Source organism: Neurospora tetraspora, assembly GCF_033439725.1.
Source record: "Neurospora tetraspora strain CBS 560.94 chromosome Unknown B0H65scaffold_6, whole genome shotgun sequence".
NCBI classification, from domain to species: Eukaryota; Fungi; Ascomycota; class Sordariomycetes; order Sordariales; family Sordariaceae; genus Neurospora; species Neurospora tetraspora.
In genome coordinates, this window is record NW_026944388.1 from 1,993,477 (window position 1) to 2,111,900 (window position 118,424).

Below are 118,424 nucleotides of genomic sequence, written 5' to 3' on the forward strand. Positions count from 1 at the left end.
ATCACCTCACTTCTTCCAATATTTCTGGCATGGAAACACGAGACCCAGCGCAGATTCTTCTTCGTCGCCTACAGATTCCATTTATGTTGGCCTTCATTGGAATGGCGTCAAATCTAGACCGCAGATATCACGCGCGGCTCTGCTTCAATCCCTGTCCTGCTTCCGCTTTCCCGTACGATGCCTGTCAAGGCCTGTCACCTCAAGGCCTGTCTCACCTGTCTAAGTAAGACCGAGGGCTGAATCCCAAGGGTTAGGTACCTAAGCAGACCAAGGCTTCCCCATACTGTCCGCCCTATATTAGCATCGTCTTATTGTGGCGACGGCAAGAGCTGTCAAACCAGCGCTTGATCATTATCCACCTCAGAGTCACATACGGTATGCTCTGTCTGTCAACCAGCCTGTCCAGCAGCCCGTCTGCGCATCTGCCTTGGACATCTCGGTCCGCCGTTGCTTTTGGCTCTCAAGTTTCAGCAAACACACGACCGGAAGCCGGATGCCATGCGAGTGCCTCCACAATCCGGTCAACCTCTTCCGATTCTGGTCTGGAGCCCTCCCCCACCCGAGACACGAGACAGGAAGACAGGCCACCGCCAAGGCGACCATCCAAAGGGGAGAGGATGGAGTAAACGGCCTGCCGAGGGTCTAACAAATCTCCAGTCAACTCCATCGGCGTGTTCTCAACACGGGACCACTCTAGTCGCTCCTACACCTGTAGCGCGATCAACCGCAGCATTGGACCGTTCTGATTCGCCGATTCCTTGATTCTGGAAATCGCAATGGGGCTTCTCCAGTCCCTGGCCTATTACCCGTTCTCCCGTTGAGCCGATGGGACTATGGATCTCTGCAAGTGTCTCGGCGCTGAGGGACGTCCTGCAAGACAACCTGATAATCTCCCCGGTCTTAGCAGTCCAATGTAGGACTGCTTTAGGGCTGCAATATGGATCCCACCCTGCGGCCTATTCAACGGTTACTACTCCCGAGTACAGATATCACAGTACAATTTGGCCTGTGCAGCCACCCTTGGTCACCATACCCTTGAAGGTCCTCGACGAGCAATGCCCATCGATGTGTCACGACGGCTGTGGTACGGCCTGGCATGAACGGATGGTAAAACGACAAATTCGGCATCGGAATTGTCATTTTCACTGGTCACTCATCACCTGCCGCTCTGTTGAGTGAGATCTTTCCTCCCGAAACGATCGATCCAGCCGTTGCTCTCTCCGCCCGAATCTGTTTCCAGATGCAGCCTGCCCAGGTGGGACTCGTGGGTATCTCCCTCATGGATGCATGGGCAAAACAATAGCCAGATGCAGAACCCATCCTCCTTCAACGCTCACAAGGGTTGACCGAGTGGGACCAGGAGACATCGCCCGGTATCTACCAGGACCGGCCAGGGTCAGCGACCCTCAACTACCCTGGCAGAGCAATGGCGCCCAGGGTTCAGTAGCTCAGGGGTGATTCCGTATCATCATCAAAAGTTTTTTCAGCTGTGTGGGTGTGCACCCTACCCGTCCATTATCCACCGTAAGGTAAGGGCGGCGGATGGGGGCAGGCGTGGCTTCAAGCATAGGTGCAACATACTGGACACTCGAGCGTGCCAACCAGCCATGTCGAGTAACGCAGTGCTAGATACTCGGCTGCCGCGGCTGCAGTCACTCCGCAGCCGGATCAACCATCGCCCATGGAAAACCAAAGTGCCAAGAAGCGATGATAAAGTTGTAACAGGATCGAGGGCGGGCGGAACCGCACAGAAATTAAGAGTGTCATATAATAAGGAAGGGCCAGCGGCTCGGCCCGAGCAGGTGACCACGAAGCCAGTGGCTGCCATAACCTCCGCTCCTATCTTCGGAAGTACTACTGCGTACGTGGTGCTCCTACGAGGGTATGCCAGCCACTTGACCTGCAACTCAGGAGATCAGGTAATCCCCTCCGTTCCGCCCCCTATACATAGTACATCTGAACGGCACACCCGTTAAGGCTTAGCCCAAGTTACTGACTAGCAGTGGGGAGACCTGAAATTCCAGAGGCGCTCACTCCACTGCCATTCATCCTTCTCAACAAGCATTGCCCCGATTTTGTGCTTCTATCAGCTTTTTACGGGCAGCGGGAACCTAGTTTGGACGACAGAAAATCAGCCAGCGCAATCAAGACTATTCTCGAACAAGCTCGATCTACCACGGGGATTGGGCATACGGCAAGCACAACCTCCTAAAGCTGTCTGCCTCTGGGTCTCACTTCCGCCTATTAGGGCTGGACTGGATAGGGGAGAAACGTGTGCGATCCCTTGATCCCGGGGTGATTACCTAGGTAATTTTCGCTGAGCGAGGCGGCGGCGGCCTGAGTACCACCTAAACGTTGACAGCGAATGGAAAAAGCCGATCTTAGCCTGGTCGACATCTCCCTATCGAGGTATATAGTGACCTTTAGCGAAGAGTCAAGAGTCCAATTGCTTGTGGGCCACGCCATATTCCGCCGACGACGACTTCATATTCCCCGACTTTGCGTGTTTGGTTTTCCGCAGCGCATAACCCGGGACACAGCCGATCCAAGATGGCACGAACTGGCGGCGAACAACCGTACTTCGACAATAACGGCGCCGGAACACATGAGGTACGCAAACTTTCTCTGCCTTACTCGCCTCTTCCCGATCCAAACCGAGCCTTTCATCCAGAAGTCACCCATTTCTGTCCCCTGTTTAGTGATTTGAAGGCTGGGCCTACCGGGTAAACGGAGGGACGGTCAGAGAATCTGTATTGCCCTCCCTCAAACACCCGAGTCGCTGGAGATGACTGTGTCGCGCAAGCTCTACAGATCAACAAAATCCTGAAAGTCAGACTCCACAACCAAGGCAGCCTATGTGGATGACTGGATGACTTGAAATCCAACAGTTCGAGTGAGCAAAATGTCCTCAACGATCTCTTCCCTGATAATTCGGTGCGTATATGGCATAGTTGCCAGGCATAACATTGTCGATCAGAGGAGCATCGTGGGCAGGGAGACCAGGAGACCGCTGTGGAGAGATTTCGTTGTCGGGGTCATCCAGGAAAGACGAAAAGGGAGAAAACAGTCATGAGGTTGGCAGAAGTAACGTGAGATGAGGGCCCGGAACTAGACGCATGCCTTTATACGCCTCGCAATCAAGCAAACTCGACCATCGCAAAATAACTAACATGTAACAATGGCGTTTCCAGCAGATGATGACCGAAGTACCGTCAGCCTTCAGTCCCGGCGGCAGTCTGAAAAGTCTTGGCATGCCCGAACACGCCACTTACTCCGAAAATCAAACCACTTCAATCCATACCACACACCAGCAAAACGGACCGAGCTTCCCCTATCCGAACTTCGCCTCTTCAGCCCGGCAAACCACGCTTCCAACTTCTCCAACCTTCCCTGTGGCGACAGCGTCATATCACGTTCCGACTCCTGACCACCCCACGCAGCCTCTTTACTATCAGCAAGGGGCTGGGTGGGAGCAACAACAACTACCATCCACGAGCGCCGCTGCTCTGTACAACCGCGAACATTCGGCGGTTTCAGCACCTCCGGGCTCGACGCCCTACGAATTCGCGCCATCGCATGATATCTCGGATTCCTACCTCGGTGGCGGTAGTATTTACGGATCGCCACCTATTCTCCAGAGTCCAATACAACCCGGGTTTGGGTTCTCGTGGGCGAACGGTTACCCGCCAAACAGCCTTGGACCGAACACGCCTTCTCGAGGAGCTGTAGCATCACCGACTGCGAGAACATTTGGATCAATCAGCGCGCCATCCGAAACTGGGTTCTCGGATAACTCAGACGGCGTCACTTACGCAAACATCAATGAGAGAGCCAATCAGCAGCAGCAGCAACAGCAGCAGCAACATCGATGGGTCCAAACTACTACCGAGTTGATCGAAGGATGCAACAAGAGCGAGGACGGTCCGTGGGATAATGGCAAAAAGAAGGCGTCTAGCCAGATCATGACACCGATATCTCGCGGGTCACCGTTCAACGCAGCCGCAGCAGTGCCAGCAGTACCAGGAGGTGCTGCCAAGACCGCGAAAGGGACCGCGTCTGCGACTGCCGCCTTCAGCAAGAACAAAGGAAAACTGCGAAGCGCCTCACGGGCTCCCAAGAACATCCAACCGCGACCGGAAGAGACGCCAGAAGAGCGAAAGTCGCGCAACTCGCATAATCTGGTCGAGAAGCAGTACCGCAACCGGCTCAACGCCCAGTTCGAGAGGCTCCTGGCGGTGCTCCCAGACTCATTGCGCTCATCGATGACCATGATCGGCGGCGTCAACGGCAATGGCGGTGGTAGCGTCATCCCGGGCCAACACCCTTCGCTTGACTTCGGTATTGAGCGGCGTCTGAGCAAGGCGGAGGTGTTGGATATGTCGACGCGGTACATATTATCGTTGGAGAAGGAACGGGATACGCTCGAGAGGGAGAAGGAGCAGTTGATGCATAGCATTGATCAACTGAGGCATGATCATGGTCAGCATGGGCAGCATGGTCACGGTGGTGATATGTACATGGTGGATAGGAACGGGATACCGATAGGGCATGGGCATATGAGAGGAGTTGGAGGTTGATTCAACCCGGTCTCCTGTTTCTCTTTCGTCGAGAGCTGTATAAACCTTTTATGGCGTTTCTTTTTTTCCATTCAACACAACACACAAAAAGGCGTTATAAGAGGGAAGAGGGTTTAGAATGTTGCGCTTTGAGAGGCAAAAATAATTTCCAGAATTGTTGATACACATGTTTGTTTTCTCTACCGCTCGCTTAGAGCGAAAGCGAAAGAAGCAGAAGCAGACACTCAGCAGGCGTATTGCGCTGGTTAGAGAGTAGCTCCGTTCCTGGGTAAAAGTAGGGAATGTATCCCGTGCTCGACGGAAATTCAAGCATATCATAGACCGGCAGGCCTTCTACACCCTTCCACTTTTCCTTCCTGTCAAAGCTCACCTACCAGATTTTAAGTATAAGTCAGATACCGTACCAATGAGGGAGGACCCATCCAACGGTTGCCCAACCCTTGGCTTTCTAAGACGTTCGTACTTGCCGCAACGGTTGTTCAATAGCAGAGAACATCTGATGCAGGAACAACTCACATCGGTGCAGCAGGCACGACAGACGCACAGTCAGCCAGTCGGCAGTCGCTTGCATGCTCTTCAAGCCTGTCCTTTTTATAAGGACGGCCGAGTCAGACATTCTCTAATTTGAGCATCCAACTTCATCATCGTTAGCATCAATGAACCAAGTATACGACATTTTCCATCCACCAACAACCATTCAAGCACCTTCCAACATTTGAGTCTCCTCAATGGTCAGTGATTAGTTAAAGGGTGGTGTTTTCACAATCTCGAGCTGCTGCTATACGTATGGACAAATACCGTTGTGCTGTGTCAAACGTGGTGACAGATTCAAGGGTTGGACAATAGTTGGGAGTTCCAGTCAACGATCGGATTACGGTTGTCACCGACACAATCAACCAAACCTTCACCTCCTCTGGTACGGTAAAGGCGAAGACGGGAGAAACAAACCTGGACCCTCCTTCACTCCCATAAAAAAGACTAGAGAATGTTGGGAAAAATATGTGTATATATACCTTTCATTGTCTTGTAAAACACACTATTTAACGCCGCTTTACCTTTTAAAGCAATCAATCAGATGATATTTCCCCATGGGATGCCATTCAAACGCCGCCGCCTGCCTGCCGACCCAAAGATCAAACCAGCACACACACAACCCACATCCATCCTCCTGTCCAATGCCGAGCCGAGCCGCTTTGTGTTCAACCACTGATCGACCGTCCCGAGAGAGAAAAAAATAGAATGAAGCGCATCCAAGCCTCCTACTCAAATGTCCCTCAACCATTTTCTCCCTCTCGACTCGCCGACAAGCCAAAGAACAACCGGGTTGTCCTTTCCCCTTGCCGCTCATACCCTTCTTTTCTCTACAGTCAGATCATGCGTTTGATCCCCCCTTGGCCCCCACGCTAAAGCAGTTTGGGCCGGCTAATCAAGGCGGTTGCGCAGATCCTCGGCTACCGTCCGTTCATGGTTCTCCGTTGTTCTGTTCTGCCGTCGTACTGGTGATGGGACCGAGTTTCCCTTCTGTCATGTCAATATGCAGGCAGAGTCACGGGATGGATGGATCACACACTGCCCATGTCCAATGTCCCCACCCTTCCTGCGACCCGCAACCCCAGTGAGAAGACGCGATCCAACGTCGTATCGTCGCGCGCCTTCAGCCGTCTTGTCTTGTCTTGGCCTGACTGCCTTTGAGACCTTTGAGACCCATGCCCCTGACTCTTTTCCACCTCCCCCACTTCCCCGATTTCTTTTCTTCTCCTTGCAGAAGAACAAAATAACTGACTGACCTGGACCAAACCGAGCCTAGCCAGCCCAGGCCAAGCCAAAACCGCAGAGGTAGTCCATCACAGTAGTAACAGCAACTCCGACTACGCTTCCGCTTCCGCTGCTGGACCAGCCGTACCGCTTTACGCCGCGACTTCGCTGCACCGCTTTGAGCTATCACAACTCATACCCATCCAGCACCTCCCCACACGCCGCGTATCCGGCGAGCCAGCTGGATGTCCTTCTGCATGATGGTGACGCGCTTGGCGTGGATGGCGCACAGGTTGGTGTCCTCGAACAGGTGGACGAGAAAGGCCTCGGCGGCCTCTTGCAGGGCCAGGATGGCTTGCGACTGCCAGCGCATTTCCTCGTCCATGGGGCGGAATTGCATGGCTATTTCGCGGACCTATCGAAAGTAAAAGTTAGCACTGGATCGGGTTGTCTGGGTGGTCCCTCTAACTCAAGGAGGAAGGCAAGGGGAGGCCTAGTAGGTAGGTATAATACGTACCAATCGCGCAAAGGGAAGCTTAGCAACCAACAAATCTGTCGTCCTTTGATAGTTACGGATCTCCTTCAGCGCAAGCGTGCCGGGTCTGTAACGCCTTTTTTTGCCCTGGGGAACGGGGTCACCGGCTGTTTGTTATTGTTAGCCGCGTGTGATCCTAACTAAGGCCGTAGGCCATGGATACCCTACGCGCGCACGCGCGTACGCGCCGCGCCTCCGGTTGCCCTCAGAGATCGACCGTAGATGGGGCTGGAGTAGTGAGACATACGTTGAACACTGCTGGCGCGCGACTTCCTTCTTCCCGGGGGAGTGGCCTTGGCCTTGGGCGCCGCTGCCGCGGCTTTCTTAGGCACCCCCTTTTGCTTGCCTACTCCTTTCGTTTTCGGTGGCATTGTTGTTGTGTATTGATGATCCGTAAAGTTTGGTAGGTGGATGGTTCGCTGGTGACGGACTCGGAGACGAAGATTGAGGAGGTTGTGTATCGATGGGTCGACCAGATGATGAAGTGGTGGTAGTAAAAGATGAACCTAGGTGGTTGCCAAGTCGCAATTGACAAAAAGACCGGAAAGTTGGGTTGTTGTTGTGGTTTGCGACGGGAGCTAGAGTGGATGCGCCGGCGGAGCTTTCTTCAATTGACGGGAGCTTGGGCGCGTCTTGCAAGGCGGCAAGGGATCAGCAATTCGGGGTTGTTGCAGCCAGGATGGGAAGGCAAGAAAGAGGACAAAGAAAACTCGAAGTTGTCCAAGGTGTCGAGTATAGTGGCTGAGAAGGTGAATGGACAAAGCCGGTAATGCCAACTCATACAATCACTATCCACGATGTTTGTACAAAAGGGGGGTGGTTGGGGAAACGTCGACTGGAATGGGGAACCTTGACGCGCCTACGTTTCTTTTTTGAACGCGACTGGGCGCGCTCGGTCACAGTGGATTTTGTGGGGTTCCACGATGGAGCAATCCGCATGCAGGGGTTTTAATGGCAGCGGGAAAATGTGGGGTCCAGCCAAAGCAGCTTGAGGCCTTGAGCTTGTTCCCGTCCAACCTCCATATATGTGCATAAATGCATATTACGTATATTGTCATATCCCAGCCAGCATGCTGTTCGACCCTGGAAAGTTCGACGCACAGCGCTTCCCACTTCCATTCCACTTGCAGCTGCAGCCTTCCCCAGAGTTCCGCTAGCGATCCCGCCACTCCCGCCAGCCCGTGGCCCCGTCTCGCTTCCCGTCTTGACACTTACACCTAACCTGGAAGCCTTCTAGAGGACACGACATCATCAACACCGCGGCATCTTGATTTATCAACGTAACCTTCCACGCTCTCTTTCTTCGGGCGAGGCGTTATCACATAGTTTATCTAGACATCCTCGGTCAGGAGATTGTTTACTATTCCAGTCCGAATCCACACGTCGTCGTTGACCTTGCACCATCGTATTCGCCCCAACCGTACCTGATTGGAGACGGTACCCGATTCACCATCCGTGCTAGCAACGCCGCTATCGTCTATAACATTCCAGCCCCGGCATACAGGACCCGCCAAGTATCCGATAACGAATCACCATGGACCAGATGATCGATGGCGGCGATGCCGGGCGCTTCCCGCTCGAGACGTGGTTCTGGGAGATGCCCATCTGTACAAGATGGTGGACGACGGCAACGGTGCTCATGAGTGGCTTGGTCCAGTGCGAGCTTATCACTCCCTTCCAGCTCTTCTATAGCTACCGCGCCGTCTTTGTCAAGTCACAGGTTCGTGGTCTTCCATCAACATCATCTTCTTCTTCTTCTGGCACATATGTGCCTGTCTAAGAGAGCAATGGTTCGCTAACACGGCTGCTGTTGTTCCTGTTTAGTACTGGCGACTACTCACCACCTTCCTCTACTTCGGGCCCTTCTCCCTCGACCTTCTCTTCCACGTCTACTTCCTGCAACGATATTCGCGGCTCCTCGAAGAGTCCGCAGGCCGATCTCCAGCGCACTTTTCATGGCTGTTACTCTACGCCATGGTGTTCCTCCTGATCCTGTCGCCGCTCGTTTCGATGCCATTCCTCGGCCATCCGCTTTCGTCGACGCTGGTTTACATATGGTCTCGTCGTAACCCAGACACCCGCCTCAGCTTTCTCGGGTTGCTGGTGTTCAGCGCACCCTACTTGCCATGGGTCCTTATGGCGTTCAGCTTGACCCTCCACGGCACTGTGCCCAAGGATGAGTTGATGGGCGTGGTGATTGGGCATATCTGGTACTTTTTCACCGACGTGTATCCTCCTCTTCACGGCGGCTCAAGACCCCTTGACCCGCCCATGTGGTGGCGTCGTATCTTTGGTATGTCGCATCATCTTTTCTTTGTGTGGCTTGCGGTTGCTAAAATGATATTTGTACTAACTATCATATTAAAGAGGGCCGACCGCGCGAGGAGACCACGGATGGTATCAACAACGAGATTGCAGTCGCTGGCGCTCCCGAAGTTGCGCCGCCCGAGGTCCGCTAAGGCGTATGGTGGAGTGAGGGAGTCGACTGTATCATGAACAACATGGGCCATAAGGGCATGACAGGTTAGGTCGTGCGAATCTACTGACATTATATTTTCTATGGAGGATACCAGGCGTTTTTAGGGGTAAATTTGGGATCAGTACACAAGACAGTCATTCACTTTGGCACAAAAGCAGCGCGCTTCATGCATGCGGTCTTGGGCGTTTCGTTCAGGACAATAGTGTGATTTTCAACAGAAAGAGCAAAACCAAGTCCGGGTTACACCACCATGCCAAGGAGGTCGATTGAAAAAAGCCTAGGTAGCAGCCAGTCGGTATGGCGGAAAAGGAAACAACTGAACGGCCGCTCATACCAAACATTGGTTGATAGGTGTTATAGACATCTTTCATGCATTCGGGTATAGATATGTGTCGCTTAAAGCAAGTAGCAAACTCAGCTAGCGTATGGCATGCTTCCCTTCTTTCGATTTGTGATGGCTTAAGAGGCTATGTCCACCCCCTTTGGCTCCTCCTACATCTATCCCGTTTAGGCCTTCAGGAACTGAGTGACATACTCCTGGCGGTAGGGGTTCTCATCGAGCCCCTCGGTGCGGTTCAGAGGCGTCCACTTAGGCTCCTCCTTGAACAGACGCATAGCCTGGATATACTTTAGCCAGAAAAAAATGGCATGTCAGTTCTCCAACCCAACTTGCAATAAAGGAATGGGGGATAAACATACATCGGTATCATCAGTAGTAAACCTATGATAAATGCCAGCAGGGAGGATGATCAGATCATCCTTGACAAGCTTGATGCGAATCCACTCGTCGCCCTCGTTGCGCACGTCAAAGTACCCCGCGCCGTCGCGGATGTACCGGATCTCCTCGTCCTCGTGCAGGTGCTCGTCGAAGAACTGGCGCACTTTCGTCTCGTAGATGGCCCCCATCTTCTCGGGCGAGACGGTGATCTCATCCCGGTTCTTGTAGCCGCGCTCAGAGGCAAGGGCGTCCACGCCCGAGACGTCCGGGATCCGGAAGTAAAGGACCCCGACCTTTTCAAGGTCCGAGACGGTCACTTCCTTGCCGGAGTCGTGGGGGAGGCGTTGGTCGCCCTGTGTTGTGGGTTAGACACACTGCTGCACCGGTTGGGGAGGGAAGTTTTCTATCACGAAGCGGAACCCATGCAGGCAAACAGGCTGACAGGGAAGTGAGTTCGATGGATATCATGGGTAGAGGTAACTTACAGGGAGGTTGTCGTAGAAGTAGGCCTTCATTTTGGCTGTTTTACAGTTTTGATAGTGTCTGCTTCTGGAACTGGGTATTAATGAGACGACGCCGCGGGGTTTTGTTATGTAGGTGTCGTTGCAATAAATTGTGGGGCTAGGCAGTTCGGTGGAAACGAGAAATTGGAGATGGTTCAGGGATGATGGGTTAAATGTGATATGTATAAGATTATATAGAGTCCGTTCTCCTCAAGTGTAGTTCAGATGAAGGGCTTTTTGAGCCAGCTCTCACGCCGCCACGGACAAATTTTCGGTCGTGGCCGGGTTGCATCACACCATGCCCATATTTTATCACCAAAAGCGGGTGACGTATGGAGGGGGTTTTTCTTTGGTGAGATGCTGTAGGAAAATTGCGCCATCGCCCCCGATACAACGATTCGGCACTTGATCACCCGGCTAGGCTTCACAACGACACGGATTTCAGGGGTAGTAAACATTGAGATTCTCCATTTGCTGAACGGGGTTGCTATGCTGCTGGTGCCAGGGGCGTGCTCTTATCACGACTTTGTTGCGCCCGGTCGTTGCGGAGCATCGAGAAGAGCCCTTATCGGTGCAGCTATTGAGGATATCGGTATAGCCACCTTGATGGTAAGAATGAAAAGAACTAAGAGATACTACTTCAACAAAAGGAAGATACTCTATGAACAATCGTGGCACAAACTTCTTTCAATGGAATCAATCAGTTTGCCGCCTGAATCATTTGTATAGCCAATCATTGACAGGCAGCATGTGCAGACGTAGACATCCCTTTAGAAGGGTGAATGCTCCTATTGGGGCAGGATAGAGCAAATGCATTTACTGGAGTCTGACTAACAACAACAGTGTTCCGTGAAACCCGCTCATGAACATTGTCCGGGCTGGTGCTCCTTCGGGGCTTCATGACACTTCATGCTTTCATCGCCGTATCACGGATTTTAACTAAGCTTTACCCACGATATCTCAGGCCTTTGGCTCCGTCATTAGATCACTACTTTCCCTCTGGTCGTGACAATGAGCTGAGATCCGACAAAGCGGGCGTTTGCGTATCGCACATTGCACCGCCGGCATTGCCACTTGTCATCACTACGCTTCAATAGCGATCTTTACCTGAGCCTTTGGCGTTTCAAAAGTACACCAAAATCAAACCACGGGCATCCATCTCACCATCGCAATGGAGCAAAGAACCCCAAGCATGACCGGGAGTGAAACCCCCAGTAAAAAGGGGAAGGTCGCACTCCCAGCGAGCTGTGACCCACCACAGCCCGGCGCACCACGGAAGCCCCTAGTTTGGATCGTAAGAAGCTTCCTCATCACACCCCCCTGACCTCACCCTTATACTACTCCCTCAAACCCTCAATGTAACTGACACCTACCACAGGTCTTCGGCGGCACCGGCCAAATAGGCCGCTCCCTGGTCAAGAGCTGCCTCAACCACGGCGACTCCGTCACCGTCGTGGGCCGCATCTTCGAGTCCACGCGGGAGCAGATGGCGCAGGCGCACCTGCACCACCCGCAAGCGGAGAACGCCTTTGGGACTTTGTGCGACGTGCGTGACTACGCCTCGGTCAACCGGGTGATCGACCAGACGCTCGACCGGTTCGGGCGCATCGACTGCATCGCCAACTGCTCCGGCTACGGCGTCATCGGCGCGTGCGAGGACCAGGACGAGCACGAGATCCGCAACCAGTTCGAGACCAACTTCATGGGCACCGTGCACATCATCCAGGCCAGCCTGCCCTACTTCCGCGAGCAAGGGGCGGGGCGGTATATCATCTTTAGTTCCACCTCCGGGGCCCTCGGCGTCCCCGGTCTGGGCCCTTACTGCGCGACCAAGTATGCGGTGGAAGGCCTGATCGAGGCCATGCTGTACGAGGTCGACGCGTTCAATATCAAGGCTACCCTCGTCGAACCGGGCTTGGTGAGGAGAGACGAGGCGGACACCTCCATGGTGCCCCGCTGGGGCCATTTCCTCATCAAGCCGGCCAGCGAGCCGTACTCGCACGCGACGTCGCCGGCGCTGCACGCGAAGAGGATGGTGCAGTGGTTGGGCGATAAGCAGCCGACCAGTGCCCAGAAGTGCGCGGACTTGGTGTGGCAGCTGGGCCACTGCTCGTACCCGCCGCTGAGGCTGCTGCTTGGTAGTTATGCGATTGAAAGCATCCGGGACCGGTTGAGGTCGGTGACGGAGGAGTTGGAGGACTGGAAGCATCTGCATTTTCCAGTGGCGCCGGAGCCGGGGAGTAGCGGTGAGAATAGGGGCGAGGATGGCGAAAACAAGGGGGGCGAGAATGTCGACAGAGAGGGGGACATGGAGATGGAGGTTGAGGAGACGTCCCCTACTAGCAACAAGGAGTGATTACGGTTTTGGTAATGACGGACGCCTTCCCCCCAAACATCGGACGACAAGATCCTTCCCGCCCGCCCTAAGCCTGCACTGCTGCCGCCTGCAGGCATCATATAAGGTCCCTTATCTGACCCCTCTACCACAACGGGCCCTGTGGTCTTATGGCGCAGTGGTTCCCGTTGATGAAAACATTGCCGAGTGCGTGGTATCTCGTGGTACAGTTTTCGTAGGTCGCAGCTGGGGCGTTGTGCGTTCGTTCCACAAGCTTACCTGGGCGACTGAGCTTTTTGCAACTTTTATCGAATAGCGGGATGGCTGGAGATATGGGAAATGGGGTGTTTGCATTTTTCTTTTGCTTTTTTGAGATTGAAAAAGCGAGGTTTTTGTTTGTCGCAGCAGGAGGGAAGGTGCGCATCAGGAGGAGCATCCGTCACATGAACACACAACGGAAACGCGCTACGCAGACGTGGCACTGCAGCAGTTCAGAAAGCCCCAGCACTCAAGGGATCAACAGAGTGCTATATTGAACAAACCTACGCTCTCCTCCTGGTCATTTCCCTCGCGGAGCGCAAATCGCCGCTCAATCCGCTACCTACATCTGGGCGTGAATGCATGCTATCATGTCTAAATCCATCACCCCTTTTTCTTTTCCTTATCCTTTCCCTTTACCCTCTCTCCCTACCCTACCCTACCGTACCTACCCACTCCCCATCTACCCCCCACCCTCCCTACCAATCCATCGTTGTCATCTCTTAGTACCCTCACTTTTATCATCACTCTTAGTCTTACCCCCCTCACCAGCTTCCACACCGGCTTCCGCAGTGGCTTTATCGGTGTTGGTGGCACTGGTCCTGCCCCTGCTACTGAGTGCCAGTGCCTCTACTTTCTCGGCCGCTTCCTTCATCTTCTGCTGCTCGGCGGCGGTCTCGGCCTCGGCCTTTCTCTCCTCCTCGGCTATCCTCTTCTTCGCGGCCTCCCACTGGTCTTTTTCCATCTTGCTTTTCAGCAGCCTGATAGATTTCTCCATCTGCTCTTCTTGCTTACCGGTGAGCTTTTGGCCGACGGATGGGTGCTTGGGGGGAGGACTGTTGTCCATTTTCGATGGATGGGAGGAGAAGATTGAGTTAATTGGTGGTGGTGGTGGTGGTGGTGGTGGTCTTGATATTATCTGAGTATGTGTGGGCTGCTTCGTCGACTGACCCGCTGATCCGCTGTTGGAGGAAGAGAGGAGGTGATGAGTGAGAAGGGGTCGGTCTTGAGGAGATATTTATGGTTGTTGAGTTGACAGTACTGACTGATGTGAACGCAAGGTTTGACTATGGTTCCTCATCCGTTTCTGGGTCACCGTCTGTTGCTTGTCTTGTTTTGCCTGGAGATGACTCCGCTGAAATGGCTTGCAAGTGATGAGTGGGATACGATAGGCAGGTACGTTGATGTCATTGGATTCTGGTCTGGTTCTTGAAACGAAGTGATTCCGACGATGGGGAAAATGCTTGATTGGTGGCTTTGAGGAGAGAAGAGGAATGGCGGGCCAGGCCAGGTCTAAATACTGCCAAAACGAATAATCGGGGTGGGATGCACCTTCCACACGTCTCATTATCCATTCACCTTGCGAGTCACAAATATTGGGCTGTTGGATGATGCGGTGACTCATGGATTCGTAGTTGTGTATGAGCTCTTAGTATGTAGCTAATGCTTTCCTGTTGGCTTTTCGACATCATGTCTATCACCACACTGGTCTACTATGTTCTCTTCCCAACAATCCTTGTACACCTTGTCCCTAGTGCTTCTGGTCTTGCCGGTGTTAAGAATCGGTCTCAGTAGACGTGCCTCGAATGGCTGACGTGAATCAGTCGTGGAAATGGTATCGACTGGAGCTCTTCGTGTTTCCTTCCCACACCGAAGTGTCCCGTAACATCCAGATCATGAGGTTGAGACCCAATGTTGATAACCCAAAGGGGGTAGCAAACTATACAGGGTTCTCGAGGCAACCACCCCAGGTCTGACACTTCCATTCGTTTGCTCGTCTGAACTTGCCACCTAGTGACTTAAGCTCTTGCCGAGCATTTGCTCACACCGCCATGGAATATCAGCGCCATCCCCAAAAGACTCATCTCCACGCTTCGCTGCGTGTCCTCAGCGTGGCGGATGCTTGAGGGCTTGCCGATAGTGAATCAGTGGGAGAAAGCGCTTAAGATGTATCAGAGCCCTTCAAACCAGCCTGATTCCGGAACAGACCGGCAAGTGATTCGAACCTGTGGCCCGAAACAGCCGCGATACGACGCCGGAATGATGACCAAGCCAGCCATGTCGTCCACGGAGAGAGAACGGGAGAGACGCAAAAGAGGGGGTCCGGCACGGGTTGCCAAAGCCTCGCCCGGCCCAAAAACCAAGAACCCTCATCGACATGCGCCCAAACACGCTCACCTCCTCTTCCTATGCCCGCCCTTAGCACCCCTTCCTCCCCTCCCAGCAGGCCCCGAGTTCTCCATACTCCTAATATCCCTCTTACTGATCGTCAACTGCGCGCCCCTCATCTTTCCAATACCAGGCATATCCACCGGCCTATCCCCACTCCTCTTCTTCCCACCACCACCACCACCACCGTTACCACCCGTCTTCCCCCCCTTGCCCTTGCCGGAGGCCTTCTCAAGAATGATACCATTCTCCCTCGCCTCCCTCCTCCTCTTCTGCTCGTACGTCTCCGCCGCCTTATTGATGCCCTTGCGCATGTTCATGGGCATTTTTTCTTGTTCCAGGACGCTGCCCTTGGCACCAAGCGCTTGCATGCGCATGTCCGTCGTCTTCTTGCGGATGCGGCCCTCGGCGAAGGCGCGCGTGTTCTTTTCGGTTTCGGCGGCCGCGCTGGACAGGTAGTGCGAGGCGTTGCCGCCGGCGGCGGAGAGGATGTGCGACTCGGCGATGAGGCGCTGCAGGGCGAGGTCGTTGGCGAGGAAGGCGGCGCTGTCGTCGCCGTCGGCGCCGTCCTTGTCCTTTTTGGACTTGGTGCCGTTTGTTTGGGAGTCGGAGGAGGAGAGGATGGCGTTGGGGGGTTTGGAGGACTGTTGGTTTTTGGGGATGTGTGTTGGTGAATTTATCCCCAAATAGTTAAAGGACCACAAGGAATTAGAAGAACGTACCAAATAAGCCTTGAGCTCCTTCTTCGACATCTTTGACGTATCCACCTTTGACGGGTCCTTGGAGTAATCCACTACCATCACCTTGGGAGCCTCCTCTTCCTCTTCATCCTCCTCCTCTTCATTGTCGCTGCCACTGTAATCCTCCTCGTCCTCTTCGCCGGAGAAGTCGTCTTCCGAGCCCGAATCTACCGCATCATCGTCGTCAAGTATTTGGTCCTCGTCGAAATCTTTTTCATCGCCGTCCTCATCTCCCTGGGCTTTCCTTGCCTTCTTCTTGGTCGACTTTGATTTCTCGGCCTTTGTCTTGGTGGTGGTGGTGGTAGTACCAGGAGCAGGAGCAATTGGCTTAAACCGAGCCTCGAAAGCGCGCTGGAAAATGGAAAGTGCGTCGCTGATATCCTGTTCCTCCTCCTCTTTCTCCTTCTTCTCTTTTGTGTCCTCCTTTCCCTCCTTCACTGGTTTCTCCTCCTTCTTCTTGGCGGTTTTCTGCTTGATCCTCTTGACGACCTCGTCCTCCGCAACTCTCTTTTTCTTCTTCGCCTCGGGCTGAGCAGTTACGCTTTTCCGCTTTCCTAGTAGTGTGGCTGACGGCATTTTGTGATGGACGACGTTCGACGACGTTCGATGACGAGATACGACGGTAGTTGAAATTAAGTTAGGTTGGTGTCGCGATTAGGTTGCTGCCGGTTGGTTCGCCGCGGTCCAAAATTTTTGGCTTGCAGTGGTCCAATGCCGGACAAGGGGACCATTTGGGGCTTATCGATAAGGTATTTCTTAGTGTGAATTGTATGCAGCTGTGGAGTCGAGAAGGGATCTGCAGCACTGTGCTGCCCAGGGGGTAGGGTACCTCTAGCGGGGCGGCACCTTCCCGCAGCTTCCCACTGGAGTGCTGGGAACGCATAGGGCTACCCCACTGAAACATAGCGGGCACAGCTGCATCCTTGACTTCCATTGAACCTCACTTTCCTGCGCGTCACCTCACATCATAAATCAGCCTCATTTTCTCACCACACGACGACATTGAGACCTTACCTCCATAATCCAAAATGACGCGCTTCCGCCCCTGCATCGACCTCCACGCTGGCCAAGTCAAGCAAATCGTCGGTGGCACGCTCGACAGCGCCACCTCGGAGCTCAAGACCAACTTTGTTTCTCCCCACCCGCCCGCCTATTTCGCGAAGCTGTACCGCGACAATGAGTTGACGGGTGCGCATGTCATCATGTTGGGCCCCGGAAATAAAGAAGCGGCGCTGGAGTCCCTGAAGGCGTGGCCGGGGGGGTTGCAGGTGGGAGGGGGGATTACGGATGTGAATGCGAGGGAGTGGGTGGAGGCGGGGGCTGAGAAGGTTTGTTGATTTTTGGCTTGTGGCTGGGTTTTTTTTTTTTGGGTGTTTTGGTTTTGGTTGTTTTATTTCGGGGGTGGTAATGGTTGGGTTGGTTTTTGCTGTTTGGGCTTTTTTCTTCGTTGTGAGGCTGCATGTTTTTTTTCTTCTTCTTTCTCTTAAGTCGAGGTATTTGCGGAGGATATGTTTGTTTACTTTCATAAAAGGGGTGTTTTGTTGCATGCCTCTGGCCTTTGAGCTCATCGAGCTACTACTGTCCAGGTCATACCTTCGCCTTCATAAGATCACTCCGCTAAAAAAGTCCACCTCTACTCTATAGGTCATCATCACCTCCTACCTCTTCCCCAACGGCAAATTCTCCCAATCCCACCTCGACGCCGTCCTCGCCGCCCTCGACGGTGACAAGTCCAAGCTGGTCATCGACCTGAGCTGTCGCCGCCAGGGAGACGACAGGTGGTTCGTCGCCATGAACAAGTGGCAGACTATTACCGACATGGAAGTGAGCGAGGGTAAGTTACGCCCCGTTCTCACATCTCTTCGTTCCTTTACCGCTTGCTTTTCTCATTCTTTGTCTGGTTGATGACTCACTTACTCACTCACATCCCCTTTCCCCCAATCGCCACAACAGAATCCATCAAAACCCTGGAACCCTACTGCTCCGAATTTCTCATCCACGCCGCCGACAACGAAGGGTTGCAAAAGGGCATCGACGAGAAGCTTGTTCAGAAGCTGTCCGAGTGGTGTTCCATTCCTGTGACTTATGCCGGTGGCGGTCGGAACCTTGAGGATTTGGAGACGGTCAAGAGACTCAGTGGTGGCAGGGTTGACCTGACTATTGGCAGCGCGCTGGATTGCTTTGGTGGGAAGGGTGTTACGTTGCAGGAATGCGTGGAGTGGAATCGGAGCCAATGAATGGGTCGTGGGATGAGGTGATGTTTGGGAAGGGGAAATCACGAGAGGGTGTGTGCTGTGTATATAGAGGTGGGCATATACCCTTGAGTGTATTCTGGTCCAAACACAACCTGACGTGACGGGGTTTGCACAAAACACTGAGACGAATACGCTCAACACAACCGACCAATGTTAATGAAACAAATGTATAGCAGGTATGCAAGTTGAACCTACTCTGATAGCTATAATTCAGTCTATGCGCAAACAACTCATGACCATTCATAATTCTCAAGTTCGTAGACAGAAATTGTATCTCTTTGCTCTCATTTCTTTTTTGTTCTTACTACTCTACTAACAAGACATCCAGAAATCGACAAACTTAAGGAGGGCACCAGCCCAAGTAGACAATGAAGAGTAAGTTAGGTACTAAGTAGTATGTGTTACTCGGCAATGTGTGTGCTTTACTCAAACAATGGCAACATAGAACAGCCGGCAGCAAACAACAATGCGCCAGCAAGCTTCCAGATCCAGATCAGCCCGGCAAGAAGAGAGAGATATGTAAAACAGAGAACTCCGACAAAAAGTAGTATAAGAACCTTGGCCCTTTTGAAGCGAAGAAAGAAAAGAAGTTCAGCGAGGCTATGCAACGCTTGCTATCCACCTGTCAAACATGCCAGAGCCAAAATCAATATACCAGACAGCGCAATGCAACCAAATGCCATGTATGCAATGTAGTGTGCATCCCGTGAATCCCGCGCTTCGCTAAACAACGGGCTGCAAGAAGCACGATCAAGATCATCATCACCTATGATGTCATACCCCGTGCGGTGCCTCATCACTGTTCCGAGCACCGGACTTTTCCACCCCAAAACGCACCTCTTCCCAAGCATCATCTGTTTTTTTTCCATCTTCTCATATCTCTTCACAACATGTTCTCGTGACTCAACATTATAATAATTGTATGGCGCGAACGCGAGCCAGCCCGACTTATACAAGACTGCTCTTCGTTCTTGAGTGCACCCGTCGGCCCTCGGCACGCTTGCGGATCGTCTCCTCTCTCTTGAGCACCAACTCGCACCACTTGCCCTTCAACTTGGACGGGGTGCCCGTTACCGTATCGTCATCCGAAGCAAGAATGGTGTCACGACCAATGATTTCGCCAAGAACCTTCATCCAGCCCTCCTTCTCCTCAGTGCTGTCGGCGTAGAAGTCGATCAACTCGCCGTTATTGAAGCGAATCCGGAACCCTTCTTCGACAAACATATAACCTTCTTCGTCCTCAGCGAACGCAGAACGACGGCGCTTGCCGTTCTTCCCGGTGATTTCCTTTTCCATGAGGGCTCGACGATCATCGATGAGCCGCTTGGCATTCGCGAGGTTGATGGTTGCTCGTGGCTGTCGAGTTGCCTCGTGATAGGCGGTCAGCTTAGTACCAACCAACTTGAAGTAACGGCGACGCCAGTACTATAACAGAAAACGTCAGCAAGCAGGTCCAATAGTCATTATTGGACATTATGGAGGCAAACATACCGGGCAATCTCCACCCTGCTGGCTGAGGACACCTTCCCAGGATTGGGCCAGGCGCTCCTCAGCAGCCTTCATCTCGCGAATGCACGAGTTCATGCTCTTAGGCATATCCTCATCGGTCGCTCCCTTGGGGCGAGGTACGAAAAGGAGCTGGAGTTCCAGCTTTCCGATCTTATACGGCGCACGGCGAAGAGGCCCGGTACTAGCGCGCTTGCTCTTCACGCTTGAGGCGAAACTGGCCTCTTCGGTAGCCCACTCGTTGAAGGCTGCAACGTCCACTGTATATGGGCGTCCGAAACAGCGGGATTCGTGCTCCTTAAGGTTGACATACGAACGAGCGAAGCTTCCGTCTTCGGCGGCCAAGGGCGAGAGAAGGTCCCATGCGGTGGGCTGAGTCTTCATTTGCCGGGCAGCGGCTTCACGCTGCTGTTGCGCCAGGCGTTCTTCCTCTTCCTTCTGTCGCATCTCCATTTCGCGCCGCTTCTTGGGTGAAGCAAACACTCTGCTGAAGGTCGACGTCTTGGCCTTGGTAATCTTGGCAGGAGATGGTATCACCTTTTGCTTAACCGGGGCGGGCTTCTCCAGTTTGACATTGAGAGTCAACTGGAATTCCAGGTCGTTTGGTACGACAAGTTCGAACTCCTGTCCGATGGGTGCATTTCTGGCAAGCTCCAGCCAAGCCGTCGTAACACAGTGAACGCCGTTGTCCAAGGTCAAGGCAAACCAAGTCCGTTCGTCTACAGCAAGGTTAGTCAAGCCCCTTTTTGTCCTCATAGCAGAGACTTACTCTTTGGAATGGGCAGATCAAGATCTTTCACGCCCATTACCTTGACGAACAAACGACCTCTCTCCCCGCTCTCTGGACCCTCCATACCAGCATTGAGGTCGTCTTCGGTTGTTGAGGTAGTTGCTATGGCATTACTCTCCTGGCCAGGAAGTGGTGGCACTGGCCCGGTGGTGCTGGGTCGCTTCTTAAGACTCCTCTTTCTCGGTTGAGGATTCCAAGGCTCCACTGTCCACGATTGAGGACGATTCGCCTTGACGGGTGAGCCGCCCGCGGATCGGTAGCCGTTACGAGAATCGTCGCCATCCTTATCACTGGCAGTAACCATTTTGGTGTTCTGTCGCATAAGATAACCGCGCTGTTTACGAGTCGTAACGTTAGCATCGAGGAATACATCTTGTGCACCTGGGTCGGGTTTTGTTTTGGTCTCGGACGCTTGTCCAGAGAAACCAAAGCCTGCGGTGGTGGTGTGAGATTTATTTAGGAAATTGTCAAAAACAACCTTTTGCGCTTCGATCACCCTTTCGAAATCACTTTCGAGGCTGAGGCCCACATCGATATCTAGGGTGAGGCTGCGGTTCTTAAAGCTGGGATGGCGCATCATGTAATCATCAGCCGAGGCTCTCAAGAGTCCAGGCTCCATGTCCTTCGAGATACGGCTACGGTGGCGTTCTGGAACCTGAGGGATGGCTGGGACTTCACGGCTAACGTGGCGACGAGCCTCACGCATGCTTTCAATGTCGGCAGGTGTCGCCGACGGCCGAGTCTTCAACTTGGAACCAGACGCCGACTTGATGGTCGCAACTTGTTCCGGGATGGCGGGCGATGCGCGAGCTTCTTCTTCTTCATCACTGTCGGGCATGGGGCGGTGGATCACAGACTCTGGGGTACCTGGCTCTTCCTCGTACTCATCTTCCTCATCAGGCTCTCCCCAACCCGAACCATCATACTCAGGCTTTGACAGCACCTTCTTCATCTTGGGCGTCTCTGGTCTCTGTTCGATGTGGATTTCCGGCACGGCCTGCTTCTCAGTTTCTTTGCCCTTTTCAGGCTCAGCGACTTGTTCAGCCTCCTTTTCCTTCTCCGGCTCAGCAGGTTTGCTCATGAATGACTCCAAGCCCTCGGCGAAGTCTCCATCCTTGTTTTCTTTGGGAAGCTCCAGAGAGCCGCTCATGCTGGAGGAAGAGATATCTCTTACCGCGGGCGGGTCAATTGCAGGGGTAAATGACGCCCTCGGGGTGGACACCTGATCATCCTCATGATCATCCTTCTCGGGATCTGTGGCAACAGAAAACTGGCTTTCAGTCTCATCGTCATGGTGTATCTCAGATGCATCCCCCTCGCTGTCGACAGTCTCGGTATGATCGTACGTATCCGCAACCGAATAGTCGTCTTCACTGTCGTAATCATGGTGTGGGCGTTTGATGATAACGCTTCCTTCTTCCTCGCTGTCGGTTTCATCGCTGATGTCCGAGTCGTCGTCCTCGGTGCTAGGAATTGGCACATCCGGGTCGTAGGCTGCTGATTGCCTAGGGGGAGACAGGGTTGGAGGGTCAGAGAAGGTATAATCCGACTCTCGTTCACCGTTACCGTTAACCCGACGCAGAATCGATTCGCGCGAGATACGCGGTGGCAGTTGGTAGTCTTCAAGATCTCCAATGGTATCGTTTTCCTCCTCATCCTCCTCAGGATGCGAAAGAGGGCTGCTCAGTGGCTCCCGTTCAGAATTATGGCCCTCGCCGCGGTTGTGGGTGCCAGCACGACGCATGCGACGCTCCCGCTGCTGCTCAGCAGCGTGTTTTCCGTCATCGGAAAGCATCATGAGTTTGAGGCGCTCCTCGAGAGACATCTTGCCAGTGCCGATATTTTGCATATCCGCCTTGGTCAAGGGAGCTGGTGGAGGAGTGGGGAGGCTCCTTACAGGAGAAAGGGCGTTGGGAGAGGCAGAATCGCTCCTGCTTGACTGTCCAGGAAGTGGTGGCAATGGTCTGTGGTCACCATTCGAAGTACCCTCCGAGCCGACACTTCTTGAGAATGGGTCGTCATTTTCGCCCTGCCTCCAGTCCTCTGGGCCAACAACGGGGGTCTTGTCTGTGTCCTCGAGCGAGGCATCAAAGCTGTCCCCGCTCTCGCTATGATCACCATCGTGCAACATGTAATGATCATCGTCGTCCTCGTCTTCCTCCGAATCGTAGCTCCCCTCTCTGGAATTACTGCCAATCGAGGATAGATCCGGGGTTGCCATCTCGTACTCGTTCACTTGGGGCGGAGCGGCATCAAAAGTGACACTCTTTGCATGGCGGTGAAGCGCTCTGCCGGTTGGGAGTTCAAGGCCGTTTTCGTCTGTCGTCCATGTGCCGGTTTCGTGGTCAAAACTGCTCTTGAATCGGCTTGAGAGCGATGACTTCATGGGCGAGGTAGACAGGCTCTGGCTTCCTTGCTCCTTATCCCTATTCGGTGTTTCCGGGCGAGTCTGAGCAGGCAGGGTGACTGGAGGCGCGGTAGGCCGAAGAGGGGGGCTCAAGATGGGGATGCTGGTGCTACTTTGGCTTCTCCCATGGCCCCGGAAACCGCTGAATCCCATACCACCAAATGCGTTTCCCTGGACCTTGGACAGCGGACGTTCGACTGGGGGGCGAGGGGGTTCCTGGCCCGGCTTGATTTCGGAGGCGAGAATGTTGCTGTTCTTAACGCGGGACGCCTTCTGCAGACGTTCGATAGAGGAGCGACGGACAGGCGAAGGGGATCCGGTGCGACTATCGAGACTGTTCTCAGAGTTGAAACGGGTTCGCCAAAATGCATGCGGGGAGGTCGCGTTATCCATGGGCGACATGGGAGACGACGGGAAGGGGGAGGAATCGGTATTTAGAGGCGATATCTTGGACTGTTCCTTGGACGTTAGCATGGTGAATGCAGGTACAGCCGGTGGAAGCCAGGGAGAGATGCGACATGCATGGAGCAAGGAGAAGTTGATGGAGCTCTGTTCCTGGCTCTAGCGGCTATGTATTGGCTTACCTTTGCCTGTGCCTGGCTGGAACCGGGCGAATTCCTCCTCTGTTCCGTGGGCGAGATCTCGGATAGCGGCCGAGGGATAGCACTCTGCGTCTTGGACGGGTTAGGCATAGTGTTGCTCTTGGAAAGGCGGAGAGGATGCACCTAGACGCGCCACGTAGTTAGCGGTGAGAGAACCAATGAGGTCATTGCCCCAACAGGGCAGTGGAGAGATGGCGCGCCCTACCGGTTCCTCCGACGCCATGGTGGTGATGGACGGTTGGGCGTGGCTAGGTAGCAGGCTGGGAGGGAGGAGTGGTGGTCGACAATAAGATTACTTGGTGTTGATGCTGGAGCCGTTTGCTATAGCGATGGCATAGCAAGTACCTAGGTAGGTAACGGAGACGGGAGGCAGTATAATGTCGCAAAAAAGGCACCGCGCACTGAGACAGATTGAAGATCGCGCAAAGCAAGGGCACACACAAGGGAAATGTGTGGTAAGTCGAGGTAAGTAGAGGTAGGCGGCCGTCCCCGTTGTGGTTGTGCACAAGTTGAGTTGTGAAATGGCGGACTCCAGGGACGCGCTTGCAATGCGACGCTTCGCTTGGTGCTGCACTGGCAATCCTCGTGGAAATATCAACAACTGATTGGCGACCCGATCGTATTTAAGTAGTCGGTCAAGCACGCGTTTCTCACACCGCAAATGAGGGCGATAAAATGACGGATGGGTTCAGGTTGCCGACTGCCCTGAGGTGCTGGGGAACTTTTGAGTTTGTGGTCGAGCGCAACAATAACAACAACGACGACGACGACGACGACGACGACGACGACAAGGTCGGGAAGGTTTGGATTGGGTTGACTGCGTAACAAGTTGGGTTGCGGATTGGGAGATGACGAAGTTGGTCAATGGCCAGCAGTCAGCTTGGAGTCGTGGGAAAAGTTGGAGACGGGGAGAGAGCAGTGGGAAGAGCTTCAGGTCCAGCTCGCTGGGGTTGACCTTGGTCGTGGTGTTTATGGAAGGCATCCTGCCCGGTAACAGGACGAACCGCGGCCGCTGATTGGCCAGACAGCGATAAACACGAGCCTTGACCCCCTCACTCACTTGAAAAGTGGAGTTGCTGTAGAAACAGGAACGCTAGAACGCTACAGGTGCACACCACCCGCTCTTGCCATGGTTTACGACTCTTATTTTTTCCTTGGTTTGCTCGCTGCTGGCGCCGGAATCTGGTAGAATGGCACTGCACTTGGAAAGAGTGACCACTGCAACCTCAACAACGCACTTGCAACGGATGATGTGCACAACACCAGCACCACGCAACAGCCCGCAACTGCTGCGGACCACTGCAGGCCAGGCAGGGAGGGACGGGACCGCTTTCCACCTGTGCGTGTCTCCTAGCAGCAGATTAGCGTGCCGCCTAGTGCCTCATAATGCACCGAATGCAGCTGCTGCAGGGAGAAAGTCTGTCGAAACCTGGAATTCACCTATGAGGGGCCCGGATCGGAGCTGAAGCCAAAAATCTTGTGGCTTGCGTAACCCCACCCGACCAGCCCGACGCGACGATACACCACAGGAGACCATGGCTTGTCTCGACCACTGATAGCCTTCAGCTGCTGGCTTGCCGACTGCCAACGCTTCACAGGAGCCGGTCCTTCCAATCAATCTGTAACACCACCAGCCCCCTCAAAATCGCCGGGACGGGAGTCAAGGGGAGTCTAGAAACAATGGAAAGACGAGGCCAAGGGGCGGACAGTTGATCACCAATTCAACATTGATGTTGGACCACCACACCCACAACTTCAAATGTCTCGAGATTCGGTTTCTCAGTCTGCATGTCAGCTTTCCACTTGCGGTATCATTGATAAGGAGGCACTGCACTAGCAGTTTGTACCTTGCAGTCAGACTTCAGTCCTGGTCCTGGCACAGTCTGGGGAAGGGAGCGAGGGGAGTCAAGCCTCCTCAAGTCTTTGCGAGTCTTCAACGGGCTAGGTAGGTATTTGCAATGCCGCCATCAAAGTCGCATGATGAATCGTTTGCATCATACCACATAAAGAATGCGATGCCTTGTTCGTTAGCTTGCGGGGGGGAAGGGGGCTTCGAGCTTCCATTCCAATCATGTGAAGTGGCTGGCATACTTTCAAGTTTTGGAGCACAAGATGGTTGGATGCAGCGGCCGGGCGACTCAGCAAAAAGTTCCCAGTGTGCCCTGTTACCGATGGTGCCTTGCGAGGTTGAGGTCTTGGGTCTTTGCTTGGTCTTATATATGTTTCAAGTTGACCCCCCAAATCTCCTGCCTTCTCCTTTGTTTACACAGCCATGTCCCCCCCTTTTCCCCTTGCCTGGGTGTGGTTGTCGTGGGACAGCCGGATGAAGCACGGCGGCGGAGTTTGCAGATCTACGGAGACACATGCCATCCCTGTTCATTACCGCCATCTTCCGCACACCACCAACCCTCACGATACAACACGAGGTTCTTTGTGACCATCCCCACGCCACAGCGACTGGAAGGGTTCAAGGGCGGTTCGTAAGTCTGAGCTTTCGGCTCGCATGTTTCTCACGGACGGCCTTACTCATCCCTTGTGGTTCGTCTGATGTGATCTTGTGGTCGAGTGACACAACGAACCCATAATCCGATATGTTGCTTGACAGCATGCAGACCGTCACCCGTCCAAGGAGACAAGGTGTATCGAGGAGGGTGTTTCGGTACACACGAGCGATCCTAATTCTTGGTAGTATCTGTTGTTGTCTTTCCCCCTTTATGTCTGTCGTATGTTGTCTCGAGACTCCACGTCAATGCACCCAGACGTTGACGGCGGGAGTTGGAGATGTCGTTGGAGTGTTGGACATAAGAGCCGCGATAAGATGGGAGACGTCCAAACAACATGGAACATTCCTCTGCGGCGATATACGCTTCTAGAAGCAGATCATGCCGGTTTGAACAATGATCGGGTACGGAGCCGTAATTTCAGAGAACTAACAAACAAACAAACAGACAAATCAGGGGTATCGACATTGGTGTTGTTTGTAAGCGATATGGTGTTTGACCCGAGTCGAGGTTGCCGTCATTCTTGAATCTATTTTTTGACAAAGGAGAGAGATGTCGGCAATCAGGGGACCACTAGCAGTTATATGATTAGAACTCCATAGTCAAGGTTGGGAGCTGATGTGGCATCTTTGTCTTCGGGCCTTGCGGCCTTCTGGAAGACTGAATTCCGGATACATGGACGATGGACAACAAAGCGAAACGAACATATTCGGGCGGTCGGCCTTTGGCGGCATTGGACCGAGTGTGCCGAGACGGAGGAAGGGAGAGAAGGGCGGAGATCCACCGAGTTTGGGGCTACGCTATCCGGTTTCTACTGCCGGACTGGTTGCATTGTTGCAAAGTCGAGAAAAAATACAAGAGTTGAATATCGCAATCTTGATATATCGAAATCGGGTTTTAGTGTTTCCCACGCAACATCACCCATACCCCAAATCGCCATGATCCCATTCCCACGCCGACGGGATCGTTAATGCGACAGTGTTCATTGGCATGGCCTGATGTTGACTTCATTCGCGACCTGACGGTCTCCGAGTTCCCAAACCCAAAAAAGTCTAAATTTGGGTTCGGGTCCAGAGATCCAAGTCAGGGCAGTTAGGAGGATCCTCGCCGGAACGATGGAACGCATTGATGTTGCACATGGTCCAATTCCCGCCCGAACCGACAAGGGCGGTCCAAGAGCCACACTGGGAGTCTGGCACGTCTGGGAGCCTCAACCTCCGGTCCGGCAGCTGCTCCACTTGTCCGGGACATGTTGGATTCTCATTGGCCAATCTCGCACAAGCCACCGTAGATACCAGAACTTACCGAGACTTAAAGAGTCTTCAGCGCACGGACGCTCCGCGACTCATGTTGACAACCTCCCAACTCCAACTTCATCTCTTGTCTTTTGATAGACACTCGATCCAATTGTACCCGGGTTGCCGGGCTCTCCCGGTCATGATCTCCTTTGCTGGCGGTCTGTGGCATCCACGAGACCTCCACTACACCACCCTCTCGGCGAATGAACGGGTGAAGTCGCGGACTACCCTTTCACCCTTTTTTACAAAGTTTTCTTCTCGATAATGCTTATCGGCCTGTGTCCGGGGGGTCTCATCCAAAATTTCCATATCAAGAACCAAACGGTCCACTACGCCTCAGATGAGGACATTTCCAGCAAATGAGAAAAAAAGATACACCTCGATACATTTCTGAAAAACTCTACGCCGGCTGGCTCGGAATCGTACCCAGTCCCTGCCCCTCCCTTCTTCCCATCGTCCAGTTCGCCAATGGGTGCCAATGGCTTGTCAGACCGACTCAGTGATTCTCAGTGACATCACGAAATCCAACAACGTAATTGGCGCACAGGACGGAGGTGCCCCCCAACAGGTCCCCGTATGTATCCGTACTACCCTATGGATCCCGGACCTCAAGGTTGGGAGGAGGAGGGTAACATACCGGCGTCTACCTTGTTAGCTAGGGCCGACCCGCCGCCGAGGGTATTGAACCTTGACAGCGCAGCTACCGGCCACATGGGATAAAATCGTGATCCGCCCACTGGACGCGGTCCAAAAAGTCTTTTTTTCTGGCTATCGGTAATGGAGAGCTTATTGACTCCAACTCGAACACCATAATAGCATCAACGCCAGCCGGCTAAAGTCTCAGGATGGCTTCCATCACACGCTTCGCGAGGACCTCTTCCTCTTCCCTCCAGGTGTCCACCCGGTCAGCACCACTGGCCTTGACGGCGAGAAATTTTTCCACCGTGAAGTTCAACAGCAAGTTTCCCTCCCGAAATAACCTCGTCGTCTTACCTCGCCAAGAGAGTCTCATTACTGACTACCATTACTCACAGACAATGACAGAAAGGAGCGGGTCGTCATCCTGGGCTCCGGCTGGGCGGGCTATTCCTTCGCCAAGGACCTCGATCCCGAGAAGTATGAGCGCATTTTTATCTCCCCGCGCTCCTACTTCGTCTTCACCCCCCTTCTCGCCTCTACTGCCGTCGGTACCCTCGAGTTCCGTACCGTCTTGGAGCCCATCCGCCGCCTGAGCCACGGCATCGGCTTCCACCAGGGTTGGGCCCAGGACATCGACTTCGCCAACAAGACCATCCGCGTCGAGGCCAACGCCCAAGCCGACTCTGCCAGCAAGGCTGTTGTCCCCATCGGCCAGGGCGGCCAGCTCAACCAGGCCACCGCCAGGGGCGCTTCCTTCGACGTCCCCTATGACAAGCTTGTCATTGCTTGCGGTGCCTACTCCCAGACCTTCGGCATCGAGGGCGTCCGTGAGCACGCCAACTTCCTCCGCGATGTCGGTGATGCCCGCCGCATCCGCTTGAGGATTCTTTCCCTCTTCGAGCTGTGCGCCTACCCCAAGGGTTTTGACACCCTCACCGAGGAGGACCGCGCCAACCTCCTCCACTTCGCCATTGTCGGTGGTGGCCCTACCGGTATCGAGTTCGCTGCCGAGCTGCACGATCTCATCCACGATGATCTTGCCAAGATGTACCCCGATCTCCTCAAGTTCGTCCGCATCACCGTCTACGATGTCTCTCCCAAGGTTCTTCCCATGTTCGACCAGGCTCTCTCCAAGTATGCCCTGGATGCCTTCAAGCGTCAGAAGATCGAGATCCGCACCCAGCACAACATCGAGCGCGTCCGCCCCGCCGATGGCAAGCTCGGCTCCGAGTACGGTGAGCTGAAGCTCAAGATCAAGCAGTACGGCGACAAGGAGGTCGGAGCCGGTCTCGTCGTCTGGTCCACCGGTCTTATGGCCAACCCCCTCATTAAGCAGCTCGCCGCCCAGGAATTCGCTGTTCCCATCTCCCCTGAGGACCGCGCCGAGGCCCGCCGCCCCAAGGCCAAGCTCGCCACTGATGCCCGCACCGGTGGCATCCTCGTTGACGAGCACTTCCGTGTTCGCATCGAGACCCAGACCGCCGATGCTGCCAAGGGCTCCGAGATCGTCCCCACCTCCGCCAGCAACAGCCTCCTCAGTGATGTCTTCGTCCTCGGTGACGCCGCCGTCATCGAGAGCCAGCGCACCCTCCCCAAGACCGCCCAGGTTGCCGCTCAGCAGGCCACCTACCTCGCCAAGGTCCTCAACAAGGCCAACGAGGGCGTCGTCGACGTCAAGAACGCCCCCGGCTTCAAGTTCCGCAACTGGGGTGTCATGACCTACCTCGGCAGCTGGAAGGCCATCCACCAGGGCCCCCGCGACGAGCTCCGTGGCTGGGCCGCCTGGGTCCTCTGGCGCTCCGCCTACCTGGCCAAGTCCATGTCCCTGAGGAACAAGTTCCTCGTGCCCGTCTACTGGCTCGTTTCCTGGATCTTCGGCCGTGGTATCTCTCGCTTCTAAACTGGGTTATCTATCCCCCGTTACCGATGCGTGAGCAATCACATCATCACACCAGACATACGAATACCCAACTGTATAACTACGATATAACTCTTTAGAGAAATTGGATACCAAGGCATAGAAGGCGGCGACGGAGTTACTTCAACCATATAGACGGACGGGCGGCAACATCTGCTTTGATACAAATAGAGAAGGAAGGGAGGGGAGGGAAGGGAAGGGAAGAGACAAGGGGGAAAGGGAACTATGCATCGATTATGGGCAGCATACGGCAAATGGGAGGCATTAAGGGCGCAAGGGAGCAGCATGAACGAAAAGTATTTTTCGTAGGTTGTTTCCCCTTGCAAGGGATTTTGGGTTGGGCTTAAGCAACAAACAAACATTATCAATGTTTGTTTGTTGCGTACGGACTTCAACACTCTTTATTTTCCTTTGTCATACCAGTTATTTTGCATATTGCAAGTATGATCTTTTTTGCTCTTATTGTATACATATATAGATACCTACCTATACCTACGTTTCTACCTATGACTAAGGTACCCCCTATTTCCTTCTTCTCTGCCTGTATGTACAAGTAGCTAGCTATAGATAACTGAAGCAATTCACATCTTCAAACTCAACCTTAACCTTCAACTACAGCCACAACCCATGCTAACCCACCTATTCCCATAACCACTACCACAAATCCTCCCACGATCTCTTCCTCGCCGTATCACATGTATTACATGTTTATTCATTTCCCGTCATCACATGCCGTCACGTTGTCTGACGTCGTAGCTGTCCCTTGCACTAGTCTAGTAGCGATCTTCACCCAGGGTTAAGGCCAGGGTAGGTAAGGCTAGAATTAGCCAAAATCAGCCGGGGTAAGGTAAGGCCAGGGTACGCAGCGGGCGATGTCGGAACCTCAAGGGTTGGTTTGGCTTCAGTTGGGAGTTAAATAAAATGACTAAAGTAAGTACAACTCAAGAGACGAAAAGTGGCTGAATCGGTATGAAGTCCCATCTGCAAATTTGATTTGATTTCGTTAACTTGGCACGTTGTCTTATATAAGGTAGGTAGGTCCGTTTTAAAGATTTTGTAAAAGAAGAAGCTGACACTAGGAAATCTCAGTACCTTAACCAGGACAGAGCATCTAGAATATGTATCACAGCAATGCAATGCCATACCTCACAACTACATAGAAGAAGCACCCCCCCCTCTCTCTCCTCATTTCTCTCACTTCAAACCCTTCCTGCGCCTACCTACCTCTACGAGTTCCCGCCAGCGGCGGCGCCAGTGTGACCACCGCCACCAAAACCAGGAATACCCGCATTAATGATCTTCAAAGCCTCCTTCCCCTTGGGTGCCGTCGTCAGGTTCTCGTACCCGTCCTTGGTGACCAGGATGCAGTCCTCGATGCGCACGCCGCCGACGTCCCAGTACTTGTCTAGCACCTTGGTGTTGATGTACTGGGCGTGGGACGGGTTGGAGAGGAAGTAGGATTGGATGTAGGGGCGGTGGAAGTAGCTGGGGGTTTGAGGTTAGCATTGCTCCTGGAAGCAAAAAAAGAAAAAAAAAAGAGAAAAAAAGGGGTAGGGGGCTAGCGAGAGGGGAGGTAGGGGGTGGGGGAGTGAGGGAAAGGGAAGGAGTGGGAGGAATACGTACATTCCAGGTTCAATGGTGACGACCATGTTCTCTTTAAGTCTCTGTCTCCCCTTGTAAGGTGGAGGTCCGACGACGTTCTGCTCAACATCGTCCCTGTCCATCATCGCCTCGCGACAGATGGCCGCCAAGTCCTCGGGGGTGACTTGTTCCCTCTTCATGCGCCTTCTTGATCCTGAAACCGAAACCCCCGGAACTCCTTGATTATTCAAGCCTGAAGAAGAGGCCGTAGACCCAGACAACAACAACCTCTCCCTTCCACTAACATCATGTACCTCCAAACCCACATGATGCCCCAACCCATGGGGGAAAAACGCCGCCACCGTTCCCCTAGCCAAAATCTCCGCCCTCGTCCCGTTATACAAGATCCCCAACTTCATCAACTCCTCAACCGCAATCAAACACGCCACCAAATGCAACTTGTAGTACAACCTCCCCGGTCTGATCGCATCAATACACTCCCTCTGCATCCTCTCCACGACTTTATAAATCTCCTCCCCTTCCTTCGTCCACTGTCCCCTTATAGGAAAAGTGCGCGTAACATCACTAGCATAACACCCCCACTCACAGCCCGCATCCAACAACATCGTCTGCCTCCCTTCCAGCGGCTGGTCATTGGCGTCGTAGTGCAGCGTGCTAGCGTTGGGTCCCGAAGCCGCGATGACCGCGTACGACTGGTGCGGCGCGCCCTGCGAGATGCAGAACCCTTCGAAGACGGCGTGCGCTTCCCGCTCGTTGGTGAGGTGTTTGATGCGCTGGAGAACCATCTTGTGCGCGGTGGAGGTGAGGCTCACGGCACGGCGGATGAGAGAGATCTCGTGCGGGGTTTTGATCACGCGCGCGGCTTCGATGGCGGGGAGGAGGGAGATGGTGTCGACTTTTAGTCCTCCAGATCCAGATCCATGGAGGCCCTTGAAGAGGTTGGATTGCGGTGGCGAAGGCGAGAGTTTGGGGAGTTGGTCGGGGGAGAGGAGGTAGAGAGGTCCGCCGCCGGTTTCGGGGGTCAGGACGGCGTGGAGGTACGCGGTGAGGTCGTCGATGTAGCGGACGTCGGAGACGTCGGATTTGGATTTGGTTTCGTCGATGGAGGGGGTGGTGCCGTACCACAGCGACAAACGTGGGTCGTTACGGCGGATCCAGAGGATCAGCTCCTTGCGGGGGATGTCGTAGGTGACGGCGCAACCGGGGAAGTCGGCGCCGCTGAGGTAGAAGAAGCTGGTGGGGTGCGATGGTTAGGTCCAAGTGTTATGTTTATACAAGTCACGTAAAACGTATGTCGGGGGCAGGATATCTCATAACATACTGTCGCTGCTGCCGAAATGGTGGTCCCTGGTCGGAGTATGGATAGAGCGGCTCATCGAAGCCACGGAGGTAGATGAGACCGCTCTTGGGCGCATCAAGCTCCTCCATCACCTTTTGTACATGGGTTTTGGCTGTAAAAGAAGGGATTATTAATATCTATATCAGAGTAAAGAGGCTAGTTGAGTTTACCTGGATACTTTCCGAGCTTCTCATGAAGCCACTTTTGGGAAAGAGGGCGCCCTGGAATGCGTGGTTGAGAAGAATTTGGAGACTTCAATCCCACACCAGCGGACACGGATGGTGCACTGGCGCCAGGGATTTCATTGAGGCCTTCAACAACGATGTTCCTAGATTTGTTTGGCCAGTTAATGTCGATGAGCTTATCTCAAGTTGCTCTTTCAATGGGTAAGGGGAGTGGCGGGTGAGACCAATGCAATCTTGTGATGATGGATGGGACACTTGATAAATTGACAGAGATGCGAATATTGGGTGGATGAATGGAAAAAGACATGAAAGTGTACACAAAGGAAAGGATGAACGAACACGATATCGAACTCATCGTCCTCGACGAGATTGTAATGGATTTCGTGTTCTTGACCTGAGTTGGCCATGATGGGCTAAGCGGTTTGCTAATGTCTCAGTCCCTGTTGTCGATGATGATAATCGGAACTTGTTGAACTTGAGCAGTAATTCCGTTGTCGGCGATGGGAAACTATCGTAAGATTCGCGGTGAACTCCTTGATGAAGTTGTTGATGGAGAGAGGTCCGACCGACACTTGTCCACTCTCGATGCGGAGAAGTGGGGCTATCCGAACAGTGGTGTAGTCAGCAGTGTAGTGCTCCCGCCAGCATATCCAAGTGCGTGACAGAAAATGTCCAAGTGCGACTTTGAAGAAGTAGAAGCCCGAGTAATCATTAGTACCTCTAACGAATTATGGATCCAGTCTCGTTTGAAGAGTTGGTGATCCAGTTCAAACGACATGTCTGAATTTCCGAGCCATTTTGAACCCTAACCCTGCTAAAGTCTGACGGCAGTCTGTAGCTCACAGCTACCCGATCCGGATGTCTTCCTTTTACCGGTGTTGAAGCGGACAGAGAATAATGTATTCTCAGATTGACGAGATAGTAACGAGAAAGCGACTAGGCATTTAGCTTATGCAAAGTATGTTGTGGTAGTGTGGCTTCAAGAGAGGTGGTGTTGGGTAAGGGGGAAGCCGGTTACACCACCCAGTGTGTTATCGTCAATTATACCATTTTTTTGTTACCCGTAATCTGATTCCCATACTTTCTGCAAAGGGGAGGTGTGAGTGAGCTGGGAGGTATAATTGAGTATACGATGATCTGTACTTCTTTCCATTTTCTGTTCCTGTTCCTGTTCCCCGACCATGATGACTCCCAACCGAACTCTCTATGTAGATACGAACCCAATCCAGTACCCAAAGAACTCCGTGAGGAAACTTTGAAGAGATAGAAATCCCTTCAATTATATAGCTTAGTATATGAGAAACCGGGTATCAGAATCGCAGCCGTACCGCCGTACCGTCAGGCTGTAAATATCACCCACGACAAATTGAAGCTTCTGCTATCTGCCGTCATTCGTCCCTCTTTTATTCTCGTCCCCTGTTTTATTCCTCTCGTGACCATGTAACGGTTCCTTCAGTTCCTCCAACGCCCGCTTTTCTTCTGGCCCCGATTGTCTAGTGTTGCTTGCCGTATTCCGCAATCCCGAGGGCCGTTCAGGTGGAGGGATGGACTTTCAGATGTAATGACTTGAGAAATTCATCCCCAATCCGTTCTGCTCGGTGCTGACACGGCCGGGACTTTGTTGCTCTTCTCCTAATACCATCCTACTTGCATCCACAAGTGGATTTCCTCTTAATCCAGAATTGTAAAGGCGGCGGATGCGGGCCCGGAACGAGACCGCAAAACAAACGGCGTATGTATTTGTAGGCGACTCCCAGGTCGACATCCACGCTCTGTTTCTCGCCAGGTTTCTAGTAAGCTCTCACGGTTTTCCTGAATCGACCAATTGGATATCTGTTGAGGCATGTCTGGTTCGGAGTCGGTATTGGAAGGCGTGTCGGTCTGATCCCAGTGCAGGCAAGTTGTCGTTAACCAAGTCCAGGACTTCATCTGAACGCTTCATCCGTGTAGTTCACCGGCCTAGCCGCCCCTAAAATCCTTCAATAAATCACCGGTACCCTCCAGCCCCCGGCGGCGCCCCTCCACCCCCAAGCATGTCCTCCCATTCACCCCTAAAAATCCCCTCCATCATATCACTCTGCTGGTGTCGCTGATGATGAAGCCCCGGATGCTGATGTTGATGTTGTTGATGTGCATGTCGCTGATGCATACCCGGGTGTTGTTGTCCCTGGCCATGCACCGGTCCCCGGCCTGGTCCCGACCCCGGTCTTCCATCTTGCCCGTGTTGCTGCTGCTGCTGCCGTTGTTGGTGCTGTAATTGCAAGTTCAGCATCGTTGTGTAAGACATTTGCGCTGCCGGATCCAAAACCCCAGCGTGCGGCGGCTCGGGTCCGCCGTGTTGCATCAGGTAGGGCGCTACTGGGCCCAGTACTTGTCCTTCGATACTACCGTCGTCGTAGAAGCCGGACATGTATAGCTGCATGTTATCCGGTCCGGCGGTCCCGGGGGTTGGTCCCACAGATCCGGCGGAGATGGGTGGTGGTGGCTGGCCTGATACTGCGTGGTGTCCTCCTCCTCCTGTTTGGTCGAGCAGTGGCGTGGGATAGGCGAATGGGTCACCGGAGGGAAACATCATGGCGTCCAGCTTATAGAGCGCACCGGTTGTAGGCGTTTGTGCTTGTTGGAAACCGCTCTGTTGGCGATGATGCTGCTGTCTGTGCATGACTGGTGGCGCTCCGGGGTTGGAGCTTGTGTCAGAGCCCGTCATGCTGCTCATGTCTAGTGGCAGCAGGTCTTGAAAAGCCGTAGCCTGCGTCGCAAAGTGGTGACCAGGCATGCCAGGTTGGTGAAGTGCCACAGTGTCGAATGAGGTTGTTCGCTGGGGGTGTCGGTGATGGGTCTCTCTTCGAACGGGGCCGCTTTGTGGACGGACTATTTCATCGGATCTCCGCTGAGGCAAGGTATCGTGTAGTATAGCCTGAGCATGGGTAGGGATGGAGACACTGCCCGCCTTGGATCCAGGAGCGTATGATCTCTTCTTTGTTGGTGCAGGTCGGTGAGTGCCGTTCTTGAGTTGCTCTGGCAATTGGTCGAAGAGTGTCTAAGGACAAGTGATCAATAAAAGCTGTTCATGACAACTTGCTAAGAGTAGGTGTACTTACATTCAAGGCGTTTGTTACCCGATCTGCCGCCAGGCTCCTCTGGGCAAGATTAGCTATCACATCCCTACCGGCTTTGGCATCCGCGAGGATCTCGGCGGATCCTGTCTTGTCTGGATTCTCCAGGACGTAGTAGACCAGAGAGAGGATTGCGAAGAATTCGGTATAGAGACGAAACCAGTATGGTCCGATCAGGTGGGCATGTTTCTGAATTTCCAAGCCAATATGCACAATGTTGCGAGACACACTGATCCCAGCGGCAGCACAGTTGTAGTATCTGTCGTCGATTTTCTTGCCTGCTGTCATGCGAGCGGAGACGTAATGCAAGAACGGTCGGTATAGCATCATTTGCACGTGGCCATATGCGAAGCGCAAGAGGGTTCGAACACTGTTATGACACCGAGTTAGCAAACCATCCGTGATGCACATCTAGATTTTTCTTTCTCTCTTTTAGATTTGTCCACCTACCGAATCACCTCCATATCGTCGTCGTCGGGACCAGGCCGCCAATACCGCGGTAATTGGTCGAACCACTCGTGTAGTTGTCGCTCAATCTCCTTGATCCGCGCATAGCTGATGGTGTAGGTGGCCATTTCGTTATCGCTCTTCAGAGCACAGTCTTCCACGCCCTTGACTGGATAAATGACCTTGATAAGTCGGGCTAAAATACTCATCAGCCTATGATGGGCATTGAACGCCTGGAAAAAGGATGGGCGTTCGTCCGGATCCGGCGTAAGTATCGCATCTTTGGTTATATACTTGTCGTCCACCTCCGTCGGCAGTGGTTGGTCGATATCGTCGGCGTGGAGTAAGACTGGGAATCCAAGAATAGCTGAGACGTATATATCGATTTGCCGGACTACGTGGAACACCCTCCGCCTGGTTTGTTCTTCGATAGGGGTAAGCTTAGCATGCCGCAAGTGACGATGAAGCCCCATACGTATACAGGAGCGTAACGCAATTCCCAAGAAAGCATAACAGGCGCTCATATTCGATGAAGCTTGTAAGAAGAGAATCATGAAGACAAGCCCCTGGAGCGAGGTCATGTCTCGGCACTCAGCGATGTCTTGCAGCAGCAATCGCGCAGATGTGTAGTATTTGACCCTGTCAAAATCTTGTCAGACATATCCGGTAACCCGACGATGAATCAGAAGATGATGTAACTTACCCTTCCTCCTGTGCCGCCTGATGAGTCGTAGGATTTCCCGGATTCTCGTCAATGTTGTACATGGTTCCGAGCGCCATAACAGCATACAACAGACCCAAAAACCTGTGTTCTTCGACTCCCCAACTATCTTGGGGTTTCTCGTACAAGCTGTCGAGCGATTCGTAGAACGTCGGCTTGTGCACAACCCGGAGAAGGCATGTAGCGCAGCTGAGTGCGTAATAGCACAGAGTACGGACCCTATTTTGTGGGGGTAGGTCGTAGACATTTGGTACAGATGATGCTTCCCAAGGCGATCCAGCAGTAGTCTGGGGAGAATTGAGACTGAATAGGCCGGTCTTCTCAGCCTTTCGGGGTAGAAACGGAAGACTGTATTCGTTGCTTAGTAGGCCCTTGAAGTGCTCCTTCATGCGTCCGAAGAAGACAGCACCGGAAGAGATGCCGCGGAAGTCGCACTCGCCGTCCTCTTTCATGTCGAGTTGCCCAATCGCATCGATCATGGACATGATTTGGGCATCCTGCACCTCGGGCTCTTTTGGGGCAGCTTCGCCTTTCAGCTTCGCCGCCCGCGCTCTTGCCTGCTCCCTAGCCCGAAACTCTTGCTGAATTGCTGGGTCGAGATTAGGGTCGGCCAAGTCTATGTCCGGGACAAACTTGCGCAGCAGAGACTCGGCACGCTGAAGTCGGCTTTCGAGTGCCTCGATATACTGTGGCGCGGGATTTCTGCGTCGGTTAGACGGCTTGTCATAAGTACAGTCTGGGATTCTTGTCAGCAGGGGTTTGACCGAAGACATCGTGAGTGTTTGTGTTACCATAGCTATAGATTGAACAGTGTGAGCATGGCTGCTTGCCGTCGCACTTGATCTTCTTCCTGCGGCACTCATCGCAGGCTCTCGTGACTCTGCGACGTTTCTGTACCGGCAGGGTCGGGGGTTCGGAGGAGGCATGTCCAGTTGCGTCCCCGGGTGTGTCCTCGGATTCTGATTTTAACGGGCCTTGGGCTGGGGTAGACTTTACGCTTTCGGAAGGAGAGGCATGATCGTGCTGGGATAGGTCCATCGAGTCATCTTCGTACATGTCGGGGGAATTTCTAGAGCCACCGGCGCTCAATGATACTTTGTTGGTACTGGTACTGGTTCCAGAAGGATTCGAGGGTTGTGAGGCAGGGCGGGTTTGGCGAGCTCTCGTAGCCTCGGTGACGGCACCAGTACTTGTGCTGGCATCCGAAGAGATCGTGTTGCCTTGGTCGGCCATGACTTGGTCTGTTGTCTTGATTTGCATTTCGGTGTGGTGTTTTAGCTCTGTGTTGTGTCCCTACTTTGGCCTCCGTCTGATTTGTGATCCGTCTCAACAATCCCTTGCCCTGATTAGCATGTTCGTGTGAGGGTTCAAGGGCTTTCAGAAACAGTCAGACCCCACCGGAAAGACACTTCTTGGGCCACAGTTTATCACCAAACAGGCGAAAAAAATAAGAAGGGTGAAGAAGGTAGTGAGCTGATGTTTAGTCCTCGGTGGTCGGTTTAGGCTGCTTTGCTTGTCGATTTGTTGGACTTGATCGAAGAAACGTCCCAACCAAAAGTAACAGAAAAAGACTGGTGAAAACCCGTGGGAAGCCCAAGGTAGTATACTGGTGTCTAACAGAATGTACAAGGTCAGGGGAGTATTTTTTACCGAGCCCGGGGTCAGGGCCGTTGGAGACTTGGGGTGGATCGAAACCAACAGCCGTCCGACGAACTGCGAGAAGTGGACGTCGTCGAAGAACTTTGGGTGTCCTATCCACTTGGCTTGGTCTCACTCCGCTGGAAAAAGAAGGGAAGGCTGCTGATAGGGGAAAGAGTTTGAACACTGTCCTTCTGTTAGTTAGCGTCCAAGAGCCAGTGTAGATCCGCAAGAGGCGACAGGATGCCGCGTGGAGGTGGAACCGCTAGGAAGGCTGGATAGTCCAAGAAGGCAAGAGGTTTTGCTACCTTATAGCGGAGGGGCGTGCCGGTTCCGATACCCAGCGGTACTTTGGACCGGATGTGTCAGCAGAAAGGTACCGACCGGGTAGGTTGGAGACTCGTGTGGGTTCAACAGCTGTTTCGCTTTAGGGAAGGATTTGCCCGTTGAGGAATCAGCAAATCTTGCGGTGGTTGTTCAAGAAACCATTAACGCTCGTGTAGTACTTTTTACAGATGCTTCGGGCGGAAATAAACCTAGGGAAACAATTAACCCCGAACGAATGGATTAGGCGAGGAACCCAAACACAAGGCGAAGGAGAGCTCCCCTGTCCGCCGACCGTCCCAGTGAGTTGTTTTCTCATGAGGTCAAAGAAATGCTCGAGACATACAGTACATACTATGTACAAGCATTGAGGTAGTGTGTGGATATGGGACAAGGTACGCATACTTTTTTTCTGCCAAGTGTTCGTAATCAGGGGGTTGAGGTACCGTGAGGCTAGAGGCACCTGGTGCTGCAGGGAAGGGGGGGAAAGAAACTTGGGAACCGAAGAAGGGAATGGGGAAGGGGTCTTTTGGACGTCCTGGACAGGATGTGCTTGTACTGTACCGGTAAGTGGGCGGAAGGGAAGGGGTTTGCTGTTGTCGTTAGACATTTGTTTCAACAGTACAAGTAGATGGGCGAGAGTCGGCGGCCAAGTCGAGGTTCACGCTATCAAAATCAAGGACATAAATGAGGAGCCAGACGAGGACCAGGTCTCCAAGCTGTTGGGACACAGGGCAACGCTACCTTGCCTCGCTTGCTACGTGTTCTGCCACTGGCCACTTGCTACCTGCTACTGCGGGAGCCGCCGGCGTATCAGAGTGAGTGGACTTGGAGGATCAGGAAGATGCATAGAATATGGTTCCAAATTCGATGCTAGAAGGTCCTTGTCGATGCTCCCACCGCATCGTTGAGCCAATAGACTGTGTGTCAGAACGTCACGAACCGCCCGGGCCTGTTTCGACACACATCTGACGACGAGGGTTAAAAAAGAGGGGTCCTGTCCATGTCGGTCCGATCTTTGGGTTTTCCCCGGATGGAAGATAGCGGACTCCAAATTAACCCCAAAAAGGGAACGACGTAATCACCCAGACGAGGGCCCAAGATTTAATCTGTGTATCACAGACAGCCTTGCCGCATGATCTTGAATTTTGATGGTTAACGACTTGACTCAACAACCGCACCAATACCTCCAGACGCTTTACTCACCGTCATAAAACGAAGCAAGTGCGAAGCAAGTGCATAGCTTTTCGGAACAGACACAATTTGTCTCGGGCCAACTGTTATGGCATGCCAAGTCCCTCATGATGCGTGTCGAGGAATGCCAAGAGCAGTTTTCGAGTTGTTGGTGGATGCGAAGGTGAAAATGGTGGATGTTCGTTTCCAAGTGGAAGTCGTCAGTGTTCTCAAGTGATCCATTCAGAGGTCGCGGAATCCAAAGGAAGTCGGTCCTTATCCGCCCGCCGCGGCCGGACGCATTACAGGTAGCACCTGCCCGGATCTACCTGTACATGGATTGCACATCACCACATTCACCACTCACTTCCCTTTGCATTGTTACATGAGTAGTCAGTCATACATATTGATACAGTGCCGACTGTAGCATTTCGAGGCAATGGAACCTGCTCCATTCCATCTTGGCTTCCATCGTCCTCAATGATGATTGAGGATTTCTACAAACCCACGGCGTACACTTGGCCGATCATGGACGAGGTTGGTAAGGTTGACGAAGAGCAAAACCTCCCTCCGCAATGCGCAACCCCCCGTTGGCCGTTGCCCCCATCAGCGTCTTTCCAACACGCATGTTAACGTTGCAAGATCCATGCACTGTGCATACGCGATTGTCCTCAATTTTCCCAAACGCAGTCAGAAACGATCCAAGAAGCCCCAAAAGGGAAACCGCCCTTGCGAAGGTCCTCCCCAACGAGGCTTATTGCCAAGCACGGAGCCTTGCAAGTCCGGTGAGACCCGGTCCGGTGCTAGATGCGCTGGACGAAGAGCACGGAAGTCTGCTGGATCCGGCAGCGACCCCGGGTCCACCGTGCCACGCCTAGGACTCGGGTTGAGCGCCATTCGCAGAACCAGTGGGGCGAGTGATGGGGTCCCGAAGCGGTGGAATGGAGTCCTGTTGACTCTGATGCACCGGTGCTGCGATCAGCATTCACATTTCAAAAATTTGCGACAGGTGGAAAGCCAGGAGGTGCCCGCTAGGAACTTGGGACTGGAGAAGAGAAGAATTCTTGTGAAAAAAGAACTTTCCGCGTCTCCATCTGCCACGTCGTGCGATTGGCTACTTTTCCACTTGTGATGACTGATGACTGAGAAATTGTCATGTGCGAGGCCATCAATCATGGGCAGTCCCTTTCTCAACGGCTTGTTTGTCCCTTTCTTAAGAGCCGCGCGCCAGTTTTGGGTGTTGATCGGTCAGCATCCGAACGTCCAGTCAACGCCCAATTGTCAGGCCGACCCTCGTTTTTGCTTCTCAGAGGTGCGCTTCCACAGTCGGTCAGAGGTTGGTCAGGTCACTCTGACTTCAACCCCCCGCCGAAATGGAAGCCAAGAAGAGATAGCGCAAGAGACCGGTCACCACATGTCGTCGCAAAAAGAAGAAAATCGAAAAATTGGCTGACTGAAAGAACAGCCGCCAGAATCGCTCGTTGCAGGGAAAGTGGAATTGGCTGAATGGCAGCAATTGGGGGGTTGACGGCAAGGTGCAGTGAACAGCGAAATCGGTTTGGGACGGGACGGTTGTCAAAAAAAAAAAGATGGGGAAGGCACAAGGGATCAACAGGGATCACGCAGGGATCAGACGTCGATTTGCAACCACCGGACGCACGAAAAGCGCGCTAACCACTTGGCTGACGTAGGGACGCTCACCAGCCAACGTAAAATCAGCCCATCAGTACATATCGATTTGGCGGCTTTCCCTTTCGGATCCGAACACACGGCCAATCACAAATCCCACATTCGCCTTTTGGCGTTTCCACGTTTTCCATTCTGCCATCAACACGCTTGCTTGGCTTGTGCCAGAGCAGAGATATCCCCTTGAATCTTGGGCGTGAGCATTCACACATACAGTATCAACGCCGAGCCGCAACCGGGAACACCGCAAACTGAAAACCAAACCGAGTCTTTTCGCTGAGACAAAGGGAGAGTTGCGGGTGTGATACGGGGCAGCCTCGGCAAGTACAGGTACCTCGGGGGACCTCAGCAGCAAGCTAACATCGAATCTTTTCATGATAGGAACTAACAAGAGGTACGTATGCTACGTTAGAAATCTTTTACCCCTTTTCTTCGACTTCCATGCATTCCAGGGGTGAGTTTTTTCCCCTTCTCCATCCAGCAAGTGCAAGCCAAGAGACTATAGCAACTCGCTAAAATCACGCAGCTCCATGACTCCATTCCCATCGATCCATCCGCATGTTTGTAGTCAGGCTGCCATGACCGTTTACATAACATCTATGGATACATTGGATACATTGGATACACGATCGATAAGCTGTCCCGTGGCTTGCTTGGAGCCTTGGACTCCTCGACTCTCCACAAGTCAGCCTTGCGAGACCTCATCCGTCATCGCCGATTCGCCGATTCGGTAGCGAAGGGACCCTCAGAGTCGGTTTCTGACGGGATACGGTAAAAATGAGCCCGGGCAGGTACACTACAGAAGCATTGAGTTTCCGTACCTTTACGGTCAAGCTTCCGCCGCATCCTACCTCGCCTACACACACCTTTCTGCCCCCTTGACCCCCCTACCTGTAGGTATCTCTCCCCACCGAAAATGTCAGCACTGCAGTAGCAGCCCCCGTTGCCGGAGGCTCGGACAGGGACATGGCACCATCCAGCATCAGGAATTCACGATACACGAGAACGCATGCGTGGCTTGGCAATGTAGCAGGCTATTCCACTATCGGTAGATGCTCACGATGACACTTTCTCTTTCTGTCCACTGCATCCTCCAAGACTCCAACTTGTTCGTATCGACCCGTATCGCCAAAAAGTGTCGGATCTGCGCAGGCATTCGGATTTGGTTTGATGTTTCACGATGTTCAAACCACCAAACCGCCCATTCGCAAGTAGTCCACGCTAATGTTTTACCATCCGATGCAGTGAGGTTAGGATGGCAGAGGTGGTAGGCCCTTGGTTGAACCTTTAAACGGCTTCACAAGGCCCTAACAAGCAAATAACGACGAGGTTCTGCTTCTCTCAAACTACGTGTGTGGAACGTCTATGTCGCTTGCAAACCTCCGTTTGTGCTGCCTTTTGATCGTAATCTGTGTCTTCTGAATCCAACAGAAAGACTTCAAACTCGACAAATACGAACTCTGTCCAGACCTCAAAAAAGCCAGGGGAATGAATGACTTAGCTGGGCAGATCAATACCAGGGGACGGCGCATCACTAGCACTGACTAGGAGACCACATCGTCGTATACATATCCATGCCGTGGATGCGTGGTTCGTCTAGCTTGGCTCGCCTGGAGATATGTGATCTCGAATGGATCTCCCAGGGTGTCGGCTTGCACTAGATAGGAATTTGCCGACAGTTTCGCCGCATAGCATGGCGAGCATGATCCACCGCCAGAATATGAACCAAATACCCCCTATTCGGTCCAATTAGTGTAGACCGAAACATCATTGAACGCTAGGATCGAGCTTGCAAGCCCAAGGTTCAATGCATATCGCGTTGGGGGTCTTTAGCATCATGATTTCAAACACAACAGGTCGCACAAAAGAGAATGCGGACGACGATTAGAAATGGCGTTCCTACCTAAGCCCTAGGAGCTATAACTTAGTAGAGGTAGTCTTGAAGAAAGGGTTCCCAAAGGGATGTCTGCGATGTTTGCACTATATAACACTCGGCGAACATGACGGCATATAGCTATGGGAGACTGTAACGGTAGGTAAGCTTGACTGATGAACTTTCTTCCGGAGGACAACCTGTAACTCTACGTTACTAAATTTGAACAAGAACAAAATTCAAGATCTCCGACCGTCCTGCTTAACGGACACTTTAGATCCTGAGCATTCTTGCCAGCAGCGGGAAACTGACTGCTTGGTACCTGCTGAAGGTGACAGCAGGATAGTTGGAAGCCACCGGCGATGAGCATAAATCACCAACTCCAAACTAGCGAGACCGGCAAGAATGGCAACACCCTGTTGCGTCAGACATTTGCTCGAGATGTCTTCATCAGTTGTCCAGATGACAAAAGACGGCCACAGGAACCAAGAGTGTCGTCCAGCTTCAGCAGTGAACAGATAGCCCTCACAACAAAGGTGTCAAAGCCAAACATGCATTTCACAACGATATAAAGCGTCTTGGATAATCGCAGGGCGGACCGCTATGTTATAGCAGGTAATTGATGCGAGCTGCCCATAGAGTGTATTGAAGTTCGAGGTTCCGTCCCTACAAGTTGTTGAGATTCACAGCCGGATTGACAGGAGTTTCTTCCGGTGAAGTGTCTGGTGGGCCCCACATTGCAGGCAAGCTACCCCGCCCCGTCGTGCCTGCCGGGCCATGCCCCTTGGACAACGGTTGGATGACCCCCACCATCCCTGCCTCCCACCTCGTTCAGCTTGTGTTCACATTCACCAAGCCACTCCACCGCAGGCAACCTAACCTACACGGTACCCTTGTCCCTCCATCAGCCGCGACTGAGTGACAGCTTCACGACCACTACACTGCAGCGACAGCAGAGCAGCAGCAATCATTTACTGTGTTATTTTGGTAGCTTAGCTTAAATCATATCAACAACACGTCCAGCTTCACGGCCGAACCTAGCAACATGGACGACAAGAAATTAGTCTTCTTTACGGCTATCGAGGATCAAGGCGGCGTCATCGTCAAAGGTAATTGTTCTTATAACATCCCTCTTCTCATGCTTGTTTTCTGGCATCCACCCCTGTCTCCTGATAGGCATTCATCTCCTCCTTCAGTTTTGGTGATATTTACCGATTCTTTGTGATCACCTGTGCTGATTGTATGTTCTATTCACAGAGACACCGAAATTCGACCTTGATCTTTACATCCAGAATTACAAAGGTATACATCCCTCCCCAAAGCACAAGCGTACATATTGTTCTGACTTGAAACGTCCAGGACGTACACGATTCGAACGTCTATTTCACATTGGTAGGAGCTCGGTACCGCTATGTGTCGATGCACTCAAAGCTGCTGTACAGGAGGCCAAGGCTGGCAGCGACATCCTGAGGTACCAGATGGCAGTCAACTCCCTTTCCCAAGCAGCTCCCAACGAGCCCGAGGCCTTCTTGGATAGGGCATGGATGGGAGCCAAGGAGAAGGAGAACCGAGACACTACAACCCATCTGCAAGCCGAACTTCAAGGTTATAAAAACAACCTGATCAAGGAGAGCATCAGGGTACGTTCTTGACGTCCCCCAGAACATGAGCGACAACTACGATATTAACCTGATGCACTTTTGCTATTCTATACAGATGGGCAACGAGGATCTAGGCAAGCACTTTGAAGCTATCGGCGACGTTGAGGCTGCCATGGATAGCTTTTGGAAGATGAGGCCGGATGTTAGCTCAACAGAGCAGCTTGTCGACATTGGGAAGCTCCTTGTCCGAGTGGCGATCGAACGTCACGACTGGAAATCCGTCAGCAATCATCTCAGCAAGCACGTCAATACCGCAAACGACTCGGACCCGAAAGCCAAAGCCCTCAAAACGTACAGCAAGATTGCGAATGGCATCGCGGCGCTAGGTCAGGAACGCTACAAGGAGGCGGCGTTATCCTTTGTTGAAGCCAGCTCCGACGTGCCCCCAGAGGTTTACAACCAGATTGCCAGCCCGAACGACGTTGCCATCTATGGCGGTCTGCTGGCGCTTGCCACAATGGACAGGCACGAGCTGCAGGCCAACCTCCTGGACAATGACTCTTTCCGCGAGTTTTTGCAACGAGAACCGCACATCCGCCGAGCCATCACACAGTTCGTTAACGGCAGATATGCGGCGTGTATAGAGATCCTGGAGTCGTATCGACCAGACTACCTCCTCGATATTTACCTGCAAAAGCACGTGCCCAAGTTGTACGCCGACATCCGCACCAAGTCCATCGTCCAGTACCTTAAGCCCTTCTCCTGTGTTAGGCTGGACACGATGCAGAGGGCCTTTAATGGGCCGGGACCGTCGATTGAGGATGAGCTGTTCACCATGATCAAAGATGGGAAGCTGAACGCTCGGATCGATGCCATCAGCAAGGTATGTTACCTCGACCTCATTTTCCCAGTACAGTACCGTTATGCTGACCAGACATCTTCTCATAAAGTCGATCACCCCAATCTCCACCGACTCTAGACAGCAAATGCAGTCATACGCACTCCAGACCTTTGAGAACTACGAAAAGCAAGCCCTTGACAGAATCCGGCGCATGAACATCATGGCCGCCGATCTCGAAGTCAAAGGATCCCGCAAGCCTGGAGGAATGAACGACATTTCGCTTAGCATGGCCATGGATGACACTGCGAGCTTGGCCTAAGAACCCGAATGGTGGAGCATGTCCGTCAGAAGAACATTTATCACGTCCGTTAGAGCCGTAAACGAAACGCTGCGTGAGATCAGTCGCATTAACAAGTCATGAACGAAGAAGGATTTAGACGGTCTGGGTTGCTGGGTGGCATCACATTGCCGGGGTTCTTCCCTCATTATTATGCTGCTGGTGTTCACGAACAGAGGGATGTAGTTAGAAAGTCCTTGAGAATATTTTAAACCTTGCACAATCAAAGAGAAACATTCACTCAAACTCTCATACACAATTTCACGCCTAAAGTCTACTTCCCGAGCTCCGAGTTTCAGACTTGGTCAAAGTATCGTCTCCAAAATCGTATGGGTATCATGGTCACTCATTTCTTCCGTTCCCCTTTCCTTTTCCACCTCACCCACTAGAGGTACAACAATCATCCCAATCCTCCTCCTACTTCCCACTTTTAACCCATCAACTGTCTAACATCCTCTGGCGGCCACCTCACCTGCGCAAACGTCAAACACCGCTTAATACTCTGCAAATACTTCCTCGTCACCTCTCCACCCATAATATGTCCCCTCTCACCATCATGCAGCTTCTCTCTTGCGCTTCTCTCATGGATACCCACCATGGTCACACCAATCGGCCACGCCGCCTTTCCAATACTCAACCTCAGATACCCATCATTAGCATCCACATACCTCCTCTCCTGCGCCGCCCGCACAATCTCCACAATCGCCTCCAAAATATCCTTCTCCAAATCGCCCTTTTCAAACTTGCGGAAAAGAGGGCGCATGGTTTCTTTCGATTGCACCATGGCGTTCCGCGCCGCCTGTCCCGCAAACGTGTCCGCGTTGTCTTCTTTGGCCAGAGCGAGGTCCCATTCGCGGAGGACCATGTTGAAGTAAGAGGCTAGTTGGCGGAACAAGTAGCGGCGCGCTTTGCGGTCCGTCGGGGGTGGGATGTCGGCCGAGGTGGCGGGGACTTTCATGTCTTTTTCGGCGACGGGGAGCAACGAGGTGGTGATGGGGCCCGTGGGTAGGCCGAGAGCCCCTAGGCCGGCGGCCTTGCGGTACCGCCGCAGGCGGGAGAGGTGCGTTTCGCCGAACAAAAAGGCGGGTTCGCCTAGGGCGCGCAGTTTGGAGGTTAATTCATCGTCGGGTAGGTCATGGGCATCGTCGTCATCGTCGTCGAGATCGGAGTCGTCGATGCCGGATGCGGGGGTTCCTCCTTCCTTTTCGATGGCGTCGGTAGTAGGGGTGGGAGGTAGCTCGGGTAGACCGAGACGCTTGCGGCGGGCGCGCTCTTCTTCGGCTTCTTTGGCTAAGCGGCGGGCGCGCGATTCCTCGGCTAGTCGACGTTTCTTCTCCTCGCGCGCTTTGGCTTCTTCGACGGCGTCCTCTTCGCGCTTGCGCTTCAAGGCCGCTTTGGCGGCGCGTTCTTCTTCGAGTCGCTTTTGCTCGGCTAGGTAGGCGGCCTGCCGTTGGGCTTCGGCTTCGCGGCGGGAGATGAATTTCGGGGCTGCGGCGGCGGCGGTGGTGGTGGTGGCGGCGTCGGAACCTCGTGCGGCTGTTGAATCGGGTTTGGTGTTAGTATCCTTTGCTGATGTGCTTGTTGTCGATGTTGGTTTGCTGGAGGTGGTGGTGTTGTTGGTGGTGCCTTTTGCCTTTGCGATCTCTTTGGACATGAGGGCGGCGAAGTCCATTGTCGCGGTGTTGTTGGGGGTTGTGTTCCCTCCTCTTGATAAATAGATTGTTTCTTGGATTTCTACTCCTTGGTTCGTGCGTATATTTGAATTTGCGTTGTGAGCTTCGTGTTGAAATCGTGGTGGTAGGCTTCTGGTAGGTTTTGATCTGCCGTAATGTTGTTGTGGTGAAATGGTCGAGGCAAGCTTGAAGTTACGGGCGGACGTTGCACTGGAGGTCGGTACGACAGTATGAACGCCAAACTGTATTTTTCCCCACCCTGCATCTGGGAACATCTGTTAGTGGTTACGCCCACTCCCTTAGAAATGGTTATTCGGAAGTCTTTCAATCCTCGATTCCTCGGACTTCGTTATCGGCCAAGAACTAAGGATTCAAAGTCTTTGTTTTAAAGGTCTTTCGAATCATCTTTTCCTAGTACATCAAATGGTTATATTTGGTCTATGGTGTTGAAGAGCAGCTTCTAGAAAGATCATTCAGTACAAAATGTTGGTCCCTAATTTAAAATTGGAGAAACTTGGTCAAAGCTAACTTCAGTTCCAATCTCTAATTTAGAATGAACTAAGTGAGTTCTAAAGTCCAACTGAAGTAAGCTCCAAAGAGTTCGTGCTTTTGAACTCTAATTTTGAACTATTATTCCTGGTTTGTATTTTCAATTGAATAGTCTTTCTAAAGTTGCTTTTAATATTATAGACTAAATGCAACCCTTTGATGCAATAAAAAGAGGAAGTCTGGAAGACCTCTGCGACTTTAGAAAAGGATAGATGGAAAAACTTCTAAGACCTTAGCAAAGGAGAGAAAATGACCTCGAAGACCTGAGGCTGCAGGTTAGTTGCTTGGAGGAAGGGGTGCAAATAGCGGAGCTGCCAGGTGCAAAGTGGGGAAAAATACAGTTTGGCGTTCATACTGCCGTAGTCGGGTGCGACTCTACTAAATTTTTCGGAGTAGTGGGACCGTGGAACCGGCCTTGAGCCGCTACACGCTAGCGCATGGAAGGAACCAGTGGCATGTGAACTCGTGAACTGTGCCTGCCGATTCCCGGCCATCAAAGAACCGGCCCGGGCACAGCTGACACCCCCACATGTCCGACGTCCACGGGTGGGATCGCGGCGCAGACGGGGCTCTGATGGAAGCTAGAGCTCCCATCCCGCACATTTCCTAGCTGTCACTGCGAGCCGCATATGCACCAACTTCACATGCTCGAAAGCCATGAAAAAGTTCAGTAACACAATGTTATGTTTCTGTATTTTGGTCACAATCTCCGACGCGTCATAGTATAGCACCAAGTTTAACCTTGACTATGTCGTAAACAATTCAGCATCTCTCACGGTCTCACCACTGCTTTTATTCTTGCTTTCGGACAACACTCGCGGATTATTGCACTTTGCATCGCTCAAACGGCCGAACCTAGATAGGATATCATATTAATCATCAACTTACCGCCATCATGGATCAAGCTCATTCAGACGAGCCTGCTGTTCCTATCAAGAGGGAACCGCCTTTCATCGTCAGACTCTATTATCGCACCGGCGCATTTCATCGGTACACGGTCCCACCTCCCTCCCCCCTATACTTTTCAAAAGACACCAACTAACACCCCACTCTCAGAATGAACGAGTTCACCTCAGACTCGCACCTCCCCCTCTACGTCGAAATCCCCGCCTGGCGCTCAACCACCCTGGACGAACTAAGTCTCGACATCGCCAACGAGCAGTCACCCCAGGGCCCTTTACTCCCCAACCCAGCAATCGGCACGCGCCTCGTCTTCCGGCTCATCTACGTCGACACGCGCAAGGACTCCTCCCGGCACGTCTCCAAAGACTTGGGAAGCGTGGTCATCGGCGCCGGCTTACCCGGAGCCGACGCGGACGCCGGCCTGCCCGACGACGATCCTTGCTACGACGATGCTCACAAGACGCTGGCCGACGCCAAGTTCATGCCGGGCGATTTTATTTCTTGCGCGATCCTGCCGCCGAACGACCTGGACGGAGCGGTCGAGCCGGTGAGCGCGGCAAGGACGGGGCGCGGCTCGGGGATTGGGGAGGGGAGGAGCACGGCTGCTTCGCCGCCGCCGCCGGGGCCGAGGGGGAGGGATGGCGGTTATAGGGATCGGATGGGGATGGGAGATCGGTACGGTGATGAGCTCCCGCCGCAGGCAAGGGGATACCGTGGTGGTGGGGGTGGGGGTGGTGGGCGGTTTGAATCGAATTCGTATGACTGGGGAGGACGGAGGGAGAGTAGGGGCGGACGAAATAATCGCCAGAGGGAGCCTGGTATTATGCCGCAAGGGGATTGGAGGCGAGGGTTTTGAGGCTTTGAGTTGCAGGAGGGAAGGGAGTCCATACACCAACGGGTTGGGGGAGGCCAGAATCAGCATGGGTGCATGTTGGATACCAAGGACGTATCATGTTTGGTGGATTTATGCGATCACTACGGAAAAAAAAAAGGACACAGAAATCATTTTATGGCAAATGATGCCGCCAGAACGGCATCAAAAGCAGGAAGGGGATGTTGGCTCGATATAACAGAGATCAAGACATTCTACAAGTGCCGGTGACTCCGCAAGAAGAGATCCATGGGTCACTGAACAGGAAGCGTTCTTCGGTCAAAAGCAATCGATGGCGGATTGAAGAGCATCACAAAAGCAGTAGCACAACTGGGCCATATGTGCTCGCTGTCCACCGCTATTCCGGATGTATGCGCGCAGGAACTCAAGCAATCCAGGAGAGTGATTCTAATAATATGTTTTCATGGGCCCAGCATCCCCGGGTTCTGTGTTCCCCTCAGACTCTTCTATGAGCGGCGGCCAGTCTACCACATGTACACATGCTCACAACGAACTCCCTTGATTCCTCTAATGCCCCATCTCTTTAAAACTCGCGCATGTCGTCACCTCTCCGCTTAGCGCGGAAGTCGTACTTGCCCTATGTGTGTGTGTGTCTTTTGTGAGCAATTCACCCTCCCCATCCATCATACATATGTCGTGTCGCGTCCTTCAGATAGATGGATAACTCACATCGGTCTTGTAAGCGATATACCCAACAATAGCGGGAACGACGATCGCGTAGGCGAAAGTAATCCTAGCGGTGCGGGGCGTCCAACGGAAGTACTTGTAGCGGTTGCTGGTCATGTCTGTGGGAAGGCAAAATGGTGTTAATGACACTTGACTCCTCCTTCTTGTGCAATCACTCCCCCACGGGTTTCCTTCTTGTTTTGAACCATATTTTCGGGTTATATAGCGGTTTGGTACGTCCAGCATAGACCAAGCTTGTATTCCAACATTTTGCAACCCGCCTAGATTTGGATGGACGTGGGAGAGGTACGAGATATGGCACAACATGGCGGACATGGATCTTTCATCGTTTCGTTCGTAGGGAAACCGGAAGTGGAGTAATCGCAAGGAAGGGAAAGGAACGGGTTCAGGTCAGGGTGGGCTACATACTGGACAGGCGAACGAACGCCGGGTCCTGGGCCAGCTCTATACAAAATCGCAAAGTGGTTAGCATTTCGGTCTCGAGACATTCGGAGGTTACTATGCGATGCGATGCGATTCAATTGCATCACAATCGCAATTGCATACGAGACAATGGTGAAGAGATGGGGGAAACCAACTGTAATGCTCGAGGCCCGCCATTTTGAATGAGTTCCGCTTGCGCTGTTGCTGAAGTGCTGGGATGTCTGTGGTACTTCAGTTGGGTGTGGAATTGCGCCGGGAAGGGTCGTGATGTCAAATGGGTCAGTTCTCCCCAGGCGAGTGAACGATGGAGGTGGAGTCTTGGCGGAGTGCAGCGACGTCGTTTAAGGTGAGGACGCGTGCTGTATCACGTGCACTGCGCCAAGCCTTGGTTTACTGTGTAAAGGCTTTCTGGGAAGCACCACGCCTTCTTTTTGGTTTTTTTGTCACTTTTTCATTTCTTTTCAATCGCCAATATCCACGAATGAACCAATCTTTTGTCGCTCGAATTTGGTCGTCAACCGGTTGCGTTAACATCCCGCCAGTGTCGTGCTCTTGACCGAGTCATGTCCGACATACCCTATGCCCCACCGTTCTCAACCTTCCACTGTATTTCGCACTCATGGACCCTTTGATCCTCTCAACTGGGAGAGCCAGTCAACCCCCTGGCTTCTACACTTTTATGATTGAGCATCCGAACCGCTTAAGGAAGTGTCACGATCATGGTTTGAGTATAGTACCCAGGCTCACAAAGGACTGAGGGAGTAAACTCGGAGTTTGTGGCCAAGTGGTATTTGTTTTACCGAGTTTGTTTCGAGTTTGCGCCTTGAGGGAACGAACCTCTTGCGGAACCATGTGTGTCTAACTGTCTATCAACCTGGTTCGCAGGCTATATTAGGAACGATAATTTTCACACTGGCCGTTCGTCTTTTCACTTTCTGACTCGCCCATGCGTCTCAACTAGAAGGGCATGACTATATATCCTGGGTACTCCTTGCCAACACAGCAGAAGACGAGGTCGAATCCCGTCCAAAGATATCTACCTAACCAAAAGGTCATCGAACTCCAAGTCACCGTGGGTTCCTTCGTACCATCCTCCATTCACACTCGTTCTCTCAGACCCGGATTCACATGCAAGACGTCGGCCTGGTGTCCGTCACCAAGCTTTTCTTAGATAAGCCTAAAAGGTTGTCAAGCCTCGGTGGTGACATGGCGTTACATTGTAGGCGGACGAGGCGGCCTTGGCAAGCTTGTGCTGGATGGAGTGTGGGGCCTGAATTGTTGAAACTTTCCGCTTTCGCTCTTTGGGTCCCCTTGCAGGGCAGTGCTTCCTCCCTTGTGCAAATCATCAACTCGCTTCAATCATGAAGTAGCAGAGACAATCAACCCGCTATAACAGCCCAGCAATGTTGAAGAATTGCACGTTTTCAGCCCTAACAGATTTTATGTTGACTTGGTTCGTCCGAAGTGTCTCAGCCCGGTGCAAGCGTGGCACGATAAAAGCCAAGAAACGTGCTGCAAAAGCTTGGTTCAAGAGACGGATCTTACCTTAGCCGCAAACGGTAGCTGGGTAGACTCAAACTAGTCCCTGGATAGATTAAACCTACTTTTATCGCTGAGTAAGCCCAGCTGCCCAGCTAGCCGCCCAGCTTAGCCTAGCCTAGCCTAGCATACCGTATATAACGTATATATCGCTACCCAACTGCTACTACTATTGCGCTATCTATTAGTGATAGTTAGTCTTATACAATTGAATGAAGCTATCACGAGACCTTACTTTGGTATTGAGCAACCGTTTATAGCGATTATCCCTCGTTTTTATTATTATTTAATATAATATCTTCGACTTCGTAATATTTATTAATATACCGCCCGCCCGCCTTCTATACGTCGTATATTCGTTTAGTAAATTAGACTTCTAATTTAGCCGACCAAAATAATTAGCATTAACAGGATTTAACTAGAATCGTTAATAAAATACCTTTAAATCCGAAAAGTCTATTTCGAATAATTATTCCCAATAGGAATACGACCCCTATTACTGAAATCTAATCGTTATCAATCTACCGTCCCCATAAAGAGCGAATAAAAATACGGTTATTATAATCTCTTAACGAGTGCGCTACTATTAAATAACGAATTCTCTCTCCTTCGCCTTTACTTTCGCCAATCCGACGACGAACGAAACCATTATTTATTTTGTCGGATTACAATAATAAGGTCATTACGTTCGATACTTTATAAGATACGCCGTATAATAAAATTTTATAATTTAATTATACAATAATATAAAGAGTAAAAAGAGGGGAAAAAAGCAATTCGTTATATATATTAATTATTATTATATATACGGTGGTATTTATAAAGGTAATATCGGGTAAGGAATTTGAAATACTACCTTACGTCGATTTAATTATCTTTACTAAGTAAAAGTTATATTGAAAAAAAAAATTTAATAATTTATTAAAAAGATTAATAATAATTATAATTATAACGTTGATATTATTAATTTCGCTAGTAATATTATTTATTAATAATAAATCCGTTGTTATTATAAAGAGGCCGTTAATATTATTATCAAAAGGTTATTTAGTATCGTTAGAATAAACTTTCGTTAAATTGTTTATTATTTAAGCAGCACTTTGGATTATAAAATCGAAATAGAAAATATTATTTCTATTTAACGCGTTAACGGTAATAATTTAGTATTAGAATTACATAATTTTTAAATTCCTATTATTACTTAGGAGGTTTTAAATATTTAAAAGCGTATTCGTTGTATAAAGTACAGTCCTTATTCTTCGACGAAAATACTCTTCGACTTTTTAAAGTAGTATAAGAACGTATATGGTATTGAATATTTTATCAATTATAACCCGTTCTTTCCTAATAAATAAAAAGTAGCGTAAATATCCTAAATTTTCGATTAGTATATAGGAATGTAGAAGAAGAACCCTTATATTTTACTAGTCGATGATATATATAAAGTATTATTACCCTTATTAACTCAACTACTTTTTAATTCAATTACTCTCTAACTTAACCACTCTTATAGGGTTTAATTAATTAACCCCTTTTTTTCTTTGTAAATTAACCGCTTTAACCTTCATTTTTTCAACGTTATTAGTATCAATATATTTAATTATAATTTTAATATCGCCTTTAATCTTTCGAACGGGGAGAGGTAAAAAGACTTTAAATAGTAATTTAATTATTTAAAGAAACTCTAAGAAGATTACGAAATTCCCAACCCCGCAATGCTCATTACCAACTTCGATAGAGGGTTTAAAAAGGCCGCTATTGCTACCTACTTAGACGTACAATATTAATTTTATATATAGTACGGTATAAAGAATGTAAATTACTATATTAAGAAGGAGTAAGTATAACTTTTCCTTAATAGTAGTAATAGCAGTAATAATCTTACCCCTAATATTAATTTATTAAATCTCTTACTAATTATCCGGAATTTAAATAGCTATAATCCTAATCTCCTATCGTATTAAGGCCCCGCGGCGGTTAATAATAATAAAGCTAATAATAATAATATTAACAAAAAGGACGAGCGTATTAACGATAATTTAGAGGAGGATAATTTAGAAGAGGTTAACAATACTACCACCGTTAACCGCTTTATTTAATAATTTAATAATAAATAAAAAATTTATTAAGTAATTAAGAATTAATAATTGAAGCCGTTATTCTATATAATCGTAATATATTAATTTTCAATCCTATTTATTAATTTTATTTAAATATATACGAAGGCTTCTAAGCCGTTTAAAAGTAAGTAGTTTATACTAATAACAATAATTACTTTAAGCGGGTATAATATTTAATAATATATAAATTTAAATAATAAATTCGTATATATTTAATAACCCCTATCTTTAACCCCCTTCTTTTCTATAATATATTATATACTTTTTTCGTTAATATCTTTTAACTCTCTTAGCCTACTTTTATAAATACTACTTCCCTTAAATTAATAAATTTAGGAATTATACCGTTTTAAAATATAAGGATTTCAATATTAAAGTAACTAATAAAATCTAATTTATATATAGAACTATTAAACGCCTCCTTAAGAACCGTATCTTCTCTTTAGATTAATTATACGAATATATACGCTTTACTTACCGCTTTTAAAGAGAAGTATTTAAATTACAATATACTATAGCAAAGTAATCGTATTTATATAAGTATAAAAGGGTAGGGATATTTAATAATTTAGTATTAAAAGTACGTAAAAATACTATTTTTTATTATTGCCCTCATAAATACAATTAGAAGTCTAGTTAATTAACCTCCCTTTTTTTTATTTTTTTATATAAGTAGCGCTATATACCTTCAAACTTATATAATATTAATACTACTATGCTTATAACAATTAATTAAAAGACTTTTATTAAAACTTAAATACTAAATATAAAAACGTATTTATAGCCTAATATAACTTACCCTATGAATATTTTATATTGAGGTTATTACAAATAGTCCCGCTATCAATATTAATTATAAAGAATATAAATATATATTAATAATTAAAATTAAACGGCAATACTAAATTAACTGAAATTAAACGGCGTATTTACGCAATTTAAAACCCTATTACCTTACTTAACTGCTAACGACGAATAATTATCCCCGATCTAAACCTTATTAATTATATACATAAAATATTAGAACGAAACTTTATAAACCGGGAAATTCTCGAACTACGTAGTCTCGATAGTAATTAAAACTTTACTTAACCTATTACCGCCACGCCCGCTACTACCGTACCTATTAACCATAACCGGTATAATAACCGCTGTATACTCTTTTACAACGAACCGCTCCGCCGGGTAATATAACAAAATACCTAGAGAGGGGGGAAGGCGCCAGCCTACTAAAAATAATTTCGGGCTAGAAGGGGGATTTAGTAATAAGCGAACTAAATTACGTAAAAGGATTTAAATAATATTATTATAAAAACTATAATACAATTTATATTAACGCTAACGCTTTCTCTAATACCCCTATGGTCGATTCTAATTCATTTATATTCGCCTTTTTATTTTCCAATTCCCTTATAAAGAATTTTAGCGCCCTCCCTATTTCCCTATCCTTAAATTTAATACTAGCCGCCAAATAATTAGATATAGCCGCCTTATAACTATTTACTAGCTTATAGCAGCTCTAATTAACTTAATTATAGAATACTAGCTCCCGTTAGATAATTAATACTAATACCCTAGTCCCAACCAAATTAAAATTTCCCTCCCCTTTTTAATTAATAGTAAAATAGTTCATAAGAATAAATTATATTAATAACGTAATATAATCGAACTCTACTCCCTATAGTACCGCTTCTAATACTTCTAATATATTTATAAAGATATATAGGGGCTCTCTAATACTCTAAGTAATATTTACACGGCGGGTATCAAAATTAGGGTAGGCATGTACACTTTAGGCAGTAAATACAGCAAATACAGTATATGCAGCAATAGGGCCAATATAGAAGATAGCAGTATTATTAGCAACCATAGTATTAATACCCTTAGTAGTAGACAATTAATTAGATTAATAACTCTAAATACCTTTACGTAAAAAATAACGACAACAACGTAGATCTGGCAATACGCGGGCATCGATTATATAACCTTAATTGTACGGTATACTAGGCTGGGCTGGGCTAGGCTGGGCGGCTAGCTGGGCGGCTGGGCTTACTCAGCGATCAAAGTGGGTTTAGTCTATCCAGGGACCAGTTTGAGTCTACCCAGCTACCGATTTCGTACCTTAGCCCCTGGGTGAAAACTGGAACTTCCCCAGATTTTCTTCGATCCCGTCTGTCGTGCATCTCAGATCTATTACGTACGGCATTGACTCGCTTGCCACGGCGCTGGGACGGCGTGGGCGGTTAAATCTCATTTGGCTTCGTCAACGGCGAGATCAGCTCGAGATCAGTCAAAGTCTCCGGGCGCCATGACGTCAAGACGAAATGGACTACCTTGGTCGATGAAGGGACGGGAGCGAGCGACAAGCGCCGCTAGCTATTCTGAAGCTGGGATAGCTGAGCAAGTAAACTAAAGTCGAGGCTTATTTCCGCGTATCTTAATGTTTTCATTGCCTGTTGGAAATGTCATACGCGGAATGGTAGTGGTAGATAAGACATGGTTGATCACTCAGCCTCCGGGCCCAATTGCCTGAAGAGGCATGGACCCAAGCATTCCCAGGCTAAACCATGAACAACGAACCCGCGAAACCGCCAGTTAAAAGCGAAAAAGGCCGACGGGATACATACTGCGTAATGAATCGAACCACAGATGTATGCACATGTAGGATTTACCATGTCCCGTCTGAAGGGAGCAGCAGTTGGCAGGTGCAGTGGCAGAACTGAATTGAGTACAGGAGCGCTGATCACCAACACAGATGGACCCACAGACCCCAAGATGGGACTCCCTGCAAGCTTGCCGCCGTTGGTCCCGTCTTTTTCTCTGGTCCCATCGGGTTTAATGGAAACTCCGTACGTCCCTCGAGCGGAGGATGAACACCATCGAGATGACCGTTCAAGTGAACCGGATGACGGGACTCGGGAGTGGGGATCACGACTTTTCTTTTGGAAAAAATACTACGGCCAAGTGGACTTTTCCCATGAACCCTTGACATCTGACTGGGCCTCCCTCGTCGTCCGCTTAATGCTTACCTATAGACCCGACCCTCGCTCTTTTCTCTTCCTAGGCAGACCCTCATAGACCTTGTCTTTTCTCTTTTATTTTCGTTTTTCATTTTTCACTAATACGCGGAACCCAATATATAAAACCGGCTGCACCACACAAACAATGCAGACTGTATCAGCCTAACTGGGACCACCCGATCACCTACCATCGCTACCTTCCACCATCTCTCGAGACCGTCACCCACGCACTTTTCACCTGACCGGAACATCCGGACCAGCACCAAACTTTTTCTTCAGGACGGGACAAGTTAGCTGCGACCAAGTGTTTGGTTCTTGTGCAAGTCATCCATGGCCAACATGAGCATGGGGCTAGGGACGTCTGGGGCGCCATTGGAAGCGGAAGCTGCCCCCGTCAGCGTCAATGGCGGCACAGCTCCCACTCCCACTCCTACTCAATCTCAATCCCCATCTGGTCCATCTGCCTCAGCTTCAGCGGTACCCCTCAAGCTCGATCTTCCCGAGCCCCAGGTCTTACCCTCCGCCACCGCCGCACAGAATTCCGACGACAATGAAGACGACCTCATCTACGACGACCAAGACGGTGCTCAGTCCTTCATGCAGCCCGCCATTAGCGCAAGAGCGACTCGTCTGACCTCGCCAAACACTCCGGCTGCTGAGAAGGCTGCTGCCATGGACTATCTTCCTAGTCTCTTCGATTTCCCGGATGACGGAGGCAGGGCTCAGTCTTCAGGAAAGGCATCTGGTGATATGAGCCCGAGGAAACCACAGAGACGTGGTCATTTCCGTCAGTCATCGCACTCGGGCCTTCCGGACCTTCCATCACCATGGCGGGCTGAGCCCAAGCAGATGATTGTCGGCCAGCCACATGGCGCCAAGACATCCTCCATGTTCGGCGTGTTTGGGAATGAGACAAGGTCATCTCGTGCGGCTTCAGCCGGAGAGAATGCTTTCAAGAGATTGTCCAAGGCCCTTCCATCCATATCGATACCTACGCCGTCCTTCTTTTCGTCCGGCTCTTCTTCTCACAAGGATTCCACTTGGCCGTCAATGCCCCATCTTCCAAAGGCAGCCACGATAGCTGGCATACGCTCTAACCGAGCCCAAACGGGGCCTTCCCTTACCACACCAGGAGCAGCCACGACTCAAGGTCTCGGCCGGTCATCATCTCTGAGAGCCTCGAGGCCTCCTACACTGCGTCACTCTACTTCTAATGATTCACTCTTATATCAGTCTTTAACGCGGGTTTCCTCGCTGGGCGATGATGAGCGTTTCACCGATGTTCGTGAGCAGGTCAACACCAGGATAAAAGCTATAATCGACAGCTTCGAGACCCCATTCAAACTTCCTCAACTACCAAAGAGTACGTCATTTACACGACTGATGGCCGTAAGCCGCGGGAGACTAACGGAGGCAGGTATCACATCACCATTGAAGAAGGTGGTTCCTTCGGCAAGTGACTCTCACGGTACAGATGGAACCCGCTCAGTGCCAGGGTCAAGCAGCCACCGGCCGTCACGGGAGGCTGTTCATCCTCTTGACGCGATTCTGGAGACTCTGACAGGAGACATTGTGGTCATGGGAGGATATCGAGGCTCTATTCTTCGGTCCGCTGAGCCCCCGTACCGACAACTGTGGGTTCCAGTCAAGGTAGGCTTGAATATCCGTAAAGTGAACATGGAGGTTGGCCTGGAGCCTGAGGACGAGGAAAACATGGAGAAGCACATCTTTGCCTCGGGCATGCTCCAGAATATCGGACCGATAGACATTTCAAGAAAACTCTTCAGGAAGCTGAGGGAGTGCGAGAATGCCCGCAACGGCAAACTCAGAGTCCATGACTATGGCTATGACTGGCGACTAAGCCCCCACCGTCTCTCGAAAAAGCTGAACGAATTCATCGAAAAGCTTCCATCCAACCAGCCTCACACACCACCCGAACAGAGAGGTGCCTGGGTCATTGCGCACAGTCTCGGCGGCGTCATCACCCGGCACGCCGTCAACCAGCGCCCGGATCTCTACGCAGGCGTCGTCTATGCTGGCGTCCCTCAGCGTTGTATTAACATCCTCGGCCCGCTGCGTAACGGTGACGCCGTCCTGCTCAACGAGAAGGTACTCACCGCACAGGTCAACTTTTCGCTCCGCACCACCTTTGTTTTCTTGCCCGAGGACGGCTTCTGCTTCATCGACAAGAACACCAAGGAAGAGTATCCAGTAGACTTCTACAACGTAGACGACTGGATCAAATACCGCCTTTCACCATGCGTCGGCGAACCTGCCCTGCCGCCTTTGAACCCGTCCAAGAGCACCGGCACCCTCGGCAGTCTTCTGAATCTATCCGACTCCTTCTCCAATCTCTCCCCTATCCGCGGCCGCAGCAACAGCGGGAAGAACCGTACTAGCGAAGACAACAGCAACAACAACAACAGCAACAACAACAGCAAAATCACCACCGCAAGCAACTACATCCACAACCACAACCCATTTTCCTCCTCCTCCTCACCCTCCAACCCCGTCTTCAAAGACCGCACCATCGCTCCCCAAATGGGTTCTTCCTCCACCGACAACAATAGCCCCTCGGAAAACCAACAACAACAACCAATCAACCGCACCCCCTCCTCCCACTCCCAAGCCCTGCGCTACCTCACCCGCACCCTCGCCGAAACCAAACACTTCCGCTCCGAACTTTCCCACAACCCTTCCCACCAGCGACGCAACGCCTACCCTCCCTTAGCCGTGATCTACGCCAAGGACATACCCACCGTGCACGCCGCGCGCGTGTCATGTCGGGACGCCATCGCCTGCACGGATTGCTACGACGACCTGGTTTTCGCCAGCGGCGATGGCGTCGTGCTGGCGCGCGAAAGCATGTTACCCGAGGGGTACGAGTTGGTGAGGGATGGGAGGGTTTGTACGGATCGCGGGCATGTGAGTATGTTGGGGGATTTGGGGGCGGTGGGGAGGGCGTTGGAGGCTGTGGTCAGGGGACGGAGGAAGGGGATTGGAAGGGGGTGGTCCGTGGATGGGGATGGGGAGGAGGTTGTGGAGGCGGGGGAGAGGGCGTTGGAGAGGGCGGAGGCGGAGGCGGAGACGTTGGGTGAAGGTGAGGGAGAGGGGAGGAATGGGAGTGGGAGTGGGAGTGGGGTTGGGTTGCAAAGGACGGAGCAGCAGGCGACGGTAGAGGAGGGGAGGGATTAGGAGTCCCAGTCCCAGTCCCAATCGCTCTCGGTGAAGAGGAGGTGGATGCCGCCGTCAAAGGGGAAAGAAACTCGCAAGACTCGGGTAGGAAGTTGGTGGTGGGAAGGGGAAGTGTCAAGAGCAGGGAGAGAAAGGGATATGGAGAGGAGAAGGAAGAGTTGGATTCGTTGAGTTGAGTTGAGATACCCCGGAATGAAGAACGATGAGTGACGTGAAGGACTTGCATGAGAACGGTATGACTGAATGGTACAGAGGCATGGGCGGTGTTGGTTGGGTTGGTCGTTGCGAAAACGGTCAGGCGTTATGAAGGGTCTTGTTTTTGTGGTTTTTGGATACAGAAGAAGAAGAGCATTACCTTAGATATACCATCTAGACGGCATTGACGATATCATGAGCATAGAGGCAAAGTAGAAAGATAGAAGACGAGAGCTTACATACATACCTTACTTCTGATATAAGCAAGCGCCTTTGTTGTCCAACTGGATAGAATGGACTGACTGAAGGGTAGATAAAATATCGTCAACGTTATTTATGCGTCACATATAGACTACCTCTAGAGAGGGTTTTATCGTCTTCGCCGGGGACCGGTGGGAGTGATTGACGTATGGCCTTCATGGCTAGGATCCATTCATGATAAGGAACCTCGTGTTTGGTACCTTTCTCCCCCCTTTCTTCCCGTCCCTTTCTCTTTTTCCAACTGTGAGGTATGGGGTTGAACTGAACAGTTCTTCATAGGTTGTACCTAGCCAGCCAGCCAGCGGGTTCTGCGAAACGAAACCTCTCAATCTCACAATGCCAGTTCGATTTGACTACTTGTATGACAACGAACAAAGTTGAGCCACGATTCTTACGGATCTGCTCAGTGTTGGACTGTTAGAAGTTTCAGAAGCCGCCGTTGATAGAAGCCGCGTCCTAAAATATTGCTTGGCCGAATTTGTGATATGGGGTTCTTCAGCGATATTTCTGTCTTTCAGTCGCATCATCATCAGTAGGTATGGACAAATGTGTTCTTTCTCTTTTTCGAATGCTCCAGGTGGAAAGTGAGCTCTTGATTCATGCAAAAAGACAACTACCAATGGTAAAATGATCGATGTCGATGCAGGATGTGGAGTATAATGTTTGAGAGATGACGTTTTTTGTCGCTCAATGTAGTTGAGTGTAACGTAACTGTTCTGGAACGTGAATGTGTTTACTTGTAGAGAGGTATTTGCAGACCACATATCTATCATACCAACCCTATCTCCTACTGTAGCCATGGACACCGACTCGAAATAACATAGAACGCTTAGCGGTTTAGTATTTGATAGTGTCCAACTACAATACTGCACTTGTAGGTACTTTTGACTGTCAGATTCGATTCAACCTGCAACTACACCTGAAGACAGAACACAAAACCCAAACGTACTCTAGCTACAACGCCATGCAAAAAACAATCCAACGAACTTCCACGGGCAGCCAGACCCATTTCTTATTTACAACGAGGGCCAGAGAAGTCTCTAGTCTCCTTAGACATTTTCCTCCTTCCACCTTCGTCCTCTTCTCACCCCGCTCTCTTCGGTAATCCTCATATATGTTACCCCCTTCACAAATACTTCTTGGGCCCACCAGCCTTCCTCCTCTTGTAGAAAAAGTACGCACCCGCCAACACCACCTGGCTCCCCACAATCGCCACATACAGCTTCGTATGGCCCGGCGCGGCATGCTTGACCACATGACCCGCCAAATCCTCATGCTTATCGGTAACATGGTACTTGATGCTGTGCTCGCTCTCCTTGAGGCGGGCCGTCAGCTCGGAGCGCATGCTGCGCACCTCGCGCTCCAGGTTCTCGAGCTTGTTCTCGACGCTGGCGAACCGGTCCAGCTTGGTCAGGAGGCCCTTCATCTCGCCCAGCATAACGGACACTTCCTGGTGGTTTTGGTCGGCGATGCCGCCGTACTGGGCCACGGACCGGAAGATGGACGACAGGTGGTGGTTCATGGACTGGATGCGCGTGTGCAGGTCCTCGAACTGCGCCTTGGACGCTGTGATGCTGTTGGCCTCGACGTCCGGGATCGCGTTGTCGTACGGGTCCGGGATGGCGGCCTGGCCGGACCGGCCGAAGCTCATGTAGGGCCGCTTCTGGCCGTTTTCGTCGTGCGTCGTGCCGCCGAGGGGCTTCTGGTTCTCGCCGGGTTGCTGTTGGTACTGCTGTTGCTGCTGCTGCTGTTGTTGTTGCTGCTGTTGTTGTTGCTGCTGTTGCTGTTGCTGGTTGGGAACGGCACCAATGTCGTCCTCGGACAAAACGACGACCTTGAAGACTTCGAACGAGTCGGGGGTCTCGGCCGAGGCGGCGGAAAGACCAAAGTTGTAGCCGGTGGGGATGTGGATCTTGTCGCTCTCGAAGCACAGGCGGCCGTCGACTTCAACCTTGAAGTTCTGCGAGTTATGGCGCAGCTTGATTTGCGAAGGGCGGCCCAAGTTGCGGTAGGCGAACCAGCAGTGGCCGAAAGCGAGGTTGTCGACGTTGGTGCGCATGCTGTAGTCGAGAGTGCCGTCGTTGAGGAAACCCCTGATCATGCCAGCCGATCCGCCGTGCTGGTTGACAACGAGCACTAGACCCTCGAACTTGCCGACCGTATAGATGCTCTGCGATCCGATGTTGCGGGCGCCATCCTTGGCAAGCCAGATGTTGAGGAGGCCGCTGCCTCGTTCGGGGCCATTGACGCGGAAGTCGATGTCTGTCGTCCAGGCTGTGTACTCGAGCGGCTTGTCGGCCCAGACAGCACCGCGCTGGTTACCGGGCGCGGGAGGGGTCAGAATGACCTTGTTGGAGAGCAATTCGGGCACATTGGGATTGCCCTGCATGGAGTAATGTGGAATGGTGTTGCGGCCATCGGGGTTTATCCTGAGGTGGGGAAGAGGAGGCAGCTGTTAGTTGATGTGCGCCGGCAGTGTGCAGTTGACGTTGAACGTACCTTGTGCCAAATCCGAAACTGAGATCATTGACAAGGTACTGGGCAGCCTCAGCGACGCCGCCGAGGGCGACAATGCCCGCCAACAAGCGCATCGTGTTGACTGTAGTGCGACGGTGATGTTGACAGTCGTCGGCCTAGTCTAGGGGGCGCGAACCTTGGTGGTTGGCCGAAGAGCTGTTGGCGCGATATGCTCAATCCGAAGGCCAATTCCAGGTGAAAAGGAACTGATAAGCCTATTGATATCAAAAGTCACAAAAAAGTGAAGAGCCGCTTTCCGTTTGTCGATGCGATGAGGACACTTTACACTTTTACAGGAGTTGGGGTCTCGGTGAAGCGGCCCGGCCAAGACTGAAGAGAGGTCAACAAGGTGTGGACTGTGGATACATGTACGTCGACAGGTACAGAAGGATAGGGCGGCAAGCCAAGCGGCAAGCGAATTCCAGAAGAGATTCACACAAGGTGTAGACGAGATGATGGCTGGTGCTTTAGAATGAGAGAGTCAACAGAAAAAAGTGACTGTCGAAAAAGGTGTTGGAGACTACTACTCGCGAGAATGTTCAAGTGCTGCTGTGCCATCTCGGAATGACAGCTTCCAGTTTCCCAATTCCCAAAACTCTTACAAGTTTAAAACACCGAACCTTCCCCTGCAAGGAGCTTGATTCACCGCAACAGGGGTTTCCCTCTCCGCACGTCCAGCGTGCCTGTCTGCGGGGAACCTCCTGTGGCTAAAAGCTCGCTTCAGTATCAAAAAGACGTGGCTGAGTTTAAAGTTCAAGTTGAGACGGAATGTGGCTGTCCATGCTTGCCATGCCGACGTCCGAGCACCTCGCGGCAGGCAACTTTAAAACTCAAAAGAGCCTAGCCAGACCGTCAGGGTTCACGAGTGAAACAATTAAAAACGGACCCATCGTAAATTACACGCGACCGACGTCGACGACACCCAGGCTGCGACGAGCCGACAACCGATAGGACCAGGCCACAGTGACACCTTGCACTTCTTCTCATCATCTCATAACCGTCGTCTCCTATCTCACCAGTAAATGGAGACATGGCTGAGATATATCCTTCCCTCGTGCAATGCGCGATAGTGGCTGCGGCTTTCAAGATCCTCTTGTTCCCAGCTTAGTATGTCTACCTAGTCGCCTCATCCTTTCATCCTTTGCCCCGGCGATCCCCGATGGCCCGGCGACGCCGTACAGGAAGCCATCACCATCTCTCATGCGTAGAGATCACTGACACGATCCTGCCCCTTCAGCAAATCCACCGACTTTGAGGTCCATCGCAACTGGCTGGCCATCACTCACAGTCTCCCGCTCTGGGATTGGTACTACGAAAACACGTCAGAATGGACTCTGGACTATCCGCCCTTCTTCGCCTACTTCGAATGGATCATGTCGCAGGTTGCCAAGCTGGCTGATCCGGCCATGATTTGGGTCCATAATCTGGAGTACGACAGTTGGCAGACCGTTTACTTTCAAAGATGGACCGTCATTGTGACGGAGCTGGTCTTGGTTTATGCGCTGCAGATGTATGAACCAATGTTCCTTTGAAAATAAATACGTGCGCTGCTAACGAAAGGCTAATTAGGTTTGTTGACTCTACACATGGCGTGTCCAAGAGGGCAGCTCAGGCGGCTGCTGTGTCCATCCTCTTGTCGCCCGGTCTCCTCATCATCGACCACATCCATTTCCAGTACAACGGCGTCTTGTACGGCATTCTGATTGCCTCTCTGGTCCTGGCCAAGAAGAAGTCATCTCTGCTGGCTAGCGGTCTCGTCTTTGCCGCCCTGTTGTGCATGAAGCACATCTACCTTTACCTGGCACCGGCCTACTTTGTCTACCTTCTCAGGGTGTACTGCCTCTCCCCCAAGTCCATCTTCAGGATCCAGTTCTTCAACTGCGTCAAGCTGGGCGGTGGAATCGCCGCCATTTTCGCGGCTGCCTTTGGCCCCTTTGCGCTCAGAAACCAGATCCCGCAGATCTTCAGCCGCCTGTTCCCCTTCTCGCGAGGTCTATGCCATGCATACTGGGCTCCCAACGTGTGGGCCATGTACTCGTTCATCGACCGAGTTCTGATCTCGCTCGCGCCAAGGATTGGGCTACCGATCAAGGCGGATGCACTCAACAGCGTTACCCGCGGTCTGGTCGGAGACACCTCGTTCGCGGTGCTGCCTGACATCACACCTCGCATGTGTTTTGTCTTGACGCTCCTTTTCCAGGCCATCCCCCTCATCAAGCTCTTTATGAGGCCGACTTGGGAGGGTTTCATCGGCGCAGTCACCCTTTGCGGGTACGCCTCGTTCCTGTTCGGCTGGCACGTCCACGAGAAGGCCATTTTGCTGGTCATCATCCCGTTCAGCCTCATTGCGCTCAAGGACCGACGGTACCTGGGCGCCTTCAGACCCTTGGCTGTGGCGGGCCATGTGTCGCTCTTCCCATTGATCTTCACGCCGGCCGAGTTCCCTATCAAGACCATCTATACCATCTTCTGGCTTGTTCTCTTCTTGATGGCGTTCGACCGTCTTGCCCCGGCACCTACCCGCCAAAGACTGTTCCTGTTTGATCGCCTCAGCACGGCGTACATCACCGTCGGCATCCCCCTTATTTTCTACTGCTCTCTGATGCATGGCATCATCTTTGGCAAGAGCTACGAGTTTCTACCGTTGATGTTTACCAGCTCGTACTCGGCGATAGGAGTCGTCGGCAGCTGGTTGGGCTTCATGGTGGTGTATTTTACAGAGTAGAATTTTTGCGTAACAAGCGATCAATTGCAATATTTTTTTGGTTTCTTTTGTTCTTTTATTTGGCGAACTATTTTCACCTTCAATCCCGCAGTACTGTGTGTGTATATCACAAAAACAAAGACACGGGTGCACCCGCCAACTGAAGAGTAATGCCAAGACCTGGACCTCCAAAAAAAGGTTTGAGGAGGTTTGAAACCCAGCCATGCGGCTGACTAAGACGACGTGAGGTTTCAAAAATTGGCACCCAATGAACCGATGAATTTTGACCAAAAAGGTTGCTGTCTGAACGTTGGCGCTCGTCGATTCGTCGAGACAATCGTGGTTTTCTGCAAGGCTGAGATTTGGAGAAACTCAAACTGTACCATCTGTACATACGTATCCTGCGAGTTACCTACCCCACATCCCTGCGCCGCTTGATCCGGCAGGCAACTTTGTTTTCTTTCTCTTCTGAGCTTCTGCCGAATTCTTCCATACCCCCAGGACCCCTGGTGATCGCTGGTGAGAGACTCGCTCACATCGATGCAGTGCGGTTCGCTCGGTGTTGTGCTGTGTTGTACCCCTGTTGTTGTTTTGATGTGCGGTGACCACCGGCCCAAAATTGTTGTTTGGTTGCACAAACAAACGGGAGGGCCCTGACTCTTTTTTTTCATCTACCGCTCACCGATAGAGCTATCACTCATTTACACAGTACTCTTCCGTGACTCCATCAGGTTCCGTTCCTTTGCACCTCGTCAAGGTACTCTTTGTCTAAACTACAAACACCCAACCACAAGACATATATGGACTGCGTGCAACCACTCCCATTTGGCATCCATACTGAATGGAGGAACAGACAGGCTATAGACGATCCAGGGGTAGAGGTAGGTAGAGGTAGCTGGGTGGAAATGTTACCTGACGAGTAGTTGTTGTTTACCCCTGAACGCGCGAATCTGCCATCCGATATCAGATCTACAAGTACGTATCTTCGATCTGATACTATAGTAACCTCGTGGCCTGTCTTGGTGCTTCTTATTCGGACCTTATATATGGCTTTGGTTTGTTGATTTGTTGGATTGCTCAAAAGGTTCTCCCTATGTTGCAGATGAAGTTTCTGCACGTCAATTGGGGGAGGGGCCAGTGAATGGAGGTGAAAAAGTGGTGGCCGTGGTCGGTGGTCCCGTCTGTCGAGGGGCCAAGTGTGAAGGTAAGATCCCTGAGCCTGCTAGCGCGGTACTTTGCTGCGGAGCAAGTGTCATGCACCACCGCCAGACGCAACACGCGCAACCAGGCGCGTTTTGGCCTTGTCGCTAGGATGGGTTTGCCATTGTTGTTTTTTGGTCTGAGGTCATTGATATCGTGCAAACAAGAACCTGGTATCCCATATAAGAAAAGGGGGCTGTTTGGGCAGCTGGTGCACATGGATCGACATGCGGGATCGGTTGCGATCAAAGTCGCGCTCTATCGCGGCACCTCCAGAGCGGCCGCCCTGCCTGGAACCTGGCCTGGTCCAAGTGGTGCATGCGGGACCCCTACCCTCGGAAAACAAATTTTGGAGGGTACATCCGCCAACATATATAATTGAAGAATGGACCAAAATGAACGCTTCAACCGTCAGCAGATAGCCCTCGTCGCGGCGAGCACGGCGAGTACTTGAACGTTGGGGAGTTGTCGGGTGGGCGGCCGGTAGGGTCTGGGGAGTGGTCCTGGGGGTGCTCGGGGGGGAAGGCCCAGTACGGTGCCAGTACGGGGGACGAGGAGGAGGGCAAAGAGAGGGCCAGGGCTCCCACTCTATGTAGGCCGCACTGGCATCGGAGCTGGAGCCATCCCTCATCCCGTCCCTCCCTGGCGGGTCCAACGGGTCCCGGACGCCAACACGGGCACAGGTTCTCAGGTACATTCACGGCCAGTCAGTCCTACGCTCCCATTTGCCGTCCATCCTCCTCGTTCCACCCGACCATCCCAGCGCCATGGGGCTTCCACTCCCGCCCTCCCACTTCCACTTCTTCTCCTCCCCCCGGGCCCTGGCTCAACTTTTTCCTCCTCACAACTCCCACAACTTGCACCCGCTCCCGCATCGACACAATCCGCCCACCACGGCACCACTTTGTCTTGTCCAAGATATCGGGATATTGAATGGAATTTTGATAAACACCATCCCCCGGCCGGCATCCGAAACCCAACCCACCGTGTTCCCGGCCTCCATTGGATTTGGCGCAAATTCAAACCACCACGAATTCGAGGCTTTAAACGGATGCAGCGCAGCTTTGGATCCAAAAAGTCTTCAATCAGCCTTGCAGCAGCATTGAGACCACCTCAAGTGTTAGGGCGGCTGTACGTATTACACCTTTCCACATACCACCTACATGGCACATACCTCATACCTCCTCATACCTCCTCTCCTCTTATCCCCCCGAGTCCCCAACCACACCACGCACTTGGGTTTAGCACCCTACCCTCGAGGCACCCACACACCACACCCGTGACAACCCTGTTCAACCCAACTCCCCTCTCTCCACTCGACCGTCACGGATCGCGACATGAGCCACAACACCGCTCTTTTGGGCGCAACAACGCGTCTCAATTCTCTCAATCACACACTTGCTCACCACCACTTTTGCTCTTATAGGTCTGATACATCTAGACTCATCATCTAGACACGTGCAAGGCTGCTCGGCCTTGCTCTCCTCTCAAGCTAACCCCGTCATCTTTGGGGTCTACCTTTCCGGCTTTACGTCGGTTCCCTTCCTTCCTCCTCCTCACCCAAGGTCACCAACTCCGCTTCATCTGAAATCCCGAGGAGTGAGCTTTCATCATGGTACTTAATTCCCCAATGGCTCCATTATCATCTGGTTCAGGTTGCTCACCTATCTTCACCAAACAGGTCCTCTTCAAACGGAAACCGGTGCAGTTTATAACTGTACCGAATATTGAAGATGACAACCAAGAGGTATGCATGCTCTCCTCCTTTTGCCCTCTCATGTGTTCGTGCAGTCGCCAGCTTACACGTTGCCTTGTAGGTTTGGCACATCCCCCAGACGGGAGAGATCTTCGTGACGTATGAGGAGTACCTCAATCGGTATGTACAGAAAAGTCAAATCAACTATATGTGAACTGAGAAGCTAACATCGAGATAGAATGGACTTTTACAACCAGGTGAGCACAGCTGTGCAAGTAAACAAGTCACCCCTGGATGATACGTACTCACATTATGGAACAGAAACGATTCATATGCACAATTACAGGTCACTCTGGTTTAACCTTCTTCGAAGCCCTATCAAGTGAGGTATGCGAAGCTCAAGAAAGCCTTCTGCGTTTCCATACAGGACTAACCCAACCCTTTCACCTGCAGACTGCTGGGGCAGCTGAGGTTGAGCAGGCGTTTCCTGAGGCCCTCAAGGGTCCTGTTCTTCGACGCGTTCAGTTCCAGACTGTGTCTCGCATTGACACTCTGGTGGATCAGATCTATGACGAGTTCAAGAACGATTACTACCCGGGTGAGACTGTTACCGTCAGCATCGATGGAGAGAAACTACATGGTGTAGTCCGGGACAAGACTCGATTCGGAGGTACCGTCCTACCAGATGGTTCCACTGCTCCCCCGTATTCCCGCTACTTTGTCAGTCTCAAAGAGCGCCAGGAGGAGGTGCCCGTCAACGATTCCCAGATTTTCCGCGATCGCAAGGTCTTCACCAAGTCGGTCCTTCGCTCTTTCATCAAGAAGACAGTAACGCGCGAGGCTTGGAACGGCGCTCCCTGGTTGGTTAAGACCGACATTGCCGAGCGATATCATATCGACACACGAATTCCGCCTCATCTGCGCTACGACAACAAGTTGCTCGAGAGAAAGCAAATTCAGGCGCAGAAGAGGATGTCGCAACCAGGCGGTATGGGTATCGAACTCAACAGCCACACCAGCCATAACACCCCTACCTCACCCGGACAGTTTAGTCCTACTGGCCCGGTCCGCCTCCCTGAGCTAAAGCCAGCGCCCAAGAGTCACAAGTCAAAGGCTCAGCAGGCCGCTCAGGCTGCTGCTCAGGAGGCGCGGCAGAATGGAGGCGTGGTTTCCAGGAAACAAAACCTCTTCAATGGCCCTGAACCGGGCGGGTTCATGCACTTACCACTGCCAGGCAATCCGTTCCAGTTCCCTCTATCGTATCGCAGTCACACATTACCTCCCATATACAGCGCGCCCGAGCCTCCCCCGCCGCCCCCGCCGCCCAAGTACCCCATCGAGGATCTGCAAGTCGAGTCTCGTGGCTTCGCGCGACCGCAACTCAAGTACCTGTGTGCCGATCCGCCTGTCGACCTGGAACCTAATGCCAAGGCGCCTTTCGATGGCAAGATACTCATGAAGTCGGTAGGACCCCTTCTCGAGACCTGGGATACCCTCAACGTTTACTGCGAAATCTTCAAGCTGGATTCGTTCACTTTCGACGACTTTGTGGAGGCCATGCAGCTCGCCTCGTCGGAGATGCCGGTACAGCTTTTCAACGAGATCCATTGCGCCGTCCTCAAGATCCTTGTCAGTTCCGAGGCCGAAGGTGGGAAGGTCCAAATTCAACTGCCCGAGCTTGAAGAGGAGGATGAGGAAGAGGAGGATGGAGAAGACAGCGCCGCCGCCACCCCTGAACCCGAATCGTTACCTACCGCCCGCGCGACCCGCAGCAGCCTGGCTAAGCTCGAGGCTGAGCGACTAGCTGCCGAGGCTGCGGCCGCCGAACGTGAGATGCAGGAGGCCGAAGATGCGCCCAAGCACCGTGCCGAGGAGGTTCTTAAGGATTACGACTGGATCGAGCACCTGCGGAAGCGCGATTTCAAGGACGGCGGCTGGGAACTTATCATGGTCGGGTTGCTACACCAGCTGAGCAAGAACGAGAGGCTGAACGCAAGCTGCGAGGAGCTTCTGGAGCAGCTTGTTCCCGTCGAGGATGAGGAGCCGAATCGCGAGACGGTGCGCGCGCGGTATGCGAGCCTCGATGTGAATTACCGCGTTCAGGCTTTGCAGATCATCTGCATGCTCACTGCGGAGACCAAGGCTATTAGAGGTTATATGGAGGATTGCAGCGAGCAGATGACGGCGTACAGGAAGGAGAAGATTGAGTGGCAACGAAAGAGGAAGCAAGCGTAAGTGCAATTCCATGAGCTGTGATGCGGAACGAAACAATGGCTAACATGAATGATAGTGTCGAGGACCTCAAGAACTTGAACGACCAACGCAAGATCCTGCTCCCGGACAACCTTCCCCCCAGTCCACCCTTGGAGCCGAGTAAGGTCAACGGCGTCAACGGAGCGCACACTAACGGCGACGTGAAGATGACGGACGTTGACGAGATCTCCTTGACAGGGGGAGCCCATAACTCGGACGAGATCCCCGACTCCGACGTCGAGGATGCCGACGGCACGCCAGTTAACGGCCTGCGCAATCTGCGCCGTGGCAACGACCGGGCCGCCGAGCGCAAGCGCAAGGAGGAAGAGAAGAAGCAGCGCGCGGAAGCGGCGGCGGCCGCTGCCAAGGTGCCCAAGCAGTCAAAGCAGTTCCTCAAGGTGCTCAAGGACATCCAGAAGAAGGAAGACGAGATTGCGGAATGCGAAAAGGAGATTGCCATCATCGACAACGACCTTCGCGAGGCGGACTGCCCCCGCACGAGGGTGCTCGGCAAGGACCGGTTCTGGAACAGGTACTACTGGTTCGAGAGAAACGGAATGCCGTATGGTGGTCTGCCCGACAGCTCCACGGCGCATGCGGGGTACGCGAACGGCTGTATCTGGGTGCAAGGGCCGGACGAGCTGGAGCGCGAAGGGTACATCGACATGAAGGAGGAGTGGCAGAACGAATATGTGGCCAAGTTCGGAATCACCGTGCCGGAGAGGAAGAAGAGGGAGGAAGGCGGTACCAGCGTGTTCAAAGCTACGCAGTGGGGCTTCTACGAGCGCACGGAGGACGTGGATAAGCTCCTTGAGTGGCTTGATCCCAGGGGCGTCAACGAGATCAAGCTCAGGAAGGAAATCGTCAATTACAGAGACCGAATCCAAAAGGGCATGGAGAACCGAAAGACATACGTGGGTCTCGATAAGCCTGCAGAGGAAGAGAAGAAGGAAGAGAACGGTGCCACGGGAGGAGATGCGATGGAGGGTGTTGAAGCCACCACCACGGCTGCTGCCGTCGTCGAGGAGCCGCCCGTCCAGCAGCCAACAACGAAAGGAAGGGGCAAGCGGAGCACAAGAGGCAACAACAACAACAGCCGTGCGGCCACGACAACCAGACAAGTCACGCCGGAACCACCAGCGTACAGGTGTCTCGCATGGGTCAACACCACGGCCATCGAGGAGATTGGTCATCTCCACGGAGAGGAACCGCCCCCGGCGAGGAATAGGAAGCAAAGCAAGAAGAAGCAGGAGGCGGCCGCTGCTAAGGAAGAGGTGGAGGTGCAGGCTGCACCGACGACAAGGAGCGGGAAGAAGAAGGGCGCGAGGTGATAAGTGATGGATTGCCCATCATTGTTGAGACGGAGACATAAGGCTCTAGAATACTCTACACAACTACGTTCTGCGCGGCGCGTTTGCAATTGTTCATACCTAGCATGTCAAGAGATCTTTATACACACTACTGTATATATACATACATACGTGGGTGAATGGGGCAGGCAGGCAGGCAGGAAGGATAAGGAATGGATGGATGGCATAAGAAAGGCAGGGATATAAAAAGCATTGGTTTTGTTAAGTCTTACACAGGCATTGGTTGCAGGTACTTCGTACCGTGGCGTTGTATTTGACTCGGAGTTCCTATACCGCGCCATTCGGTGGTGATGACTAAAGCTGTTGTTTATATGTTTATATAACATGGAAGAGCAGGGATTTAGGGATTCCACGCTCGGGTTTAACTGTGACATCCATATCAATCTTGGGATAGATCGAAAAACTTCCCTGTTTTTAGATCTTGGTGTTTCATGTGGGGAGAACCAAAGAACTACGAGCCTAATGTAGAAAGGTCGAAGTTACGTTGGATGGTCGAGTGTTCAGATACGATTTTCAACATGAGGTATCTTATCCCCTTTCCTATTTTCCGTCTACCTTTCTCTTCTCAGTCTTCATGATCTTCAAACGCAATGATCGTCAATCCTTTTTTTATCTTACACACGGCGTGTCTGCTAAGCGCATTCCTTTCGAACGTCTCTGCTTGGCAACATGAGGCTTTTGATGCGACGACACTTGATGACATGGCGTCTTCTTCGTCACAGATCACTCCGATTCGTACTTTAGATGATTTGAAGAAGTTCCTCGTCCGCTTACCAAATGCCCAACAGTTATTGGAAAACGACGACGATACCACCACCTTTGACTCTCATACCTCCTCCGATTTCGACAAAGAAGAAGCTCTCTTCATATTAATATTCGACACCTCCTCGTCTCTTAGCTCCTCCGCCCCTGATTCTTCTTCCTCCATTGCCGAGAACGCTGTCACGGCCCTCAAACGTACTTTCCAATCATTTGCTGATAGTACTCAGCGGAATGAGCCTTTACGGTTTGGTATTATCGAAATCGAAAACGTCAAATCTGCCGGTGTTTTTGAGGAGATGATGATCAAGGAAATGGGGAGGAGTGATCCCGGACTTGGACTTGGTCTTGGAAGTAGTTCGGCTCCAGGGCCAACAAAAGCGGTGTGCTTGCGGTGTGGTGGGGTTGAGGGACGGGTTGAGACGTAGGTTATTCCTCAATATGATGAATTTGAGGCTGGGACTAAAGGAGTGGTGATTGAGGGGGGAGGAGAACAGTTGGAGAAGTGGATGGAAGAAATGGCCAGACCCGTGATTGGCGAGTTGACGAAGTGGAATTATGGGAGGGTACGAGAGGTTCGTTGTACTTTTTTTTGCTCTGCCTACTATACTCCATGATGCCTCACTCACCGTTATCGGGGTCTGTGTTGGAACGAACATCTTACTAACTCGCTACCTAACCAGACGGAGAACACCCTCCCAACCGTCTACGTCTTCGCACGCTCCCCTCACCAGCAACGTATCAACCTCCGACATACACTCTCCGCGCTTGCTACGAAGTACCACTCCTCACTGCAAATCGTGCTTGTCGACCCAATTTTGTTTCCCGATTTGATGAAAGAGTTGGGTCTCCTCAGTCTCTCCGAAAACTCGGAGGAATCTGGTGAAGGTGATGGCAATGGTAGTGGGGATGGTGTAACAGGGGCAGTTGTGTGGCCCTGGAAGAGTAACAATGGCAACGACGACAACAACAACAACAAAAAGATAGAAAAGCTGATCTATCACTACCCCAAAGACAAACCCATCACCGAGTCAAATGTCAAGCAATGGGGGTTAGATCTGTATCTGGGAAGGGTCAAGTCTTGGTTTCCACCGTCGTCGTCGTCCAACGACGAGGGGAAGAAGGGAGAGGATGGGAATGGAAGTGGGAGTGGGAGAGACGAGGTTTTGAGAGATCTGAAGAACAGAGTGAGAGTGGTGAAGGGGGGGAAGAAGGCGACGAGAAAGGTGATGAAGAGGACTGGATCAGGATCGATCCCGGGGGTGAAGATTAGAGTTGCGGGGAGGGATGAGTTGTGAGGTGTGAGGCTTAGAACGAGGAAAGTTCGTAGAGTTTGCTGGACGCTTCGGTTTCTGGAACTTGGCTAGAAGGTCTCCCAAAGCTTCTTCGGCCACTTTCTCGCATGCAGCTAGAAGAAGTTACCATTGTAACAGAGGATACTCTACTTCCGTCGTTGAGAATTCGATGTCTGTGAAAGTTGTTCCTGACAAGCGAGGGAGATTGCATGCCAGAAGAAGGCCAAATCAATTTACCCACGATGTCAAATTTAGCCCGCTGACAGCTGCAGGGGCTCACACAGCTTAGCCCTAGGCCAAACTTCGAAGCGCACTGCAGACGCTAGCGAGCCACCAATGCTGTTTCAGCCATGTTTTACGCATTTTTATTGGCCCAAACATTCACTCGTCCGGCTTTTAACCCCCCTGCCTTTCTCGCCAGTAAGCGCCGGCACATGTTCAACACCAATCCAACCGTCAACCGCTCATCACACAAGTTCGCACGCACACTGCATGTCTGCAAGCTCATCTGCGTCTATCTTACGTCTAGCCAATCCCATGGTCAGAGGGCACTATTTCTGGTTCCCCATCTCCTTTGCCATTCCGATCAAGGAGGGATAATTGACCATCAAGAGAAACATGACAACCATCAGGCAATGGGAGGGTGGCATCCTTACCCCCCTACCTCACAACACTGCATCGGCTCATCTATCTGAAGGCGAGATGACACTGAGATGACGGGCGTTTAGGTGCGCGGGCACGCTACCGGACGGTAGCACCGAGAGATCCAAGAGATCCCAGAATCCCATCCCCGGGTTAACTTGGTGGTATGCCCGGCGCTGTGATGCAATGCCAATGGCGGTTAGCCGCCAAGGAATAAAAGATTGTACACACCCTTTCTAGTGATGGGTTTGAAATCCGTCAGAGGTATTTGTATCAGAACAGTCCCGTACTCCTGAGTCCTGACGATCTTCCCTTCCAGAGACAGTCTTCCATCCGTCTCCATCGAACCGTTGAGCTGTTCGTTTCTTTTCTTCCTTTTCGTTTCTCTGGGTTCCTTTTTGCGGGTCATATCCTTCCATCAACTAACCTTCCCCCCTATCCCTTCGTCTTCAAGCCAAGGAGAGAGCAGAGCTCTATATACGGACAAACAACAACAGTCTATATACCCTTTAAGCTAAACTTCATATCGGTCAACTCCATCTTCAAAGACTTTCACCATGTCGTCCGAAAAAGCGCCGTCTACCTCCGACCTCTTCGAGGTTGCCTCGCAAGATAAGCACCTGCAGAACAAGCTACGCATCGTCCGTATCCTGGACAGCGTCCAAACGGCCATCACTCTCCTGGGCCTCCTAATGGGCCTCACCGTCCTCGGTGTCTCCGCCAACACACTCTCTGTTTACAACTACACCAAGCCTCTACCGGGATCTTTCCTCTCCCTCTGGCCTCAGGAGTTCAACATCCAACCAGCCGTGGCCCTAGTTGCCTGCAGCGCCATCATCACTGTCCTCCACATGGTTGCTTTGGTTTTTGCCAAGGTGCAATTTGTATGTTGTATCCCTTTTCCCACACCCACTCTTGTAGAAGAAACTAACATGCCATCATAGCTCCGCACAGCCTCAATCGTCCAAGTCTCTCTATCCTTCGCCCTTCCCTTCATCTCCCTCGTCGCCGCTCTCATCGCCGTCATATTCTTCTACTCCGTCAACGCCTCCGACTCCGTCGACACCTTCTTGTCCTGGACCTGCCGGTGGCGGGCGGTTCCCATGTGGACGCAGCCTAACTGGGGGACTCTGTGCAAGCAGAGCAAGGCGGGTATCTACCTGTCCATCCTGCTGATCCCCGTGGAAGCGGGTGCGCTGGCGTTGAGCGGGTGGTTGCTCAAGGAGAGGAACTATGTGGAGAGATATGTTAATGCTAGGAAGAGTCCTGCTCTCTCTTAGGAGAGTTGTGTTGGATAACAGAGAGGATGGAAGGTAAAAGGTTGACGATGTTGATGAATGGTACTGTAATATTATGTTATTAATCTGATGGTCAAGGTATGGGTTGGGATAGTCTGGTTACGAACGGTTACGGATCAAGGGTTTAATGGGCAGGTTGGGTTTGATGGAAAAGGAAGGCATCGGAAATCTGTGAATCAATACGAACATGCTCAACAGTAATCATTATGGGTTGGAAAGCTTCGAGTGTCAACTCTGAGTCCTCGAAGATCGGGGATGCATGTGGTACTGCATGCGTAACATACAGGTATTGCATCAAGCTGCGGTGTAAGTAACGGAGGTTATCGCACTGTGCAGGCTTTACCACTCACTGGGAAAACATTACAATAGTGTTCGATCTCAAATCAAACCTTTGAGAATTGAATCTGTGATGCATCATCGCTAAGATAGTTATCGTGATGAGCGATTGCCAAGTTTAAGTTCTATGGTGTAACGTTGAGTGATATAACCTCCTGTCCAAGTCCACACACAGTAAACTTACGATAGCCAAACACTGGACGCATACAAGAAATCACTCGAATCTTTGACCACTCATACCGCAAGTACTCAGTCGTAAGAGATTTACTAAACCTGGCTGAGAGAAGCTGCATATGCAAGGCGGCTTTAGTGCATATGAGGCATCAATCCAATAGGGTTATCCCATTTTCCTAACTAAGGCCTTTGAGTATTAGCGGTACTTACAGACTCCTCACTTCCACTTTGGAACATTTCTCTACACTACAGGCCCCCCCTTAACCACCACTCGCCCGCATCGTCCCTCACAACGGCAACGCCGTTATTGTCTTCAGGATGGACCGGGACAGCGTCAACTATGCCGTCTACCTAGTAACGGACTCGACCCCCGCCATCCTCGGCGACCGAGATCTCTGCGAGGTCGTCGAGGCCTCGGTCAGGGGTGGCACCACTATCGTCCAGCTCCGCGATAAGACGAGCGATACGGGGGACATGATTGCCATGGGCAAGAAGCTGCACGCCATCACCAAGCAGTACAACGTCCCGCTGCTCATCAACGATCGCATCGACGTTGCTCTGGCTGTTGGGTGCGAGGGTGTTCACATTGGGCAGGATGATATGGGTTAGTTTCTCATCGTCAGCTTCTCACCTGGATATGCCCAAAGAGGAAGTGAAGAGGAAGCTAACTTCATTACACAGAACTATCCACCGCAAGACGGCTCCTCGGCCCCGACGCCATCATCGGAGTCACGGTCAGCACCAGAGAGGAAGCCATGGTGGCCTGCAAAGGCGGCGCGGATTACCTTGGCATTGGCACCGTCTATGCCACTCCAACGTGAGTAGAGAGAAAGAAGCTTTTCCACATGTCACCGTCGTCACCTCATCATCAATCATGTCGAGGCCGAGCTTACATACCGCCATGCTTTCGATGCTAATCGCATACATGTATGTATACAGAAAAACCAACACCAAGAACATCATCGGCGCCGCCGGCGTCCGCAACATCCTCCAAACCATGGCGGATGCCGGCTACGACCACGTCAAGACCGTCTGTATCGGTGGCATCAACGCCGAGAACCTCCAGCGGATCGTGTACCAGAGTGAGGCCCCGAGCAAGAAGCTTGATGGCGTCGCGGTGGTGAGCGCCCTCGTGGCTGCTCCGGACCCGGAAGCGGCGGCAAAGAACCTGGTCGGCTTGTTCAACTCGCTGCCGCCTTTTGTGAGGGAGCCACCAAACCCGAGAGCTGAGATGGTGGGGGAAATCCTTGAGCTTGTGCCGGAGGTGGTGCTGGAGGTTGCTAGGAAGAAGCCTCTTTCACATAATATGACGAATTTGGTAAGGACAATTCCGTGTGTGCCCTTGGAAACTATCTCATGGCACTTTTACTAATTGGGTCGTTCGTTGTATGCATAGGTGGTGCAAAACTTTGCAGCCAACGTCGCTCTCGCCATTGGGGCATCGCCCATCATGTCCAACTACGCTGAAGAAGCCTTCGACTTGTGCAAGCTAGGGGGCGCACTAGTCGTCAACATGGGCACCGTTGACCCAGACGGGCTGCAGAACTACCTGAAGGCTTTGCGGGCGTACAACTCGGTGGGTCAACCAGTTGTGTACGATCCAGTCGGGTAAGCAAGCATTCATTGATTTCCCTTCCGTGTCTTCTTCCACGAAAACTGAAGGACGATTGTCTTGCCATTGACGCCTCTAAAACACCGACCGGCTAACACATCACCTCCTTCCCAGAGCCGGCGCCACCACCCTCCGCCGCGCCACCGTCAAGACCATCCTCTCCCACGGCTACCTCGACGTAATCAAAGGCAACGAAGGCGAGATCCGCACCGTCTACGGCATCGACGGACACGACACGGTCCAGCAGCGGGGCGTCGACTCCTCTTCGGAGCTCGACGTCTCCCAAAAGGCCGAACTCGTCCGCAACCTTGCCTTGCGCGAGAAGAACGTGGTGGTCATGACGGGCGAGGCCGATTACATCAGCGACGGGCAACACACGTTCCGCATCGACAACGGGCACGTCTACCTGGAGATGGTTACCGGCACGGGCTGTGTTTTGGGGACCGTCATCTCGGCCTTCGTGACGGCTTATCCAAATGATAAGTTGGTGGCTACGGTGGCGGCGCTGATGCACTTTGAGATTGCGGCGGAGAGGGCGGCTGAACGAAGGGATGTCCAGGGCCCGGGAACGTTTGTGCCGGCGTTTTTGGATGAGTTGTTCAAGATTAGGAGGGAGACGGGGGAGGGGAAGTTGGGGTGGTTGAAGAGTGCTAAGCTTGCGTGCCTAGGTACTTACTTTAATAAGTGATGTGGGAGGCAGAGAGAGGTGTTGGGACGGAATAAGAGGCAGCTCGGATGGAAAATATGAATCACGTTGAAATAGGAAGTATGCTTGAGGGTATCTGAAGATCAGATCCATTAATGCCAAGTCTTGATCGATGCTGTCTGCTCGTTCGTTCGGTGACGCTACAGCGAGCTCCGGATGCGGGGTTACATCGGCATGTCCTCGGCTACCTACCCGCTACTTTAGAGCGACCTCCTCCCGCATATCATATCCCCCGGAACTCGGTACCCCTCGCCCATCCCCGCCTGCCTGTGATCAAACATGAGTGTGTCCCTGGCCGCAAGACCCTCCTTGTCTTTGTTATATAGGAGCATAACTCCTAAATCACTTTACAGACACTCAACCATTGCGGTATCTACCTCAGCAATTTCCCACAATCTACCCTTTTCGCAAACACGACGTTCATCCATCATGACCCACCCAGCTCCGCAGAGAGGCTTCGGTATGTTCCTATATGGCAGCTTGTCCTAAAGGCCCTCCCAGAATGTCTCTTCACTCTTCATTTCTAAACTTCATCAATGGAAACTAACTACTCCTCCATCTTACCCAGAAAAGCCAGCTCTCTTGTACGTCTCCATCCACTCCCCTCTTCCAAATTCCAATTCTTCCGCTAACCCCATTCTCTTTTCTCAGTGTCTGTGACATCCAAGAGAAATTCCGCACCGCCATCCACGAGTTCGACAAAGTGTAAGTCACCCTTATATCATCCCATCCCATCCCATCCCACCCACCCTCCACTCCAACAACCATCCATCTCACTTACACCACCCCTTTCCCCACACCCAGCGTCTCAACAACCACCAAACTCCTCCGCTTCGCCCACGTCCTCCGCATCCCCATCTACATAACCACCCAAACCCGCGCCAAGCTCGGCGAGACCGTCTCCGAGCTCCAACCCTTCCTCACCACCGAAAACGACAACAAACCGCACCCCCTCGTCGCCGCCGACCTCGACAAAACCCTCTTCGGGATGTACACCCCCTCTCTCGCCTCCTTATTCTCCTCCTCGCCCTCCATCATTCCCACGCACATAGCTCTGGTGGGGATCGAATCGCACATCTGCGTCACGCAGACTTGCTTGGCTTTGCTGAAGAAACATCCCGAGACGAAAATCTACGTGATTGCGGATGGGGTTTCTAGTTGTAATAAAGAAGAGATTCCCGTGGCGCTGGCGAGGCTGAGGCAGGAAGGGGTGACGGTTACGACGAGCGAGGGGTGGATGTATGAGTGCATGGGGGATGCGGGGATTCCGGAGTTTAGGGAGGTGGTGAGGATTGTGAAGGAGACGGGGGAGGGGACGAGGGAGGCGTTGAGGGCGTTGGGGCCTTTGGGGGCGAAGATTTAGTTCTAGGGGGGTGGTGGGTGGCGGGTGATGAGGAGGGAATGGGACTCATCGGGATGTTAGTGTTGTCAGTAGTTTCCCTGGCAACCAACAGGGGTTTTGGTAGGAGAAAGTTGGTGAAACATATGTAATGGCTTGTGAAATTAAACATACGGTCTTTCACACAAAGAAGTCAAATACTCTGTCCCATTTTCCCATTCCCAAAGGTTTAACGCCATACGGCCCCAATAGTTCGCCAAAGGAGGAAATAGAGAAAAGAAAGAAGACTCATCAGCGATGTCCTGATCGACAACAAACGAAAACAGATTGAAAAGGGGGTTAGGCTTAACAAACCTTCAACCCACAAACTTCAACACCCTTATTCTCCACGTACGCCCTCCTCCTAAAGTACCTCTTTGTCAACTCGCTCACAAAATCCGCGTCACTCTTGCTCCACACGTCCAGGCCCATGTGTGCCAGCGCTTCGCTATCGACTCTTACCCACCCCTGCAAACTGCCTTCGTACTCCGCTTCTTCTTCTTCTTCTTCGCCTTCACCCTCACGACGACTTCCCTGAATTCCGGACTGCTCTTGACCATATAGCAATCCAGTCTGATCGTCGTCATCGTTATAATCATCCCTGTACTCCTCCTCACCGACCGCATTAGGGTCGATATCGAGGTCAAGCAGATCATCATCGTCCGCACTGTTGACGAGGTCTGCCAAAACAGAGAGCATGGATGTCGTCAGACGATGGAAGTAGGCAATAATAGCCAGCTCAATGCGGGCTTGCTCGTCATCGGATGTCTCCTGTGCTCCGTCTCGCTGGGCGGTGAGTGACAAGACTGATTCCATTATACCCCTCTCTCCGATGTTGTTGCCGGTTGAAGAGGCAGCGCCGAAACTTGTCTTCCTAGGTGTGCGTCCGGTCATCTTTGGGGTGTTGCCTGTAAGATCGGCAAGCAAAGCGCTGTCGTGCGCTAACTCGTCTACCTCGTCACTGTGGCCTTGCTCGCCTGCTGATGCCCACCATATGAACCCGGAGTATGCTAGCGCCGCCCACGTAGTCGGCTCCACGACTCTCTCGGCGTCATCGTCTGAATTGGCTCGTGTCTGCGGAGGTGTTTGAGATGTTGCAGTGCCCGGTCGAGCGGTCTCGGTTGGTCTGGAAAGGGAGATTGTCGGCGTTCTGTTGGGTGCAAGAGGTGTTGATACCGACCGCTGTCCTGTTCTGTCAGATAATGGACTGCGAGGAATGTGGGGTGTCGTCATTGATGTTGGGTCAATCCGAGCAAGGCTCATTTTCAGCCACTTGAACCTCCTCAGATCTCGTTGTGTCGCCTTCACTGGCACGCCCTTGGGACACTCGACAGTTGGCCACATGCGCTCCTTGGCGTTGCCCGAGTGTGGTGGCGGTAATGTAATAAGCATATCCCATAGACTATCCTTGATGGTGAGGATGGTGTCCGTTGTACAAGCAACCCATCCAGATCCTGCCTCCTCCGCAGCAATGCTAGACGCAAAGTCATTGTCGGTTTCATGGTTGTCGCCTCTGAAATGACGCTTCATTGCCGCGTGGTGCTCTAGAAGGTACCCAATATCGTGAACACCAATGTTGAACAGCGGCCGTAGACGTTGGGTCGATGCTGCAGGATCCACCAAATCGGAGACTGACAAAGAGATGTTGGATAAGACAGAGAGATCGTACACTAGCAAAGTATGTAAGCAAAATTTTCCAGCAGGTACCCAAAGTTCCACATAACGTACCGAAATTACAGGCTTCGTGTACAGGAGCATGAGTAGAAATTAGTATACGCTTGCGTAATAGAGCAGCACGGTGAATAGGAAAGATAAGGGGTCCAAAGGTGTCAAGAAGCGAAGTTAAACTCCAAGCAGGGTGGTAAGGTGAGAGTCTGTGAGATGAGGACATCAAGACGGTGCCGTCTGATTCGGACCTGTTCCTCGAGTGGCCTTTTGCGGGACCGGGACGGCCCCCCTTGTAGCTCAGGGCGGGCGAGTCCAGCGCGGCTTCGGCCAGTGGCGGCGGGTGAGCGCCATCCCGTATCCCATTCTGGGCCCAGTAGTCCTCCAGCAGATGTGTCTGTTGACGGTCGACAACAAGCTTGCTATATGTCGGGATCCAGTGTTAGCGCCTGATGTTGAAAGCCAAAGCACACAGCACCGTCGTTTACCTAGCAATATCCTTGAGCCGGTCGGCATGGCGCCATGACCTCCCCAGTCGTCCATATGCCAATGGAACCAAAACACCAACAGCAATCATACGGGCATGGCGGTTTTCCTCCTCGTCCGTCCTGGCGTTGACGAAGGCGCTCAAGCCAGCATGTCCCCCCTCGTGGACAAAGTAAACCAAGTCGTCGGTGACGGTGTGAAGGCCGGAGGGCAGACTCTTGTACTCAACAACGCCATCGAGTTCCAGCCCGGGCACTGCTTGTTTCCATACAATGGTATATCCAGCCTTGACATCGAAGTCGATCAGAAACAGGGCCGATATGGGAGGCAGGTCGGGAAGGACAGCCGAGGCCGAAGGTTGGGGCAATCGCACGGAGAGGGACGGTTGTCCCCGTCGGTAGGCGGCCATGGCGGCTGTCTGGCAATTGGAGGTAGGGCTGTGTCGGCGGTCTTGTGGAAGACGGATGGTTGATTATCGCAGTCGCATGTGCTGGACTGAGACCATGATATCATGTGGACCCCCCACCAAGTGACCAGATACCTAGTTGGTCCTGGGTTAGGTTGCAGTGGTGGTAGTGGTCAATCGCAATCGCAGTTGTTTGACACGTGAGGTTATCGTGTTATATGTTGTATGGCAAAGGTGTTACTGGATAGAATTCCGCCGGTGAAAATGGATACAAGCGGCGACGGGAGTGATATGCGGTCGGCGGCGGTGTTGAAGTCGGGGGTTGAAACGCCGGGGCGGTCGCTGTTTGTTAGTTAGGTGGTTGTCTAGGCAGTGACCGACTGTGAGACCGCGACCGTGACGGTAAGGGGAACAGTGGAGGACTGGCGGGCCGCAGGAACGGAAATGATCTGATGCGGGCATGGCGGAAAGAACACCAGGAGAGCGAGGGGAGCATCTGTATCAAACTTACAATACACCGCCCCTACACCCGTAATTCTCGTATTGGTGTAACGCCTTGCCTGCCAAAACAGTACGTATCATACTAACCCAATTGATCAGATTGGGCGCGGTCGAGCACCTGAAGAAGGATTGGCCTGGCCAAATCTGGGGCACCACTGGTACCTGCCTGGCATCATGTCATCAGATCCCCAAAGATTTGTTGAACGCCTAACTCCGCTCGTAGTGACACTAACACACGCAAACGCTAACATGTGAAGACAACCTCGTCCTCAGTCTGGTAGGTTGGATGGAGGGTTGGCCCTGTGGCAGCTGATCGAGTGTAATAGAACTGGTGTTGATTAGAGTGTTGGTTCAGCCGTTGCAAAGAACAAAGTCTTCAATGTACTTATACGGCTGATCAAAGAGATTCCAAGGGGTTCTGAAGAGAAAAAATTAGCCTCAACAGACACGGTCCCGGCTTGACAGGGACCAACCTCGGAAGCTGTGACGACAGTGCACAAGACGGAAATTCTGTGGGGATTTTAGCATGAGGAACCAATCAAAACAGCATGAACGGCAGTCATCCCACGGTTCAGGTTCATTCGGGAACCCCACACTCTTGGAATCATCCCATCGGGTACGTCGTTCATTTGTTGCTTCTGCTTCTGCTTCTGCCTCTGCTTCTGCTTCTGCGTCTTGTTGCTTGTGCCGTGTGTCCAGCCTCTCCCGTGCCGTCGTCTTGTATCTCTTTTGTCGGTGAAGGTGAATACACATCACAATCACCCACAAGACATATCCCAACTGAAACCACCTCTTACTGTGTACACCAGATCCTGTGTCACGCCAGCTACGCCAGCCTTTTCCTCTCCTCTCCCACCAGCACCAAAGTCCTTGATCCTTTTCTCCCAACAACATTTTGCTTCCAACGCTGCAAGGCTAGGATTTCTGCACACTTTGCGCCGCTGTAAGTCTGCTCACTAGCTGTTGTTACTTCTGCTTGTGCCTTCCCGTCGTGCTTCAGAAGCAGACCATAGTCTCGTCTTTCTCCAAAACTAACCACTTAAACCATTGACCCAGGCTCAGATTCTACCACCCCCGAACCTGTCCGGCGCCCCCGTCTTGCCTGCGTCATACTTCCAACCACACGCGAGGTACCGATCTTCCGCAGGGCAGACCCCGTTTTAGCCGCATCCCAGACGCCCTTCCGAGTCCCACTTGCGGAATAAAAACATACCTCTAGGACCATTGGGTGTCTAGTCACCGCTGTCATGGCCAGTCTTCTCTACTACCCGGTCTACTTTCTCGAAGGCTGCGTCGTCCTCACCATCGGCTTCTACATGTTGTCCCTCGTCCTCCCCAAGGCGGCCTTCGTGGCCCGCTCGCTCGCCAGCTACCTCTCGCTGCTCCTCTGCGCCGGTTTCGGCGTCTTCACCTCCATCGCCTTCTCCCTGCTCGGCCACGGCCAGAGCGCGCAATGGGCCGTCGGCCGCTCCTTCAAGTACGTCATGGCGCTGACCACGGGCGTCCGCTTCAAGATCGAGGACCCCAAGAACATCCTCGGCAAGACCCGCCCCGCCGTCTTCATCGGCAACCACCAGACCGAGCTCGACGTGCTCATGCTAGGCTGCATGTTCCCCAAGTACTGCTCCGTGACGGCCAAGAGCTCGCTGCGCAAGACCCCCTTCCTCGGCTGGTTCATGTCCCTGTCCGGTTCCATCTTCATCGATCGCGCTAGCAAGACCGACGCGCGCGCCGCTATGGCCGGCGCCGCCAACCAGATCCAGAAGAAGCAGCAGAGCGTTTACATGTTCCCCGAGGGAACCAGGAGCTACTCCAAGGAGCCCGAGCTGTTGCCCTTCAAGAAGGGCGCGTTCCACTTGGCTGTTCAGGCTCAGGTCCCTATTGTGCCGGTTGTCGTTGCCAACTATAGCCACATCCTTAACGTGAAGGACCTGGTCTTTAACGCCGGAGTTGTTCCTATCAAGGGTAAGCATTGGCCTCAGCCACTCTTTCTTTCTCTCTCCCTTCCCTTATGCTGCCCAGACACTAACCACCCAATCTCCCCCATTAGTCCTCGACCCCATCGACACCACCGGCCTCACCACCGCCGACGTCGACGAGCTCTGCAAGAACACGCGCGACCTCATGCTCAAGGAACTCATCGCCCTCACCGCCAAGGCCCGTGGCCAGTCCGTGTCCGAAGTCACCGGGGCCAACAACCACCCGAGCGTGGCCAAGACGTCCGGAACCGACATGAAGGTTGCCGCCTAAACTACTGAACAACTTATACAATTTTCGGTTGTGGCATGATTTGGAAACAGCAGCAGCGAGGCCGATTCCGAGAAGGAGACTAGCGGCGAATCTGCTCCAACAAGCTAGCGAAGAGCCGTTTCGCTGCGAAGCAAGACGGCGGAAGAAGCCCAGGACGGCGTTGGAAAGCTACCAGTTAGCCTGCGAGGCTGAGCTGAACTGGGATTAGTACCTATCCCCCAATAGAGCGTGGGGAGAGGAAGAAGAGGAGGATCGAAGAAGAGGACAGAAAAAGTGGAGCCGAGCATTGCATATTTAGCGGATCATTGTCCATGGCTCAGAACTACCACATTTGGATTTGCGCGGAGCCGAGGAGTTATGGGTAGGGAGAGAGGAAAAAAGAAGGAAAAGGATGCCGCTGCGAGAAGGGGGGAATAAAGCTATAATCATACAAAGACAGAGTTACTAGAACTAGACTAGCGTACCTTTTTATAAAGGATGGGATACACAGTTACTAGGTCATACCTCTCTTAATCCTTTCTCGTGGTTGGATTGGTGGACGGGTGGTTTGGGTTCGTTGGGTGGCGGACGATCTGACAAGAAGTGGAAGGGGGGCTGATGGGAAGGAAGAGAGAAACTGAGAGGAATTCGAAAAGGAACTGAATAGAGGTATGATACCCCATATGGTTGCGTTGCGTTGCGTTGCGCCACATAGCATTTATGTCAAGGGTTCTTCCCTAATACGCTGACAAGATATTTTTAAGTATGTACACAAAACTTGTAAAAGCCTAGCCAGCCCAGCAGTTGTGGCCACCAGGCTGTCCCAACTAATAGTGATGAAATTTTGTCTTTCGCTGTATAAGCCACCTCGTCACTTTTAAGGAAGCTACTACACACCCACCCTATCCTGCCAACCAACCAACCGATACACCCATTCTTAAGAATAGAAAAAAAGAAAGGTCACAAAACATGAAGAAGAACGACAAGCGAGGAGAGACCCAAAAAGCTAAACTTAGTTTTCAGGCTCCGTATCCGTGTTAGTATCGCTCGTGTCGTCGTCCTCGTCATCATCCGTCCCACTTTCCTCATCCGAGTCTTCCTCGTCCTTGACAACCCTCTGCTTTGTCGGCGCACCCTTTGCTGCGTTCATGATGCCGGCGATAGAATCTGTAGTAGCTGTGGTTAGCTTTTTGTTGCACTATGTGTATTCGTGGATTGTGGGGACGCAAAAAACTCACCCTCCTCAGGCTCACTAATCTCCTCCTCAACCTTCATCTCCGCCGCCTGGCTCGCGTCCTCCACCACGAGCGTCACCTCCATCTTGGTGTCGAACCCGACATAGCTGTCGCATACCACGTGCATGACGAACGTGTAATGGCCGGCCTGTGGCGGCGCCTGGAACTGCGCTTTCAGGGTTTGCATGGCGAACGTGGGCGTCTTGCCGTCCGACTCGTAAATGGGCCTGTCGAAGCTGACGAAGGTGAAAGGCGGCACGGCCACGCGCCCCTGCTTGGAATCCGTGAGGAAGACGTGCCACCTGGGGCTGTGGTCGCGGGCAAAGTAAGGGGAAGAAGCAAGCGGCGGGTAAACGTCCTCGCTTTCGGTGGTCTCCTCGTAGATGGGCTTGCCCTTTTCGTCCTTGCCAACCAGCTTCTTGGTCTTCTTGCGGCCGAGGATGGCGTCGAGATCGTCTTCGGCGGGGTCAATGTCCTCGAGATCAATAGGGGTGACGTCGGGCACCTTCTCGCTACCGGGAGGAACGAAGCGGCCCTTGACAACGAGGGTAACGAGGGAAGAGGGGATGATGAACTTCTCGCCGGTGACCTTGAAGAAAGCCTTGGCGACGCGGAGATAGGGGAGCTGCTTGGCATAGGCGATGGATTCCTTGTACTGAGCATCTGTCAAGAGGCCCTTTCCAACAACGAGGCTGCGGCGCTTAGCGTCGGGCTGGTCCATGAAGGCCTGGACAGTGGTGTGGACACGGGAGTCGCCCTCAACAGCTTGAACAATGGCGGAGTTGAAGTGGGGGAGCTGGTACAGAGGAGAAGCCTTGGGCGGGATGGCCTGAATGAGGCGCTGGCTGGCAAAGTACGAGGCGAGGAGGGGAGCGGTGTTCATGTAGGCGAGGGCGATTGCGTTGAAGGACTTGTTCAGAGCATGGGCAATAGGCGCGACCTGGAACTTGGCCTTCTCGAGAGTAGCATCACCGAGCTCAATGCGTCCGAGGTAAGCCCAGAGAAGGGCAAGAGCCATTCTCCGGGGGCCGCTCTCAACGTCCTCGAGCTTCTTCTTCTCCTTGGGCGGAAGTTCGTCGGAAGCCATGACCTTGGACTCGATCTTGGAGAGGCCAGCGTCTGCCTTGTCACCCTTGAACAGGTCTTCGAATTCCTGGCCGCTGCTGAGAGCTGCCACCACGCCACCCTCGTCAATGTTGTCCTGGTACTCCTTAAACAAACGGTTGGCGCTCTCCATGAGAACGCCCTCCTTGGAGCGTCGAAGTGTGCCGTACCACCAAGAGCCGACCAAGTAAGGGAGGAGGACACCAAACAAGGCGAAGTAGATCAGGACAATGTACTTGCCATTGCCGTCGGAGACAATGGCCTTGGGAAGCGCGATGTTGATGCTGAAGCCTTGCTTGCCATCGGGGTTGCCGAACTGGATAAAGTTGTTGCGCACCTCCTCATCCGTCAGAGCCTGGTATGCCTTGGAGATCTCGACGTAGCGGCGGTTCAGGTCGTCAATGGTCTCGTTCTTGGAGGCGTCGGGGCGGGCCTTGTCGGGGTGGAACTTGAGGGAGAGCATCTTGTACGTCTTCTTGATCACCTTCTCGGTGGCGCTCTCAGAGATGCCGAGAATATCATACGGGTTCCAGAGGTTCTGTACCGGGGCGTCGGTGGTCTTGATGAGGTAGAGCATGTAGCCCATGACAGCCCATCCGGCGATGACGAGGGCGATCAGCCATGGCTTGCTGCCGTCCTTGCGCTTCTCCGACTTGCGTAGCGTGTCGACTACCGACGACTGGTCGTGCTCGTAGTCTGTATGGATGCGCTTAAGAGCGGCGGCCGGGTCGTTCCGCGACGATTTTATTAGCGAGTACGTGATGGGCACGGTGACGATGGACGTGAGGGTGAACACGAAGAAGGGCCAGAGGTGGCCCTCCTCGTCGTAGGCGTAATCAGTACTCATGGTGAGTACCTATCGTGGCGAGAGGCTGCTGCTCTCTGTGGTGGTGGACGATCAGGCTGCAATTCTCAAGAAAAGATGTCGAGGACAAGTTGCAGCTAGGAAGAGGCCGAGCAAGGCGCTTTTGTTGGAGCTGCCGCGGGGATCGTCTGTCTAGGCCAGCGTTGTAGTGGACCGTGGGAGAAAGGAGTGGAAGTTGTTCCCAGTTTCAATGCTGGAGATGCTTGGGAACAAAGGTGGTGCGACTGTGTCAAGTGAGGTGTGGCGGCTTCCACAGGGTTCGTCGGTTTGGACAGATGGATACTTGTCGGATTGGTGATGAGGGATGTTGTCAAGTTGTCTTTCTGCAGATGGCGGATTGGCAACTGCGGATCGGGGACTCTGGCACCGAATGTGAATCGTGGCCTCCAAATTTGGGGCAGGGGGTCCAAGCTCCGCGCTACCTTAACCGCTACGTACCTCCCTCCCAACGCCTCCGTACCTGCCCCTTCGGCTCGACTGCCACGGTTCCTTGTCCTCCATTCTGACCCCGGAACGGGCACGCGAGATCTTGTTAGTGGCTTTGTGAACCAATCACGGCACTGGGCTCGCCTCCTGTTGTGGTGATCTTATGTCGCCTTTGATCTGAACAGATCTCTCTCTGTTTCCCTTTTTTTTTTCTCCCTGGATGCATCTCACCTCTGATTTCGATCAGAGAGATGCCTTTCAAGAAGATGGCCACTAATCACCCGCACTCAGTAAGAAATGGACCTTGGTACCTCTGAAGAACTTGGAGAGATGCACAGGTAAAAAAGATGGCAACTACAGAAAAGAAATATAACCTGAAGCAAACTGTAATACAAGGGCGGTAATCTGTATTCAAAGCTTATTCCAAAGCTTATGATAATGTTTATACCCCTTATTCAAGACTCAGAGGCGCCACACCACACATTATCATGATGGATTTTGATATTAAACAGGCGACACAGTATAACCAGTGTTTTCCATCGACCGGGTGCCACCAACGTTCGGGTCCTTCCGAATGCCGGGCATCGTTGAAACAACATTGATATCGCAGGACGTGAGCCGCTAAAGTACAGTGAAAATGATTATTCACACTACGGATTGTGTATGATGACATTGGATACTACAAATTCCGGCGGATTGGTGTTCATAATGATGTCGAAATCTGTTGTAAGAAAGTTAGGAACTGGGTTAGATACTACAAACTAGATGGCGAAAGTGGGAGGTCAGTCAAAATATCACATGTGTTAGCTGTCATTCAATGGCTCTATCCTAAATATCCCAAAGACTTCTGCTTCGTCTTCTGGCAGACCCAAGGAACTAAACCATAATACGCGGCGCTGTACGTCAAACTTCTATCTGGAGTTGTAAGCAGCGCTGGTTCCAAGTCTATGTGCAATCAGTTATGCCATATGTAAAACCATAACATCCTCAACCCGGAAACCCAGACACATACACCGCCGCTACCTTTTTTATCACCTCAGAATGCCGGATAACGGTCAGCATGTGAGTATGTGCATGAGTGTGGTGACTGACAGCCCAAACGGTCATGACAGTTGGGCGAGACGATAACAAGACAATGACGGATGACGGATGACGAAGGGTAAGCGTGGCGCAACTTTCGGGGAAAAGGTATGTGAGGTTATGAACCAATGAAAAAGTCTATGCCTTGCCCAATATGTAAAAGAAAACATCCGAGTCTTTTTTTTCCTGCTCCTTCGCTTCTTACATGCTCAGGTATCTTTCCTGAACTTTGCCCGAGCCAGGGGGTTTCTTACTCTAGACGTGTTCCCAGTCACTCTTTGGCCGAGACGCCGGAAGTGCGCTAGGCGCGTCTGACGGCAGCCATGAGCTTTCTGAACAGCCCTAGGCATATGTACCACACAACGAGCAGAACCAAGAGATGGGGAGGCAAAAGCACAACGGCAGCGACCAGCCAGATACCCCATGATCTAAGCCATGCCACTCGGCTGTCCATCTCGTTGCCTGCTTTTCGTTTTCCCCAAGCTCTGTGGGTCCGTTCTTGCTCGTCGGCATGCTCGGCAGCGTCGTCTTCGGAAAGGTACCCCTCGTTATCATCGTCAAAGTCGTCCTCGTACCCATTACCATCTTCTTGGGGTTGTCATTGGTAGTGGAAGCCGCCGCCGCCGAAACCTCCCCTGCCGCGGGAGCGACCGCCTCCAGGGAAGCCGCCACCGCCGAAGCTGCCACCGCCGAAGCCACCACCACCAAAGCCATGGCCACCCTGACCACCCATCATCTGGATAATGATCTCGGGGTCAATACCACCCATGCCACCACCCATGCCACCACCAAACATATCAGAGGGGTCCACTAGGTCGTCACCACTATCGTACCTAGCGCGCTTCCTGTTCGGGGCGTTAGCAAAATCATCACACATTAGCCCATAACGTGGGGGGAAACTTACTGAGGGTCACTAAGCGTCTCATAAGCTTCACCGATATCTTTGAATTTGGCTTCGGCGGAGGCATCGCCGGGGTTCTTGTCGGGATGATGGACAATGGCGAGCTTACGGTACGCCTTCTTGATCTGGGTCTCATCCGCGTTCTTGTCGATTCCAAGGATCTTGTAGTAGTCTTTCCTTTGCGACTTCTTGAGCTCAAGCTCGGCCCGCTTGACTTCCTGAGCAATGGTCCTGTCCTCAGGCTCGAGCTCCTGAAGTGCCTTCCACTCCTTAACACACTCCTCCCACCTCTCGGCCAAGCCAAGCGCGTTGGCCTTGCTCTTGCGGGCCTTGAGGTAAGAAGGGTCGAGGCTGATGGCTCTTTCGCAGTCGGCGATGGCCTCGTCGAACTGCTTCAGCTTGGTGTAGCACAAGGCGCGATTCTGAAGAATCTTGGAGTTGGTGCCCTTGTTTGCCGGGTCAATCTCCAACGCAGCAGTGTACTTTTCCAGGGCGTTTTGCCAACGGCCAGCCTTGTACTCGTCGTTACCCTCTCCCTTCATACGGTCCAATCTCTGGACGGTACGCAACCACTTGATAGCATCCTTGAAGTCGGGATCGCAGCTGAGAGCCTTACGGAAGTGTTGAATCGCCTTGTCGTTCTCGCCCGAAGCATAAAGTGCACGGCCACGAATCACGAGAGCCTCGGGGTCCTGGCTGTTGTTCCTGAGGAGCGACATGGCAAGATTCTGAGCCTCGCCGAGAGAGTTGATATCACCCAACCTGAGGAGGGCTTCGCCACGCATCAGAACCCACTTTCTGGGCCGGGTAGCGCCGATACCCAGGAGCCTTTCGGCCATATCGAGGGGGTGCAGAACCATGGAAGCGGCCGTGCCCTCCTGAAGAGCCTTCTGGGCGGCCTGGATGTAGTTCAACATGTCCCTAGCGGGAGCCATGTCCTTTGTCGAAGGAGGCGGTTGGATGCGGCTGAAGGTGGCGATGGCCTCTTCGGGCCTGCCGAGGCTGGTGTAGATACGGGCCAGACGCAACAGAATTTTGGGGTTGTTCGGGTCAAGCTCCGCTGCCCGAGAGCAGGCCTCGAGAGCATCCTTGTACTTGCCGGCGGACATGTAGGCTGCCGCAAGGTTTCCTAGATATGTCGAGGATTCGGGCTGCAAGACGATGGCTGTAGTTTTTATGCCCAAGTTAGTTTCTGCCTCAATACTTTTTTTTCTTGGAACCTGGCCTCCTTCTCACCCTTGGTATAGTACGCAATCGCTTGAGTGTAATCCTTTGCCTTGAAGAACTTGTTGCCCTCATTCTTGAAGCCCTCCGCCTGCTCGGCAGCGCTCTGCACGGGGGTGGTAGGCTGCGAGCGATGGGGAGGAGGGGTAGGAACTTCGCCGTCATTGTTCTGAGCAGCATCGGCACCGTTGGACACGGGAACGGTAAAGGTGCTTCCGTGAGCGGGCGGTGTGGGCTTGCGCTGCGCTTGCTGGTCCTGCGGTTGCTGCTTGTGCGGCGGCGGCGGGGGCGAGGCTGCGGAAGCCGCGCCGTTCTCCTTGTTGTCGAACTCCATTGAATCTCGAACACTAAAGCCGGAGAGTTCGGAAAAGCGTTTGCGCTGCTCGGGGGGCAGGTTCAACGGGTGGATGTCTGTGTCGACCTTTTTTCGACGGAAGGAAGTTGACCTGGAACGGCTGTCAGACGCAGCGGCGGGATCGACTGGGTGGCGGCCGAAACTGCTGCGGGAACTGGTCGAGGAGCGCGGCTGATGCGACGACGACGACGACGAGTATTTTGTGGGATCGCGCGCACTCGCAGATCTAGAAGTTGAGCCCGACGGAGGTGGTGTTGAGGGAAGATTGTGGTGCGGAGGTGGTGGCGGGGGAGAATGGTCCCGGCGTGGTTGACTCTCCGACCTGTGAGTTTTTTTGGCGGACGGCGAGCGGGTGCCCGAGGGGAACGAAAACACGGGTTTGGTGGGGGACAATCGGTGTTGCTGCGTGTGCGTGTGCTGCGGCGTCGGCGGCTGCTGCGTGTGCTGCGTCTGCGCGGGCGGCTTTGGACTCTTTGGAGGCGGCGGCGGCGGCGACTGTGAGTAGGGACTTCCTGGACCTGAAGCGCCAGAAGGCTGCGTCGACTCGTAACGTTCGGCGCGCGTGTCTGCGTCCACTCTGTCCGTGGAGATGGAGCTCTTGGACGATTTTTTGCCGAAAAACCTCATTGAGACTGCCGGACTGCTCTGTCCCCAATTTCCGGACCGCAAACCGTTGCAAAAGGGCGTTTTCCTGACACCGGGATGCCGATGGTTTGTTAAGGTCGCCGGATGGCAATGCGGGCTGGGGCCGCCAAAATGTAAAGTTTCCCAGTGTGCGTGCCGAGCGAGCGGTGACTTCCAACCAGACCCGGATCTTGTATCGCGGCATCCGCATCCAGGCAAAAATTGGTGGGGACTTCCTGTGCTGGTACCCTGCGACTATCTGTGCCAAGTACTTGTGCGTATCCGAGTCAGAAGTGGGAACTCGGGACCTTGATATTCACGGTCTTCCGTCTACTAGTAGGGGGGTGACTGTGAACTGTGGGGAGATCATAGAAGTTCAGCGCCTATAAAACCTTCCACTTCTTTTCACTATGGAACAGGAGATCCCGAGTATAACCTAGGCCACGTCAAATTAGGTCAGGGTGATGGAAACCGCGTGCGGGAAGCAAGCAATCGTTTGCCCGGGATCCTGGCCGTGAATCTCTGGTGTCTTTTATGTGCGGCGAAGAGGTAGCGTTCGTTATGTCGAATTGGAACGGAGAAGCTTGCGAAAAAATCCGCGGTTTCGAGGAGGTTGGGATGGAGATGAAAGCGGGACGACATGGGACGATTGATGCAAATGACACACAAAGCACACTGGATGAACAGATTCAACAAGACGAGACAGGCGTCAGTTTCGACACAAGAGGGAAAAGAGAAGCCAACGAAAGGCAGCAACGGAAGCTAGGCACGGTCGATCCATCCCATCACATCCGACGCTATAAAAATATTGGAAGGGTTTAGGACGATTTTCTCGGCTTCCGCAGACAAATCATTGCGATTCGGAGGAATATCAGTTGGCTGGGGGGTCCCGCTTACACCCTTCCTTACATGGACTAACAGTCATCCGTTACGAGCTATTCAACGATGAGGGCGAAAGAAAGAAAAATTTAAACCCCAGACACCTCAAGAGACACCAACTGGATGGCAGTGTATGAATTCACAAAGGTAGCATTGGTCGGTAGTCATAGGTACAAGCGACCCAAGCAATATCAACGCCACGCTGCAGGTTGCTTCGACCTTGTTGGGAAAGGTTGGGAACGGGATCATCCTGGGACCATATCCAACGTTCTACTCGTGCTTCTGAATGTGTTCAAGATTCTCACTGACACTTCACTAAGCAGTTAACACTTGACGAAGAACATTGTTGAAGCTGAGATTATTGATGGCTAACTGGTAGGGATCCAAACTTCTCAGAGTCTTCAGAACCGATCAAATCGGTTCACCATGTCACCATGTCACCACGAGAGCAGCCATGCCGGACATCACATATCATCCCCGGCCCCCGCATCACGGCCCGGCTGTTGGGAACTGAACCAGCACTACACTAAAAAGAGGGCTATGATGGCTTGACAGCGGCAGCATTGTTGCCCAACCAATAGCTTTGACAGCGTTGGTTTGTTTGGGTACGACTATGTAAATCCTGCATCGAACCGGCCTTTGTCTTCATTGGGGCTTTCAGTTCCACTCGGGGATGTCAACTTGTCTCTCCGGCCCCGAATTTTTTTTCTCGAAAACCTTCGACCACCCATCCTGCCAAGCAAGATGATACTCTGGAGATATACATATCTTCCAACCAACACTTCGGTCTTCTCCTGACGAGACTGTGGTTAAATCAAGATCGAGACACTTCAACGGGAATCACAACAGCAAGGGAAGAAGATATTGGAGGGTTGCAAGACATTTTGGATATCGAATCTGAACATCAAATTGCCCTGCCTGCCCGGTCGATGTTTAAACAAAAAAACGGGAAGCGGATAACACAGCCCGGCCCACGGGTGCATCCGTTGCCCGCCCGGGTGTATGAGTGGCTTTGCCCAACCGCCGCTCACCCGCTGTGCAATCCCTTTTTTCGTCTGTCTGGGTACATATGTCGTTGTTGTCCAATATGATCACTCATAAAAAGGTGAAGTGTGCTTAAAAAGGGCTGAAAAGGGCTGAGCTTACCTGACCACATATGTAGCGTGGCTACTGTACGGAGTACGGAGACTACGGACAAGTGCCCCCTAGCTTCTCTCTATCCTTACAGCTCACCGGACGCTAAAAAATCCGGGTAGGGTGTTAGTGCTTTTCGCGGGCGGTCCCCATACAAAACCGCGCACGCACTATCCAAATCATAACGCACGGCCCGAAAGTGCACTTTTCACCCGCAAAAGAATTGTTAGTGCTAACTAAATTTCGCGCTTTTTCTGTTAGTGCACTCTCCGTCCCCAAACTTCGCGTTCGCGTTCGCTCTGGGAAGGGCCGCGGCAGGTTTCCTGCCGCCCCGAACACTACCTCCATTTGCACCTCCATTTGGACTTTCATTTGAGGGTAAAGGTTTCTTTATTTACTTTCCAACTACAATCCATCCCAAAATCCAGCTCTGCGCGGGCTCAACCCAGGATCCAGCCTTGCACCCGCTGGGAAGGGATGAGGCCAGCTGGCTGGCCTCGCCCGAACACTAGTCCTAGCTCTTCACCCTGTCACTGTCACTGTCACCCCTCGTTTAATGAATGAGCAATTCCAAGAGAGAAACCTATGTGTTAAACAGGGAGACAGGGTAGGCTAAAGGAAACATCACATTGAAAAGTCCTTCTCGAAGGTTCTATGGGGTCACCTAACAACCAACACCTTGTTTGACTCGTACAAAAAATGACATGCCGCCCAAGTGTAGGGTTACAAGGCTGATAACCGAATGCTTCATCAAATTGTCTGTCCTATTCCCACCATCTTTTAAAATGACCCAACCAACCAACTTCTTCTGTGCCAAGCAACATTCCTTCGTTGGACTCTCTCCACGTTGCTCACACTAACATCCATCGGCAGACCATCCCGAAGACAGCGGCATCGAGATCAAGTTCTGCAGCCGAGGTCAATCAACCACGCTGTACGGTTGCAACGCAACCTCTTTTGGGGATTCCCATTTAACAATCCAAGGTTCAAAGTGATATCCATTACCCGACTCGACAACGCCGATGCAACCTGCCTGCCTGCCTGCCTGCCTGTCCTAATTCTAAACTACAATATCATCAAACCCACTATTACAAAGCCCAGCCCGCAATAATAAACCAGACTTATTAGCCCATCGTCATCGTCGTCATCATAATCACCCATCACCCGGTGTAATTACAGTTTCCCGGTTCCGTATCCCTTTTTGATATCCCATCGCGCTAGCCTTCCATCCATCATCCCATTATCACGGTAGTCTTGACACCACGTTCTCCCTCCTGATTCATCATTCAACTACGTCCCGAGTCCTCGGAACCCTGCTCACCACCATTCCCCGTCCCCTGAATCATCTTGACAAACTCCTGGTATCTGAACACCTCCCCACGCTTGTTCGCGCCTCCCCCGCCTACTCCTCCCAGTCCAGTCGTCCTCTGGTTGTTCTGCGCAAACGCCCTGCGACCCGTGAATCCGGCCATGACCTTGTCGACTTCGAGCGACGTTAGCGGCCTCTCGCCTGGTTCGGGCGCCGTGTTGAGCAGAGCGTCTCGCAGTTCGGCCACGTCGATCTGGCCGCTGTCGTCGTCGTCAAAGGCTGAGAAGGCGGAAAGAAGCTCGCCGCTGGGAGAGAGGCTGGAGAGAGCGGTGGCGATGGAGTTGAGGAAGACGGCCATGGTCATGGATTGGGGGCCGTTGGGAGGGAAGAATTGGGAGACGTCGGAGGCGTTGTTGGGTAGACCTAGATGTTCAGGTGTTAGTTGAGATATCAGAGAAGGTAAGGAGTAGATAGACAAGAGGTAGTCTAGGAACCTAACGTACCCAGTTGGTTCAGCATGTCGATGACATCCTCCCTGACCACCACACCGTCGCTGTCGCGGTCCAGGATCTGGAAGCCCTCCCGCAGGGTGCGTACCTGCGAGGGCTGCAGCTGGGACATGGCATTGCCTCCGGTTCCCATGCTCATGGTAGAGGCGGAGGTAGTCGTTCGTGGTATCGAGGGCGAAGGCAAGGGGGAAATGCGATGCTGGGGAGGCCGCGGCGGCGGCGCGTCGCCGTTAAGAAACATTGGGTTAGGCGGCGGCGGGTTGACTACGGTCGGTGCCGATGCCGAAGCTCTAGGTGTCCAGCTGGCCTGGGACTGGGTCTGGCTGGTCGGTGTAGCTTCAAGTCCAGGTCCAGCTCCTCCAAGTCCAGCTCCGGGCGTGGTCGGCGGGCCGCTGCTGCTGGCAATGTTATTGGCGAACCGAGACGTCAACTCGCTTACACTGGCTCCCCCTGGCAGACCCGATTGTTGCTGTTGCTTGACAGGCGGTGTCGCCAATGGAGATGTCGCTGCTTGTCGGAGTGGGGACGGGGACACTGGGGACACAGCTCTGCGTTGGAATGGGGAATTCCTGGTGGCAGTTGGGGCACCAAGGGAGCCCAATCCCATTGGGGAGGCGTACGATCCCAGTGGGGATGGTTTGTACGGCCCTGTTGTTGGCGTCGCCTGTTACGATGACACGCGAGACGGGACGGGGTTAGCGATTGGACTCTGGAAATCGTGCATTGGACTCTTTGACGGGACATCGCGCACCATGGCTCTGGTTCCCACTTATATAAAGTGACGTAGGTCGTAATTGACAGCAGCCGGGGACTGTCTTGCTGGGCTGGCGGATGATGGACGAACGAATGCGCCCTGTACTGTACGATCCCCCGGATTTCCTCTTGGTGATGGCTGCTTGCCAAATAGACACTGAGCGTGCCAGGTAGATGAATGTTTGCTTCTGTCCAGCTATGCGAGTCTAGGAGAGCTTCTGGTGTTACCAAGTGAAGCAATGGGCTGGTTCGCGATGTCAATCAGAGTTCGGTTTACAACCGGCGACGATGGAAGAAGAGTGGAGTTGAAAGTAAACAAAAGCGACCAGACACCAGGGAAAGCGGCAGCACTTGGATCTTAAAATGGCTGGTGCGTCCCGTGCTACAGCGCGGTTGTTCGGTGCGCTTTGAGGTTGTTCAGGACTCCGGCAGCTGAGCCTTGGCGGGGTCCATGATTCGAAGCTCTGATTGGCTCGGGCGTGTATTTAAGCCTTCAACTTTATTTGATGCAGGCGGTAGAAAGCAGTGAACAGCAACTGCAACAGGGGCCAGGCCATAAAACCCCTGAACCCCTCCTCCAGTGACCTCCACCATCAGCGGTTCAGGTTGCAGAGATGCGGCCCCCTGTCAGGAGAAGCCGTTCGGAATGACTACAGGGGTGGCCTCTTAACAAAGAAGTTATGTAGGTAGGTTGTACGTACGGCGTTCGCTGGCTAGACTAGGGATGAAGGTATCATGTAGTGCCCGGGCTCGTATGTTGTTATCATCTAAGCAATGTATCATACAGAAGCCGTTTTGGTAAGATTCAGATACCTGAGATGCCGGTGTACGGTATCATATGAAGTAAATGGACGGCCGAATCGCTCCCGCCCGCACTCCACCAAAAATGTCGATGCTGGGGTCGTTTGAATGCAGGTCCCTGAATCTCCACCACCGTTGGGCTGCACACCTTCCTGGCCTCCATCTTCATCTAATTACTACCAGGTAGTTCCTTCGGAGACTCAGCTTCGAGCTAAGACCATTGGGCTCTTATGCCCCTTCGTCTTGTCGGCCATCATCCTTCGAGTTTCACCTCGAGTACCTTTACCTGTACTTACCGCCAGCTGCCACAACCACGAAGGCGCATCTTTCCCCCGTGTTGGGAACCCACAGAAAACAACATTTGACCCGACAGCCTATCCGAGCCGCGATCGCCAGACAACATCAAATACCCCACGAGATTGGACTGCGTGTAATATTTGCCAGAATATCGAAGCTGGTCGATACGATTAGGACCACGACCTTGACTCGGCCGGTGTTACCCAAGGGACATCATCCCGAAACAGCGACCGGCGCAATCGACTACATTTATCTACCTCGGATCACGGGTGGTCCAACGACGGACAGGTATCGGATATCTGGTAGCACAGCGTATAGGACCTCGTTTCACATAAGCTACCATCTGCCGCAAAGCAGACGGACAAAGTAAAGCATGGCATCTCCTCAGCCGGCGCGGCCTTCGTTTTCACGAAACAACAGTCACGGAGCGACTGGAACAGCTCACGATCGAAAACCGTCTCTGTCTTCCTTTCCGCCCCAATCGCGATCGGTATCTCAAATGTCGCATCATGGCCCAGCGCGCTCCCCGCAGCCGCCTCACGCCGAACCTGATCGAACCTCCAACCAAAGCTCCAAAGGCAAGACTGCCTCCACTGGTACCGGCTTCTCCTCGCAACATAGCTCGCTCTCTGCCGCCGGCGTCACTCGTCAGTACAACAACGCCATTGGCCATCCTCGCCGCAAGTTGCGCTCGCAGTACCCCCGTGGGAGCACCGAAAACCATGTCGAGTACATCTTGGTCGCTTCCTTCGACATCGACCGTGGTCCGGTCATGGAGCATCAATATCCAGTCGCTATTACCGGGGATGAGCACATGTTAGCTGAGCTCATGCTTCCAGACCAGGCCCACGCACGAAATCAAGATTGGACCATATTCTTTTTGCACAAGGATTCTAGCCGCGAGGAAGACGAGGCAGAACGTCAGGCAAAGGAGGAGAGGCGTCGACGGAGGAAACGCAGACTGGATCGCGAACAGGGTATCATACATGAGTCGGACGACGAAGACGACGACCTGGACGACGATGATTGGGATGACGATGAGTCCACCGACGACGACGAGCCTGAAGGTGGCGAGGGACCTCCGTTAGTATACGTTCTCAACCTTGTCAACACAAAACACGACAAAACGGTCAAGAGAGGTGCAGTGGTAAAGGCCATGGCCATCTGCACCCGGCATCCGTTTCTTCATATATACAAGGTATTTCCGCCCTACACGCAGCTCTCACTCGGCCAAGCGCTAACTTGTCTTTTAGCCCCTTTTATTATTGGCTTTGGAAGAATACTTTAAGTCTCCTGTTCCAGAGACACTGTCCATGCTGTTCGATGCGGTCAACGAGATGGACCTGTCGCTCATGCCCAAGCTAAGCCTCCTGGAGAGGCATTTGCTACAAATGAGCAATAACAAGGACCTTTTCGTTGAAAAGTTTGAACAAATGATTCAAATGCGGATTTCAGGAGATCGAGATGGCCTTGCTGACCAGCCGTTTGATGCCAGCAGGAGTCCGCCTAGAAGGCCTGGCATCTTCCGACATGGGACGAAAGCGCACCTCGTGGGACAGTCAACATACGCAGTACCTCGCGACACTCACGAGTTCGAGAGCAGGGTTATGTATAAGGGCATCCCTATCCCGATCAAGGTGCCAACGGCGATTATGCCGGAGACTGTTGGGGATTTTTCCCTGATCAAACTCATACAAAACTTCTCGGAACCACATGCGAAATCACCACATCCCTTTCCTCTGCATGCCCACCTGACCACGAACGGCCCCAACACACACCCCATAATAGTGCTGGTCAACGGTCTGCTTACCCAAAAGCGAGTCATCTTCCTAGGCCACAACATGCCATCCGGCGAGGTTGCCGAAGCGGTCCTCGCCGCCTGCGCGCTTGCATCTGGCGGTATTCTTAGAGGGTTTACCCGCCACGCCTTTCCCTATACGGATTTGACCAAGGTCGACGACCTTTTACGAGTTCCTGGCTTCATTGCTGGTGTCACTAATCCGACATTCGAACATCATCCTGAGTGGTGGGATATCTTGTGTGATTTGCCCAGTGGGAGAATCAAGATCAGTAGTAGAATCGAGCAGCCTGCAATTACGGAGGGCCTCGTCTACTTCCAGCAGCAGAATCCATCCTGTGCTTCACTCGTACACCAGAGTCACTCAAGCAGTGCAGCAGACTTGACAGGGGATCAGGCCTTCATGGCTGACATGTTAAAGAGCATAGCCACGAGAGCTGGGGAGCGTGTGATTCGTGCCAAGTGGCGGGATTGGGTTCTCAAGTTCACACGCGTTGCCGCTGCCTTCGAGGAAAGCGTATACGGCGCCAGCGCTCTCTACATCGGCAGTGATGAGCACGACAACTACCCGCACACGACCAACTCTACGGGGCACGGCTACGTGTGGGCCGACGACGAGAAAAAGAGCAAGGAGCTAGCAGGGAACGTCACGAGGATAGAAGGCTGGAGGAATACTAGGAGTTACTACAGCTTTATCCAGGTTCGCGGTCACCTTTTCTCGCCCCTTTCATTCCTATTTCAGTTCAGGGTTGAGTTTGCCTAAGTTTCCTAGTTTGCGCGTCGTCACATTCTCCAGAGTCGAGTCATTCATTGCAAGGCGAGGGGGAATTGATGGTAACGAACATCCAAGCATGCTAACTGTTTTCACAAGGACGTCGCTCAGCTATACACGGTCCGTCCGCTCAAAGGCCTGGATCTCCATCACATGCACGATCGACTGCGCACGCAACGCTTAACGGCTATGCAGAGCCGCGATATTTACCTGACGTTTGCCAAGTACGTCCGCAACTACGACGAAATCTGCTTGCTCCTCAGTGTCGCCCCCGAGGCACACGCCGGCTTGTTCTACATTGCCCTTGGGCTTTTCCATAAGGACAGAGAAGTCAGGGTGAAGACAGCGGATTTGCTGGAGAGGATCTCGCAGCATGAGGCAGGCCAACATTGGTGGAGAGGTCTCAGTCGGTTTGAGAAGCTGGCATACGATAGGATCAAGAAGGAGGTCCAGATGGCTGAGGCTCAAGCTGGGATGCAGGGGTTGACGATAATGCCAGGGTCAAGTGAAGACCCTATGAGGAGGATTAGCCGGGAGGGATAAAGGTCATTATGTATGATACCTATTTGATGTTAAGTTGGGGCAGGAGGATGAGTAATTGTACATGGACAGCGAGCAGGAGCAATCCGTGCAGCCGGGGAGTCTCTCTTGATCATTACTTCAATGTTTGCTGGCATTTCCGTGGCATATATAGCAGGCATTTCAATTCCTGGACGGGGCGGTTCTATCATAGAACTCCGTTTAACCGTTTCGTTCAGAGAATTCCCAGGTACTTGGCCGCATGGTCAACGTGCTCATCGCTGAAAGATGCCATGAAGTAGTACGAGTGGTCGTAGTCCTGTTCACTCTTGTCAGCCATTTTCTTTCCACAGCTTACCGCAAGCATCACCCCCAAAGATCATCAAAACTCACCTCCTGGTACCTAACCGTCACCCCCTCCACGCCCGCCTCCTTAACCGCCTTCTCAAAGTTCTCCGGCAACAACTGCCCCTGCTTATAAAAGTTATCCGCGGTGCCGACATCAACCAGCACCCTCGCATCCTTGTGTCCCCTCCACTTCTCCCCCTTGATCAACTCCGTCGCATCATGCTTCTTCCACTCCTCCTTGTTCTCCTCACCAAGATAGCCCCCAAACGCCTTCTTGCCCCACGCACACTCACACGGGTTCGCAATCGGCGCAAAGGCGCTGACGCTCTTGTACATGCCCGGGTTCTTGAGGTACAAACTCAACGCGCCGTGGCCGCCCATGCTATGGCCCGTGATGCTGACCCGCTCGGCATCCAAGTACTTGCCAAATTCGGAGTCTGCCCCAAACAAAACAGACGGAAGCTCGCGCGTGATGTACGTGTCCATCTTGTACCCCTTGCTGAAAGGCTCTTGCGTGGCGTCGACGTAAAACCCGGCCCCTTCGCCGAAATCCCACGAGTCCTTCTCGCCGGGGAGGTTGAGTCCGCGCGGGGAAGTGTCAGGGTAGACGATTGCGACGCCGCGCTTGGAGGCGCCGTGCTGGAAGAAACCCTTTTCGGAACAGTTCTCGGGGGTGCAGGTTAGGCCGGAGAGGTAGATCAGGACCGGGACTTTGGTGGAAGACTTGAGGGCTTGGGGAGGGAGGTACAGGTTCACGGCCATGTCGGTGCCGGTGGAGGTGGAGGGGTGGGAGAGCTTGAAGAGCTTGCCGCCGAAGGAGGCGATGGTTGCTTTGACTGTGAGACCCATTTTGGCGGTTGTTGACTTTTGTCTGGTTGTTGTGATGTTGTGTGTTTTTGATGGTGTCGCTGATGTTGTTGAGTGATAACAGCGAGGAAAGGTGATGACGAAGGGACTAGGACTCGACGACTTGAAGCTGCTCAGTTGGCGGCGAGCTTGACTTTTGAAGAGTGGAAAGAGCAAAGATGACAAGTCCCTCTTTGAACAGTTATGAAGGAAACGTCCGGCTGTTATCATGATAAAACTAAAATATGAAAGACTAATCAGGTCACACCCCGCTTGGGAATAAAGCCTATCTTGACACTATATCGGCTTCATCATTCCGAAAGTCAATTAGTAAAGCTGTCAAGGTACCTACCCCACCTGAAGCTCACTAGGCGGGGTAAACACCGTCATCTGTGCATGGAATTGGTTGCCAAGAGACATGGGGCGCAGTGGGTAAATGGGGGCATGTCTCCGAATTGCCGACCCTAACCCGAACATCTACAGTCCAATACTGGTTTGTTTGTTAGCTTGGTACTCCTGGTATACTGGACGAGATCTATCCCGAATTGTCCCAAACCTCACAAGGAGATAAAATGAATGGCTAGGTACGGGTCGGAAAGGCATTCACAAGATTCAATATGGCATATCAAATTTCCAAAATAGTATATGCAAGGTAAGATCACGCTTTGGTTATGGAACGAAACGGATCAATTAGATATATAAACGCCTAGGAAAGTTGACCAGAGGTCTCGAGCTAACAAACAAACCAGTATTGGACTGTATATCCTTCACAACAGTCCTGCCTCTTTCGGTTTTCGAACATTTGCTATGTCCGGTGTGTATTCGATATGTGAAACAGCAAAGAACAGCTCTCCATGGGAGCGGTGGTTGATAGGCCGAGAAGATGGCGGAAACAAATGTACGTCTCGAAATCACGATTCACAAATACCTGTTGGGTGGTATCTTGTTTCCTTTGGCGAGAATACCACACATCTTCCACCACACCACTGCTCGACTCGCCAAAGGGATGTTCAACAATTGTCAATCATCAATTTCTTCCCATTTCCTTCGTGCCAGTTATGGAACCTCATCACCCAAGTCCGGGCTCTACCCATGCATGGGGTGGACAACTACGGTACAGACGGAGCAACGCCCAAGTGACACTCAAACGAAGAGATATAATGGTCCCATCCCACCGCGCTGAGGTTGAACTTGTGCTCGTACTGGGACGACACGCCGCCGAGAGTACAGCCTTCGGGTGAGGTGCAGATTTCTCCGCAAGACATGCTGTTGACCGATCGGGTTCAAGCTCGAGGTTAGTATGTACTTATGCAGATCGTATATGTGATGCTGTATTACAAGGACGTATTCGGCAATCGATGGGGATGGGTAGATGGCAGGCAATGGAATTGTCGTGTACCATTCGACCTTGGGAAGAAGGTGACTAGTCTAGTTCGGATTGCAATGATGGGTGGTAGTTGAGTGTTTTGTGATATGATCTTCAATGATTCTCGAAAGATTTAACGAGGGGAGATCAAGAATGATGTGCTTGGATGGCTCATAAGCTTTGTATACATCTCTCGCACATTTCTCAGTAGTGCTCAAGATCTACCACAACACAACATCCCCAAGATGCACACGGAGACAAAACAACGCAACAACGGCAACCGAACCAGGAAACATCACTCACATATAAGGATAACAATACCAACCCCCCTCATCCAGCGCAAACGTGCTCGCATTCCGAAAGAACTGTTCCGGCAGGTTGTAACAAGTCTCCATTTCGTAGACGTTATAGGCACATGCTTGCGAGGCGTTGGGGCCGTTGCAGATGAGGATCTAGATGTTTTTCAATGTCAGATATGCATGTTATCAAACAGGGCCAAAGAGAAAGATCTACTAACGCCGCCGAGAGTTCTCGCTTGCAGGGTATCGTCGGTCTTGTCGGAGTGGGAATACGTGGGCATGGCGCGAGCGGTGGGAGGAGGCCAGTAGGTTAGAAGTATGGTGAGGAGTGTTGAGAGGGTTGTTGGCCACTTCATTTTGTTGCTACATAGGATCTTGTTGATGGGCCAGATGGTAGGTAGACTAGGTCAGTGTACAGGGGATATATATCCGAGTGACTCCTGGAGGCGTGAAAAAATATCGACATCGATGCACAAAAAGTTTGTAGTTGAATCTTTTTATTTTCCGATGTGGTGGCCTAGTAAAATCCAAACCCCCAAAATGTAGCAGGCACAAAGATGGAAAGTCTTCCAGCTCGAACCGACAACCATCGCTCCCTCCTCGCTGAACTCAACAAGCAGAAATTTCAATCCCAAAGAATTGACTATCACTGTTTGAATGAAGGAAGGCACGGCCCGGGTACATGCACTTTAATTGACTGCCCTGGACGGGATGACGTCCAAGTTTGTGGAATGAATGAAATGTGAGGAGGAGGAGTTTGTGGGTTGGTTTAGTATTTCCAACATCTCCCAAGTCCCGAGCACCTACCGCCAGGACACATTGGGATCAAACGGCCGTGCTCATGTCCTCTTGCGCAGGTACCTGATTTCATGTTGATTCACGTTTGCTTTTATGTTAAGTTTAGCTTATAAATGTCTCACTTTTACCGAACATGCGGATTTGTTGTTGGGATTGTAGTCAAGTTGACTCGAGTTGGCGATAGATAAATTCGGATGCTTAATGCAGAGGTATGATGAGGGAAGGAAGGAAGACGACAACAGATAGTTTGGTATCCTCATTCAATTACCATCTCCAAAATAAACCCCGGAGAGGGATTCTAATTTATATGTACATTCGAATGGTATGGTATCTTCATTATATCCTTCTCGCAGCCCGCCAGCCACCCTTTTTCTCTTGTCTTTCAGGAGAGTCCGATTCGATAGTGACCTGGCCGTGAATTCAATCATGTAAACATTTCCCCCTAACTCCTCCATCCATAGCTCCTCGCATATCATCAAAAGCCAAGAGGTATCCTCCCGCTATTGCCTTTTCCCCAAAAATGTAAAATGCTGGACGTGAAATCGTATCCCCGTGCATTATATGAATAGAAGGGTATCATCATAAAGGAGCGTCGTTTGTATCATTAACCGTTTTCCCATCCCATCTTCCAAGACTAAACTCGTCTAGTCTAGAGAAGAGCAATAGCGCCAAAAAGACCAGCAATAAGGGCAACGACAGGGCTCTTCTGCATGACGACGTTGGCGGCGCCCGGTACAGCAGGGGCAGCAGCGCTGGTCGAGCCGATGGGCGAAGATCCCACGGTCGAGGTGGTGGGGAGGATGACGGTGGTCGGGGGAGGAGCGATGGGAGTGTAGATGGTGTTGTTCGCAGAGACGACGACGGTTGAGTACTTGGTCTCAGTGACACCCGCGCTCTTGGTGATAGGGATGGTGACATCGACAGCCTTGGTGATGGTCTGAGGGATCATGGTGGAGTAGGTGTGCACCTCTGTGACGGCAGTGGTGATGGTGTCGGTCTTGGTGATGTAGACGGTCTCGCCCTTGGAGACGGTGGTGATGGTCGTCTCGTACTCAGTTGCGACTGAGGTGGTGTAGACAGTCTCGGTATGAGGGACCTTGGTATAAAGGGTGGAGGTGGACGTCCAGACAACCTCAACGGTAGAGCCGCCTACTACCTTGGTCTCAGTGACGGGGCATAGCTCAGTGATAGTGGTGTAGACGACTATTTTCTTGGTAAGCAAGTGATTTCAAACTTGGGCGGTCAAGTCAGACACATACCGGCTTCATCCGTCTTGGTTACTGGGGGAGCAACATCGGTAACGGTGATGACGGTAGGAACCTTGGTCTCCACAGTGCTGGTGGTAGTGTAGGTCTTGGTGATAGTCTCACCACCCTTGGTGATCGTGGTGGTCTCCGGGCAGACCTAACTTTGTTAGCATCGAGGATTCTTGAGATAGAAAAAAGAACAGGAGATCCACATACAGTTGTGTAAGTAACAATCACCTCAGTAGTATAGCTAACGTGATCACCACCATGACCCCAACCTCTGGGGATGTTGGCTCCAAGGGCCGAGGAGGCCAAGGCAACGAGGGATAGAGCGGCCTTCATCTTGTTGATTAAGGGTTGCTGATGTATAAGGTATGTAACGAGAGTCTGATATGTTCAGATATCGTGAGGATAAGTTGAGGAAGCGAGAGGCTTAAGTAACCTTAGCGAAGGAGTCACTTGAACAGGTTGGCTGGGAGATGCTTGACCGAGAGGGCTGGGAAAAAGAAAGAAGGACAGAGACCTGCAGTAAGAACGGGATGGTGGCTTGTTATACATGTGCAAGACGGGAGCAGAGGGACAGGAAAACCACCAGGGCCCTGTAGCCTGGTAGAGGTAGGCAGAGAACCCAACAGAAGAGGTGGATATGTTTGTAATGACATGGTTGGCTGCCATCTTACTTGGACTGCAGGGTACCCAAAAACCGAGAGGGATGGGCCCTTGGTGACGGCGTTGCAACAACGGGAAGCAAAGGATGGGTCCGCAGGAAATCCAGAGAAGGGCCGCGAGGTTGGGCAGCCACCAAGCCGTGTAAGCTAGGTAACAGGGAGAGCTCCATCAAGGATAGACGGAGACAGTTGCTGGATCCGGCTGATTTTTGGTTGGCCATACAATATGTGCGGTCTGTAGTTATGTTGTGTTGCAATGTATCTTTACTTCCGGATGATGGAGCCTTGTTGTGAGAGGCCTTCACATCCGGGGTGACAACCTCCCTGGTACGCACAGTCAGATAGCGCCGATCCAGAGTCCAGCTTGCTGGCAAGTGTGCCTGTGGATGTTTACACCCCTGACCATAGCCTTATCCCTCGAGGTAGCCTCACCATCCAAATTCGGTAGGGGCGAGCTTGTTGGTCATCCCTTCTGGTTGCTTTGTTCCAACAACATTTATCGGTCCATGGACACGGGGGCTAGATATCAGAGTTTTCGTGTGGCGTTGCCTAGCATTGTGAGGAGAATGTCGAACACGATATCTGGGCTTACAGAGACACTCGAAAGTCAACTGTACATGGTCAGTCGAAGGGTATCACCGGGCTTGAGAACCGGGAGTGGCATAAGCCACATCGTACAGTCCCTCTCACAAATAAACGCCCAATTGTTTTTTTCCCCGCAAAAAAGGCCAAAACTCAACTTCATCACTCCGAGATTCCAACCTCTCAATAAAACTCAATAACCAATGCACTATTAGCGATAATAGAGAAATAACATTAAATCAGATCGGTAGGAGTTTTATTTCCTTTGCATCATTCGTAGTTGTGCAATCAAGGTGCAAAGTTGGAGTTGAGTAGGCGAAAAAGTTATAGTGGGCTTATAGCGTGTCTTAGTGGACTGAAATTTGAATCCGTATTGAAGTTCGAGTTCGTAACCAATTATGACGTGCAGTTAAGGTTGGAACAAAAGACAACCTTCTTAGCCACCTTTGACGAGTAAAGAACTATCTGTACCTTTGTAATCTTATTAATATCTTTCGAATTGGTTGGTTTCTTACTGTATCAAAGTGGTGAGTTTTGGCCGTTTTTGCGGGGGAAAAAACAATTGGGCGTTTTTTTATGTTACCCACTGTAGGTTGGACTAATCAGCGAGCCAAGAACTTTCTCGTGTTCCCCCGCGTTACGGTTTGAAAGTCGTAGGGTGGGATTGACCCTCCCTGGGCCCCTGGCTCAGAGCGATCAGAACCCCTGCAAATGATGTCGTTGCGGCTGTGAGATGACGTTAAAAAAACATGGCAGACCTTTGGGTTTCTCTGTCTGTTCATGGCTTCTCCAGCATTGGACGCTCTGCTATAGCTGCTATGGTTCTCGAAAAATAAGCCCGTTGTTGACTGTCAAGATGTTTCTCGTGAAGGGTAGGACAACACTGGCTGGTGGTTTAGACAACAGAGGTTTCCCTTGCTTCCGTATGTACTCCTGCTGATCGCATGGCAGGACGCTTGCTTTTTCGACTGCGTCAAGCTGCAAATCCATGCGCGGCGACTGTCAAGAGCACATCACAGCTCCCACTAGTGAGTTGGAGTCCGGATTTGGCGATGCAATCGGGAGTTTTCTGTTCTGAAGAGCTGCCGGGCGTTGTGGCTGACCTTGGCGAGGAACTACTGCAAAATCTGACCACCCGCCCGCCAGATCCAGGTCGCCCTGCAATGACCGCCCTGACTGGTTCCTGGTTGGCTGGGTTGGGTGTTCGGACGGTTGTGGTGCGGATGATCTTGTCGCAAACACGAAGGTTCGTGCAGGACCCCAAGAAATTCGCTCGAGATTCTCGTGCCCAGGGGGAGCTTTGGCTGCAGCCAACGCGATCTGCAGGTGTCACAACCTGGCCATAGGAAGCAAAACCTGTTGGGTTAGCCGAATATCCAGACAGGAACAAAGAGAAGAATCCCGTTGACCCCTCTTCAGTATTCCGGTACTTGTCTCCATTAGTCTAGATGGCCATTCAAATAGCCGTAGTCCGTGCCGAGCTCTTGCCGGACTATCCAGAGGGTTTCTTTGAAGCCTATACATAGTACACGGCGTTGTTAAGACTTTTCCCAGATGAGTTCCGAATAGTAACATGGCGTCATCTCAACCGTTGATTTCCGACCAGAGGTCCAGAGGAGGATCAACGGCCAAGTGGGACTGGTCCGGGGACCTACATCGTGGGCAACGATGAATGGGTTGACAACTTGACTGAAATGTCGGAGCGAGGGAGGTGTGAATACCGAGTGACATCTGTTCCTCTAGTATAGCGCTTCTTGTTGGCACCACTCAATGACCGAGTCAAGAAGTCTCGGGTACATGATATCTTGCTGATATGCGAGGTGACCTGAGGAGCTGTGATTGCTGGTGAGTTGAACACTGCAGTGCAGGGCATTGGATGTCGCCATTGGGCTTTGAGGCGATTCGACTCTCTAATAGCAAGCGAGATGCTCTTTTGGCCCATGTCTTTTACGGGTTCCGTCTCAACTCTCGTGACTACACCCATGATGAGCTGGTGTTGACCGAGCCATGGTGTCCGATACGCAGCAAGAGGATGCAGTCACGGTAGCATCGTCGAGAGCACTTCATCTAGTTTCCTGCGCATAGTTGTGAATGGGATGACAAGTCATCCGGTTGGTTTGTATCCCGGACTCCAGACGAAAGGCTGACTGGCTGGCTGTTGATGAAAGGCTGCAATGGAATTTAATGATCAGTTGAAAAAGAGTTGGAAGATGGACGGAAGGACGGGAACCATCCAGCCATTTTTTCTTGGCAGACACCTGCACTGCGGCTCGCCCCACCTTTACTTCCCGTTGCAAGGCGGGGCCGTTGCCCAGAGCTAGAGGTTGGACTCAAAGATCTGCAGGCACTATCAGCGTCTCTTCAACCGTTTCTCGAGATATTTCTGACGGTCATAAATTGTGTGCGGCGGGCAACTTGGTGAGCTTGGTTTACACTGATGTGAACGTTACATTTGACGTCTCTTGTAGTTGCTAGAGCGGTATCTTGGGTACCACCAGATTCTGCGGCCGTGTGAGATAAGTGACTAACAAATAAGCCAAAAGCGCTGACCTCTAACGGCAGCCCGGTACCTGTCCATCAACCCTATTGCGCTTTGCTTTTTCCTCACGTTTTGCGACTCTTGATTCGCCGTTGGTCCACCACGACGGAACGGAATCGACATGAAGGACGCCCACTCATATTCGCTCCGTTGAACCGTACCTTGCGTGATCTACACACAGGTCTTGCAACGGCGTCGAACGGCTTTGAGATTTTCCTCTCACCTTCCCTCAACTGATGTTGGAAGCGAATGCAACCTTGGTCGATTGGCAGATGAGGCAGGCTGCTCGGGCCGGACATGAAGTCATTGTCAAGCTGGCAGATCTCCAGTCCTGTTTTCGTGGCTTTTATGTCCTGTTCAGCAAGTCCCAGCCTGATTGCATCGAGATCTCTCGCTGGCGATCAGCATGAAGTCCTCCAAGTCCGTTGGATGTCCAACTGTCTCCAGCGGGCCCGTTAAAACGACTGTGTCTCCTAGTTGAACGACTGTCCCTGACCACACAAATCCATCGGCCTTGGCGCGGTCCACCATGCTGAACTGCCAAGATTGGTGTCAGGTCGCGCTCACAATCACCACCAAAATGATCGTTCAACACCACGACGTTCAGAGCTCAAAACCGCGTCCTTCTCAACGTCAAATTCACATTCATACGCGGGGGCCTCTCGCCGGCCCCCTGCACCCCCGGAACTAACCCTAACTGACCCTAACCGCTAACCCTAACACTAACTAACCCTGACCCTAACCTCTGCGGTAGGTGTCTTGCAGCATGTTAGGTATACCGCAAAATCTCACTCACGTCGGATTTATCCCCACGCTTTACGGCCAATTACACCTCGACAAGGACTTGCAGGCCGGCACTCAACGTAAGCATCCAGACACAGCAGGAAACGATGTAATTGGCCTGTATAGCGTGGGGATAAATCCGACATGAGTGAGATTTAGCGGTAGACAGTCGTTTTAATGGACTCGGTCTCCAGTGGTCACCTCTTCTGTCGATCGCGGCTCTCGGGTTCTGTTTATGCTGACAGCTGACTGCTACCTATTCGAGAAGATGGGCGGCGGATTCCAGCGACCAGATTCTTGTTTTGCCAACCTCTGACTCGATCCTCAGAAAAATCTCCCAGTACCGTGAACCACGAGACTTCTGAGTAGGTACTTGATCAATCTGCCCCGCGCCAACTTCGTGGAGAGTATGGGCACTTAGTAGGTGGGCGCCCGTCGCTTTTCTCCCTCATTGAGGTTGCCTTGCTGTCGGCAGCACGCATTGGATGACAAAGCTGTGTTACGCCCAAGGTTTCTCCTTTTCGACTTGTTCCAACAGAATAAGCTCCTTTTGTCTCACGCAGTCAGCCACGCTTCTCGAACCCGAAAGCCCGGACCCGAAGGTTTCACGATGCTCTGGAGTCTTCATGCGCAAGATGTTTGGGACCCGAGCTGGTACGTTCAACATTGTCAGACTCGACATATGCGGTTTGCAAACTGGGCATCCTATAGCAGTGGCAGTGAAACGCTCTCGTCCGCCACGCGCGAACTACGCTCTCACGGAACTTGCCAGAGGGAAATATATCTCTATCTGTGACCCGGCCAGAACGCCCAAGACATCATGAGAGCTTGTCTTTGAGGTTTTCCCTACGTGAGGTCCGAGTCCTGAACACGAGATCCAAAGGTCAGTCAAGAGTCATCTCAAAAAAAGCTCTGCAAACATCCAAGACATGGTCTTCGTGGCCTGGTGTCATCGTGATAGGTAAGAGCGTGATCCAGAACTTTTTTTTCGCTGACTGCAGTCAGAAAAAGGTACTTCGGGTTAGAAAGTGGCACGGGCCCGAAATTATTTCATCGCCAAGTCGTTAGCGTTGAGATGTTGTCGTCAAAAATCAGAATATTGATCCTGTTGTTGTTGATGATGCCCGTGTTGGTGTTTTGGTTGCGATGCCCTATATTATAGGGCCTTCAGTGGTTGAATCTGTTGAAAAATGCAGCTTTTTTCTACTGACTGCAATCAGAAAGATGCACGCACTCTGGTTGGTTGCTAGGCTAAATGTGGGGCGGTTTTGCTGACTGCAGTCAGAAAGTCAAAAAAAGTACATTTGCTCAGATCCATAGAGGGAACCCCGGGTCTGAGAACAAGGTCAAAACAGGCGCTTTTGAGCCAACAGTCAGAAATGGCTCAAACAGGGTTCAAACAGGGTCGTACTATCCTTTTTTCGCGAAATTCTAAAAGACCTATAAATCATATTCCTTGCAAATGGATATCGTCAGACAACACTCTCTTTTAAGTATAAAAGAGCTTTGACTCCGAAAATCCGTATGGTACTAAAAGTATTATGGGATATTCCAGGCAGGTGCCTGAATGCCCCACTCTGTTTTGGCACATATTCTATTGAGCGTAGGACTACTCTATCGAGTAGGATATATTATATAAGAGTATTTTCCCTATTAACTTCCGTTAAGATTGATTGGATTATTAATTTATATTATATTAACCTAATGTTTATTTTGCTTATATTCCATAAAGTCATATACGAAGTCCTAAATTGAGGGTTTCGATAATATTTATCTTCAATTTCCTTTAATAAAATTATTGTTAACTATTACGTATTATTACTCTATCCAGTAACTAATTACTTACTCTATTATTCTATATTAGTATTATTTATAAAATATTGTTTCGTATAATAAATAGTGCCTACAATTTAATTTCAAACCGACCTTATTATTCTTTATTTTTTATATTCTTTTTCATCTCTTCCTTTCGTAAAAGGGGAGATTCTATCTTCGTTTCATTAGTTTTAATAACAATTTATTAGATTTATTACCACTTATTCAACTTGCCCTCTTAAATTAAGTACCTACCCATCCCGCTCAATTTTAAAGCCCCTTTCTTTATAATTCTTTTATTATCCCCTCAAATTTTAAAGTTAAACTTTACGATATTAAACGGTAAAGTTACTCTCTAAATAGCTTTTAACCTTTAGGATGAAAATCTAAGACGTAAAGTATATTAAATCTTTAAATTTATAGTATTCTAGCCCTAATTTTACTATAAGGAACGTTTTACCCTTCTAGCCGCCGAGCTTCTTATTAAAGCCGCCAAGCTTCGTTTTAATATAGAAATTAATTAAATCGAAATTTGAAAAGATTAGGCTAATAAAATTAATAATAATATTTATAATAAAAGTTGGATTATTAATATTAATACGGCCGATAGAGACATTTAATAGATTTTATATAAATATTATGATTTTATTATTAAATACCTTTTTAAAGGATATTAAATTTAACTTTTCCCTAAGGAAAGAGACGGCGCTTCCGCTTAGTTTAGGAAAAAGTATTAGTAATAATATATAACCAAATTGAAAGTTAATAATAATAAAACTATTTAATATAAAATTAACGACGATACTATTAAAATAGCCGCTAATATACTAATTCCCCCTAATATTAATGGTTTCGTTACTTCTAATTCTTAATTTTCGTCTAATAATTTTTTTAATACTATTAAAATAATCGATACGCTGCCTTTTATAAATCCTATTTAAATCCCTATTCCTCTTTTTTTACTACTAATTCTAATCAAATAATTTTCTTACCCCGTTCAATCCTTTTATCTATTTTTACTTACTGAGTCCGTTATTTCCTACACTAATTTAATTATCGAAATCGCTACTAATTTTACTTAACAATTCATAATTAATCCTACTATTAAATATTTTGCTAATATGATATAAACGGAGGCTCTAATTAAATTTATTTAAGAGTAGTAATAAGAACGAACTTTCGTATAGCCGGAACTAATTATAACTGATAAATTCCCAATTTATTTCGTTAATCTAATTTAAAATACTTGACAAATTATTTAAAATAATATAAAGTCCAGTTTTAATTTACCCGCTCCAGCCGCCACTTAATATAATCCTATTTAATAAACCAATAATTCTATTATTAATCGGCTTTAATCTACTATAAACCTTATTAGTATTACTAATAATATTATTATAATTAGCGTTAAGGATCCGCGTAATGTTATTAACTTTATTAATTAAATAAAAAACCTTCGGATTAATTACGTTAGCCATCTACCTCTACTCAATAATATTTATTATTAGCCTACTAATAACTACTATAATACGTTGCCTCTATTAACTGGCTATTATATTTTTACTTATATTATAAGGATAATTCCCGAAGAATTTACCGAATAAGAAAAAACCCCCTCTATTAAAAAGGAAGCTGAATATTAGTTCCGTTAAACCGAATAGCGAACTTATTTAATTAAATAAACTTATTAAGTTTATTAAATTTAAGAATAGTATATACTTCCCTTAGTCTAACCAATTACCGTTCAAATTCCCCCCGTATAAATTCCTCCTATTTAAATTCCTTTATTATATTTAATTTTTCGCTAAAGTAATTAATTTATAAATATTCTATAATTCTTAATATATTTCGCTAATACTTCTTCTAATATGTCCTAATAATCAGTTAAAATTAATAATAATATTATTATAATAAATAATATTACCCACTGTAAAATATTCGAAGATTTATATAACTGCTTTAAAGAATTTAAAGTTCGTAATAATATTATTTTTAATAAGAGATTTAATACGCTAGTTAATACTCTTAATAATAAATTTATTTAATAGAAGCTCTTTAACGTCAGCGTCTTTTTCCCTAATGCCTATATTAATAAAAAGAAGTAAAGAATCTATATTAACAGCAAAATTAATATTTATACCATTTATTATTTATTTATTAATATAATTAATAACGCTTCGCTTATTTACGCTGAATATTATAAAATTATAATTAATAATTTTTAATAATTATTACGAGGTATTATGTTCTCCTAGTAGATTAATACCCTATTTTATACCGAACGTAATAATTTTTATAGCAAATTTAATTATATTACCGACGCCTTATATCGTATCTTCGGTATTAAACCAAGATAAATGTAGAAATAACTTAATACGAATAAGTTTACTATCAAAATATATAAGAAAAGTAATTAGGCTTTACGCAATTTCTCTACGGAATTATTCAAATAAGTTCGTCTATAGGGTAATAATATTAATTTTCAATTTTATCCTTATTTTTAAAATAGTTTATATTATAAATTGAAGTTTTACTACGTTAAATTTAGTAAAGGTTATTCTATTAGTTAATATCTTAATAACGTTAAAGAAAGGCTTTAATTATTTGTAGTAAATTCCTAAATTTTACTAAAGGTCTGCGTTTAACCTATTTCGCTACTAATAATAATAACGATATATTCGAAAATAACGCTATAATGGCCGTCTATTCTGGTTTTTAGGGAAATAAGGATAGTAGTAAACCTTTTTTTAAGAGAAACTTTTAGCCTAATAATAATAATTTTATTAAAAAGGGTAGTACGAAGCCTTATTTTAATAGCGGAAGAGTTAGGAAGTTTAGTAATAAATTTAATAAATATAATAGTAACTATTCGAGTAATAGTAATAATTATAATTATTATTAGGGTAAAAAGTTCGAAAAGCGTCATTATTCTAAGAATAGTCGTTACGCTTACGTTAATTCCGCGATTATTTTTATAGATAATTCCGACGCTGATA

The 118,424-nt window shown here is 51.3% G+C and overlaps 34 protein-coding genes across 34 annotated transcripts; 17 read left to right on the forward strand and 17 right to left on the reverse strand.

The window, feature by feature from the left end:
* Nucleotides 1-2,235: 2,235 nt before the first annotated feature.
* On the forward strand, nucleotides 2,236-4,780 carry B0H65DRAFT_261812 (uncharacterized protein). The gene is made up of 2 exons (XM_062822628.1): nucleotides 2,236-2,610; nucleotides 3,192-4,780. Exons 1-2 carry the CDS (start codon nucleotides 2,551-2,553, stop codon nucleotides 4,575-4,577), a joined length of 1,446 nt encoding a protein of 481 aa, XP_062679450.1. The 5' UTR covers nucleotides 2,236-2,550; the 3' UTR covers nucleotides 4,578-4,780.
* Nucleotides 4,781-6,251: 1,471 nt separating this feature from the next.
* B0H65DRAFT_262177 (histone H3-like centromeric protein cse-4) lies at nucleotides 6,252-7,356 on the reverse strand. The gene is made up of 3 exons (XM_062822629.1): nucleotides 7,115-7,356; nucleotides 6,850-6,974; nucleotides 6,252-6,747 (listed from the first exon to the last, which is right to left on the reverse strand). The coding sequence occupies exons 1-3, from the start codon at nucleotides 7,236-7,238 to the stop codon at nucleotides 6,526-6,528; spliced, it is 471 nt and encodes a 156-aa protein (XP_062679451.1). The 5' UTR covers nucleotides 7,239-7,356; the 3' UTR covers nucleotides 6,252-6,525.
* An 897-nt stretch (nucleotides 7,357-8,253) lies between these two features.
* B0H65DRAFT_262267 (Der1-like family-domain-containing protein) lies at nucleotides 8,254-9,698 on the forward strand. The gene is made up of 3 exons (XM_062822630.1): nucleotides 8,254-8,587; nucleotides 8,692-9,160; nucleotides 9,235-9,698. The coding sequence occupies exons 1-3, from the start codon at nucleotides 8,402-8,404 to the stop codon at nucleotides 9,324-9,326; spliced, it is 747 nt and encodes a 248-aa protein (XP_062679452.1). The 5' UTR covers nucleotides 8,254-8,401; the 3' UTR covers nucleotides 9,327-9,698.
* Nucleotides 9,699-9,853: 155 nt separating this feature from the next.
* Nucleotides 9,854-10,579, reverse strand: B0H65DRAFT_430602 (1,2-dihydroxy-3-keto-5-methylthiopentene dioxygenase; the record flags this gene model as incomplete). The annotated part of the gene is made up of 3 exons (XM_062824890.1): nucleotides 9,854-9,973; nucleotides 10,046-10,417; nucleotides 10,550-10,579. 3 exons carry the CDS (start codon nucleotides 10,577-10,579, stop codon nucleotides 9,854-9,856), a joined length of 522 nt encoding a protein of 173 aa, XP_062679453.1.
* Nucleotides 10,580-11,056: 477 nt separating this feature from the next.
* B0H65DRAFT_444517 (uncharacterized protein) lies at nucleotides 11,057-12,923 on the forward strand (the record flags this gene model as incomplete). Its single annotated transcript, XM_062825687.1, has 2 exons — nucleotides 11,057-11,176; nucleotides 11,946-12,923. 2 exons carry the CDS (start codon nucleotides 11,057-11,059, stop codon nucleotides 12,921-12,923), a joined length of 1,098 nt encoding a protein of 365 aa, XP_062679454.1.
* A 470-nt stretch (nucleotides 12,924-13,393) lies between these two features.
* B0H65DRAFT_444518 (uncharacterized protein) lies at nucleotides 13,394-14,007 on the reverse strand (the record flags this gene model as incomplete). Its single annotated transcript, XM_062825688.1, has 3 exons — nucleotides 13,394-13,429; nucleotides 13,508-13,509; nucleotides 13,701-14,007. 3 exons carry the CDS (start codon nucleotides 14,005-14,007, stop codon nucleotides 13,394-13,396), a joined length of 345 nt encoding a protein of 114 aa, XP_062679455.1.
* A 1,327-nt stretch (nucleotides 14,008-15,334) lies between these two features.
* On the reverse strand, nucleotides 15,335-16,645 carry B0H65DRAFT_510641 (uncharacterized protein; the record flags this gene model as incomplete). The annotated part of the gene is made up of 2 exons (XM_062828420.1): nucleotides 15,335-15,973; nucleotides 16,052-16,645. The coding sequence occupies 2 exons, from the start codon at nucleotides 16,643-16,645 to the stop codon at nucleotides 15,335-15,337; spliced, it is 1,233 nt and encodes a 410-aa protein (XP_062679456.1).
* A 304-nt stretch (nucleotides 16,646-16,949) lies between these two features.
* Nucleotides 16,950-18,557, forward strand: B0H65DRAFT_472680 (1--5-imidazole-4-carboxamide isomerase). The gene is made up of 3 exons (XM_062827155.1): nucleotides 16,950-17,397; nucleotides 17,714-17,903; nucleotides 18,023-18,557. The coding sequence occupies exons 1-3, from the start codon at nucleotides 17,098-17,100 to the stop codon at nucleotides 18,304-18,306; spliced, it is 774 nt and encodes a 257-aa protein (XP_062679457.1). The 5' UTR covers nucleotides 16,950-17,097; the 3' UTR covers nucleotides 18,307-18,557.
* Nucleotides 18,558-19,146: 589 nt separating this feature from the next.
* Nucleotides 19,147-24,084, reverse strand: B0H65DRAFT_262349 (cell division protein anillin-domain-containing protein). Its single transcript, XM_062822631.1, has 6 exons — nucleotides 23,835-24,084; nucleotides 23,612-23,752; nucleotides 21,099-23,480; nucleotides 20,600-20,954; nucleotides 19,816-20,549; nucleotides 19,147-19,749 (listed from the first exon to the last, which is right to left on the reverse strand). Exons 1-6 carry the CDS (start codon nucleotides 23,850-23,852, stop codon nucleotides 19,273-19,275), a joined length of 4,107 nt encoding a protein of 1,368 aa, XP_062679458.1. The 5' UTR covers nucleotides 23,853-24,084; the 3' UTR covers nucleotides 19,147-19,272.
* A 3,938-nt stretch (nucleotides 24,085-28,022) lies between these two features.
* Nucleotides 28,023-29,967, forward strand: B0H65DRAFT_510644 (pyridine nucleotide-disulfide oxidoreductase-domain-containing protein; the record flags this gene model as incomplete). Its single annotated transcript, XM_062828421.1, has 3 exons — nucleotides 28,023-28,078; nucleotides 28,245-28,372; nucleotides 28,463-29,967. 3 exons carry the CDS (start codon nucleotides 28,023-28,025, stop codon nucleotides 29,965-29,967), a joined length of 1,689 nt encoding a protein of 562 aa, XP_062679459.1.
* A 967-nt stretch (nucleotides 29,968-30,934) lies between these two features.
* B0H65DRAFT_472689 (putative Xaa-Pro aminopeptidase) lies at nucleotides 30,935-33,837 on the reverse strand. Its single transcript, XM_062827156.1, has 5 exons — nucleotides 33,451-33,837; nucleotides 33,097-33,254; nucleotides 32,909-33,038; nucleotides 31,609-32,820; nucleotides 30,935-31,470 (listed from the first exon to the last, which is right to left on the reverse strand). Exons 1-5 carry the CDS (start codon nucleotides 33,516-33,518, stop codon nucleotides 31,212-31,214), a joined length of 1,827 nt encoding a protein of 608 aa, XP_062679460.1. The 5' UTR covers nucleotides 33,519-33,837; the 3' UTR covers nucleotides 30,935-31,211.
* Nucleotides 33,838-35,098: 1,261 nt separating this feature from the next.
* On the reverse strand, nucleotides 35,099-38,655 carry B0H65DRAFT_430572 (fungal-specific transcription factor domain-containing protein; the record flags this gene model as incomplete). Its single annotated transcript, XM_062824887.1, has 5 exons — nucleotides 35,099-36,151; nucleotides 36,213-36,597; nucleotides 36,678-37,313; nucleotides 37,378-38,097; nucleotides 38,234-38,655. 5 exons carry the CDS (start codon nucleotides 38,653-38,655, stop codon nucleotides 35,099-35,101), a joined length of 3,216 nt encoding a protein of 1,071 aa, XP_062679461.1.
* Nucleotides 38,656-44,950: 6,295 nt separating this feature from the next.
* B0H65DRAFT_472703 (26S proteasome subunit RPN7-domain-containing protein) lies at nucleotides 44,951-47,114 on the forward strand. The gene is made up of 5 exons (XM_062827157.1): nucleotides 44,951-45,198; nucleotides 45,347-45,391; nucleotides 45,449-45,729; nucleotides 45,806-46,573; nucleotides 46,641-47,114. Exons 1-5 carry the CDS (start codon nucleotides 45,135-45,137, stop codon nucleotides 46,848-46,850), a joined length of 1,368 nt encoding a protein of 455 aa, XP_062679462.1. The 5' UTR covers nucleotides 44,951-45,134; the 3' UTR covers nucleotides 46,851-47,114.
* On the reverse strand, nucleotides 47,044-48,867 carry B0H65DRAFT_472706 (uncharacterized protein). Its single transcript, XM_062827158.1, has one exon. The coding sequence runs from the start codon at nucleotides 48,814-48,816 to the stop codon at nucleotides 47,299-47,301; it is 1,518 nt and encodes a 505-aa protein (XP_062679463.1). The 5' UTR covers nucleotides 48,817-48,867; the 3' UTR covers nucleotides 47,044-47,298.
* Nucleotides 48,868-49,605: 738 nt separating this feature from the next.
* Nucleotides 49,606-51,298, forward strand: B0H65DRAFT_578235 (Sin3 associated polypeptide p18-domain-containing protein). Its single transcript, XM_062830721.1, has 2 exons — nucleotides 49,606-50,080; nucleotides 50,147-51,298. Exons 1-2 carry the CDS (start codon nucleotides 49,986-49,988, stop codon nucleotides 50,847-50,849), a joined length of 798 nt encoding a protein of 265 aa, XP_062679464.1. The 5' UTR covers nucleotides 49,606-49,985; the 3' UTR covers nucleotides 50,850-51,298.
* B0H65DRAFT_262579 (NADH:ubiquinone oxidoreductase 6.6kD subunit) lies at nucleotides 51,236-52,254 on the reverse strand. The gene is made up of 4 exons (XM_062822633.1): nucleotides 52,151-52,254; nucleotides 51,981-52,016; nucleotides 51,555-51,670; nucleotides 51,236-51,462 (listed from the first exon to the last, which is right to left on the reverse strand). The coding sequence occupies exons 1-4, from the start codon at nucleotides 52,170-52,172 to the stop codon at nucleotides 51,409-51,411; spliced, it is 228 nt and encodes a 75-aa protein (XP_062679465.1). The 5' UTR covers nucleotides 52,173-52,254; the 3' UTR covers nucleotides 51,236-51,408.
* Nucleotides 52,255-58,825: 6,571 nt separating this feature from the next.
* On the forward strand, nucleotides 58,826-61,857 carry B0H65DRAFT_578239 (uncharacterized protein; the record flags this gene model as incomplete). The annotated part of the gene is made up of 2 exons (XM_062830722.1): nucleotides 58,826-61,713; nucleotides 61,756-61,857. Coding segments are annotated over exons 1-2 (2,811 nt in total), but the record flags the coding sequence as incomplete, so codon positions are not given.
* A 1,291-nt stretch (nucleotides 61,858-63,148) lies between these two features.
* Nucleotides 63,149-65,095, reverse strand: B0H65DRAFT_262646 (concanavalin A-like lectin/glucanase domain-containing protein). The gene is made up of 2 exons (XM_062822634.1): nucleotides 64,825-65,095; nucleotides 63,149-64,754 (listed from the first exon to the last, which is right to left on the reverse strand). The coding sequence occupies exons 1-2, from the start codon at nucleotides 64,914-64,916 to the stop codon at nucleotides 63,452-63,454; spliced, it is 1,395 nt and encodes a 464-aa protein (XP_062679467.1). The 5' UTR covers nucleotides 64,917-65,095; the 3' UTR covers nucleotides 63,149-63,451.
* Nucleotides 65,096-65,706: 611 nt separating this feature from the next.
* B0H65DRAFT_472720 (Dolichyl pyrophosphate Glc1Man9GlcNAc2 alpha-1,3-glucosyltransferase) lies at nucleotides 65,707-67,823 on the forward strand. The gene is made up of 3 exons (XM_062827159.1): nucleotides 65,707-65,949; nucleotides 66,080-66,352; nucleotides 66,412-67,823. Exons 1-3 carry the CDS (start codon nucleotides 65,873-65,875, stop codon nucleotides 67,565-67,567), a joined length of 1,506 nt encoding a protein of 501 aa, XP_062679468.1. The 5' UTR covers nucleotides 65,707-65,872; the 3' UTR covers nucleotides 67,568-67,823.
* Nucleotides 67,824-70,133: 2,310 nt separating this feature from the next.
* B0H65DRAFT_262692 (ATP-utilizing chromatin assembly and remodelling N-terminal-domain-containing protein) lies at nucleotides 70,134-74,080 on the forward strand. The gene is made up of 6 exons (XM_062822635.1): nucleotides 70,134-70,361; nucleotides 70,428-70,493; nucleotides 70,564-70,622; nucleotides 70,681-70,699; nucleotides 70,764-72,673; nucleotides 72,733-74,080. Exons 1-6 carry the CDS (start codon nucleotides 70,359-70,361, stop codon nucleotides 74,024-74,026), a joined length of 3,351 nt encoding a protein of 1,116 aa, XP_062679469.1. The 5' UTR covers nucleotides 70,134-70,358; the 3' UTR covers nucleotides 74,027-74,080.
* Nucleotides 74,081-74,717: 637 nt separating this feature from the next.
* B0H65DRAFT_472725 (uncharacterized protein) lies at nucleotides 74,718-75,564 on the forward strand. Its single transcript, XM_062827160.1, has 2 exons — nucleotides 74,718-75,399; nucleotides 75,508-75,564. The coding sequence occupies exon 1, from the start codon at nucleotides 74,767-74,769 to the stop codon at nucleotides 75,250-75,252; it is 486 nt and encodes a 161-aa protein (XP_062679470.1). The 5' UTR covers nucleotides 74,718-74,766; the 3' UTR covers nucleotides 75,253-75,399; nucleotides 75,508-75,564.
* Nucleotides 75,473-76,308, forward strand: B0H65DRAFT_472726 (uncharacterized protein). Its single transcript, XM_062827161.1, has one exon. The coding sequence runs from the start codon at nucleotides 75,658-75,660 to the stop codon at nucleotides 76,120-76,122; it is 465 nt and encodes a 154-aa protein (XP_062679471.1). The 5' UTR covers nucleotides 75,473-75,657; the 3' UTR covers nucleotides 76,123-76,308.
* Nucleotides 76,309-77,066: 758 nt separating this feature from the next.
* Nucleotides 77,067-78,112, forward strand: B0H65DRAFT_262719 (uncharacterized protein). Its single transcript, XM_062822637.1, has 2 exons — nucleotides 77,067-77,645; nucleotides 77,706-78,112. The coding sequence occupies exons 1-2, from the start codon at nucleotides 77,319-77,321 to the stop codon at nucleotides 78,039-78,041; spliced, it is 663 nt and encodes a 220-aa protein (XP_062679472.1). The 5' UTR covers nucleotides 77,067-77,318; the 3' UTR covers nucleotides 78,042-78,112.
* A 676-nt stretch (nucleotides 78,113-78,788) lies between these two features.
* B0H65DRAFT_262715 (Hydroxyethylthiazole kinase family-domain-containing protein) lies at nucleotides 78,789-80,900 on the forward strand. The gene is made up of 5 exons (XM_062822636.1): nucleotides 78,789-79,173; nucleotides 79,251-79,386; nucleotides 79,509-79,887; nucleotides 79,966-80,177; nucleotides 80,296-80,900. Exons 1-5 carry the CDS (start codon nucleotides 78,888-78,890, stop codon nucleotides 80,867-80,869), a joined length of 1,587 nt encoding a protein of 528 aa, XP_062679473.1. The 5' UTR covers nucleotides 78,789-78,887; the 3' UTR covers nucleotides 80,870-80,900.
* Nucleotides 80,901-81,166: 266 nt separating this feature from the next.
* Nucleotides 81,167-82,564, forward strand: B0H65DRAFT_578263 (Isochorismatase-like protein; the record flags this gene model as incomplete). The annotated part of the gene is made up of 3 exons (XM_062830723.1): nucleotides 81,167-81,347; nucleotides 81,556-81,592; nucleotides 81,692-82,564. 3 exons carry the CDS (start codon nucleotides 81,167-81,169, stop codon nucleotides 82,248-82,250), a joined length of 777 nt encoding a protein of 258 aa, XP_062679474.1. The 3' UTR covers nucleotides 82,251-82,564.
* B0H65DRAFT_262899 (uncharacterized protein) lies at nucleotides 82,565-85,186 on the reverse strand. The gene is made up of 3 exons (XM_062822639.1): nucleotides 84,419-85,186; nucleotides 83,994-84,352; nucleotides 82,565-83,935 (listed from the first exon to the last, which is right to left on the reverse strand). Exons 1-3 carry the CDS (start codon nucleotides 84,823-84,825, stop codon nucleotides 82,572-82,574), a joined length of 2,130 nt encoding a protein of 709 aa, XP_062679475.1. The 5' UTR covers nucleotides 84,826-85,186; the 3' UTR covers nucleotides 82,565-82,571.
* A 1,384-nt stretch (nucleotides 85,187-86,570) lies between these two features.
* B0H65DRAFT_429994 (acyltransferase-domain-containing protein) lies at nucleotides 86,571-87,573 on the forward strand (the record flags this gene model as incomplete). The annotated part of the gene is made up of 2 exons (XM_062824855.1): nucleotides 86,571-87,288; nucleotides 87,374-87,573. 2 exons carry the CDS (start codon nucleotides 86,571-86,573, stop codon nucleotides 87,571-87,573), a joined length of 918 nt encoding a protein of 305 aa, XP_062679476.1.
* Nucleotides 87,574-88,286: 713 nt separating this feature from the next.
* Nucleotides 88,287-91,080, reverse strand: B0H65DRAFT_472756 (Sec63 Brl domain-containing protein). The gene is made up of 2 exons (XM_062827162.1): nucleotides 88,791-91,080; nucleotides 88,287-88,719 (listed from the first exon to the last, which is right to left on the reverse strand). The coding sequence occupies exons 1-2, from the start codon at nucleotides 90,736-90,738 to the stop codon at nucleotides 88,565-88,567; spliced, it is 2,103 nt and encodes a 700-aa protein (XP_062679477.1). The 5' UTR covers nucleotides 90,739-91,080; the 3' UTR covers nucleotides 88,287-88,564.
* Nucleotides 91,081-92,773: 1,693 nt separating this feature from the next.
* B0H65DRAFT_262990 (uncharacterized protein) lies at nucleotides 92,774-95,634 on the reverse strand. The gene is made up of 3 exons (XM_062822640.1): nucleotides 94,400-95,634; nucleotides 93,167-94,328; nucleotides 92,774-93,107 (listed from the first exon to the last, which is right to left on the reverse strand). The coding sequence occupies exons 1-3, from the start codon at nucleotides 95,367-95,369 to the stop codon at nucleotides 92,861-92,863; spliced, it is 2,379 nt and encodes a 792-aa protein (XP_062679478.1). The 5' UTR covers nucleotides 95,370-95,634; the 3' UTR covers nucleotides 92,774-92,860.
* A 2,818-nt stretch (nucleotides 95,635-98,452) lies between these two features.
* B0H65DRAFT_263030 (uncharacterized protein) lies at nucleotides 98,453-100,100 on the reverse strand. Its single transcript, XM_062822641.1, has 3 exons — nucleotides 99,949-100,100; nucleotides 99,192-99,883; nucleotides 98,453-99,111 (listed from the first exon to the last, which is right to left on the reverse strand). The coding sequence occupies exons 2-3, from the start codon at nucleotides 99,802-99,804 to the stop codon at nucleotides 98,666-98,668; spliced, it is 1,059 nt and encodes a 352-aa protein (XP_062679479.1). The 5' UTR covers nucleotides 99,805-99,883; nucleotides 99,949-100,100; the 3' UTR covers nucleotides 98,453-98,665.
* Nucleotides 100,101-101,322: 1,222 nt separating this feature from the next.
* Nucleotides 101,323-104,332, forward strand: B0H65DRAFT_263064 (docking domain of Afi1 for Arf3 in vesicle trafficking-domain-containing protein). The gene is made up of 3 exons (XM_062822642.1): nucleotides 101,323-102,246; nucleotides 102,302-103,594; nucleotides 103,718-104,332. Exons 1-3 carry the CDS (start codon nucleotides 101,422-101,424, stop codon nucleotides 104,159-104,161), a joined length of 2,562 nt encoding a protein of 853 aa, XP_062679480.1. The 5' UTR covers nucleotides 101,323-101,421; the 3' UTR covers nucleotides 104,162-104,332.
* Nucleotides 104,333-104,372: 40 nt separating this feature from the next.
* On the reverse strand, nucleotides 104,373-105,334 carry B0H65DRAFT_431827 (esterase D; the record flags this gene model as incomplete). Its single annotated transcript, XM_062824966.1, has 2 exons — nucleotides 104,373-104,456; nucleotides 104,531-105,334. 2 exons carry the CDS (start codon nucleotides 105,332-105,334, stop codon nucleotides 104,373-104,375), a joined length of 888 nt encoding a protein of 295 aa, XP_062679481.1.
* Nucleotides 105,335-106,097: 763 nt separating this feature from the next.
* On the reverse strand, nucleotides 106,098-107,472 carry B0H65DRAFT_263085 (uncharacterized protein). Its single transcript, XM_062822643.1, has 3 exons — nucleotides 107,215-107,472; nucleotides 107,001-107,149; nucleotides 106,098-106,597 (listed from the first exon to the last, which is right to left on the reverse strand). Exons 1-3 carry the CDS (start codon nucleotides 107,350-107,352, stop codon nucleotides 106,441-106,443), a joined length of 444 nt encoding a protein of 147 aa, XP_062679482.1. The 5' UTR covers nucleotides 107,353-107,472; the 3' UTR covers nucleotides 106,098-106,440.
* A 971-nt stretch (nucleotides 107,473-108,443) lies between these two features.
* On the reverse strand, nucleotides 108,444-109,383 carry B0H65DRAFT_550997 (uncharacterized protein; the record flags this gene model as incomplete). The annotated part of the gene is made up of 3 exons (XM_062829775.1): nucleotides 108,444-108,997; nucleotides 109,054-109,198; nucleotides 109,258-109,383. 3 exons carry the CDS (start codon nucleotides 109,381-109,383, stop codon nucleotides 108,444-108,446), a joined length of 825 nt encoding a protein of 274 aa, XP_062679483.1.
* Between the last annotated feature and the right edge of the window lie 9,041 nt (nucleotides 109,384-118,424).

Coding starts and splice junctions, on each gene's coding strand:
- B0H65DRAFT_261812 (XM_062822628.1), top strand. CDS start 2,551: ATGGCACGAACTGGCGGCGAACAACCGTACTTCGACAATAACGGCGCC. Junction 2,611..3,191: donor ACGGCGCCGGAACACATGAG/GTACGCAAACTT, acceptor TGGCGTTTCCAG/CAGATGATGACCGAAGTACC.
- B0H65DRAFT_262177 (XM_062822629.1), bottom strand. CDS start 7,238: ATGCCACCGAAAACGAAAGGAGTAGGCAAGCAAAAGGGGGTGCCTAAG. Junction 6,975..7,114: donor GCGCGCCAGCAGTGTTCAAC/GTATGTCTCACT, acceptor AATAACAAACAG/CCGGTGACCCCGTTCCCCAG. Junction 6,748..6,849: donor AGCTTCCCTTTGCGCGATTG/GTACGTATTATA, acceptor TACTTTCGATAG/GTCCGCGAAATAGCCATGCA.
- B0H65DRAFT_262267 (XM_062822630.1), top strand. CDS start 8,402: ATGGACCAGATGATCGATGGCGGCGATGCCGGGCGCTTCCCGCTCGAG. Junction 8,588..8,691: donor CCGTCTTTGTCAAGTCACAG/GTTCGTGGTCTT, acceptor GTTCCTGTTTAG/TACTGGCGACTACTCACCAC. Junction 9,161..9,234: donor GTGGTGGCGTCGTATCTTTG/GTATGTCGCATC, acceptor ATCATATTAAAG/AGGGCCGACCGCGCGAGGAG.
- B0H65DRAFT_472680 (XM_062827155.1), top strand. CDS start 17,098: ATGACGCGCTTCCGCCCCTGCATCGACCTCCACGCTGGCCAAGTCAAG. Junction 17,398..17,713: donor TGGAGGCGGGGGCTGAGAAG/GTTTGTTGATTT, acceptor TCTACTCTATAG/GTCATCATCACCTCCTACCT. Junction 17,904..18,022: donor CGACATGGAAGTGAGCGAGG/GTAAGTTACGCC, acceptor TCGCCACAACAG/AATCCATCAAAACCCTGGAA.
- B0H65DRAFT_262349 (XM_062822631.1), bottom strand. Junction 23,481..23,611: donor CCAGCCAGGCACAGGCAAAG/GTAAGCCAATAC, acceptor TCCAAGGAACAG/TCCAAGATATCGCCTCTAAA. Junction 20,550..20,599: donor TGATCTGCCCATTCCAAAGA/GTAAGTCTCTGC, acceptor ACCTTGCTGTAG/ACGAACGGACTTGGTTTGCC.
- B0H65DRAFT_472689 (XM_062827156.1), bottom strand. CDS start 33,518: ATGGCCAACTCAGGTCAAGAACACGAAATCCATTACAATCTCGTCGAG. Junction 33,255..33,450: donor GACGATGAGTTCGATATCGT/GTTCGTTCATCC, acceptor AAACAAATCTAG/GAACATCGTTGTTGAAGGCC. Junction 33,039..33,096: donor GAAGCTCGGAAAGTATCCAG/GTAAACTCAACT, acceptor CTTCTTTTACAG/CCAAAACCCATGTACAAAAG.
- B0H65DRAFT_472703 (XM_062827157.1), top strand. CDS start 45,135: ATGGACGACAAGAAATTAGTCTTCTTTACGGCTATCGAGGATCAAGGC. Junction 45,199..45,346: donor AGGCGGCGTCATCGTCAAAG/GTAATTGTTCTT, acceptor TTCTATTCACAG/AGACACCGAAATTCGACCTT. Junction 46,574..46,640: donor GGATCGATGCCATCAGCAAG/GTATGTTACCTC, acceptor CTTCTCATAAAG/TCGATCACCCCAATCTCCAC.
- B0H65DRAFT_472706 (XM_062827158.1), bottom strand. CDS start 48,816: ATGTTCCCAGATGCAGGGTGGGGAAAAATACAGTTTGGCGTTCATACT.
- B0H65DRAFT_578235 (XM_062830721.1), top strand. CDS start 49,986: ATGGATCAAGCTCATTCAGACGAGCCTGCTGTTCCTATCAAGAGGGAA. Junction 50,081..50,146: donor CGCACCGGCGCATTTCATCG/GTACACGGTCCC, acceptor CCCCACTCTCAG/AATGAACGAGTTCACCTCAG.
- B0H65DRAFT_262579 (XM_062822633.1), bottom strand. CDS start 52,172: ATGGCGGGCCTCGAGCATTACA. Junction 52,017..52,150: donor GGCGGGCCTCGAGCATTACA/GTTGGTTTCCCC, acceptor GATTTTGTATAG/AGCTGGCCCAGGACCCGGCG. Junction 51,463..51,554: donor ATATCGCTTACAAGACCGAT/GTGAGTTATCCA, acceptor ACACACACATAG/GGCAAGTACGACTTCCGCGC.
- B0H65DRAFT_262646 (XM_062822634.1), bottom strand. CDS start 64,916: ATGCGCTTGTTGGCGGGCATTGTCGCCCTCGGCGGCGTCGCTGAGGCT. Junction 64,755..64,824: donor AGTTTCGGATTTGGCACAAG/GTACGTTCAACG, acceptor TCCCCACCTCAG/GATAAACCCCGATGGCCGCA.
- B0H65DRAFT_472720 (XM_062827159.1), top strand. CDS start 65,873: ATGGCTGAGATATATCCTTCCCTCGTGCAATGCGCGATAGTGGCTGCG. Junction 65,950..66,079: donor ATCCTCTTGTTCCCAGCTTA/GTATGTCTACCT, acceptor CTGCCCCTTCAG/CAAATCCACCGACTTTGAGG. Junction 66,353..66,411: donor TTGGTTTATGCGCTGCAGAT/GTATGAACCAAT, acceptor AAGGCTAATTAG/GTTTGTTGACTCTACACATG.
- B0H65DRAFT_262692 (XM_062822635.1), top strand. Junction 70,494..70,563: donor TTGAAGATGACAACCAAGAG/GTATGCATGCTC, acceptor GTTGCCTTGTAG/GTTTGGCACATCCCCCAGAC. Junction 72,674..72,732: donor CAACGAAAGAGGAAGCAAGC/GTAAGTGCAATT, acceptor CATGAATGATAG/TGTCGAGGACCTCAAGAACT.
- B0H65DRAFT_472725 (XM_062827160.1), top strand. CDS start 74,767: ATGGCGTCTTCTTCGTCACAGATCACTCCGATTCGTACTTTAGATGAT.
- B0H65DRAFT_472726 (XM_062827161.1), top strand. CDS start 75,658: ATGAAAGAGTTGGGTCTCCTCAGTCTCTCCGAAAACTCGGAGGAATCT.
- B0H65DRAFT_262719 (XM_062822637.1), top strand. CDS start 77,319: ATGTCGTCCGAAAAAGCGCCGTCTACCTCCGACCTCTTCGAGGTTGCC. Junction 77,646..77,705: donor TTTTTGCCAAGGTGCAATTT/GTATGTTGTATC, acceptor ATGCCATCATAG/CTCCGCACAGCCTCAATCGT.
- B0H65DRAFT_262715 (XM_062822636.1), top strand. CDS start 78,888: ATGGACCGGGACAGCGTCAACTATGCCGTCTACCTAGTAACGGACTCG. Junction 79,387..79,508: donor ACCGTCTATGCCACTCCAAC/GTGAGTAGAGAG, acceptor GTATGTATACAG/AAAAACCAACACCAAGAACA. Junction 79,888..79,965: donor CACATAATATGACGAATTTG/GTAAGGACAATT, acceptor TTGTATGCATAG/GTGGTGCAAAACTTTGCAGC.
- B0H65DRAFT_262899 (XM_062822639.1), bottom strand. CDS start 84,825: ATGGCCGCCTACCGACGGGGACAACCGTCCCTCTCCGTGCGATTGCCC. Junction 84,353..84,418: donor CGGCTCAAGGATATTGCTAG/GTAAACGACGGT, acceptor CCCGACATATAG/CAAGCTTGTTGTCGACCGTC. Junction 83,936..83,993: donor ACACGAAGCCTGTAATTTCG/GTACGTTATGTG, acceptor ATACTTTGCTAG/TGTACGATCTCTCTGTCTTA.
- B0H65DRAFT_472756 (XM_062827162.1), bottom strand. CDS start 90,738: ATGAGTACTGATTACGCCTACGACGAGGAGGGCCACCTCTGGCCCTTC. Junction 88,720..88,790: donor GATTAGTGAGCCTGAGGAGG/GTGAGTTTTTTG, acceptor CAGCTACTACAG/ATTCTATCGCCGGCATCATG.
- B0H65DRAFT_262990 (XM_062822640.1), bottom strand. CDS start 95,369: ATGAGGTTTTTCGGCAAAAAATCGTCCAAGAGCTCCATCTCCACGGAC. Junction 94,329..94,399: donor GATTGCGTACTATACCAAGG/GTGAGAAGGAGG, acceptor TAAAAACTACAG/CCATCGTCTTGCAGCCCGAA. Junction 93,108..93,166: donor GAGACGCTTAGTGACCCTCA/GTAAGTTTCCCC, acceptor CGCCCCGAACAG/GAAGCGCGCTAGGTACGATA.
- B0H65DRAFT_263030 (XM_062822641.1), bottom strand. CDS start 99,804: ATGGGATTGGGCTCCCTTGGTGCCCCAACTGCCACCAGGAATTCCCCA. Junction 99,112..99,191: donor CGACATGCTGAACCAACTGG/GTACGTTAGGTT, acceptor CTGAACATCTAG/GTCTACCCAACAACGCCTCC.
- B0H65DRAFT_263064 (XM_062822642.1), top strand. CDS start 101,422: ATGGCATCTCCTCAGCCGGCGCGGCCTTCGTTTTCACGAAACAACAGT. Junction 102,247..102,301: donor CGTTTCTTCATATATACAAG/GTATTTCCGCCC, acceptor CTTGTCTTTTAG/CCCCTTTTATTATTGGCTTT. Junction 103,595..103,717: donor CATTCCTATTTCAGTTCAGG/GTTGAGTTTGCC, acceptor TGTTTTCACAAG/GACGTCGCTCAGCTATACAC.
- B0H65DRAFT_263085 (XM_062822643.1), bottom strand. CDS start 107,352: ATGAAGTGGCCAACAACCCTCTCAACACTCCTCACCATACTTCTAACC. Junction 107,150..107,214: donor AAGCGAGAACTCTCGGCGGC/GTTAGTAGATCT, acceptor AAAAACATCTAG/ATCCTCATCTGCAACGGCCC. Junction 106,598..107,000: donor TGGTATTGTTATCCTTATAT/GTGAGTGATGTT, acceptor ATCGGTCAACAG/CATGTCTTGCGGAGAAATCT.